Source organism: Nannobrachium achirus (assembly GCF_963921795.1).
Source record: "Nannobrachium achirus genome assembly, chromosome: 13".
NCBI classification, from domain to species: Eukaryota; Metazoa; Chordata; class Actinopteri; order Myctophiformes; family Myctophidae; genus Nannobrachium; species Nannobrachium achirus.
Genome location: NC_137833.1, coordinates 27,485,128 through 27,601,110, shown reverse-complemented (window position 1 = coordinate 27,601,110; position 115,983 = coordinate 27,485,128). Strand labels below are relative to the sequence as shown.

Sequence of the window (115,983 nt, the reverse complement as noted above, 5' to 3'; positions counted from 1 at the left end):
TAAAGAAGGAAAGGATGATCACGTGGGGCAGGAGTATATATTATATAAATGAAGGAAACTGGATAGGAAACTGTTAAATTCACCTCTCTCCAGCACATGGTCTCTGGCACTGCAGACATAGCCTTTGTTATTGCTGTCAACTCCAACTCTTGCATTCTAAACTCACTCCTCCATTCACTTGTCCTTCACCAGAACATCATAGAAACCTGGAGATGCTCCCTGGAACCACAGTGCCCCCTACTGAAAAAGGAAAAAAGTTAATCTATTTTGCAGCCTTTCAATAGAAATGTCTTCCAATCCAAATGGTTCACTTGGTAGAATAAAAAAAAAAAAAAATCACACCTAGTGTGAAGTGAGCTATTTTTTTTTATGTAATTTTGCTAGTTTGGCCAATGGTACCCTGGGCGTACAACAAACTTTGAACTGTTTGTGCCAAGATGTAGACCATATCTAGGCCAGAGGTAGGCCACGCTTCATATTTTTGGGGATCCAGACAAAGCCAGATGTTGGAGCTTAGCTCCTTACAGGAGCACTGCCCAAAAAGTAATGTTAAAAACTATAAATCAACCGTTTGTCTTTTGTACAAAAACAACAAACATATATACATCCCATCACATCCCATCCCTCCATCCATACAATTATATTATTATATGTATGCATACATACCGGTACATACACACACACACAGTGACAAGACCGTACCAGAAGGCTCACCATCGCAGACACTGCACTAAGGGCCCGTTTGACGACGTCGACTTGGTGACAGCATGCTTTCTGGGTATGCAGGCAGTGCAGTTATCCTTCAGTAACCCCACATCTCTCTCTCCACACACCAGTGCACACAGGATGGGAGAACGCAGCCAGCGCCTGCTTGTGAGGCTTAAGGGGGGCAGCACAATGTTTATTTACAGGAAAAGCAAGCCAGCGGTTCACTCTGTGTGGGGAACTTGGCCCTTAACCCGCCCCAACGCCAGCAAAACACCACAGCTCCAAGCCTGACCTCCCAACACAGTCTGTTATTTTTCTCTTCTGTCTCCCCAACGGACAGATTAACAACGATCCACTTCTTCTGCATACACACACACGCTCGCCCTCACACACATATACACAAGCCAGACGGCTCTTGACAGGCTTCTGCTTTCAGAGACCGGTGGTTGAAATAGCAGGAGGAGTGCTGAGTAAAAGACTTTTGGAGGCGAGTGCATGAGTTCATGGAAAATGAACAACAGTCTACCATTTAGGTTTCATTGGACATTTCTGGGCCACCGTTCAATTTTCATTCCTACTGTAGAAAAGCTATTTTCCCTTGCTCTTGTTTCCTGGCAACCCAGCGAGCACCAGGCCGCTCCGGCCAAAGCCCTTAGAAAAACAGCTGCAGACAGGGATAAAAATAATTAGATCCCTATTTGTCTTCCAACAGACACATTTTCAACCAGAACTACTCCCTTCCTACATGCACAGCTCCTTACTGTGTCTCTCTTGGGCACACACACACAGACACAATGGAGCCCTTCTGTACGTAGCTACTGCAGTCATTTGACAAGGCTAGATGTTGAAGTGTGCGTGATGATTTAAAAATAGCTGCAGCCACAGTATCCAGGATGGTAATTAATTCAGTCACAGAACAGTCTTGCTTTGGCACTGCCTGTAAACATTAGTACCACTAGGATGTAAACACGAACATTGTGTATGTAGGTTTGTTCGTTTTGCCCTGATGGTTCACATTAAAATTCTAACACAATTTGTCATCTTCCAACTATTACAGATATGAATCTGCTTGTGTGGCCCTTTTGTTACATTCTGTGAATGACAGAAGAAAATCCCCCAAACCATGACATTTATCTTGATGTATTAAACATCTGGTTTTACGCATGGCAGGAGACTAAAATACCTACCAAATGTCCAATGACAAGCTGAATGGATTTTCAGACTTGCAGGAAAGAAAAAGCGTCCACATTGTGCATTTCTTCCATTTTTCCTATGCATTGCTACTGCCATCTACTGGCAATGCACACATAATTCAGTGATTTCTCATTTTATTGAGGGTTTCTTACAAAGAAATATAACTTTTTAGATATTCAGATTGGAATACAAAAATAACCATCTTTGACAACTCAAAATAATACCAAAAACAAGCTGTGCACTTGCTTGACTCAAAATACATATATGACCATGTACTGTATATAGCATAGCGATGTGCAAAAAAGCAAAAACTTAACACAAGCTATGCAATGTCATTTTGCTCATATGTAATTACATTGAAATTTGTACAACATCTATGATAGATTTGCCTAAACACTATGACATTATAATTCCTATTTATCAACAATATAATGCTGTATTAGCACAGAAATCACAGTTCCAAGTCCAAATGTGTGTCACAAAGACAGATTGACAGCAAATAAAGGAATTAGGGAATGTGTTAAAACTATTTCCAGAGGATCAAATTATTAATCCGTTAAGTAAGCCAGGAGTTCAGTGGTAGAGACTTTGTCAAACACCCATTATATTAAAGTATACAAACATGGTTGAAAAACTTAGAGGGTATGATACCATTCTCAGGTCAACCCACCCATACACACTCCTTCATTCAATGTCATCTTCTGCCAGGGACTGGCCATTTGCGATTCTCTGAAAAGCAGAAATGGAAAAGAAACTCAGGGAAGAATTCAAGAACTAAACCAAACTCAAATTGACAACATTAGTGATTTGTGTTTCCATTATGCTTGTCTTAGAGCTGAAATTGCCAAGAGCCATACAGTATAACAAAAAGCTCTCAGTATTGGAAGACTCCAAGTTTGATCTTGCATCCTTTCTTGTGCCAGAGGCCAAGGTTAGCAACTGGGGGGTTTAAAGGATGCTAAACTAAGAATTTAATTTAAACAAAAAGGAGGTAATATAAGGACCTCACCTGGCTGATACTTCATTCAATGTCATCTTCTGCCAGGGACTGCTGGGCATTTGCGATTCTCTGAAAAGCAGGAATGTAGAGAAAAGAAGAAAAAATAAACGTAGGGTTCAGCAGTTTTGTATTGGTCGTGTCACGCAGGTACTGTACACACCGTCCCGAATCTTTTCGAGCAGCAGCACGCGCATGCACGTGCATCGATGTATGTTTACAAAAGCTGTAGTGTCACACCAGGGGGATTTAACCAAGGAACGAGCCTGGATGCAATAGTCCATTGTCTCACCTGTTAACTCCTGTAGTGTAGGTGTTAAGTGACGTGCGCATGACGTCACTAAAATAGCATACCCCCAAAGATAAATTCACCAATACAATACTGGGGTTCAGGCATTCAAGAACTAAACAACTAACTGACAACCATTAGTGATCTGTGTTTCCATTATGCTTGTCTTAGAGCTGAAATTTCCAGGAGCCATATAACAAAAAGCTCTCAGTATTGGCAGACTCTAAGTTTGATCTTGCATCCTTTCTTGTGCCAGAGACCAAGGTTAGCAACTGGGGGGTTTAAAGGATGCTAAGCTAAAGATACCAAAGGGAATTTAACATTGAGTACTACAAAATATATAAGAAGGAACTGGAATTAGGGAAATTGTGGTTGCCATGATGTGAGTCACATTTGGAAATTGAATTCTGCAATTCTATTATCAGAACACTTGCAATTCTGGGAAATAAATTGCAAGTGTAGTTGCCGTTTTTTGCATTTCCCCATTCAAGTCAATGAGGTTAATCTATAGTGTATCTTTTAGCCAATAAGGAAGCAATAAAAACATTTTAGAGTAACTTTTAGCCAATGAGGAAACAGCACAAATGTCATGTGAAGCTCGACCAATCCTCTGGTGGTTACATAATTTAACCAATGACGAAGCAACCAAAACTGCTTTTGATGTTGTGGGCATACGTCACCATACGTCATTATGTAACATTTAGCCAAAAAGGAAGCATAAAAAAACTGCTTTTAGTCAGTGAGGAAGCTGCATAAAGGTGATGTCACGAAAATGCTGGCTCCTCATTGGCTAAATGTTACTCCGTAAACTCAAGCTGATAACAATAATAGTGCGTTTCCCTTCAGGCTACCACACCAATAAGGAGTATAATAATACTGGGAGGTGGGTCTCACCTGGCTGATACTGGGCAGCTTGGTGAGCAGCATCTGGAACACTGGGGGTGGCAGAGTCTGCTGCAGGACCTGGAGGAGCTGCTGGGGCTGGCCGCACACCGCTATGGCATTGGTCAGGTGATCCACACCCTTCTCATAGTCTCCTGAGTTGGCACACACAATGTATTCATTAAAAACTTTTAGGTGCATGTGTGGTGGTAAACGACAACATGGTGTGTCAACTACTGTACATCTTAAACCCACTAGTCAATTCTGTCTGGAGACATGTGTTGCATGTCGTCCTCGTCTCTGAAATTGTTTACCTATCTCACTACGCTTCCCCGCCTAAAGACCAGTCCACCACGACGCTACTCCTTGCAACATGCAACTACTTGCAACCATTATCCCCAATGGCAGTTTCAAGGAGTTGCATTGGTGTGACATGGCCTTAACATTTGTTGTTGCAAGGTAGTTACGACCAGTAGTTGCATTGGTGTGGTTTGGGCTTAGTCATCGTTACATAGGTATAGACCATACAGGCTGGCTGCATGTCATAGTGTGGTGAAACACCTGCCAACACAGAGAAGAGCATAATAGTATGTATGTGTACATAGCTTGTATTGAGAGATAATGGCTAAAATGTATTGCCCAATACAATGCAGTAGTGTAGCCACGGTGTACAGATTAGCAAAGCTGGTAATACCACATGTGCAATGTGCATGGCCCATTTTATTACTTAATCTCTATATTAGGTATATTTATTTCTATAGGCAATTTCACTTTCTTTGCAGTGTGCTTTAGAGAACTTCATTACCGATGTCAACCAGTAGGTGTCCTACTAGACACACCTGGCACTGTCTGGTTTATACAAGTAGACAGACAGTATGTATATCCAATCAGATAATGCTAAGATAAAGCAGCCAGACACAAAAAGGGAATAAGCAGCAAGACTGGCTCCGAACACATCTATAGATTGTTATTAAGTCAATACAGGACTCCCACACATTTTTAACAATTCATTTTCAAAACCTTTCCAAAGTATTTTACCCCATTTCCAGGCCTATAGCAATGGTGCAATAAAGAGTTTCTTAAACATGTGTTCTATCAATGCTCTGAGACAAATGCCCTCAAGCAAAGGCGTCACATGACAGAAATAACACATCTACAAGCAATGTATCATGGTGCAACGTGTTGTTAGCTTGTAAATCTATTATTTGTCATTATTTGCAAGTAATTCTAGACGTGTTTTGATGATAACAAGTGCAATAAACTTTGAATCCGAAATAAATATGAATTGAATAGGCTATTTGTATAGGCCCAGGGTCTGGTCATTTGCGAATCTCTGATGAGCAGGAATGGAAGAGAAACTCAGGGTTCAGGCATTCAAGAACAAACCTAACCGACAACATTATTGTCTTTAGAGCTCACGCTTCCAAGAGCCATTTAACAAAGAGCTCTCAGTATTGAGATACTCTAAGCTTGATCTTGCATCCTTTCTTGTCCCAGAGACCAAGGTTAGCAACTGGGGGGTTTAAAAGGATGCTCGGCTATTACTCAGGGAAGCTACTTTGCATGAAATGAATATAGGTGAGCTTTGAATTGAGATTTTGAATTGAACTTTTGTGTTTGTTTGCCTTGGGGCACAACAAAACGTTTGACTGCCATTAGTAATTGTGTAAGGATGTTGACACAGTAAACAACCGACCTTGTGAAAGGAGTTCCTCTCCCAACTGGATCTCATCCAGGAAGAACTTCTGAACGGCCTCAGGGTCTTTCAGGTCAGGCAGCTGTATGTGGGAGGTTTGAATGTAATGAGGAAATGATGGAATTCATCAAACATTCATGTCATGTTTATTACTCAGAGTACAAGGGATTGTTGAATTGATTTTATATCCTACCGTTGACAAGCCAGCCTTCTCTGTGGTCGCATTACACTTCCCCCTGCCTGTGAATGTTAAATGTCATGTTACACTATATTTGTAACAGCATGGCATGAGCCAAGTGACTTAACTGTTAGCAACTACAGAGTAAAAGTATCAGTACTGCAATTTAGAAATACTCTGTTACAAGTAGAAGAAATAACTTAAATGTACTTGAGTAAAAGTATTGGCATCAAAATGTACTTAAAATACCAAAAGTAAAAGTACTCATTATGCAGAATGTCCCATTTAAAGTTTTCAAAAGTAGGCCTATGTAAATCTTTTGAAAATAGCAGATCTACAAGATCGGCAATGTAGATCAGCTATTTTCAAATGGCCGAAATGTATAGGGTATTAGGGTTGCTACTTGCTAGACGTTAATTGTAACATAAATAATAATCAATCTACAAATTAACTAGTAATAACTAAAGTTTTCAAGTAAAAGTACCATATTTGGATCCGGACCGAGATGTAATGGAGTAAAAGTAAAAATATTGGAAATAAAGTACAAATACCTCAAAATGTTACCCAAGTGGCAACTACTGTACTTGAGTAATGCACTTAGTTATTTCCACCACCACTGCATGGCATGACCCACGTGACTTCACGGTTAGTCTGGTAGGATTCACCTTGAAACATGGGCTGCATATTGTTGTAGTGTTTTTGGTTGGTTTCTTTTCTGAATGTTTTGAAGGTTTGCACAGGGCTCTACTTCCTGTATTGTCCCAGCTCAGATTCTGAGCCTGGGACAACTTCCTGCCCAGGAATATCATAGTTTTGGCCCAGAGGTTCTTCTCGCCCCCCTAGTGGCGAAAAAAAGAACCTCTGGGAACTCAGATTGGCAAGCAAATACATTACATTTTTGCCATTAAGTTATTATCAAGTCTTCGTTCTAATATTCTTTTCAACGCCGACTGAAACGACCAACATAACAACATAATGTATTTCTTGTCTACACAGTTATGTTGTGGTCTCTGTCTGTCTTAGCATAGCTAGCGAAGCATGCTACATTGGCTATTTCCTTTGCATTGCATGATTACAACTCAATTGTGCTACTTACGCTCACGCAGCTTCTTCTTAAAGTTGGGGTCGCTCCGTCGTTTTCTGTCAAAATAAATACAGTATGCTATGAAAGCAGCCCCGCACACGCCGGCGACAAGGGTGCTTGTTTTAGTACCCATCATGTCTATGAGTTAAAAGACAAGACACTCCTGGAAGCGAGCGTGCCGCAGCTAGCAGGCTGGCAGCTAGCGAAGCGTTAGCATAGCGTGCAAGCTAGCTGCTCAAGGCAAGCATAGGATGTGTTTTTGCCTTGACTAAAAAAAAAAAACACACGTTAAACCTTGTACTGCAGTGGTTTGATTGATTGATTGATTGATGGAATGAAGAATTTATTAGAAGTTTGCAATAGAAAAAAGTACAGTTTCATGACAGTACAAATCACTGGTACAAGGTCAACTAAAAGGAGATCCTAGAAAGCCGAGGCTTATTTCCACAGGAACCACACTTTAAGTATCTCATAACATTGAAAGACATACGGATAGAACATAGTACTTTATCTAGGATAATATCAGTTTCAAAAGCATAACATCAAATACAAAGGTAGAAAAAATAAAAATAAAAAAAGGGGGGGGGGGGCATGGGGGCTTAGTCTATTTACAAGTCACGGGTAGCAGCTGTCTGAAGGTGACTTTTCATACCAATTTTGAAGGAGGCTAGGGATTTGCTCTCCTTTAGGGCTTGAGGAAGGGCGTTCCACATGTTGATGGTGTAGCAGGAGAACGAGTTAGAGCCTTGTTTAGTGTTAAAGTGGTTCGGGACCCGCTTGTGGGGTTCCTTAATTTTTGTTTACTACATTTTGTTTTTATTATTTCAAGACATTTAAAAAAGAACATTCCCGAAAAATCTAAAATTCAACGATTTTTCATAGTAATTCTATGAAGAGATGAAAGAAAAATTCAAGAAATTCCATAAATCTGAAAATTAAGAAGTAGTGAAAATAGCTGATCTACAAGCTTTGTGATCTTGTAGATCTGCTATTTTCACTAGTGTGGCAAACGTTTAATTTCTTTCTTTCTTTTGGATCTTGAGCTAAAAAGGTTTGGGAACCACTGGTGTACTACATTTAGTTTTACAGTTAGGCCTAGACAAAGCAGAAAGCAGAATCATCAAAGCAGAATCAGATTAAACAAGCTCTTACTAAATGTAACCTTTAAAAAGAGGTCTCTCACATTTCAGGAGGAACATTTTTAAATAACTAACATCAATAACGTTTCATGACCTCTGAAACATGACATGATTTGTATTAACATTCCATTAATTGGGCCACTTCTGCCATAGTGCCTTTTTTGCAAACTGTTAATTAATAGGCCTAAAGTATTCAATCAATCAAAAACCAATGATTCTAATTGTGTTGTGCCTTTTGGTCAAACAGAAATAGAAAAGATAGAGCCTTGAAGAAAGCGGCCCAATGTATTGGTTGCTGCTTTGCTTAGGCCTTAGGGTCAGTGTATCCTTAGTTTTCTTGAAGGCAAAAAGGTACCTTATACTAGAAGAGAAGTGGCGACGTCATACACAACCGCCTGTAAATATCTGAAGACTAGCCATACATTATAACTCTTGTAGAGTATTTTGAATACGTTTTCTCAAGAGAAATCGTCTTAAAAATAAAAGTACTATAACGTTAATAGTAGAGTTATAATTTATGGCTATGCTAGTATAGTAAGTAAGTAGGCCTACTGGTTCCAAAACAGTGGGTCAGGGGGGGAAAAGACCATTACTGCATCAAAAGTAATCAATAAACCATACTATAAAAACTGGTCAAACATTGTCCAAATTGTTGTGAAATCAGAAAAATAGCCGATCTGCTATTTTCACAATATTTATCTTTGGAACCAAAAATGTAATGCCTCAACTCCCTACATTCCAAGTATTATCAGGGGGGGGGGGGGGGGTCCCAGTTCAAATATGATGATGATTATTATTATTTGTGTGATTGGGGGGGCTGAAAAGGTTGAGAACCACTATAATAGACTGCAACATTGGGTAGCAAACAAAAACATTCACGTTAAGTGATTCGACGTGACTAACATTTATGAAATGAAAGAAGTAAAGTTGAGACATGATGACAACAGAGACACTGTGTACTTCACAAACTATGGCATTTATTTCAAACAGAGGCATCTGTTTAGCTTACATTTGTACAATAAATTACACAATGACCATCATCAGATGAGCCTAATAAATACTACAGAGCTTTTTCAATAAGCTCCATCACTTTGTGTTACTCTATGATCTTCTTCTAGACCATTTTCCATACAGGTCCATGGGGCTTTAGCTACAACAGCCCAGCCATGTGCATGATGGAAAATAGTTTAGCCACCTTCCAAAACCACAATTCTTCTGTTTCAAGCACAAGCTAACGAAAAAAAGAAGGGAAAAAAAAACTGAATACAAACTAAAACTGTAACGGGAGGAAAAAAATAGAAATTTATGAAAGCTGCAGAACAAAAAAATAGATGAGACCAAAAAAATATGTCCCAACAAGAGGATGATGACAAAGGGTAGGGGGTGGGGGGTGGAACGGACATGCTTTAACCCTCATTATTTACACTGGAACTACAGTTAAAACCATAAAACTGTCTGTACAGAAAAGTACACATTATTAACAAGTGCAAGATATTAAATAGCTTGACTCAAAACACTCTTCTCAATATACAAATGTATAACAAAAGCATACAATTACATACAAGTGCCAAACAAAACCTAAACTTCAGGTTATCATACGGTCAGGAGTCTATACAGGAGGAAACACTGGAGATGTCTTCAGAATTGTATACACGTACATCACTTTATGTTATAAATGCACATTTACAAGATCTTTACCGTTATTCTGGTCCTAGTACATGGAACAGGACCAAACAAACAGGTGGGTGGGGGAGTAAAAGTCTGGTCAAAATAGATGCTGGGAGCTGGTATGTTATCACTGATCACATGGAAAACAAGAGACATATGCTCTTTGAACTGCCAAATTGGTACCAACACAGGGGATGCTGTGAAAACCTCCCATGGCTGCCTTAAGCCATACTTGATCCGAGTTATGTGATTAAATGGGCAATTATGACATTATTATTTATTCTTTTAAACAGGAGAAGGTGGTGATTCAAAAGGCTGGACAACTGAATAAATGGAACCTTTGCATCTGCCACCTCCCACCATTGCACATCTTCATTGTACTGCTAAAAATTAACCGTTTGTTCCCAAGCTGGATGTGTAGTCAGTAGTAGATTACGAGTGACCAGTATAGGATTTCTGCTAAATCTTCTTTTTACAATCATTATTTCTTTAAATATCAGCATTAACGCTGATAAAAATCCATCATTATCTGTCATACACAGCCCACGACTGCCTCCTCATTCATTCAATATTCTTCAGTCTTTTTGTAAAAAGGGAAACGGTAATCTCAGTGACCCTCTGATTTGAGAATGGGACCTGGAGAAAAGTGCTGTCCCTTCTCAAGGTGCCCCATAGAAAAGAACAAGGCACTACAGTATCTTACCACATCCATCCACTACGGGGGTCAGTGGATTTACAATGATCCCGTACCCTTATCCATCGCCACCTGTTGCACAGTAAAATCCTGAGTGTTAATTTAACAGAGAGTGTACAAATACAAATGCAACCAAATTACATTGGTACAATCTCAGAGTTACACTCTTTTGAATACTCTGGATTTTAAAGTGTAACCGAATGCTAACGCACACAGAACACTGTTCCAGTACTTGGGCTGAAAATAGTCAAACAGCTGAGGTTTATTCACCATGTGAAGGCCCTTAGAATTGACTGTGGACAAAGGAACGCGTGGCAAAAGTTACATTTAGTATGCCCTTAATGCCATTGTGGCACTACGTCTCTGAATTGCCTGTAACAAATGGCAAACACTAGACCGTACCACACTGGATACAAGGACACAACACGAGGGGTGGTCTTCACAGAAAAAAATCTTTTTTCTTTTTCTTTTTTTTTTTACCAAGACAATACAAGTTTATCAAATGGAAAGAATTATTGCTTGCAAAAACAATTCTTAGAAATGTTCATCAATTAAGGAGAGCTTAAAAGACAAATTTGTACTTTTTTTTGTGTGACAAATTCTTCCTCTTACACAATCTTCATAAAAGTGCACTTAAGTGCAATTAGCTTGCCAAGGAAACAGTTGTCAATAGAAAATAGTGCTTGTTTTGTTGTTGTTTTTTTGTCTGTGTTCTGGTGTTTGTGCCCCAGTAGTTACAGTATGTATGTCCACTCGTCTGTCCTGTTGGAAAGGGACGGGAGCGGGTGGTACGGTGTGTGTGTGTGTGTGTGTGTGTGTGTGTGTGTGTGTGTGTGTGTGTGTGTGTGTGTGTGTGTTTTGGGGGATGGTGGTAGCGCCAGGGTGCTGGTTAAGTGCTTAAGTGCGGCGGCTCCTCTGCTGGTCGGTCCTGTCACCTGCACTCCACCGATACCCCGGAGTTCTGGGAGGAGGACGAGGACGACGACACCGGCGGGTCCGCCAAGGTCAGCATGACCGCCGCCGTCAGTGAGCTGGAGGACGGCGAGGAAGAGGACGAGGACGACGTGGACGAAGCCGCCACCGTACCTGCAGAGACAAAAGAGTTTCCGGGTTAAGGGTCATCATGGCTAACCATGGTTAGCTTGTGGTGGACATTTTGGTAAAAGATATTTTATTTTTGCCACGGACATACAAATTGAGCACACAATAATATTACCAGAAATACAAGAGCTATCCCTATGGGCCTCATGGCTCAGCAAAGGCTTACTTACTTTATCCCTGAATGAACATAACAGGTCTGTAACTCTGAGAGTGTTCCATTTGCACACTCAGAGTTAAGGGGGTCGTTGCAAATAAAACATTTCAGAACTAAACATCTAATGACTCGACTCACTTTCTCGCTCCTTCTTCTTCATGCGTTTCCGCCGGCGGTCGATGGAGGCCACCTCGGATTTGAGCGACAGGTAGTGGTTCCTGATGTCCTGCAGCTTCTCCTGAAGGAAGGAGATCCTCTCCAGACTGCTCATCTTCTCCAGGTCCGCTGTAGGTGGAACATAGCAATGCATTTAGGGACGGCTCTCTTCAGTATGATTTAGCCGACTACTTTTTTTTTTCACTGACGAAAACAGAGTAAAAACAGAGTAAAAACAGAAAAAAAACAAAATAATAACTACAACGACTAAGACTAAGACAAAATATATTGACAATTTCATCAACAACTAAAATGTTAGGGAGGGACTAGTGGAGAAGAGATCCAGTAGAACTAAAAGACAAGTAATTTTATGTTTGGTTGCGCTCGGGTGTTGCACAACCAAACATAGCAGATCTACAAGCTCACAACGCGTAGCAGCACTGTGAGCTTGTAGTGTGCTTATAGATCTGCTATTTTCTTAACCACCTGAACCCGAACGTCCCTTAACAAGGAGGAACATTCTGCAGAAATAGCAGATCTACTGTACAAGCTCACAATGCATGACGTGATGAATTGTGAGCTTGTAGAAATTACATACATACAGTATAGGCTATTTTCGACAAAGAGATTTGGAGTACAGGGGGGAAAAAGGAGCGGTCCAAGTATAGAGCCCTAGGGGTATACTGTATATAGAGTAGGGTTTAATGTGATGATAGAAACTCTGCCACTGTAGCATATTGAGGAAAGTGTTTTACAAAACAGTTTTCAAATGTTAGCCACTAAAACAAGATCAAAGTATTCATTCAATGTGTGGAGTTTGCATATTCTCCCCGTGTCTCCTAGGGTAGATACCCTCACAAAAACATGCAGTCATCCTGGTCTCTATAATGCCTCCCCCTGGCCAGCCGGGGGGCCTGATGGAGGTGAAAGGAACTGTTTGGAATAACGTGTTCCTTCCACACGCTACGTCCAAACCGGGGAAATCCCCATTGTCAGGTGAAAAGAAGCAACTTGGACTCCTCATGCATAGAAGGAAGCATGAGGTCAGTCCGTTGTCTCCCCAGGCGCGGCAGAGGGAGAGCAGAGCCCAGGATTACATAGGCAATTGGCACTGGGTGAAAATGGATTACAAAATCGTGGGATAAAAATAAATATATATATTATATATAAATTCAAAACATACACATCTGGAAGCTCCACTTGTAGATGCGCGGCGTTCTCCCATGGTGTTCACGGTGATGGTGGTGGTGGTGCGTTTGATCAGAGTCAGAGTGCTTGTGGTGGTACTTATGGCTCGAAGGAGGGGTTCGCCCGGGGCACTTGGGCGAGATGGCAGCCTTCATGTCTGAAGTGTTGGTCTTTGAGGCAGGTGATTTGGCAGTGCCCTCAACAACAGACTGGTCCTCGCTGTCACTGCTGTGGGCTGGTAAAACAGGAGGTAGCAAGAGGATGAGGGCAAAGAACAAAGATCAAACCGTAATTGTTACGCTCTCTTTCTTTGCGCGATTAATTCTCCTGGAAATCTTCAAAGTGTTGTTTGTGTCATGAATACATCATCACAGAACATGAATAATACACTGGTAAAAAAATAAAAAAAATAAAAAAAGAATGAATTACCCAGCTGATTTATTGACTGTCCTGTATTCTTTCGAAAGAGTTGGTTATTCCACTTATTCCATGGTCACTTAGGACTTGTTACCAGATGTTTATTCTTGTTTTGGGGCAATAACGCTCTTTAAATAGAAACTTTGCGTTGGCACTATTCTCGTCAACCTTGGAATAAATGTTACCTTTCTATTACTGCGAGAGGTAGAAGCCATAGGAACGACCTAGAATCTAGTACTACCTGAGTCAGTCAGCTAACAGTAGTCATGTCTTTTACACATACTGTATACACAAACAGCTATATCAAACCCTCCTCAAAAGAAGTTAGATCTTTTTCTGTGTGTATTAATTCAAAAATGTGATGTGGTGGCTATGTCAAATGTGTCCGCCACGGTTGTCTAAAAATAATGAACATCTCCAGCCAAGGAGCTGGGACCATATTATTATTATCATTGTTCTAAACAAATATATATATATATATTATTTGTCTTTTGCAAGATATTGATTAAACAATAGACAACAACTTCAACATAATGAAATAACAGTAGACAGTTCTTAGTAAGAACAGATAGTCCATTTGACACATTCAAAATGTAATAGATGGACAGGAGGATACTGGGAGCATATTTAGACAGTTCTGCAACTTACTTGTCTTTCTATTCCTATTCTTTTTGGGAGGCACACCTAGGCTCTTGCGGCTTGGCTTGGCTTTCTTTGCAGGTCCACTCGTCTGTGATTCCTTTTGCCGCTTCTGACTGGCAGACACTACAAAGAAAATACACAGTGATGATGAGAGATTACACAGACTGTGGAACATGTTGGCAACTTTGTTATAGTTTAAGGTTTCCCCAGAACAAAAACAAGTATTTCAATTGATTTCACCACAGCCAATTACACATACAGTAGTATACTGTAAAAGAAACATGATGCATACTCCACTTTTAGAGAAGATTTTCATTCGGTTTGGCTCTGTCCAAACTACAATATGACGTCATTCAGAGGTTCGGCCGGGGCGGTTACCGTCATAAAGTCGGCTGTCCGGTGCTGCCGAGATGTTGTGACACCCCTAACTGAACTGAATTAATCTTGTCTCTAAAAGTGGAGTATGCATTGGCCCTTAGGCTGAAGTTATGTTATAGGATTCATACCTTTGGATTTCTGTTCGCTCTCTTGTTGGCTGCTGCTGCTCAGTTCCATGCTGCAGTTGCTGTTGCAGGAGAGGCTGCCATCGAAGGCCTTGGAGGGGGATCCGGTGCCGTCGTCCGGCGGCAGGTCTTGCATCTCCCCGCCCAGGCTCTCCACCTCCACCGTGCTGCTGTCCGTCTCACTGCGCCCCCCTGTGCCTTCCTCCTGTGTGGGTCCCGGGGGCGGCGTGGTGGAGGTGGACTCCGAAGGCAAGACTGGGGCCATGGAAGAAGGCGGAGGGGAGGAAGGCTGTGCGTCACCAGACTCTTCCACGGCGCTGACGCCCATGCTGGGGGACTCGGGCGTTGTGGGTGGCGTGTTGAGGACAGAGTTACTGCCACTGCTGGGAAACTCCTGCAGTTTGTCGTTGTCCATCTGCTCCTCGGACGCTTCGTCCTCTGGCATGGCTTCTTGCTCCACCCTGGTCTCCTCCAGGCCCGACGACACAGCCGGAGGAGGGGAGTTGGCTGCCTCCGTGTCCGAGTCGGAGAACAGCTCCTTCAGGGTCTTCTTGGGCCACTGGGCCTGGATGCTTGACCACACGTCCTTCTGGCCCTTTGTGCGGACCGCGGGCCTTTCGTCTGCGCTGCCACCCATTTTAGCTCTTTTTTCGGGGATCTCCCAGAACGCAGCGGGTCGCCCAGATTTGGTCTTGTCCTTCATCCCATTGTATTTCTTGGAAGTTGAACCTTTGGTTTTTGGCCGGCTTCGTTCGATCTCCTCCGCCTGGGACTCGGCGACGGTTGGCCCTTCGTCCTCCGAGCTGCTACTGGTCGAGGCGCCCCTCTCCTCCCCAGGGCCGCCGCCACCTCCTCTCTCCTCCTGCTTCCTTGGGGAGCCTCCGGGCAACCAGTCGGCGCTCCTGGTGCTCCGGGTCTTGGCTTTGGACAAACCTTTCGGGGTCCTCTCCACCGCGCAATCAGATTTCCTCTTCCTGGTGCTCACCTCGCCCTCTGACTCCGGCGGGCCTCGTCGCTTCGTGACCTCCGGACCCTCCGTGCCGATGGGATCCTGGCTCTTTCCCGTGGTCGAAGGAGGTTTAGGCCCTTCGGGAGTCACCCCACCCTCCCATCGCTCCAGTGCCTGTGGGGGCTCTGGTGGGCCCTTTCTGAGGCCGACGCGGCAACCCGGACGATCGTCTTCATTGTGCTCCCGTTCCTCATCCTCACGCTCGCTTTCGTCCGTGGACATCTCAGAGGCTGAGCCAAAAAGACAGAAACTCTGTATTAGGTTCAGTTAGCGTACAACCATCACCATACAAAAAATAAAATCAATCACTTCACTGTCAAACATAGCCCTAATCTGCTTTTTTATGTGTACATGAGGACTACAGGCTCACGAGGGTTGCTACCTTGCAGGCCATTGAGGATAGAAGTAATTTCAATAGACTTGACGGGAGACTGCTGAGTCCCTTTGTCCTCACCCTCCTCCAACTTGGAAAAGACATCCTGGCCCGGGCCGGACCTGCACGAGCGCGGGACCCGGTTGTTGTTCGGGAACGGGCCCAGGTCGTCTCTGTCGTTGAGCCTCTCCAGCCTGTCTCGCTCCCTCTCCGCTTTGTTCTGTTGGGAATCGAACATGTAGGGCTGTCAGCATTATGTCATTTTACTTGACGATGAATAGTCACTCAAATCATTGCGATTAACGATTTAACCCATTTAGAGCTGGAATGCATCCGTGTCACTCTAGATTTGAACCACTTTAACCTTTATTTTATGCTTTAACTATAAAATAATTGCAGATATACAAGCTCACAGCGTTTCTGATTGGCTCTTAGGGTACGTTTACAAAAGTTGCACAGGGCAGATATGAAAATTAACTCACTTTTAATTACTTTATAATAAATAAATAAAACATTAATAGTGGAAATAGCTGATCTACAAGCTCAAAACACTGCGCATCTTGACGTGTTTTGACGTGTTAAGCTCACAACGTGTTGTGAGCTTGTAGATCTGCTATTGTCCAATTCTCTTTTATACATTTTAGACTTTTCACTGCAGTATTGGTACCTTTACTTAAGTAAAACATTTGAGTCCACCACTGTCGATTTGTGACACAGGCCGAGTCAAAAACAGAACAGCTACAAGCCTCACAAACTCATTACCTTTATTTTTTTGCGATGCTTGATTTTTGGTACATTCTTATTAGCCGGGCGAACAATCTTGTCTGCCTTGATCCATTCATCATATCTAATGGAAAACACAAAGAAAAAGAAAACAATGTCACCGTTTGGCAGCTCAGGGAACAACAGACAGCTCAGTAAAACACGCTCTCACACACAACCCCACCACACAGAGACCTCTAACATCTGACCCACCACTTGTTGCTGTGACACAATGAGCCTCAACAGCAAAGGAAAACAGGACCAATGGGGAATGTGAGGGAACAACAGACACACCTTTTTTGCAATGAAGAAGAGAAACATCATGAAAACCAAACAACCACAGAAACAAATTCAAAAAACAAGATCCCAAAAGTACCAAAAGGTTGCTACTGAGGGTCATGTGAGGAAATGAACACAAGATTTACAACGTCACACACCACAGACACAATGCAGAGAAAATCCCTCCATCTTTTATGGAGTGCTAGAGGTACCACACGTGACAACATTGAGAATGACACACATGAACTGGTCTCGCTTAGAAAGCTGGAAAGTTGAGCTCTGTTTCGTGGTTCCCTAACATTCTGCTTAACACTGCGTTTACCCTGACCCATTGGGGAGGGGGGAGAAGGGTTGAGAGGTAGAGGTGAGTGTAGCAGCACTTTGATTGTCCTTTCTTTTGTCTTTCTTTTTAGTTACCACAAGCTACAGCTTGTTATCAGATTATACAAAGTCCAATATTCTGCAAAAATGGTTGAGGCGGAACCATTTCCAACGAGTAAAAAATTGGCTTAAGCACGTCTGTGTACTTCAGTGAGACAGACAGCAGGGGGACAGACAGACAGGGGGACTCAGCGGGGGAAAAAACTGAGGCGAGGGAAGCTGAGGAATCAAATGACCCAATTCTGTTTCTGCCACTAGATGGCTCAGTGTAATCCATAATCATCATGAGTCCCCGTCTGAAGGGAGGAACTCGGATTAGAGGGAGCAAGAATTGCAAAAGCGGGACGCTATTGCCACTGGGGAATACCCGTTTAGTGGCAATCCCCCCATGGGCTACGTCCAAGATAAGAGCTGTCTCTTTTTAGAGGGTGGATATAAACTACCCACAAAATGTCCGGAAACTTAACTTCGGTCCATAATATCTCTCCCCTTTAATAATACCAAATGGTATTGAGTTTTACATCATTTGTTATCGATGATTAGTCACCTTTACAACAAGGTACAGCTTGTAAGCATTGGGCATTCGTGGAATGAGCAACACAGCCAAACGTGTGGGTATTGCCGACCAAAAATGTGCCAAAGTGGCACTGCAATACTGTTCTGTTGGTTGGTCTTTGTTGGTTGGGGCACTGAGTGATTGCACTCTCCCACAGTAATAAGGAAAAGATAAAAACAACACATATTGGCCATTTTTACACTTTATACATTTTACACTCTTTTACGAGTGAATGCCAGCAGAACAGTATTGCAGGCCATTTTGGCAAAACCTTTTTTTTGGGGGGGCACTACCCACACTGTTGCTCATTCCACGAATGCCTGAGGCTTACAAGCCGTACCTCGCCGTAAAGGTGACCAATCAACGATAAAAAAAAACCCTGATATAAAACACAATACCAATTGGTATCATTAAAGGGGAGATATAATCGACCGAAGTTACTGTTTCTGAACTTTTTGTGTGGGTGGTTTATAATTGTAGGTGATTTCTCCCCAGTTCCTGTCTTACCTGATGTTCCAGCCACAGTAGTGCACCAGGTAGAGCACCTCTCCCCCCTCCACGTCTGCCTCTTTCACAGTGGCCTCGTACGTCTTCTGACCGCGGGCTCGCCCGTACCTCACCTGCACCTTCATCCCCGGGGGGTAACACTCAAACTCCTCCCCTTCCTCCCCCTCCTGACTGCTGTCATCCCTGCAAGAAAGACAGTTCAGCACTTCCTGTCTGACCCTAGACTGTAGGCTGACCCCAAAGTGACACCAGAATAAATAAATAACACCCTCCTTTACACCAGTGGTTCTCAAACTTTGATATTTGAAGGTCTCCCCTTAACTTTGACAGTGTACACATGGAACCAAATGGACCCGTCAGGGTCCATTTGGTTCCATGTGTACACTGTCAAAGTTACAGACTTGTAAGGGTCAATTTAGACCCCCATAAAGGAACCTAGAGAGTCCCTGAAATCCACTTTGAGAACCACTGCTTTACACTGCCTGTTTGTATTTACCTTCAGCCTGTCCTCAGATAAATCCTCTCCACCTTGATCTGCCCTGACGCATCATGACCATTAGCACCACCCCTTCCACCCCCACCCAAAATCAAAATCATTATACATTTTGCCTATCCAAATTTCTACTAACACAAATCTGTCATCTGAACTGCCATTCTCTTTCTCTTGTTCACTACACCACAAAGTGTAAACTTTCAAAAAGAAAATCCCAACAGCTGGTATTATTTACAGTGAGCCTCTCTCTCAGTGGACATAATAGAGACACTTTAATGGAACAAAATGGTAAATGGTAAATCAAATTCAATCATCTAGTGTGATAATTCACGATACCATCTAGGGCTAGGCCGTCTAACTCTCTACACTATCCACACAGATTGGATTCTTCAGTCACACGCACGCACGCACAAACATACACACACACACACACGCACCCACACACACACACACACACACACACACGCCCACGCACCCACGCAACACTCGCATACACGGCACACATACAAACACACAAGCTATGGTTTGAGTTAAGAGGCAAAACAGCCACAAGGTGGAGCTAAGGGACATGAGTCAGTGAGTCAAGGCTGGAGTGTGAGGGTGGAGGGTGGCACGGCAGACAGGTTTTTTTTTTTTTGGGGGGGACACAGGTTAGCACGTCAAAGCACAAGATAGCAGGCAGCAAGGTAGTTCAAAAGATGTTTCATACAAGACTTCAGCGCAAGAGAGGAAAACTGTCTCAAACAGTCACAGTGACCAACTCACACTAGCCTACAGCCATGAGCCACAATGCAGTGCTCCATAACTCTGTCTCAGACAACCTCATGGAGACTACAGTTTCTGCTGACAACAGACATCTGAAAAGATACGCCAAATCGCCAAATTGATTCAGCAGCTCTCCAAATACTGATGCTGACTTGGAATACGGCTTCTCTTCTCCTGTGATGAAATGCTCCTGTGATCATGATGAGGAATGGCACACGTTGTGAGACCAGCCTGAAGTAGACGAACCATTTCACTGGCACCCTCTCAACCAGACATATAAAGTACCTGTAGAGAACTGTGGCAGGTCTTTCTTTAATTAAAGCAACTGTGGCAGTGCTACTAATCAGAGCCCGCGGTAGTGGCACTGATCTACCAAGCCTGTGATAAGCACTCTGTTGCCTTGAATGGAGTACAAAAAAACTTCTTAAACACTCTAAGCAGCCTCAACTGGCAGCCTAAAAGCCTCAATGTTCAAGGCTGTGCCTACTTCCCCATCAGAAGCCAATACTGAAAAGACAACATTTATACTGCCCAGGAAACCCAGAACTAGACCTTCAGCATAGAACAGAATGGAAGAGTGTGTGATTGAGGCCAAGCAGTACATTAAGCCAGAGCAATAACTCATCCAAGCTGCAGGATAATGGCACTCTCTCAAACTGTCCTTCTGGAAAGGATGCTGCCTTTAATCTACCGTCGTCCCTTTAGGCTGTGTTATTAACGCACCGGCGGCGACACCTACTGACATGGAACACTGAAATAAAGCTGAACAATCAGAAGCCACGAAATGACAGAAGACAGAGTGAGACGGTGCAGAGAGAGCGAGCTTTGGTAAAGATCTGTGCAGCAGGAAATAGAAGAAGCGCACGGCCATTTGTATTTCTTTCTTCACAGAGGACTGTGTGTGTGTGTGTGTGTGTGTGTGTGTGTGTGTGTGTGTGTGTGTGTGTGTGTGTGTGTGTGTGTGTGTGTGTGTGTGTGCGTGCGTGCGTGCGTGTGTGCCTGTGCCTGTGTGTGGGTGGGGGCTAAGCTGTCTAAGTGAGCCAAGAACTCCTAGCTGGAGTTAGGGAGAGAGAGAGGGGGAGAGGGAGAAACAGAGACATAGCAAGAAAGACAGACAGAGAGGGAGAGAGAGTGACAAGTGCGTGAGTGGAGACAGACAGTAAGCGATGGAGAGAGAGAATGAAACAGAGACAAGACCAAACGGAGACAGAAGGATGGGAGAGCCGAGAGAGAGAGAGAGAGACAGACAGATATGGGAAGAGAGACATGCGGCAGAGCAAAGGGAAGGAGACAAACTGGACTGGCAGCTTCCAGTTGCCTCCGCAAGGCTGGTGCAAAACCAAGCCATGGAGAGAACAATAGTGGCACAGCAGCAGGCAGTAGGCGAGAGAGAGAGAGAGAGAGAGAGAGAGAGAGAGAGAGAGAGAGAGGGGCTGCTCCTCTGTCTGAAGTGGTTAAGCAGGTAGGAAGAGGAAGGTGTCTGTCATATCATCTCTTCAGCTGACAGGGTATCACTTATATCTTTAATATCTGCACTGGCACAAGTAGAAGTCCGGAATTGAAAATGTACTTGAGTAAAAGTACAAAAGTATTGGCATCAAAATGTACTTAAAGTACCGAAAATAAAAGTACTCATTATGCTGAAAGTAAATCTACTTCCACCACTGGTATTGATGCCAGATTGTATGACACTCTACTGCGTTATGATTCAGTTACCCTGTGAGCTGAGGACAGACCAGGAATCTAGTGTGTGTGTGTGTGTGTGTGTGTGTGTGTGTGTGTGTGTGTGTGTGTGTGTGTGTGTGCGCGTGCGTGTGTGTGTGCGTGCATGCGTGTGTGTGAGTGGGATATCCTTGTGTGCTTTGTACAAGCTATTCTCGTACTTCTGTTTATGTGGACATAAATACGGTAATCATTTCACGTGTGTGTGTGTGTGTGTGTGTGTGTGTAGGCGCGCACGTGTACGTGCACTGATGGTATCATTACCACTACCCTATCCTAGCGGAGGCAGGGGGAGGGGGAAGGGGGGGGGGGGTAGTACTACCACTCAGGACCACCTACCCAGAGTTGTCCTTGCCCTCCACCTCTTCCTCGGGCTCCTGCTTGAGGTCTTGGACTCCGAGGTGGTGCGGCGCCGTCACCGCCGCCGCAGACGACGGGCCCTCGTCCTCTCCGTCTCCCTTGCGGAGAGAGGCGGGGCCCTCGTCTTCCTCTTCACGGTTATTCCCTGCATCCTTTCCCTCTGGCTTTGATGTCTCGGCCTCCATTTTGCTTCGGCCTGATTCCGTTTTCTCTTCCTGTGGGAGAGAGATTCTTTTATGAAGCAAAAATCTCCTCCTTCTTTCACTTCGACTATCGGAGCAGGGTGGTCAGAAGAATTATATCTTATGAATGAGAGGGACATGTCGTGCATACAACAAAAAGCACAGGGGAATACATTTAAGAAAAGCTTTTTACATGAGAAGTACTGCCATTATTTGCAATTATGCAATTATGAACCACTTTCAACCTAGCGTCCATAATTTGGGAAACTTTATATACTGTAGTAGGTGTTTATCAAAAAGTTGAACAAGTTAAATGTTCTCAAATAGATACTTCAACTCTGACTAAATTTGTCAAACCATCAGTAACTCAGGGGTCTGGGAGACTCTGTAAAATCGGGATCAGCAAGAAACCCAAAGATGTGGCACAGGTCAGGTTCTAGTGAGAAGAATCTGTAGCATTTCAGTGACATGCCAAAGTGGAGGGGGGAACACGCACCTTGCAGACTGCAGGCTGGACGCTGCTGGGCTCGTCCTGCAGGCGGACCTTCTGCTCCTCCCCGGTGCAGGAGGAGGGGACGGCGGGGGTGGCACCTCCGGCCTCCCCTTCAGGCTTCACCTCAGCTTTAGGCCCCCGCTTCAACGGCAGGTCCATCCGGAAGGTGATGGCCGAGGAGGTGCAGTACTCTTCAAATCCGTTCAGGTACCTTTTGCAAAAGAAAAGGGCCTCGTTTTTTAACCCATTTAGGCCTAGGATTATTGAATGCTTTAACTACTGAAAAATAGCAGATATACAAGCTCACAGCGCTGCGAGCTTGTAGATCTGCTATTTTTGAAAAAGTCGTGAAAATGTGTGCAAATCTTTGAATATATATGTATTTTCAAAGCGAACGTTTGTAACTCAAATTTTGCTTCTGGGTGGTCCCTGGAACTAGATATTTTGAGATGGGAGTCCGTGGCCAAATAAATATCATTTTGGGGGTCCTTGACATGAAAAGGTTTGAGAACCACTGACATAGTAGTCTCTCAAGAACAGACTAACTGAGGTAGTCTCTCAAGAACAGACTAACTGAGCTTCAGTTAAGTGAAAAGGACCTTTTCTTTGACGATGGCTAGCCAGATTGCTGACATAGAAACATAGGTTTTTCCGAAAAATCTTAGAAGGATTCAAAAGACACTTATAGAATCGGGTCGAAATTCTAATTTCCAAAAATAGCAGATCAACAAGCTTGCAGCGTGCGCTGTGAGCTAGTATATCTGCTATTTTTCAATAGTTAAAGCATAAAATAATGATACACAATAATGTGTACCCGTTCTAAATAGGTTTTAATCATAATAATTTGGTCCCCACTCCTTGGGGTGTTTTTGTCACTCTATATTTGTACATAACGTTAAATGTGTCCTCTGCATTCACCTATCCTATCCTTACTACTAGGAGCAGTAAGCAGCCATTCATGCGGTGCTCAGGGAGCAGTTAGGGGTTAAGTGTCTTACTCAGGGACACTTCGACACATTGCTGGGGCCTGGAATCAAACCTGGGACCTTTCGGCTTCCCAGGCGGGGCTCTCTACCCATTCAGCCATGGCCGTCACACTCCTGTCCTAATCATGCATATTTCCATACTTAATTCACTGCAAAACCCTGAGCGTCAAATTAAGACCCCGGGTTTTGAAGTGTTCCTGGTCTGGGAATAAAGAAAACTGAGTTATCTGCTTTGCTGTCCCTGCAGGGCTTTTAAGGTTGAGTAGATTTAAATCAGTAGCTGTATATATGCAAGGGAAAGTGCAAGTACAGTGCAGAAAAAACCACACGGGTACCATGCAGGTTAAGCTGCACGTCTGTCCTTGGTGAAATATCAGCGTGCGTGGGAGGAGAGAACAGAAGCTGTGTTTGTCCAGCCGCGTTCACTGCCACAGGGAGACATGGAGGAATAAAGTCTGTGTACCACTTACTTGCGGTAAGCGCATTTGACATTGTAGCCGGCGGCAGAGTTGAGCACGGGGATCCCGAGGTCCTGGTAGACCTGCTTCCAAACAGAACCGCTCTCGATCTGCTTGGACAAAAGGAGACGCATACAGAAAAAAGAAAGTTTCAGAGTCGATGCGCATCAAAAGCACGAAAAGTGGCGACCAAAATCTGACTATAGGCGAGCTAAGGTGCCAGTGCAGCACTTACATTGTGGAAGCCTCCCAGTTTGTGCACCAGCCTGTAGAGCTTAAACAGATTGAGATTCCTGTAGCCTAGAACAGGTCGCTTGTTGATTGGAGTTCCTGCAGGAGAGACACACCAAGAGGGTTTGATCATCACCATAATGATATTTCCACAATGCTACATCATATACTATAGAGCAGGGGACCCCTTAGTTGAGAGAGAGATGAAGCAGGGACCCACACAACCTCTTCATAGATTCCATATAGTTTCATCGTTTGACAGCACGATCATCAGTGTATTTTGGATTCATGTCAATTCGTGTTTTCAGATATTTAACCACTTGAACCATCAACACTTAATAAACTTGACCTTTCACTCTGTACTTAATCTGCTCTTTTTACCCTCTAAACCAAACCTCTTTGCCAAAAATAGACGATCTACAAGCTCACGACGCCTCGCTCTAAGCTTGTAGATCTGTTATTTTTGGTTAAAGTTTTCAGAATATGGACACTGAGTTCAAGTGCATGCATATAAAAAAGGAGAAAAAAGGTTTCTATCACACAAAGATTTTGAGGACCCCCTGTAGTAACTCTGAGGACCCCCTAGGGGTCCTGGACCCCCTGTTGAAGACCCCTGCTATAGCGTTAAGATACTTTCTGTATGTGGATCAGCCAATCTTGTAATTGGTTTCAATAGAGACAAAAAAAAAGAAAAAAGTGCTATATAAACATCTATATAGTTTTTTCACTTTACTAGTATTACCTGCTTTCTTTTCATTTCTATGGGTTTCTTAATCACATGATCCCTTGCATCCCAATTCTGGCTGTGTCATAATAGGTAACATTCAACGAAAATAGGCAAAATATCTACGGAAAATACCGGTATATACAAGCTCACAAAGCATCATCTTGCCATGGGTTGTGAACTTTTCTTTTGCCAAAGAGATTTGTTGCAGAGGAGGAAAAAGGATAAAATAACCTACAAATATCATTGGAGTTCTTGAAGGTGAGAGAGAGTGGGCTTAATTGTCACCACATACTATACAGTTCAGACAGAAGTAGTCAAATCTCCTTCTGTTGCAACTGAAATGTGATTTGTTTGGTATAATTTAGTTTCTATATACTTGATTATGGCCTTGTCCTCCTGTACAAATAGACATACCTGGCTATTACTGACAGTGTTGGGCAAGTTACTTTAAAAAAGTAACTTATTACTTTACTAGTTACTGCTCTGAAAAGGTAACTAGTTACGTTACTCGTTACTAAATTTTAAAAGTAACAAGTTACTAGTTACTTTACTTTACTTTAAAAAAAAAAATAATCAAAACGAAGCATTTTGGAAAAAGTCAGTTACACTTTTTTTTTTCTTTTTTAGCCCTGCAAAGCTGGAATTTCAACTTCTCTGGGAGGTGTGAATGTCATTCTCTGTGGGGGGTATTTATATGCAAATATCGTGGCCAATGGCATTGTAATACTAAACAATAGGATTTAATGGTGATGTTAATGTGAAAAAAAGAACAGGAAAACTAATTATAACATTTTAAGATTTCAGTTTATTTAACTAAAACTATTTGTATTATATAAGTAAGTAAATAAAAGTATTTTTTTAAAGTAAATTAGTTAAAAAAATCGATTCAGACAGATTACAGTATTTTCTGCCTTTCATTCTTTTCAAGGAAAAAGAAATACCTTATATCGCTTTTTTGATGCCTGCCATTATTATTCTCAAGGGGGAAAAATACCTCATGTCATTTTGCTTCACGTGTGGACTGGACACAGAGAGGAGGGGAGAGGGAGATCTGTCGCAAGGAATACTAAACTAAACAAAAGTTTAGGCAGTTATACATCTCTGCTTAAGGATTTAAGGATGCTTGCAGGAAGAGCTGTTATCATCAACAATCACGGAGTAGCCTATTTTGTTGGGACTGGAAATTACTTAATGAGCTCCTGCCACCTGGTGTGGATTTTTGCAACTCGACCGTGAGTCATTATTTATTTATTTTTGACCGACACGGGGGCTCTCTCTCTCTCTCTCTCACGGGGGCTCTCTCTCTCTCTCTCTCTCTCTCTTTCTCTCTCTCTCTCACGGGGGCTCTCTCTATCTCTCTCTCTCTCTCTCTCTTTCTCTCTCTCTCTCACGGGGGCTCTCTCTCTCTCTCTCTCTCTCTCTCTGCTTCACGGGGGCTCTCTCTCTCTCTCTCTCTCTCTCTCTCTGCTTTACGGCTCTCTCTCTCTCTCTCTTTTCTCACACAACCATCGTGAAAGCTGGGGACGCTTGTAACGGTAACGGAGCACATTTCACCACAGTAACTAGAACGACGTTATTGAAATGGGAAAGGTAACGAGTTACGTTATTAGTTACCGAGAAAAGTAGTTTCATTACGTAACGTAACGTAACGTAACGGCGTTCTTCCCAACACTGATTACTGACAGCATCAGTTAATGCTAACTTAGCATCAGGCTTACCTCTATCCTCCATGAACTTGTAGAGCTGCTGTAGGAAGTTCTCCCTTTCCTCTGGGAACGGCTCAATTTCCTCCTACGAGACAGGAAGTAGGAAGTAAAGTTAGTTAGGTTTGCCGGGGGAAAGGGGAAGATTTGATCTCTTACGGGGTCCATTTGGTTACATTTGTAGTTGAGTTACAAATGGATAGATCGAACACTGCAGATTTCACTGTGTACACCAGTGGTTCCCAAACAAACCCAAAACAGAGATTGGATGTTTGCCCGGACCCAAATTAGTGATAATAGCAGATCTACAAGCTCACAACGCTTGTAGATCGGCAATTTTCAATACTTTTTTTTTAATTAATGGAATTTCTTAGATTTGTTTGTTTGTTTATTTAAAAATGTATAGAAATATATATTTTTTATTATTTAAAGAAATATATTAGAAAGTACATAGGAAAATAAATGGAATGTGTATAGTTACCTCCTCCTCCTCGCTGCTGGCGTCCTCCTCTGGCTCCTCCTCTTCCTCCTCCTCATCTTCATCACTGCTGGAGCTCTCCTCCTTTACCTCCGTCCTCCAGGCTGGGGGCACCGCCGCGTGGCGCTGGAACTCCAGAGCCGCGTCCAGCGCTGTCAAATAATACACACACACACATTCACATTAACACTCGGTCACTGAATCAGTGTTTCTCAAAGTGGGGTGACTGGGGTCCGGGTCGATGTAGATTATATGAAGTATTTAAAAATGTTTTTCAAAATTGTAAAAAAAAAGGCAAAGAAGTTCAGGGATAAGGTGTAAGGTATGGATGAAAATATAGCTCCAAAGTAGCCAGACAGTGCACCGCGGGTTTGAGTTAGTTCTGGTCCATAGCGCCTTCTAACGATATGGTGCCGATGAGCCCTTGCGTCCGCAGGGAAGGCTGCGCACCCTCTCGTCTGTAATAAAAATAAACAATGCATTTTCGCTACTCACTAAAAACAAAGACGGCTTTAGGGAGTTGAAAGCCTACTTTCCTTAAAGAGAACACTCTGAGCCCCCCACCTCACGTCTAAAATACAAATCACGTTTTGGCCAGAAAATAAAATATTTCACTGGAAGACAAAATCTGGTCAATGGAAATGTCTATTGTCAAGATCTGTAGAGGGCGCAGTGGAGTAGCTTGGTGGTCCTTCCTTGATGTTACAAAGTTTGAGAACCACTGCTCTGAATACATGTATGCAGTGGCGTCAATTCAGAAAAAGCTAAGGTATGGCAACATGACTGGTGTCGTGCACGCGCGCGTCATGTTGCCATACCTTAGCAACAGGTACGATACATTTATTTTAAGAAGTACATTTTATTTTTTTCCCCCCCGTTTCTATGGTTTCTTGATATGGCAGCTGACCTGCAAAACCTGGGAATATACCATATTGTCAAGATGGGGAGAATAAAAGCGTGGAGAATTATAATACCTTGTTAAAGTGACCATTTTGTAAAGTTTTGCATTTGTAGTTATTTTACTTATTAATTTAATTTAACAACATAATAACCAGCACAGATAGACAAAGAGACATTCATGGATTTATATTTAAAAGTAAATGTATGTAGCCAGCGGAGTTAGTTCATTTAGATACACTTGAGGGGTCACTGCGCACTATGTTGCTTTAAGTCTGTTACTACACTATTACGCCAGTCCTACGTCACAGGCGACGTGGCAGGCTGCCTGCCTGCGGCAGTCAGCTGATCTCTTGCCAAGCTATGTAACCCCCTCAGGCTGTCATTCTCTTGCTGCTGCCTTCCAGGTCTGCTGTGCTATGCGCTTGCTTGCCCCCACCGCCTCCCCAGCTCCACCAGTAGGCTCTGCTAATTCTGTTCCCCATGGGGGGTGTTTATATATTTATATATTTAGATCCCCCTGCTCCCAATGGTTAATGATGTTCTTCTGGGCTGCGCTGAGCAGGGGGAAGCAGAGCCGACGCCAAGTCAAAATGTTACATATACACTTGTTATACTCATCAATAATAAACATTGTTAATCATATCGTAAGTTATCTGAATGAACTTTTAAAAAGTCCCAAAAATAACAGTCTTGATGGCACGCGTTGATGGCACAATATTTGGATCCGAGATGTAGTGGAGTAGAAGTAAAAGTATTGGAAATTGGAAATACTCCAGTAAAGTACAAATACCTAAAAATGTTACTTAAAGGAGTAGTTCACCACTTTTCAACCTGTCTTCATATAATAGGTCCTCACTAATGTTCATGATAAAATATCACGATTTTTTTCTACTCAGTCCAAGTCTCCTAGGAGAGCTGTGGGAAGTTCAGAATCCATAGTCTTGTGACATCATCATTTTCCACAAAAAAAAATTAATCAATATTTTTGAAAAAAATATTTAGATTTTTATTATCGCGAGAACAATGGCTTCCACTTTATAATTGCAACTTTTCAGGAATAGAAAGCCTGCAGTTTCTATAAGCTGGGTTGACAATCGATGATGTCACAAGACTATGGGTTTCTGACCTGCCCACAGGCCTCCTCTGAGAAAAAAAAAAAAAAAAAAAGGAAAAAGCTATTTTTGAGTGAGGACCAATTATATGAACATAGGTTGAAAAGTGGTGGAGTGCCCCTTTAAGTACAGTATTTGTAAATGTACTTAGTTACAACACTGGAAACTAGGTGGTACAAAATCAAAATAAACATAAAATATAAGGCTGCGGCACACAGTTTGTCTTTGAATGGGTTTTACTACCCGAGGGGAAAGAACAACTACTCAGTTGATTGACAGTCCAATAGCGTGTGTAAACTTGGAGAGAAACAGACAGCCAGCCAGAGTCAATATCGCCCTGATAAACAACACATTGCCATGATAGCTCGGATGTACATATTTCACTTCCTGCCTCTCTACATCATTCTGTTTATGCTGTATTCCGTTGCTGTGTGGGAGTAAATAAACAAAGACTGCTGGCTGTATGATGATGGGGATGAATGAATGTACACACAACGACATTCCGCACAATCCGTGGACCCAGATTGTCAATGTCTGTCTGGAAATACTTCATAAAAACCGTAGTTAATTTGTCCATTTGTAATGAGCTGGATTAACACTCAGGATTTCACTGTGCAACGTTCAAAACCCTCTATAGTCTGTGTGCTCATGATGGAACAATGACGCAAGAGAACAAAGCTGAATGGAAACACAGCGGGTGAAAACAAAACAAACAAACAAATAGGGCTGTCACGATTATGACATTTCTCAACATGGAAACGATTATGACGATTATGCAAAAATAATTGCGATTACCTAAAATAACTGCGATTGGACGATCATGTAATAATTGTGACAGCCCTACAAACAAACAAACAACGATGACAGCTAACTGAGCTAAGGCTAATAGTACCTCCATGACCACAGATCCAGAGATGGGAGAGACGCTGGCTTGGAAATCGTCTCAATGTTCAACAAGTGCATCATAGTGACACTGGCTGCCAGGATGCCACCAACAACACTGAACACTAGAAGACACTGGAAATACCAGCGGAAACTGCACTGCTCTGCTCAACATGTAAGCCCTACTGTAGTTTCAAAAATAGGTTTTTGAAATTGTTCCACCTATAATGACATGCCCGATATCGGGATGCCAGGTTTAAAGTGGTTAAACAAGCGGACAATAGTGGCAGTGCCAGCATAGCACAGACAACACAGTGCACAAACTAACTAGTCCCTGGAAACACAGCGCCTCGAGGAAAACTGGACCACCATAAAGAAAACAAAAACAAAACGAAGACATTATAATAATGTCTTGCGGGAAACGGGACGGCATAAACAAGAAAACCAAGACATTCTGACAAACAGCTGTGCATCAGCCATTGGGTAGAGGGGGAGGAGGGGGGGTAAAACTGTGCCATCTTTATGCCCAGTGGCAGAGGCATCTGCATTCAGCCATACTGAAACAGGTGGGCTTTGTCTAACCACCATGGCAGAGGATTGTCCCCTCCCCCCCTGTATTTATTTTTTTACACAAAGCATAAACTGTCAAAACCATGACAGAGTCAACTGCCTGTGAATACCAAGAGGCTGATTATGAAGAGCTGTTGTCCAACTGTAATTATGAGAAAGGGAAAGGGCTATGGAGCAAACAATGTGGGCAGCCTAAGGAACATCTGGCAAGGATGGCGTAGAAGGAAATCACACTGCAGAGTGGCAGGACAGACAGCCCGGCTTCATTGTGCCAAATATGCCCTTAGTTAGTTCTGCATGGATTTTCTGCCATAATGCTAGGCAGGAGACCAACATATCGTCATCGTCGGGTGGAAATGGTTGTACGTCCAAAACATTCCTTATTTGGTTATTTTAAAAAACGATTTAAAGTAGTGATGATAGCCGATCTCCAAGCACACAACGCCTCGCATCGTTACCACTACTTTTGTGCGACACTTTTGTATGATGAAGCAAGGCTTTAATTTACGTAAAAAAGATACACATTTGGAGATACAAGGTTTCTGCCTGACAATGACGATATACTAGTAGGTCTATTCTACGTCACTGGTTATTCTACGCCACGTGCGGTCCAGGGGCCCCCCGGGGACCCTTGAGGGGGTTCCAGCGGGCCCCCAGCTAAATGATTGATAGTTAACAACCAAATTGACGGATGCTGAGAGCCAGCATCCATCCAGGAACAGAACATTAATTATGATAGATATATATTTTTTAAACACTTCCACCAGAGTTAAATGAACCCACTGAGGATTTTACAGTGCAGATTGGGGTCCCTGTATTATAAAAAACTATGAGAATTATATTTCTCTCACCTGCTTTGAGCCCTGGGTCAGCTTTTGGTGGAGAGTCGCAGTTCATCTCTCTGACGTCCTTCCGCAGCACCATGTTACTGAAACACATGTTTAATATTATGAATTAGATTACTGTTTCTATGCATCTGATGTATTACCATGTGCTGTCCTTGCCTATTGTAAATTGCTCTGGATTAATAGCGTCTGCTAAATGCCTATACATTGTAAATTGAACTCACACCCGTCCATAGCATGCCACTGCATATTATAAGCCAGTGGTGGAAAAATTACTCAAATTCTTTTACTTAACATAGTCCCTATGTCACCTTAAGGGTTACTGTCACCTTAAGAAATCATCTTAAAAACAAGTTAATATTTTTTTGATGTCATTGTGGGAATGCACGATAAGCCAATCAAATTAATTAATTGACTGTTACTTACTTAAAGTAGTATCAATACTGCAATGTATCAATCAATGTGGTTAAATATATTCAAATGAAATTATTGTCTTAGGAATAGGAATGTAATACAAAACATTTATTATTGAACTGAAGTATCCATTGCATGAGTAATCAATAGAAAAAAAGTCATTTTGGGGTGAACTACTTTTTTAAGTACTCATTTAGCTGAATGTCCCATTTCACAAGTTTCCAAATGTGTAAAAATGCTTTGAAAATAGCAGATGTACAAGCTCACAATGCGTCGCTTTTGAAGCGTTGTGATTGTGAGCCTGTAGATCTGCTATTTTCAAATAGCCTAAGTGGGTCTGAAAGTGTTGCATGTTTTGTAATTAAAGTTGTCAAATAATTGTAGTGGAGTAAAAGTACAATATTTGCCAGATGTAGTGGAGTAGAAGTAAAAGTATTGAATATTGGAAATACTCCAGTAGGGCACAGTCACACCAAAGTATGGTTGCCAGTTGATAAGCAGATTCTGCCAATGCATTTCAATGGGAATGGAGCAGATTTTTTGAGAAATTTGCCATTTGCGGATTTCTCCATAATTCCGCTCCATTCCCTTTGAATTGCATTGACAGAATCTGCTTATCAGCAGGCAACCATACTTCGGTGTGACTGTACCCGATTAAGTAAAAAAATACCTCAAATGTGTACTTAAATACAATACTTGAGTAAATGGGTTCCCACACATTTTTACCAATTAATTTCCAAAACGTTTCCAGAATATTTAACCCGATTTCCAGGACTATATAACAATAATTCAGCTCAATAACGAGTCGCTTACTCCTATGCGCAATGCCCAAAGACAGTGGTTCTCAAACTTTTCAGGCCGTGACCCCCGAAATAATCATCGGCACCCTGACGAGCACTAAGAGTTGAGGAATTCTGTTTAACACGGTTTCATGGTGAAAATAGCTGATCTACATGCTCACTGTGAGCATGTAGATCGGCTATTTTCACAATTTCTGCCTATAATATTTGACAATTTGGCCCATGTTTAATTTGTCATTTCAGAGGTATTAACACAATCAATAACCAAAGACAATGCATAGCTATTTTTTCCAGGACATTCCAGGACCCTTGATCAATTCCCAAACTTTTCCAGTACTGGAAAAATATTTTTCTAATTTCAAAATATTTCCAGGAATTTCATGACAGTGGGAACCCTGACTTAGTTACTTTACACCAGTGACTATAAGCCCTGTACACTGTCATCTCTGAATGACTGTGAACAACAGACTCACTTCACTTCCAATTAATTTCCCATACAAAGCCCATACAATGTACTGCTACCCTGCCCAGAGCCATGCAAGGTATTGTAATCGCTATATCTGTGTCGAAAGGTCAAGGTCACAATCAAGGTCAAAACTGAAAACAGATGGGAGGATTTCTTTTATGTTAAGGATCAATAAGCTGGCCCAGAGGGATGATTCACCTTTGGGTCAAAGGTCAAGGTCCCAACCGGGGTTCAAACAATCAAGTTCAAAATTACATGTAGAGCAGGGGTCTTCAAAGTTTTCAGGCCAAGGACCCCTTAGTTGAGAGAGAGATGAAGCAGGGACCCCCACAACCTTTTCATAGATTCCATATAGTTTCATCGTTTGACAGCACAATCATCAGTCTATTTTGGGTTCATGTCAATTTGTGTTTTCAGATATTTAACCACTTGAACCGAACTTTCACTCTGTACTTCTGCTCTTTGACAAAAATAGCTGATCTACAAGCTTGTAGGCATTGTGAGCTTGTAGATCTGCTATTTTTGGCTAAAGTTCACAGAATATGGACGCTAGGGATCTAGTGGTTATTCTAAAAAAGGAGAAAATGTTTCTATCACTCAGAGATTTGGAGGACCCCCTGTAGTAACTCTGAGGACCCCCTAGTGGTCCCAGACCCCCTGTTGAAGACCCATGATGTAGTACTAGAGACCCAGAACAGACTTGCACCCCCGGGTGGATTTTTGTATTTAGGTTAAGCAACCATTAACATTGTACTATTTACAATTTAGGCATTTAGCAGACGCTCTAAAATCCAGAGCGACTTACAATAAGCAAGGTAATAAATACATCAATAGATCAACATCAATACATAAAATGTATAGAACTTCATTGGTAATCTCATTATGACCATTTCTAACAATAGCATGTGTGAGGCCACGCTAATGATGTGTATGTAACCATCATGTCAACTGATTTAACCACATAAACCCAATTGACAAAATCTTGGCATTCTTTCTTGAGCAGTGGTGGCGGCAGGCAGTCCTTTTTATGATTCTCCCTAAGCTTGAAAAACACCTTTGGGAAAATAACTTTACATACTTTCAATATCATAGTACAGTGCCGAAGATAAGACCCAGACCTATTGAGCGGCCATGAAAAACAATAGCGTGTAATACTAAAAACTCAAAGATCAAATCCACAGATGACTTTGTCACTTACAGTGAGGCAGGGTTATGATGAAAACCCATCACCTACACTTTTCAAGTGAACCGTTCCACCACTCAGGTGAGAATGAGTAATTCACTGTCTCTACAACAGTGGAGTGTGTATGTAAGCTAGTGTTGATTTTGACAGCAAATTTTAATTTAGTTTTAGTCATAGTCTTTTGAATAAAGTTTAATTTAGTTTTAGTCATATTTTAGTCATCTGAAATGTTTTTGTCTAGTTTTAGTAACTAGACTGAAATGTTAGGGAGGGACAAGTGGAGAAGAGATCTATAATATATTTAGTCTTAGTTCTAGTCGTAGCTTAGTTTTTATTTAGTTTTCGTCAATGAACATTTTTCATCATAGTTTTAGTTGACGAAATCAACACTGCAGTCAGTGGAGAGTGTATGTAAGCCAAGACAGCTGATAAGGACGTGACCCCTACGACCTCCCGTGATATCAGCGTGAATCACAGCTTCCATTTCCCCCCTCGGAAATCATCACACGTTATCTAATCTAATTGATCAGGTCCACCGCTCAACTCCTCAGTCACTCAGCCCAAACTAGTAACGACAGAAGTTCTCTTCACGCACGCTTAACCACTGGCTATGTGTGCCTTTAGCGATGTCTCCGGGTAGATTAAGGGGCCACGGCGCTGTCGGGTTACACAACGTGTCTAATGAGGAATGCTGGCTCAAGACCCAAGACACAAGGTCTCTGGCTGGTTTGTCATCTATGGAATGTAAACAGACAGCAGAGAGGCAGCGCTGCTGCTGAGTGTGGCCCCTGTTCCTATCCACATGAGAGCAGTGCTGTAAAGTAGCTAAGTACCTTTATTCAAGTACTGTACAAGGTATAAGTTTGAGATTTTACCGGGGTATTATCAATTTTCAATATGTTTACTTCGACTCCACGACATCTCAAGGGCAAATATTCTACTTTTACTCCACTACAATTATTTGAAAAATGTAGTTACACGTTACTTGGAAGATTTTGATATTTGATTTTGATATTATTACAAAACATACATTAACCACTTCAGCCCTACAGTATATACATTTCGGCCATTTGAAAATATCCGATCTACAAGCTCACAATGCATTGTGAGCTTGTAGATCTGCTATTTTCAAAAGGTTAAAAAAATAAATCTGGACTGTTACTTCTAATGGAGCATTTCTGCATTGAAGTATTGACACTTTTACTTATAAGAAATGTGAGTACTTTTTCCACCAATGCACAAGAGCAAGGCTCAAGTGTTGGGATTGACTTCAGTTTAGCTCACCACCAGCTGAGAGGAGGTCCCCCTACATGAGCCATTATATACTGAACCTCTCTTTTCCAAACGCACTATATAGTATCTGACTGTGTCCTTCCTTGCCAAGGGGGAACCTGTGGGGTAAGCAACTCTATAGCTTGGCTTTTGCCAGTAAGTCGCAAGCTTGCCGGTAAAAATAAATAAATTACAGTGTCCTGTATGTGTCAATTCAGAGCCCAAACAAACTATGCTCTCTGGTAGAAAAAATATGTCTCCCTTGGCTTCCATTAAGATATTCCATCAAAGCCCTTTGCCCCGGGGCCAAGCAACTGAATAAGTCCTCCTGACCCATTCCTCAGTGGCACTGACTCACACACATGCAACGAGCCAGTAGAACTATTGACCCAAACATGTCAGTAGTACAGTAACATAACACCTGAACAATACGTTGACTTTAGTTTACATTTACATTATACACTATAACAGAAAAGAATGTATACACCATAAGACCTGATTTATTTCTCAAATTAAGCTTTCGGTATAATAATTATGTTATGTAGTAAACAAATATTATGTATGGCTATGTGCCTCCCTAATGACCGGTCATCAGTAAACAACATACAGTATACACATGGTCCCATGTTGCTAGAAGATGAGCCAAAACCCTGGGCTTGTACACATCCTGTCTTGATTGGATTATATCGTAGCTACCATAGGCTAACTAGGTTAGTTTATGATTTCAGAGACAAAGCCTGCAAGACAAATCTTCAGGCATTAGTGAGATCACAGTAACAACTACTCACAGCTTTCTAGGCAGCCGACTGACAATTAAGTTTAGTTTATTTCATATGCAACATCCAGAATGGAAGTTGATAAAGAGTGTTTGCGGTTGCAATTTTTAGACTGTAGAACATCTCCCCATAGGACACATTCAAGCATCTCTTTGCTCGTTATGCAGATCAGACACATCAGATAAACAGTTTAGAGCACTGGTAGCTTTCAAAAGTCTCCCTTTATGGAATCCATTCACAGATTGTTATGGGTGTGTGTGTGTGTGTGTGTGTGTGTGTGTGTGTGTGTGTGTGTGTGTGTGTGTGTGTGTGTGTGTGTGTGTGTGTGTGTGTGTGTGTGTGTGTGTGTGTGCGTGCGCGCGTGCGTGCGTGCGTGCGTGCACGGAACACACGAAACAGATGCATTTTTTCAACTATTTCCGCCACTCACAATTTTCCATCCTTGAAAGAGCGGACGAATATGTTGTCCTTCTTCATAGTCACGTCTTCATGGCAGTCCGGGGAAATGACCTTGTTTTCATACACAGGGGAGAGACAGGGGGGGCAGAGAGAGAGACAGGGGGGCAGAGAGAGGGACAGGGGGGCAGAGAGAGAGATAGAGAGAGAGAGAGAGAGAGAGAGAGAGAGAGAGAGAGAGAGAGGGGGAGAGAGAGGGAGCGGGGGAATAAAAAGAGAAAGTAGTGTCAGAGGAGGACGTAGAGACAGAGGCTGACCCACAGTTATGGTGAGTAAAAAGATGCTCCGGCAAACATTTCCTTTTTTACAATGAGTGACAAAACAAATACGCTGGCTGTGTCCTTAAAGCAAGGGCAAGGCAGTGAATGGAAAAGAGAGACGGAGTAAACAGTCTCTCTCCCCCTTGGCTGTTCCCTCACAGCGCGGCACAGGCAGCTGCCGCTTACCAACGCTGATGATGAGCAGCACAACAACACAACAGCAAGAAGCTGCTCTGTCTACTCCAGCGCTGGCCGTCAGGGCTCTCCCTCGGCCTGCCTGCCGTACTTGAGTGGCTGCACGTTCCTCCTAGGCTCTCCTTGTTCTTGTTCTCTCTATCTCTCTCTTTCTCATTTATTTTTTCCATCTGTCTTCTATACCAGGGGTTTTCAAACTCTTTGGACTCAGGGCACCTCTGTAAATAACATGTGACAGTGTCGAGGTAAAAGTACCAAAAATAGCCAATCTATAAGCTTAGGTGTCACGATACATATATAAAGCATGCATTATGTATGTACTTTTTTCAAAAGTCTAAAAGGGTAAAGGGATACAATATCCTCAAAGCGCTCACTAGCAGGCTGAGGAAAGTCTTTTTCCCCCACAGGCCATCAGACTATATGAAAAGTAAATGTGCAAACTCTTTGCACTCTGCACTATGCACTTTCATTGATTGACTGATATTCTTGCCCTGTGCTAGTTTATTGTGCTTTTAGGTCATTTTAGCATGTTTTTTATTGTATTGGAGTTTCCGAGCGTAAGTCTTTTCACATGTACCGGTACCTACCTAAACAGTGCATCTAAGTGACAATAGAGTGAATCTGAAATCTAAAGTGAATCTGATCATTTGTTGTAACATAATGGGCACTATCTGTTCAGTCACATGCCAATTCCTTGTCCTGGCACGTGCTGCATTACGTGCAACAAATCAAAGGTAGCACACAAAACAAGCACAGTATGCACAGTCCATCCACTCTGACTTATTGCTTTCGTTTAGTCATGGAAGGTGACTAATCGTGTAAGGTAACCACCAAGAGCACTTTCATTTCCTCTCAGCAACTTGTCTGTTGCTGTCAGACTCAGTCTATATACTGACACTACTCCACCCCTCCACCTCAGTGCAGTGGTGTACCGTAAACAATGCTGAGGTTGTGTTGTGTGAGCGCACTTCCCCGGGCCGGCCACGGGGAGGCAGTGTGGAGCACATCGTGCACGCCAAGAACAACAAACACTGGGGGCGTAGTCCTGCTGACTACACAGTAATGGTTTAAAGGGGCAGTGACGCTATGGTGGTGCCCATCCTCTCTCTCTTTCTCTCTCTCTCTCTGTGTCTGTGTACCACTTACATAAACTAACATAGCATGTCACCATTTCATTGTGTGCAAACAGAGTCTGAGAGCCAGTGGTGTAAAGTACATTTTACAATTTTGAGTTATTTTTTACTTTACTTACTGGAGTATTTCCAATTTTCAGAGGCAAATATTGTACTTTTATTCCACTACAATTATTTGAAAACTTTAGTTACAAGTTACTTTGCAAGTTTTGATTATTATTACAAAAAATACACTAACCACTTCAGCCGTGTATACATTTTAGCCATTTGAAAATAGCTGATCTACAAGCTCACAATGTGTCGCATTGTGAACTTGTATATCTGCTATTTTCTAAATATCTTTTTTATACATTTTGAATTTGTGAAATGCTACATTCTGCACAATGAGTACTTCGAGTACTTTTACTCAAGTAAATTTTGATTACAGGACTTTTACTTTTACTACAGAGTATTTCCACATTGAAGTATTGCTACTTTCATTGAGTAAAATATTTGAGAACTTTTTCCACCACTGGCTAACAGAGTCTGGGAGCTCAAAGGGAGGGTGGCAGAGACGGACTGGAAAAAGAAAGTGATAAACTCTGGTGTGACGCAGCCATTGTTCCTGGGCATTGTTTTACAGGTCAGTGAAAACTAAGAGTTGTGTCAGCAGCTACTTGTCCTCTCCTGGCTCAGAGAAGTTGAGTCATCACCACACTTTTTTTTTTTTTTACAAATTAGAAATTCAAATCCCGTCCTGCAACAACACCACGTATCGTAGTTTCCTGACACAGTCTGACATGCTACGACTGAATAGTAGGTGAGTCTGAACCAATAACATCAGCCTCAGCACTGAAGTTACGTAAGTGGGAGTTTAGATCCTACAAGTCGATTGGTGGGCCAGCAACAATGGGTCCATAACAGCAAGGGAGGGAGCCCACTGCAAACGGGCATGAATGCAGATAGGTAGTCAGGCGAGTAGGTGGGTACATATTAGGGCATTCACAAATAGTGATTTTTAGTATTCGAATTATTCAACCTCAAAGTATTCGAATAGTTGAATATTCGACAGGACTGGCCAAACGCCAAACTGTCAAATATTAAGTAAGCAAGAGGCAAACTGCTGTGCAAGCGAGGCGTTGTGAGCATGTAGATCGGCTATTTTCACAATATTTATCTGCGGAACCGAGTCACATTAAATGTAATACGTACAATTCCAAGTGCTTGTCAGGGTGGGGGTCCCCAGTTCAAATATGTTTATTTTGGGGGTCAAGGCCTAAAAAGGTTTGAGAACCCCTGGTATAGAGCATTAACAAATTCATCCACCAGGGGCATTGACAACTCATTCTTATGACTTCCTATCTAGCCAAGCTTTATAAACTATATATTTTTTTAAGAGAAAACAATAAAAAAATACGAATACGAATATTCGACTTCGGTGAACAACGTCGAATAGTGACTTTGATATTCGAATATTCGAATATTTGGTGAATGCCCTAGTACATATACAGCAGTGGTTCTGAACCTTTTCATACTTGAACTGGCGTTCAAATATGATTGCGAGGCGTTGTGAGCATGTAGATCAGCTATTTTCACAATGGAACAGATCGAGTCAAACTAAATGTAATGCTAACTCCTACAATTCCAAGCGATCATCAAGGTGTGAAGGTAAAGTCCCCAGTTAAAATATGATTATTTTATGGGTCGAGGCCTGAACTGCTGGGTAAGTAGGCAGGTGAGCTCACCAGAGCAGGATACCAGGTGGTCTTCCTCTTGTCTCCCGTGGCCAGGCCCTCCACACACACCACCTTGCCAAACAACTCTTCATTCTGCCTCAGGTCACTCTCCTCTTCCTCACTGGACGACGATGACGACGCTTCCTCTTGACTGTCCAAAAACAAACAGACAAACAATGGATTCATTCATCATCCACTCTTAGCCCCAAAGAGTCAAAGATGTTCAAAAATAGTAATTGTGCCTATAATGACATGCCCAAAATAGGGATGCCAGGGTTAAAGGAGTTTGACACCCCTGGTCTACAGTCTAGTGCAGGGGTCTTAACGTTTTCAGGCCAAGGACCCCTTATTTGAGAGAGAGATGAAGCAGGGACCCCCACAACCTTTTCATAGGTTCCAAATGGTTTCATTGTTTGACGGCACAATCGTTGGTGTATTTTGGATTCATGTAAATTTGTGTATTTAACCACTTGAGCCGTCATTACTTAACCCATTCAGGCCGGGAACACATTTTGCTGTTTGGGAGGGGCTTACAGTACATATACAGTATGTAGCAACATATTTGTTTTGTAGGCTAATTTCTGATTTAGCCCTATTCTATAGATTAGGCCTAAATTGACCTTTTACTCTGTACTTATCGTCTGCTGTTTTTCCCCTCTACACCAAACCTCTTTGCCGAAAATAGCCGATCTACAAGCTCACAATGCCTCACGCTGCGAGGCGTTGTGAGCTTGTAGATCTGCTATTGTTGGCTACAGTTCTCAGAATATGGACACTAGAGTTCAAGTTGTTAATAAAAAAAAAGACTGGAAGATTTGGAGGATCCCCTGTAGTAACTCTGAGGACCCCCTAGGGGTAGTAACTCTGAGGACCCCCTAGGGGTCCCGTTGACCCCCTGTTGAAGACCCCTGGTCTAGTGTACATGGCATATTGTAACTACTGCTTGTCTATTGTCTATTTTGAGTACATAGTTATAACTGGTTCTAACATACCTGACAAAAATCATCAAATATCTACAAATTGACATCTCACATGTGTTTTCATCATCATTCACATTCATGAAATCCACTTCATAAGTATGTTCATTAGTTAAGCGCAATTCCACCCTGCATCCACCACAGAATAACTGCATACATTTAAACAGTGTCAGTTTGTCTTAAACGTGCGCACACCCACAGTACACAGACACACACATGCAGACAGACACCAGGTCTACAATAACCACTACCAGTGGATGTCTGAGAATTAAACTGCATATTACAGCAATTAAAAATAATGTAACCACTGTGAGGCGTTACTTCACCACTGCTGACCTTATGCATGTACAGCAGTAGCCCATGTCCACATGGAGGCAGGTCCCCGCATGAAACCACAAACACCATAATAAATTGCTTTCATGTAAGTGTTATTGTGTTGCAAAACCCCTGCAAGTTCTGTCAATATAATAAGTTGCCTGACTCTGGGAAAATAAGCCACTTTCCCGAAAGCACCTTCTGATTTATAGCAACCAAAAACGAATGAAAACGTCCCACTGAACAAGGCATTCTCTCTCCCAGCAATGAAGCTGCAGTCACACATGTAGGAATAGACATTAGCTGGGTATGTATGTGCGGAGCTCGTGCATTTGAAAGAACGTCAGGCTCTGATCCCCCGGGGAAGGGGAGGTGAACATCATTAGCAGCAGGGAGGTTTTGAGTAACTCTAAAAACGAGTGTCAGTGTCATCAGCAGATCATTATTCATCACCCAGTACAACAAACCACTAATTTAGTCAAGAAAACGAGGCCTCCTCTAAGCGATGGTTGATGACTCATTATTAGGCGTCAAACTGTGGAGGAGTTCACTTGTATATCGTCGTTGTAGGGTGGAAACCATGTATGTCCAAAACCGTTTGTTTTGTATTTATCATTTTAAAAATGATTTAAACTAGTGAAAACAGCCGATCTACAAGCACACAACCGCGAGACGTTGTGTGCTTGTAGATTGGCTGTTTTCACTAGTTTTGTGCGACGGCCTTGTATGATGAAGCAGGGCTTTACTTAGCGAAGAAACTTGGAGATACGAGGTTTCTGCCCGACAGTGACGATATGTGACAGCCAGCCTGACGCACAGGCGAGGTTCGACACTCGCGGCGTCGAGACAGACAGGCAGCCGTGTGTCTGAGTGAGACAAAAGGTACCCTAATTCCACACTTGCTACACAGTCAAATAAATCCTCGTGTTCATTTAACTCCGGGGGATGCACAAAATGGAACCGTTCCATTTTGTGCACTCTTCCGAGTTAAATGCGCACGGATATCATTGTGTGCGTTTCACTAGACTGCCTCTGAACGCTGTTCAGTGCACGGGTACACAAAGCCTACTCTAGAAGGACTTGGAGTAGTAAAATCAACAGAGCTGCAGTAAACATCTAAAGCTTCGAATCACAGTTGCAAACAGTCAAGCAATACTCAGTCCCTGTGGCCTATAATTCATGCAGGTGGTAGCTGCAATAAAACTGTAAAACTGCCACGCTTACTTGTCTTACGCATCTGTTAACTCCACTTTTTATATTTTCTCATATTTCCTGGTGCCATAAAGCCCCGGGAGATGTATCCTATGCATCAATTCACAGCTCCGAGGAGTCATCATTCTGAGGTTTTATATTGAAACAAGGCGACCCAGAGCAGTGCATAGTTGAGTCACGTGGCTCATTGAGATATTCGTTAGTTCATGTGGGGGAAATTCTGTTTCAGCTTCAACCAGCTGATGGCTGCTCAGATGGTTATGAGCACTCGAAGGGGAGCAATTACACACACCCGGGCCGTGAGTAAAAACAGATGATCTTCTGATTATCGGAGGTCCCTTTCATTCACTCCACTACGGCCACCATTTGGGGAGTCTGGTGTTGTGTTCGTTCGTTTTCTTTTTTTTTTTTTTCGTGGCCAGAGTAACGTACAATACATATATACATAAACAGCCAGCTAATCAGTTTCATTCCTATAGTTTTGCATCACTTTGTGGCACACAACTAACAATGACTAACCTATGCAAAGACTTTGTCATCATCCCTAGTTCTTCTGAGGTAAAGACAGAAAAAAACAAGGCTCTAATGTGCTGCTGGGACTGTTCCAAGTCAATATTATATCAACGTTCAAGAGTAATATTGACTTTTCCCTGAGTACCATTAGGGAGGTAGTCGGAGAATGAGATTATGTAGCCGAGTGTCCTCTTTATACGAAGAGGAGCCCCAATTATCTCTGTGGCAAACCCCCACCGTCTACAGGAGTTCTATCTATTCCCTGATGAAAACCGCACAGTACAGCAGCCTCCCCTCCCCAGAGAAGCAGCATAAGAACATAAAATATCCATTGGAGTGGTCGCCTGAGAGGGAAAGATGATCACATCCAGCCTGAGCTGCACGGTGCCATGGCTGTCCTCCTTCACACACACACGCACACTTTAGCAGATTAAAGCCTGTCGAAAATAGCTGATCTAAAAGTTCTCAATGGGTCGCAGCATGGACATGTTGAGAGCTTGCAGATCGTCTATTTTCGGTGTGGGACACCACTGTGCACCTAAGTATGAATCGAACCTGAGGGGTACCAATATTATGTTCAAATGCAGAGAGAGTCTACATCAATTTGGAGGCCTGCTGTCGACCAAAGGATCTCCAACGGCTGAACCTTTACCGAGTAACAAATGACTATACTAGTCATTTGTCACACAGTAAAGGTTCAGCTTGGGTTTACTAAAAGAGGGAGGGCAATACTCACACTGGATTTGATCGCCGGCCGCGGTTGCCCTTCTTGCCAATGACGGGGGTGCCAAAGTGCTCTGGGTTGGTGAGCGGGAGCCTGTCGAGGGTCTGCAAGGGAGACAGACAGAGGTCAAAATACAGTCATTTCTTTTTTTAATTAGACCTGAATTACAGAGGATGTATCTTGTGTGCAGCTTGAAGAAATTCTTTGCATGGAACTTATCCACGAGCTGCTGTGGTGGCTGTAGCCAGGAGGGATTTTCCTCATCACATTTGCATCAATATCAGTTCAGGTTTTCCTGGAAATACTGCCCACTGTGCATTTCAGACAGCAGCTGAACATTTGGACGCCCATGCATGCGGCACCATTCATAAGCAAGCTTTTTATTCGGTGCCAGAGAGGAAGGAAAAAGTGTTCGACTGTCGGGAGATTTGAGACAAACAGAATCCTGGTGTAAAGAACTCTTGCGGTGCAACGGCGGGGACTCGCCTCGCTCTCTGCAAAATGACGTGCTCCTTTCAGGCAGAGCGAAGAGCGCCTCAGGGTCTTCTCGTCTCCGTCGTCGAACACTGCGGAGATGAGAGAGAGTGGAGAAAGAAAAACTGTTAGCTTGTACTGTATGTAGGCCAGGAGTCCACAGACTCCACACACAAGCATACGCACACGCACTCACACGCTCACGCACAGACACACAGATATAGACCTCCAGGCCGCTAAATCTCAAACATACCCCTCCCTCTCACTTACTAAATGTGCCATGATCTAGCACAGTGGTTTCCAAACGTTTCAGGTCGAGACCCAAAAGAGAGACTAGACGTTTGCCCGGGACCAACAGCAGACCAACAAGCACGCAACGTGGCGCGAATCGGCTATTTTCACTACTTCTTAAACGTTTGTTTTCCGATATATGGAATTTCTTAGATTTTTATTTTATTTCTTTATGTAATTACTGTGGGGGATTTTTTTTTAATTCATGAAAGATTTTGCTTTTTTGAAAATGTTTTGCAATAATAACAATTAAAAATCTTAGGGACCCATAAAAATGTGCGACCACAAACGGGTCCCTACCCAGTGTTTGGGAACCAGTGCTTCTGGTTTGGTTTCTGTGTTTTAATGCCAACAATGAGTAGTTTGCTAGTTTCCCGTGGCAGACACTGACACGAGGCCAGCGCTGATCTCAGTTCCAGCGAATAGCATTATTGGCACATCAAGGACCATCTAATGACTGTTAAAAGGACAGCGAGGACTTTGATTTTATCTCTATTAATCCACTGGGGTGCAGTGGTTCAGAAGTCCATGAAGAGATTAAAAGTTGAGACGCACCATTTTCACATCAACTCACCCACAGTGTATATGCTAGCATCTGTCAGCTTATTGATGGTAGCCTCCTGGTAAACTCCATCCTGGTTCTTCACCTCTACAACAGCACCCACCTGAAGGAGCCCAAGGATGAGAAATTGCTTACATCTGCACTGTACACTTCACAGGTCATATAATCATTATAATTAATATTACCAACATTATTATTATGTTTCTGCCAGACTCTGACTGATAAACCGATGAGCTTGAATGGAATTGTGGACTAAAATCGCCACAGTCCGAGTGATCAATCATTGGATCTGTACATTCACAATAATGCTTACACAATTCCATATAATTGTAAAGCAACAGGAGAGAAAAACTATTTGGAACTACTTGGAAGTCAAAAAGGTCTGGAATTATGTTTATCATAACACAACTTTAAGTCATTTCATCTAGAACTGTTGTAATTAATGTTATAATAAAGCAGAGAAAGGCTACCACTCTTTAGCTGCTAAAGATTTCCAACTTTTGTCCACCTTTTTCAACCACTTGAACCATAGTACAGGGAAACATTTGCGCTGGGAGCTTGTAAATCTGCTATTTTAGGCAAAGAGGTTTGGTGTGGAGGGAGAAGAATAAGTAGACTGCAGAGCCAAATGTCAAGTTTACTAAGTATTGAGGGTTGAAGTGGTTAAATATCTGAAAATACACATTCACAAAACCCATCAGTGCTGCTCAAACAAGCCTATGAAGCTATCTATGAAATCAAATGAAAAAGTGTAATCTGCAACGCCAATTTTATGCGTCCCCGCTTCAGCTGAGCTCTCTAAGCCAAGGGTTCCTTGGCTTGCCCTGAAACAACCTGCAACTGCACCAACAAAAACACCAATGAACCTGTAAGACCCGTACGTATTAAGTAATTACATCTGTATTTAAGCTGTTGTGTCTAAGTGTCAACAAGTAACAACGTTGTCAGTGACAAGCCACCCAGGACCCCTCTGTCTTACCTTTAGAGGTCCTTTGATGTGTTCGTCATGAACCTCGGCTGTGGACAGATCTGGTTTAAAGGTCACCTGCCGGAGGGGGAGGAGAGAAGCAGAATCAGTAATGAGAGTAAACAAATAATTCCCCCGAAGGGTTGGCCGAGGCCACAGGAATCTCACACTTTAGAGATGGCAGAGACTGAGAGAGAGAGAGAGAGAGAGAGAGAGAGAGAGAGAGAGAGAGAGAGAGAGAGAGAGAGAGAGAGAGACAGACACACACACACACACACACACACACACACACACACACACACACACACACACACACACACACACACACACACACACAAACACACACACACACACACACACAGCACTACTTCTTCCCCTGGACTCTATAACTGGGCTACGCTGATTAGACTCATGAACTCCAGTCTCACGCTGCTCTAGTAAGAAGCAAAACAACGGCTTTATTGCTTTTGAAGCAAGAGGGTTTATGACCACAGACAGAGGGAAAGTGCCCACGGTGCCAAGATGAGAACTGTTGTCGGTGGTCCGTCCGTCCGTCCTTATCCACACCGTGTTGTTGTTTACATGGTAATGCGACTGCTACCCCATGCATGTTGTTGAGCTGTATATTTATTTGTAATTGTTGAGAGACTACATGCAGAGAGAACGATCAGAGGCGTAATTTCAGAAATAAATAGGAGGCTATGGAAATAAGTTACCATAGCCTCATTTCTAGAGTAGCGAAAATAGTGGATCTACAAGCTCAATGTGACGCGTTGCGATTAAATCAGATTAATCTGCAAAAACAATTCAGTGTTGGGGACAATAGCCTGCTATGCATAAAATATGAACACTAGGGGTGGCCATTGCCACCAATGCAACACGTTGTGAGCTTGTAGATCTGCTATTTCAACAATTTTTGAAAATGTTTGAAAATATATGAACATTTTTCAACGTGGAAAAGATTATGATGGTTATGACAAAATAATTGCGATTAGACGATTATTTTGTAATAGTTGTGACATCTGTAGTGTACTCTGTTTCTGCTGCAACTGTAATGGGCTCTATACTGCATGACCCCCCCCCCCCCCTCCCTTCTCCCTGGGGTGAAAGGTGCAGCAAATCATAATCTGATCAAGCTGAGGTAATCTTGCATCTGCCTGACAACATCAGCTATATGACATACAGACAGATAGTCTGATGGACACTAAGGCGGCCTCATTTAGACTTAGTTGCACGCCGGTATTGCCCATCGGAAAGCCGGACAGGTGGTCAACAAGCTCACAATGCTGCGTCACAGCGCGGCCTGTTGCGAGCTTGTAGATCGTCTATTTTCGATGCACAACGTGACGTGCAACCAAGTGTGAACCAGGCATTAGGGGTGGACAGCGATAGTTGTACTGTACATGTGCTTCTCTTTTCATTTTGGAGTCAGGGGTGTGAATTTACTTTTTGGGAACATGCTTCAAAACTGATGGCCACTGTAGAAGGAATATTTATAATTTCACTTTCATCCGCTGCAATTGAGCTTGTAATTCTCCACCGCGCAAAACACAAATGAGAGATGTTAAGCATTGTTCCCAACAAGACAAGGCTGCCGGTTAGACAATGGTCCCCCTCTTGACAGCCAAGACCAGAAAATTGCAATCATTAAATTCTCAGTGTGATGGGAGGATCAGGAGAATGAATGAAACCCAAGCCTGAGCCCGATGATAACAAGACATAACTAGACAGTGAAACATATGAGACGGCCACGAAAAGCAGGTCATTAAAGACAAGGGAAGAGAATGGTAAAGCTACTTCCTGAGGCAGCCTTTTCTTCCCACTATGGGAGATAATTGCATTCTTGCCTTAACAGAGGAGAGGAATTCCCTTCCCTCATAGGGATGGGATGGGCAGGGCAGGGAGGGGAGGGAGGGGAGCCCTCCCTCTCCCCTCTCCCCAGAAGGGAGGAGGAGTGTCAGGGGCTGTGGATAAGGACCATGCTGCGGCTCCCAGCCTCCCACTCTCTCTAAATCCTTGACTTGTTGTGGATGTCAGAAACACCTGATCCCTCCTGCAGACGCCTTCAGCCAAGGACCTTCAGCTCCAATCCATGATTCAACGCAGGCCTGGATTAAACTGCGTGACAGCTTTGAATCTTAACAACCGTTGCCAAACATCAATCAAACCGGGTGTATGATCGACTAAATCAGCACCCCATCAGGACTGCACAACTTCACCGTAATTGATTTTAAGTTAATACGTAATCCCCCCCCCCCCTGCAAAGCTTTGTGCAGACTAGGGAGGATATATACATGTATATGGTTTTCTCTTGAGAATCTTGTAAATTTGCTATGAAACAAATCAACCACACAAATCACAGAACATAAAGTGATGACAGCTTTTAGCCCATTTTGGTAAAACCTTTCAATATATTTATGGCTCAAATTCTGAATAAATAATGGCCTTGATTGCTTGATATGAAAAAGGTTGAAAACCACCAAATCTCTTCATCGACAATAGCAGATCTACATACAAGCTCACAACGTGTCGCTTGTAGATGTGCTAGTTTCACCAAATGTTTGCCCCGGAATACTGTAGGGATGCTACAGGTTCCTGTAGTTAAAAGGGGTACATCTCTCCATTCCGACATGTCTCCTTTCCGACAGACACTAACCCTATCTCTTACCCTAACCCTAACCTTAACCTCTATGGAAGTGTTGCCACTCCGACAATAAGAAGACACTGTTGGAGTGGCGACATGTTGGAATGGAGAGAGCCCCCCAGTTAAAAGTACATTTACAGGTTTCATGTTTCAGATTAATAGTGCAAATCATCATCACAGGAAAAACATAAATTGCCTACACTTAATTTCATCAGCACCTAAAGCCACATGAAAGAAATCAGTGCGGTATTCTGCAGCCGTCTATTTAGTTCAACAAGCAGACAGCGACTAATGAACCGAACGGCTTGAGTGGCAATCATTATGAGAAATATTCAGAATCACAACAACCCCCCGACTAATTGCTCGCTATGATTCAATGTTTGTGCAAAGTGGTGCTCGCACACGGTCTCACACAACCAAGCTTCCTCAAAAAAGATATAATCCCCTTTCTCAACACCGGATGGTGGTGATACGAGTGGAAACACTGACACACAAAAAGAAAAAAAACCTTGACACCTATGGCTTGTAACCAAGAATCTCACAGAGGGTGTAATAATTCATCATGCCGTTTGAGATCATGGATCATGAGATAAAAAGGCTCATCATCTGACAATTACAGCTGCTAACGCCAGAGTGATGAACATCTCTGCTCTTTTGTCTGTACAGGGAACTACAATAAAGTTGACATGGTGAACAGCCAGCATCCCGTCTTTGTTCTTCCCACACACTCGCGTGAAGGCAAAGATGAGTGATCTGTCGCTACTGTATCAGCCAGATGCTCCGGTCCCACTGGGAGAGATAGATAGTATATGATGTGCATCGTGTGATGCCTTCATCCAGCGGTGTAGACTAGAGTAACACGAAATACATTTACTCAAGTACTGTACTTAAGTACACTTTTGATTTTTTGTTTTCCTTTTTGTTTTACTTTACTGGAGTATTTCCAATGTTCAGCACTTTTACTTCTACTCCACTAAATCTCAAGAGGAAAATATATAGCAGGACCCCACTTTGAGAACCACTGATCTACAAGCTCACAACATATGAGCTTGGAGATCGGATATTTACACTGCACAACACCCATCGTATAATGATGAAGTATAAAATAGGGCATACAGTAAGTGGTTAAATTCTAGGCTCTGATTAATGTCTCATCGGCACAAGTGGTGCAGCTAAAATCTAAACTGTTTTATAAAGGCAGGGGTTCCCAAACCTTTTTGTCTCAGGGCACCCCATAAATATTTCTTTTAATCCGAGGCACCCCTACATTATAATTTTCACTCCCAGCACCTTATGTTTATAGCATATCATCATTGTCGGGTGGAAACCTTGTACCGGTATGTCCAAAACTGTTTGTTTTGTATTTATCATCTATAAAATGTACTAAACTAGTGAAAACAGCAGATCTACAAGCACACAACGCCTCGCAGTGCTTGTAGATCAGCTGTTTTCACTAGTTTTGTGCGACAGTCTTGTATGCTGAAGCAGGGCTTTACTTTACCAAAAGACGTACACATTCGAAACTTGGAGATACAAGGTTTCTGCCTGACAGTGATTTTAGTGATTATGTTCATGTTGCGAGGAAAACGTTGAGATAATAATTTTGGTTAAAACTGACTGAAAATACGTTTGTACTTCAAGTTTAAAATGATACTAAATATTTTTTCAAGTGTCCAAATAAATTCCAAATATCAAATTATCTCGCGGCACCCCTGGACTGTCGTCGCGGCACCCCGGGGTGCCCCGTCACCCACTTTGAAAACCCCTGTACTAAGGCATTGAATAATATTGTAAAACATTTTCATTTTCCCATCTTCACTGATTCTCTCTTGAATGTGACTAATAACATGGCTTTTGGGACACTTTCATCTGAAGCATAATATAGAACAGTTACCACCTGCACGTTCAATTTTAGTAGCCCTTTTGTTTTAGTGGGACGGCCTACTGGGAATATAATGTGTACAAACCTGGCAGTGGAAACCTTCAAGAATCACCACACAGCCAGAGAAACAACAACTCCTCTTGGTAGGATAATTCCAGGATTACCACTTTAAACTACAATCACAATTTAACCATTTAGCAAATCACCCTTAACCCAGAGTGACTTACAGAGTGCAAGATTGGATTAAATGGCATGAACTGTTAGTCAACCAACAACAGGGTGAGCAAGCGGTCAAGTAAATAAAAAGACTGCCAAGAAAACAACAGCATCTTTCTATATGATATTTAAGCATCATCTACCGTTGCGCTCAAAAGTATTCAACCCTGCAAATCTGGTTTATTGGCTACATTCACAAACTGTCAACTGAATGAAATACATAAATCATACAAGAAGAACAATGTAAGTATCTCAACAACATTTGAGTGTTTTTTTTTCTTTCAAATTCAATGCCAAATGCCACTTTCACTTTCAATTATTCAACTCTTAAGGTGTCTACACACCAAACAGCCTACAGGAGACTCCTTCTGACTGTACACAGACTGCAAAGAACTGCAAAAAACTAAGCACTTATTTTTTATTTTATTTTTTTCAGACGACGCCGACTGTAGTTACTGTATGGCAGTGGTGCCAGGTCTGCTCCTTATAAGCAACGTTGATCCTGTTTTCCTATAATGTTGCTAGATGTGGGTTGCTTTTGTTTGGGCTTGTTTCTGAAGTGTAGTTGCTTATTTGGCCTTGCTTTCAACATTATTTTATAAAATAACTAATGTAATAGAGTTCAGAGGTGAAACTGGTCGCGCTTTTGGGCTTATTTTCATAGACCTGGTCGCGTATTTCACTCACAGAATCTGGCAACCCTAACCCGGCCGGAGGCAGCTCTGTTCTCCGTGCAGAGGATGGAAAAAAAAGAAAACAACAACACGGGCACTTGATGGACTATTACTAGCCTACTACTAGCTTTGCTTTGGATCCGATTGGAATAGGAATTGAGAGTTGAGATTGAGAATATGGTATTTAGTAAAAATATGCGACGGGAAAATGTCTCTGGCTTGTTTTGGCTTGGTTTTGGAGCAGTAGTAAACTATTCTACAACTCCCTCAATCTTACCGACGGCGAGGGGCGACTTAACAAAACTGAGCAAGCCCAGTTTTCCAGTTTTCGGTCGATAAGGTTCCCGACCCGCTGCCGAAAACCTGACGATGAGCTCCCGTTCGGCAACAGACGCTTTCCGCCGCCTTCCGCCGCCGAATCGTCGCCGAATCTGTGCGGTTAAAAGTGGCCTTTAAGCACACCTGAAAACATCTGCAATCAATAGCAATCGACTAATCAAGGGCTTAAATTTGATTAGTCAGATGTGCAACCTGGCCTGACTAGAAGTTTGTTGACTTTATTAGAGCAGTTAGAAACATGACTAAATCTAAGGAATGGTCAGAAAGGTTCAGAGAAGAGATTATTGATTTGTACAAAAAAGGAAAAGGATATAAAACAATTGCAAAGGCACTGAATATTCCTAAAACTACGGTTTTGAACATAACTCACAAGTTCTAAGTTAAAGGAACAGTGGCTACACTGATAAACCACATTTTCAGAAGGCGATGAATAATTTCGAGCACAACTGATACTGAAGTATAAGAGAAACTATTTTCACATTGCAGCCATTTTCCAATGGAACCAGATTTTTGGATGTGATGCCAATAGCACCACCCTATGAAAATGATCCATGTGTCTACAATTTAAAAAAAAAATCGTGACACAACAAACCTTTCTGCAGGTCTCTTCCTGTCTCTCTCTCGCTCCCTCTTACCTGTCTATCTTTGCTTAAAGCTATCAATAAAGGCAGAAAAGCCAAAAACTGATCTTAAAAAAAGAAAAAGAAAAGTCAAATGATAGCCAGACCGATATATGGGTCTGGCTCTAATAAACAGCACACACACAGTCAGCCACCCAGCACAGACTAACTATGGAAATGATGTATGATAATAAACACAAAGGCAATGAATTGTCTTACCTTGGCCTTGACCAGCCGCTTGACAATCTTTATCTTGGCCTCACAGAAAGCCCCTCTGTACTTGGCACTGACATCCGTCCCTACTGTCAGGTAGGGGGGCTCCTCCAGGGTCTGAGGGGAGAAAGGGAGGACAGGTCAGGAAGGAAGTCTGTGGATTTTAAACCATTAAGACTTGAGTGTCGATTCCACAAAACTCCTTCTACTGTAAATCAGTGGTTCAATTTCAAGATTGTTTGAAAATTGCCAAAAATAGCAGATATACAAGCTTGCAACCCAAGACGAAGTGACGCGCTGTGAGCTATTTAGTCTGTAGACCCCCCCAGAAAAGAACAATAAAAACATTAAAGAAAACACTTTGATAAATTCTAAAATGACACAGATGCTTTCCCAGTTTTAATGGGGTTAAGCCATTAAAGGAGTAGTTCACCTCCAAAAATACTTCTTTCTATTGATTACTCACACCATGGAGACTTGAGTTCAATCGTCAAATTCCTAAGACAATAATTTGATTATACGACAAATTTACCCCCATTGATTCCAGATGGGGACTCGAATGCATTTGGTTCCCCATCCGGAATCAATGGGAGTAAATTTACTATAATCATGTCTTAGGACAAATACAAAAAATGTTTATTGGACTCAAGTCTCCATGGCATGAGTAATCAATAGAAAAAACGACTCCTTTAAGACCTGAGGCTGACAAGAAGGCTAAATCCTAACAAAAACACATTTTCTATATCAGTGGTGCTCAAAACGTCTTCATGCCAAGGACCCCCTGAATTATATGTATTTGGTCGCGGACCCTCATTGCGAAATATTTTGTTCCAGAGACCCACCAGAAGCAAAGATTTGAGTTGAGAAATGTATTTCACTCTCTATGAGCTTGTATATCTGCTATTTTTGAATAGCCATTGTATAAAAGAATGGTTACTTAAATGGTTATGAAGTGGTTAAAAAATGATTGATTGTGAATCTTTGTGATCCTATATTTAGCTATAACTACTTTTGCTGGGGACCTCCTGGTACCACCTCCCTCTTTGAGAACCACTACAATAGGCTATACAGGAACCAACATAATTATACAACACAGCACTGATCGGGGAGAGACTTGTCTATGAAAACACCATGCTGCTCTCTGGGAACACTTCCACCCGTCACGGGCGTGCAACACTGTTCACTGAGAGAGAGACTAGTCTATGATCTCTGGGAACGCTTCCACCCTGACTGTCTGTCGGACACGGGCGAGCAGAACTGTTCATGACCGGCCAGGACAGACAGACAGACAGACAGACAGACAGGCACCATGCTTCACACAGACCAGGCCATGCACCGACAACACATAACACACACAGCTGAGTGATTCATCTGGTAGGAGAAAAAAACACCAGCATACCATCTGCTCTGGGTGTGGGAGAATTCGCCTCGGAGGGGCAAAGAGAAAAAGCAACTCGGCTACTACTACTCTGGCTATAATGAATACAAGCGTGAAGCTAATAAAAGGCACAAGGCAGAGTCTTGTATCATCATTGGATGTGTATCGGACTGTTCTGCCTCAAGGACACAGAGGGGCAGAGGTTGAAAATAAGCTGAGAAAATACAGACGTGCCATTTCCAGAGTGTCGGGCGGATAACAATCTTAACCTACTTGAACCCTATTCTGTGGCCAGGATTTGGTGGGGAAATAAAAGTTCTTTATTGGGTGTAGAGGGAAAAAGGAGGGGGGCAGGGGGTAATATAGACCCCTGGGGGATTCCAGCAGACAAAGCATAGGATATAGGACTTAACCTCTTAGTTGAGCCCCATGCATCATCCCCTTTCTGGGGGCACATTCGTAAAAAATAGCCCATATACAGGCTCACAACGTGCTGCGTTGTGTTACATTGTGAGCTTGTAGATCGGCTATTTTTGCAAAGAGATTTGGTGTAGACGGGGGGGGGGGGGGGGGGGGGGGAACGGTCCAAGTACCATTTTCTTTTACTGAGCATAAAGGGTTTTTAAGTGGTTAAATGGGTACACAGAATACAGCTTTACCTGGGATATTTAACAGCACAATACTACGGCACAGAGCCATATGATGATGGTGATGATGATGATGATGATGATGATGACTTGAATATAAGGGGCAGGTATCAATCCCTAATAGTTATCCAATCACTAACAGGCCAAGAAGAGCGATTTGAGCTTGAGGAGGTTATAAAGTCCAACAGCACGCTTTAACTCTCGTTGGTATTATTTGTGAGAGCTGCATGGAAGGTGGTGATCGTTACCTAATCAATACTAAGGATGGGACGATATGAAAATATCCTCTCACGATTATTGTGACAAAAGAAATCGCGATTTACGATATTATCACGATAATCAAAATCCTTTTATCCTGGGGCGGAACATTTGCCAAAAAATAGCATATCTACAAGCTCACAACGCGTCACGTTGTGACGTGCTGTGAGCTTGTAGATCGGTTATTTTTTGGCAAAGACATTTGATAGAGTGAAAAAAAGACTGTATCAAGTACGTATATTATAAGTACCTTTTACCAATTATAGAGAGTTTAAGTGGTACCAGATATGCAGCTCGGCAAATAAAGGGTGAATTGATCCCAGTGCATGATGGAGGACAATATCACGATAAATTAAATCTCTGCGATACGATTATTGTGAGTGATTTTTATCACGATAAACGATAATATCGCGTATCGTCCCATCCCTAATCAATACGGGGGACTTCCTCCACCTGAGCTGTTAGGATGCTCACCACTTCAGCTCACAGGACATTAACTTGCACTACAAATTCACATCATTCAACAAGGCAGTGTCACGTTTGCAAACGTTTGTTGAAAGAAAGAAATAATCAATCGTTGTTACTTTAAGATGGCTGTTTGTCAATTATCACTGTCAGCAATGACATCACAAGTAATTGAGTATCAAATAATCTCTCGTGCTGATGAATATACTAAAACTGGCAGCAGCACTGTGATGTAAGAAAGCTTTGCAAAACAACAAAGGCACACAGAATTTTGTCTTGGCCAATTAGTTCAAATGAACAACGCCTCGTTCATCCCACTACATAATCAGAATCGCCCCAAAAAAATGCGTGTGTGTGTGTGTGTTTCCATCTGTAACTCCACGTTCAGCAGTTGTTCAATTGTCTAAAAAACATAATACAAAAATCAATAACGCATGTACCTTGCCCAACATCAACTTTATCACCTTCAGATGTGTCTCTACTTCTCATAATCCCAAAATGTTTACAATTTTTCCCCACATTTTGGCCTGTAGGCGGCATATTGCGCAATCCATAGTTGGGAGCGAAGTGTCATTATCATCACCAGGTCTCAGGTTACAAGAGGGAAGGGGGGGGGCAGATGCACGCACACACACACACACAGAGAGAGAGAGAGAGAGAGAGAGAGAGAGAGAGAGAGAGAGAGAGAGAGAGAGAGAGAGAGAGAGAGAGAGAGGGGGGGGGGGGGGGGATCTAGAACAAGAATCAAAAACATAGATCTAGAACACAGAATTCATAGTTCGAGAACACATAGAATTCATAGATATAGAACACAGAATATGTACAGTACAGTACAGCGAGGTAGAGTACAGCAAGGTACAGTAGAGTACAGCAAGGTACAGTAGAGTACAGCAAAGTACAGTACAGTAAGGTAAAGTACAGTAGATTACAGTAGAGTACAGTACAGTAAGGTACGGTAAGGTACAGTAGAGGATGGATGGATGTGGATGGATGTGGATGGATGGATGTGGATGGATGGATGTGGATGGATGGATGTGGATGGATGGATGGATGGATGGATGTGGATGGATGGATGGATGGATGGATGGATGGATGGATGGATGTGGATGGATGCATGGATGGATGGATGGATGGATGGATGGATGGATGGATGGATGTGGATGGATGGATGGATGGATGGATGGATGGATGGATGTGGATGGATGGATGGATGGATGGATGGATGGATGTGGATGGATGGATGGATTGATGCATGTGGATGGATGGATGGATTGATGCATGTGGATGGATGGATGGATGGATGGATGGATGGATGCATGGATGGATGTGGATGGATGGATGTGGATGGATGGATGGATGTGGATGGATGGATGGATGGATGGATGGATGGATGTGGATGGATGCATGGATGGATGGATGGATGTGGATGGATGCATGGATGGATGGATGCATGGATGGATGGATGGATGGATGGATGGATGTGGATGGATGGATGGATGGATGTGGATGGATGGATGGATGGATGGATGGATGGATGGATGTGGATGGATGGATGGATGGATGCATGGATGCATGGATGGATGGATGTGGATGGATGGATGGATGGATGGATGGATGGATGGATGGATGGATGTGGATGGATGGATGGATGGATGGATGTGGATGGATGGATGGATTGCCATTTACACTATTTTGCATTTTGGAAAAAACTGCATATTTAATGTTGAGCTATCCTACATTTGTATTGCTTAGCTGCCCACTGGACTGTATCCATCTCTGGGTACAGGGGACTTTCACATAGGAAAGGGGCCAGGCCCCCGCAGGGGGCTTTTTTCTAGTTAATGTGAAGTATAACCTTCATTTAGCCTTGTTTGCTTATTTGATTTGAATTAAATGAACAATGCCAAGTTCAATAACGTATGCTATAACATGAATTTAGGCTTGTTTGCTTATTTAATTTACCAGGAAATGTAACGTAATGTATTGCATTTGGGCTAGTCTATTCCCATGGTCAAATAAACAACTGATGAACAAAAACAGTCATAATTGAATAGTAGCTTTTCAATAGAGGGAGTCTTTTTCTTAAGCTTTTTTTTCTTTCTTTTAAAGCATACTGTAGGCAGAATACTGTTCTGACAAGAATATACTTTCTTTCTATACTGATCAATTGGAAATTGAAAGTCAGGTTAGTTAGTGCAGAATAAGTAGAGTCCTTTGCACTGTCCTATGCTCCAGTGGTGTGTTCTACCATGTTACACTATATAAGTAGTATGCTCTGCAGAAGGTTTTGGAGAAAAGCGTATACCGTCTATGGACCGGCATCCATTGACCACGCACGAGCGTATGGCCTATACTGTACGTGCGCATGTTGTGCAGGGATTGATTATGCCCTCTGAAAAAACCTAGAACACACTCTGATAGATATCTAAGGGTATCTGCAGCAGCTATATTGATATCATGTTATCACTACAATTATCAAACATATTTTCTGAAGTGTAAAATGATAAATGGTTGAATCAGCTATTACCAAGTAGAGGTGCAACAGTTATTTGAAACTAACGGATTGTATTGATTATAAAAGTTAATAAATAATTGATTTGAATAAATAATTGATTTGAATAAAATAATCAAACTTTCTTTTCCAAAAGGACCAACAATAACAGATCTACAAGCTCACAATGCGTTGGGAGCTTGTATATCTGCTATTTCATGTATTATTGCGTATTTGCTCCAGTGTGGGACAAGGTATAAAACACCTTAGGATATTCATTAGACTAATTGACTTAATCTATCATAAAAATATATATTTGATAGCGCTTCACTACTATTCTCGAAAAAGCAATTGATAAAATAATCTCTAAGAAAATAAGTGATAGTTGCGGCCCTATAACCAACAAGCAGTGTATTATATTGTCGTGTGCGCAGTATGTTTTCTTTCTTTTTTTCTTTTTTTTTATTGACAGATAAAATAAGAATCAGTGTACGTCACGTGGTTTGCTCAGCAAAAAGGTGTCAATAATACTGTATTTTTACCAAATGGACCCTTGCTGGTCCTGTTTTGTACATACTGTATCTACACTCTCAGTGTTAAATGAAAGCTGAGGGTTTTAGTGTAGAGTTCTCTATAATATGAGAGCTTCCTCACGGTGAGGGTGTGAGCATCCTGTGCCCAGTAGCAGTGGTGGAAAGTAACCAAGTACATTACTATTAAGTACTGTACCTGAGTAAAAAAATATATAATAATAATAATAATAATAGGCCTACTTAGGTTTTTATACTTTTACGTTGACTCCACTACATCTCAATAGTCAGATTTTGTATACTTTTTACTCCATTACAATTATTAGAAAACTTTAGTTATAGTTACTTTGCAGATTTTAATTATTATTCCAAAAAATAGGCTACATTAACCACTTCAGCCCTATTTAAACTTTGGCTATTTGAAAATAGCCGATCTGCAAACTCACAACGAATTGTAGATTTGTAGATCGGTTATTTTCAAAAGAGTTTTATACATTTGAAACCTGTGTACATTTACTTTTGGGTACTTCAAGTATATTTTGATGGCAATAGCAGAGTATTTCTACAGTACACTGCAGTATACTATTGATACTTCTATTCAAGTAAAACATGTGAGTACTTTTCACCAGCACTGCTCAGTAGGCTGCATGCCATTACGTCAACCCTGGCTGGCTGGCAGTCATGATGATAATATCTGTGGAAGAGAGGGAACACCCTTCTCTCTGTGGGAGGACTGACGCAGCATAAACAAGCCTTTCAAAAATAAATGCACCTCTCTTGCTTGGGCGTCTATTAATGCCCGATGACAGAAACAATGTATTTGATTGATGTCATCCACAACATCAACATTTCATGGAGAAACACACAGAGGACATGGGGAGTGTTTTCTTTTTGCCCCACTATGTTATTGATCTCCTCACATCAGAGCAATGGATTTAGGTTGAAGATCAGCTATGCTTCTCTTTATCCCATTAAGACCTGAGGTTGATTCCACAAATGCCTTTGAAATCTTTAGTTCTCACACTTTCGATATTTTTCTAAAATGTTCAAAAACTTTTGTATAGCCTATGTACAAATCTAAAATGACAGAGATACTTTCTCTCTCCTGCTATCACAGACAGAACTGAGGTTACAACTATAGCCTTGCAGAAATTCACTTTACATGTCACCATTGGGGTTCAGTTAGTCCTGAAACATGACTGTCATATCATGACAGTCATGCATGGGTCTGTTTCAACCCGGTTTAGAGAGTTTCCTCCATATTTGCCCCTTACAGTTTCTTGTTTGCTTACATTGTAAACACTGCTGGGGCTAACTCCAGAACGCAGCCTGGATTCGCATACCTTTTTTTTTTGCGTTCGTGAATGTTGAACGGCGTGCACACAAGTCGTGCAAGATCATGCACGATGGACACGCATGCGCGCCCACGTTAAAAGGTAAGAAAACCGTCGCAATTTGACCTGAAAAAAGCTTGCAGTTGTGGCAGACCCATGACGGTCCTGAGAGACGACCATCATGTTAACCATGGCTACTAAGGTTCAGTGAATGTGTGGGGTTCCCTTTTACGGGAAGGCGATGAGTTTGATCACAGAAAGTCAGTGGCCACTGTGTCCATCTAATCCCTGTCGAAGTGTCATAGAGAAACCCTTTTCCGCCTCCCGGAGCGCCACATAATGTGGAGCTCCCTGCTCCCTGAGGCCTCTGGTGAAAGACACCTGGCAGAGAGTTATGCAAAATAAAGTCCTAATTACACACTGGCAATTTTTTGATCCACACACACATTCTCCAGCCAACGGTGTAGTGAGTCTGCAACAAGCTTATTATTCTCACCATCACCTCCCGAGCTGCTTCTTCTGGGAGTCAGCCCAACAGCACATCAGGCAGAAAAATGCACAAATTCTGAGTGACATCCCTTGCCACCAGCTCCGGTTGATACAAAAAGACTATTCTTATTAAAAAGACAGAATCTGAGCCATGCACTTGCTCACAGTCACAGATAGGCTTCATTATAAGATCTGTATTTAAACAGCTGAAGGCTGGTCACAGTCCGGGCAGGGCAGGGCAGGGCAGGGCAGGGCAGGGCAGGGCAAGAAGCCTCTGTCTGTTCCTGTGGCAGAGAGAGAGGGGTTCTGACAGACAGATGGGATCCACGGGCAGAGTGCTCATACACTCCAGTCCCTCAGCCTATTCAGATAAACACCTCATTAGTCTTTTGGCGCAGTCTGGCCGGGCCAACACAGCGTTTACATGACGACACAGCAGTCATGTCCACCAAGCTGACCATTTCTCTGGCAGGCTTGACCGCTTGCAGCATGTACGCGCTACTGTACATAACATGGCCCATCGGTGTTATTCTTATTTTTGTTCGCACCAATAAGCCTCTTTGACTTTTCCTGTAGTTAAGCCTGTTTCCTTTCTTCCTCTGAAAACGGACCCCGGCTTTCAGAGCTGGAGAGGGCATGAGGGTTATCTTGACAGCTGTGGCTGCCAGACCTCCCCAACTCAACAAGGGAGAGCTGATAAAACACACACACTGCCGAGGCCAGATTTACATTCGTCATGCTCACGCCAACACAAATAGTAGGGTTTGTTATTTCCACTGATAATGGCCCTCCATTTCCTGCATTCATTACAGAGCATGAAAGGGAATTCCATTCCCAGGTCTGATCGTTTTAACCTATACCGGTGTCTGGCTGGAAAACACCGTCCCTGCAGTTTAATTTCTCCATGCTCGTCTCTCTCTCTCTCTCTCGACGACACATAATGTTTTCCCCCCTCAGATTTCAACCAATCGAGTTGACTAAAAGGCCGCGGAGGCGGAAGTCCTGTGCCTCTGGGAGGTGTGCATTGTGCCAACTCATAATGAGCTGAACACCTCCAGCCCCTAACAAGAGCAGCTCTCACCTACAATATTGGCATGCGGAGAACAGGCCACAGCAGTATCTAACGCAAGCCTTCAGCAGCACTTCATTCCCTGCATACAAAAGCCAACATTGTATAGCAGCAGCACGATCAAGACTGCCTCGTCTTGGGATATTCACCTAGTGCTGCTGCTGATGTGTAAAATGCACTCCAAGCACATGTGCTTGCTGAAGCGTACACGCAAATATGACTTGTCAACAATTGATCAAATCTCCTCCTACTGACATGGAAAGATTATTATGAGGAATACCTATCCAAACAAAGTGAACCGTCAAAACGGCTTGGGTTAAAAGAGTGCAACTGAGGAAATTGAGAAATGATAATCCCAGGGCTTTAGGTGATGATCTCTAACTCTAAGGAGGCTTTTCTCCAACAGAGGAAGCATATGAAAACAAATGGCAGAGGTCACGGTGCACTGATCATCTTGACACTGAAGTACTCTGGCCAAATTAGTCTCAGCACAGGTCATACATACCAAGTACGTAAGAGCACATCACTATCTGTTTGTCTGTGTGTGAAGCCAACACAGTCGAATTAACACAGACGAGTATACAAATGGAACCAAATGGACCTGTAAGTGTCCATTTGGTTCCATTTGTACACTCTTCGGGGGTTACATTTAACACAAAGGATTTTACTGTTAATGTTGTGTATTTGTGCTTTCTCAGCAAACGCGATGGATTTGTGGACAGAGGAAACAAATGTGTCCGAGTCAGTAAGATCTCGTGGATGAAAACATTCTGTCCTCGTCAAAGAAAAATATAAAACTGGCTGGCAAACAGCAGTACACAGCACAAGGTCTGCTCAATACAAACTCTGAGGTCATTAACATTTCAGCAGCCGATTCAATACAAGCACAAGCACAACACCGAAAAGAGCCACTGTTCAGAAGGAACTTCCTGGAAGGCTCAAGCAAAGTATAATATTATTGAAATTACATCCCTGATATCAAAAGAGAAGCGTGCTAAGAGTTCTACGCATGTTTGTCTGAAGGTTTTATGGCCTGTCTTTACGTGTCGTCCAAGGCAGTGGTGGAAAGTAACTAAGTACATTTAGTCAAGTACTGTACTGTACTTAAGTAACATTTTTACTTCACTGGAGTTTTACTTCTACTCCACTAAACAAATATTATACTTTTACTCCACTACCATTTGAAAACTTTAGTTACTATATAGTTACTTTATATATGTTGATTATTGCAAAACATGCATTAACTACTTCAGCCCTATATACGTACATTGAAAAATAGACGATCTACAAGCTACAAGCTCACATTGTGAGATTGTAGATGCATAATGAGTAGGGATGGAGCTCGTTAATTTTTATTGATAATGAGCACCTTAATGATCCTGCTTATTGAGCTGGGCTTTTATCGAGCCCACTATTGAGCGTTTTCTAATATTTTGTGGAAAGTGACAACAAATTCAGAACATAACTGGTATCGGTTGTTGCGACTGTGAGTTTGTTGCTGACCACAATCTATGAAGATGACAATAGACAAAAGTAACAGATATCATTAAAACAATCATTCATTAGTGTGCAATACGTGTTAAATGGCTTTATACTGTAATGTACTGTAATAATTTATTGATTGCCTCTTGTCTTGATTGTTTAAACATGACATCATGGGCCGCTATGCTCAATAACAAGCTTGATAACCCCAAAGCTTATTGATACCGGATACTCAATAAATCTGTTATCGCCGAATTATCAAGCTACCCTTGTTTAGGGCTCCATCCCTAATAATGAGTGCTTTCTTACATTTGGTACTTTAAGTACATTATGATAACAATACTTATGTACTCAAGTACATTTAGAATTCCGGACTTTTACTTCTTGTAACTTGTAAAAACAGGTCGATTATTGCAGTATTGATACTATTACTTAAGTAGAACATTTGAGTACTTTTTGCACCACTGTTCGCATGTTTGTCTGAAGGTTTTATGGCCTGGCTTTATGTGTTGTTGTCTAGGGTCAGGTACAAGGTCAGGGAAGCCCTGACCATTAGTTCAGTAGTGAGGGAAATGTCCAGTCTGTTTGCCCAGAGCCAAAGATGTAAATTCCTATAGCCTTATAGTGTTATTGCCTCCAACTAGTCACTTACAACCTTCACTCTTGAATAGGAAAGGTACAGCAAAGCTTTAATAATAATGCTGTAATGATTGCCGTCATTTCAAGCATTCGTGGAAATTGTATCCAAACTACTGATTTATTGAAGTTGTCATAGTTTGTTTATATTCCTTTTTAGACCTTCGAATAAGAGCCATCCTGTATCCAGTGATCAGAGCTAGCACAATGCCTACTCGGGAATGTTTATAGTCAAGTTTTCAAACTTCACCTTACCTTATAGTCATGCAAAAATGAGGCTACAAAATGTTTACTGCTGTGTGTGATGGATAGGAATGTGAGTGCTATTAATTACTGTCTACAACTTCCATCTCACAAACCAACTAGGCAAAATAACAAAAATAATGTTATAATAAAACCATATTGTGGCATAATGAATGCGCTAGTATGCTTAACAAAAGTATCGTGGAAGAGGCATAGCGAAAATAATTACACTCCCCCACGGCCGAGCTCACACGCTGTAGAATAATCCCACAGTGAATTACCTCTTTGTCAGAGTCACCTCAATATTAGTGACACGTGCTTTGGCAGGGGTTGCCGTGACAATGGCATGGCTGGCTTTAAACTAAACTAGAGAGGAAATACATATGCATGCACGTGTGTGTGTGTGTGTGTGTGTGTGTGTGTGTGTGTGTGTGTGTGTGTGTGTGTGTGTGTGTGTGTGTGTGTGTGTGTGTGTGTGTGTGTGTGTGTGTGTGTGTGTGTGTGTGTGTGTGTGTGTGTGTGTGTGTGTGTGCGTGCGTGCGCGCGCGCGCGCGCGCGCGTGCATGCGTGTGTGTCTGTGTAAACCTATTTTCCCCTTGGATTCCTTGGGTCATGATACAACTCCCCATATTAACCTGCACATATCTGTCTGACTTCATTTTACACTAGTTTGTGTTTTCTTCAAAACACACTTTTTGCTACGCCTCCCTGTCCCTGAGCAAGAAACGTAACCCCTAACAGCTATTTCTATTGCTAATGACGTCATGTAATCAACATATATCAGTATGCTTTTTCAATCCCAATTTTGCTTCCAAATTTGCGTGTTGGGGCCAAAAATGCCACATATCAATCACTTCTGCCTATAGGGGCTACCGCAAACGCGACTGTCATACTGTACAAGCTCTATTTCCCCCGCAGCTTCCTCATGTCCTGACGGCTTCATCCCACAACTGACACACAGCCCTGGGTATGCAACCCGCCCTGGCGGGGATCTGTGCTCCGACAAGGCACTTTTTTAGTTAAGCCTACTGTTTCACATATTAATTCAAACAACTTAAATGCAGAACTTTTACTTAACATTTACTACTTACTACTTACTAACTACCTACTGTACTTGTTGACGCCTTTAAAAGCATCCCCCGAAAACACTGATTAAATCTGATCAAACGGTAGACCCCATAATGTCACTCCAAAAATATGATAATTCTCTGCAGCATACAACTTCTGATTGAGTTCCTTGACAGGTTTGACCTAGTACTGTGGCTTCTAATAGCCATTTTTAAACATACAAAGGGATGTTGTGTGATTTTAGAGAGGTTTCAAATTCCTGCCCCATTCAATACACATCCATCTGCCATCTGTACAACCCTAAGCCTTTACAGAATCCAAGAATAACCTAACAATTGCTGCTATTGCTAATCAGCTTCCACAATTGGCATCCTGAAAATTAAAACAGTTGGTTTTACATCAGTCCTAAAGGCTGCCTATACCAGACATAGTATAAAGAGATATAAATGTACTGATGTGAAAGTATTCCAGGGATATTGCAATTCTAATAGTCAAAGCACTCTGGGCAGTGGGCACACTTTGGCATCATGACCTGGCTGGCGCAGCTGACTATATTGACATATGCTCTTCTAGTCTAGTCTGTGGGAAGCCTGAAAGAACTTCTTCAAAACAGAATCCTGGGATATAAAACGTGGCCCACATATTCCCTAAACCTTGCTCTAGTCTACAACATTTGAATTGCACCTCAGACCATCAAAGTTTTCAATTATGATTATTACAACGTTTTGAAACGTTTGAAAGAAAGGAGAAAAAAAACTCTGTCATCACAGATTGTGCAATAAGCTTACAAATGTAGTCAGTTCACATGGTGCTCAAGGTACACACACATTTTCTAATAGACCATATTAGACAGAATCACAAACGTATCTCTTAACCTGGAAACTCTATCCGCAAAAATCCACATACATATGGCTTCAAGTATGCATGCCAAATTCCATACATTTCAACCATGAGTGGATGGTAAGCAGGCCATCGGATCTAGTTGTGATACAATTTGTTGTGAAGTTGTGGATGATTTGGATTTTGGAATAATTAAATGTAGACATTTGTAGAATTAAGCATTTACAGACTGAAGCATGAACTTGGCCTAAATCAGTTAGACCAGTGCACTGCATTACCAATAGTAAACTCAGTTACTGAGGAAAAGACTAGAGCAGGAGCAAGATGACTGGATAAATGGACAGAAGAACAAAGTCATTCCAACAATACCCAGATGCTTGAACAAAAAATATTTCAGAGAACTACTGCTAGATTCCAAAGGTGTCAGACGAAGACCTAGAAGGTCGAAACGTGTTGGTCAACTTGTTGCCTTGCTCAGAAAATAAATCTACCGGTATATTTTTTCACTAATGACGGAGTGCCTTGGAATTCCTTTCTCTGTATGTCTGCTTTCTACACCTTTGGAATCTAGCAGTACTTCTCTAAAATATTTTTTGTTTACAGTATATATTCCTACTTGTATCACCAAAGGGCACCTGTCTCAGAGCCAACTGATCCCTGCAGCGCTTCTTTTTTTCCTCTTTTTAATACCCAAATGCTATCAGACTGGGACATTATGGCAAGACATCCCATCCTTGGCCACAAAAGGCTCATACTAAGCAGCACTGACAGTTCACTTTAGGCTGTCTGTTTGTCTGTGACTGTGTTGAAACTTTGACCACCAAAGCAATTCAACAGAACAATGCACATGCACCTCTAGGTTGCCTTGTAAGCTACTGGAATAACAGAATACTGTCATGATCTTGTACATTTTTATACACCAAATAATCATGCTGACACACTATGGGCTAAACGACAGGAGAATAATGTGGGGTACTCAGAATCGTTCTAAAATAGATAAATCACAGCCATGTATGAAATCTACGCAACACCTGAGCATGGATTAGAATTAGGGGTAAAGGTGATAGGAATGGGTAAAACAGTATAACAATAAGTATCCAATTTGTGATCAAGCTCAAAAGCATACAGCTATAACAAAATAAAATTAAACAATATGGTAAATGGTCAATTCTACCACTTTTTTGAGTCACGTGTTCAAATACTGGATTCTGATTGGCTAAATTCCGGAGGTTATGACAGAACAACTGCCGCAAAGTTGTGTGAGGACTTGTCCGAGATCAATGCGCCTCAGTGTACATCCGGGGACACCTTTCCCCCAACCAACAAATGACCGTGGCAACGGTCCTATGTTTACTAACGTGCATGCTATAGTCGCCGATTTATTTGGATCCAATGCAATCCGCCAACTTTAAAGCCCCTTTTCTCTGAACCTATGCCTTTCTGGAAGCGAACAGCCTCTATTTACGGCCGGAACGGTACTTCTAACTGACGTTAGCTTAGCTGTAAGCTAGACGCATGGATTAGTATGGAGTTGGCGCCATCTGTTGGTGAGTAGAAGATGTTGTTGGTGGAACTATCTGCTGTCTCGCGGAAGTTTTATAGGCAATAATGATTGTAACTTAAGATCCTTGCAAGTTACAACTATGTGTTTTCTTTCATGTATAAGGGAAAAAGTGGTAGAAAAGCTATTTACCACTCGGGGTTATCGGACTCGGCTTCGCCTCGTCCGATAACACCCTCACACAGGACATTATCAGAGCATAATGTCCTCTCACTCGGGGTAAATTGCTTACTTTATATACACTAACAGCAGAGGTAACCATGGAAGTCACCAACCTACTCTTCGGGAGCATTTGGAGTTTCAGTCTGCTCAAGGACACTTAACTCTTACAGTATAAGCCAGGGGGAGCCAGGGATCCAACCGGGAACCTTCCGATTCCCAAGCAGACGCTTTAGAGCACTGTTTTCCCAAGCCCTGGGCCCTTTGTGGGTCACGGACCAATTTTTATGGGTCACGACTTGAGTAAAAATCTATTTTCTTTCCTACACTAAAAATATATACATTTCAAAATATATATATTTTTAATAATTCTTTATAAAACAATTTGATACATTTTAAAACAAACAAACAAACAAACAAACAAACATAATAATGGAGAAGTAGTGAAAATAGACAATCTATAAGCTCACAACGCAATCTGCTGTTTTCACTAGTTTGGGTCCTGGGCAAACATCTAATCTCTCATTTGGGTCTCAACCTGAAAAGTTTGGGAACCACTGCTCTACAGCTCCTCCTGATCCCCACCGGAGGCATAATTAACACATTATTCAGTAAAAAAAATCATTGCAGATCATTCCAGGATATATTGTTATATCCCCATTGGCGGGTATGTCGCTGTGGTCTAATGGATCATGGCATGTATTGTACAGTATATCAATACAAGGAACAATATGACAACATACTGTACCTATTGAAAACACATTTTATTCTCCTCGTCTCAGACTCTACTCTGCTACATGTTTTATAGTTTTGTGAGTTGTGACTGAGGCTATACATCTTATATGTCAAAAAAGTAGACCTTTACCAAAAATACTACAAGCTTCACTCATCATGTCATACCAATTAGTATAAATTGGATTTTAAAGGATTCTGCAGTGTATCAATCTGTATACTAAGTGTATATGGCTACCATGGCAACAGCAACACAGGCTGCCAAGTTCAAAGCCTACAGGCAATACGAGTGTTACAATTTTGTTTCATTAAAGCAATAAAGAAAAACAATCTAATAACTTGCATTGCAACTTACTTCACAAACAAATACAGCCTTTAGAGTTTTGTTTTCCTCCAAATTAAATGGTGTTGCAATCAAAATAGTAAAGACTTTTATGTAAATAAAATGTTCTTCTAGTTTCTATTTTCTAATCTATTGGTGCACACTGAATGCAGACTTGAGGTTTGCAAACATCAGTAGTTTTTGCAGTCCTATCACAGCTTAAAAGTTCTTTTCAATAATATAGCCAACTGCCTCCCCACTAAACTCATTAACTCTCTATGAAAGAAATGTATTATTTTGTCAGTGCCTTAATGAAAGTATGTGCTTGAAATGTGTCCATAAATGTAGTAAAATAGCGTTCATCATGTACATATACATAATAAAATTGTACAATGTTGTACAATGATTGATTGATAGTGACGTGCACCTTACAGGTCACTTGTTACAGTATTGAGAGATTTGTATTTAATTTTTAGGCCTAGAATTATTGAATGCTTTAACCAGAGAAAAATAGCAGATATACAAGCTCGCAGCGCTGCACTCGGTGCCGCGCTGTGAGCTTGTAGATCTGCTATTTTTGAAAAAGTCATGAAAATGTGTGCAAATCTTTGAAATATGTATTTTCAAAGCGAACGTTTGTAACTCAAATTTTGCTTCTGGGGGGTCCCTTGAACTAAATATTTTGAGGTGGGGGTCCGTGGCCAAATAAATATAATTTTGGGGGTCCTTCACATGAAAAAGTTTGAGCATCACTGATATAGTAGTCTCTCAAGAACAGACTAACTGAGCTCCAGTTGAAGTGAAAATTACCTTTTCTTTGACGATGGCTAGCCAGATTGCTGGCATAGAAACACAGGTTTTTAAAAAAATCTTAGAAGGATTCAAAAGACACTTATAGAATCGGGTAAAAATTCTAATTTTCACAATTTTTCAAAAATAGCAGATATACAAGCTCACAGCACGGCACCGAGTGTATGTTTTCAATAGTTAAAGCATAAAATAATAATACACTATAATGTGTACCCGTTCTAAATGGGTTAAACAGAATCGCTATAGATGAGATATGCAACGTATTTGAACGTACCTTCATCTCTCTATGAGTCCTCTCGCTGACCAGCGTAACAAATCTGAAAATAGAAGAAGTTCAACCAAACCGTTAGAATAGAAACGATAGAGCAGTGGTTCTCATAAGCCCCTTTTCGACTGCAGTTTTAGCACCACACCACACCACACCACGCCACACCGCACCACATAAAAATATACATTTTCCATTACACAAAAGTACCCCTATCGGTAAGAAACAAATTGACCCTTTTAACTGTGATTATAGTACAATATAAATTTGTATTAACTATCCTAAATTATATTACACTATAATGGATTATAACTGTGACACTATAAAGTATTAATGTATTACTATGATAATTATAATACACTATAATAGATTATAATAGTGGTTATAACACAATAGAATCTATTATCATGTATTCCTGGTGGTCTAAATGAAAAGTCAGTGAGTGATCAGTCATTATGAAGCTCAGACCTACTCTAGATTGGATACTTTTTAGTACCACGTTTAGTACCACTTTCACACCACTCTACCCAGGTCCTTGTAGTGGAAAACCTGGCACAAGTGGGCGGTGTGGTGTGGAGTGGTGGGGTGTTGGGCCAGTGGAAAAGGGGATATAGAGTGGGGTCCAGGGAGCCTCAGGGGTTATGAATGGACCCTTGCGGGTCTGTAACAAGACTATACATGAGAGTTTGACAGTAATTCTTGGGGGACGTTGATATTAAAAGGTTAGAGAAGCACTGTGATAGAGCAATCATTTGGTGTTTCTGAGTCAGCTACTGTTATGATGACATCACTTCTACAACAGTCAGTGCTCAGTGCATGCCATGGAAAACACAGGCACTGAGTAGACATGCAGCAGCTGCCTGACTGCTACACTACACATTGTTAACAACTCATCAATGCAAATCAACACATAATAGTATCATAAGCGTGACATAACTTTGATGCATTTAAAGCACAAAGGGGGTATATAACTTATCTATGTCGGTTTGAAACAGCTTGGAAACAATAATAATAATAAACCAAACTATACTAACTCATACATAAGCATACAATGGCATTCAAAGTGTTCTGTTCAAAGATTCCTAAAAATATCCATTTTGCACAGTAAAGCATGAGAAAGCTGATCATTGGCTTAAAGCTGTTTATGTAATGCCCCGTGTACTGGTCAGCCAGGGGGGCTCAGGCTCAGCACAACAGCGTGTGTCCAGGCTAGTACAGATCAGGGGCGAGTAAAGAGAAAAGTAACTCATCAATGGCAAACTCAACAACACAACAGCCTATTTGATCAACACAATGCACCGATATTTCCACAGCAAAAGGGCTGAATCTCATTCGACTTTTTAAGGCGACAGACCAAGATTATAAAGTAGGCTAGTTAGTACACGCTCATCAGATCGTGCACTGTAGAATCTTCAGTGATCGTTTAACCGTTTGACAGACACAGACTGTATACAAATGGTGTACAATACAAATACTAATAGCAGTGCGAGTACATGTATGTAACATAACAAATAGCCTATAACTTTGAGAGTATAATAAATGTAACCAAAACGTAGACTCTCTGGGAGTTAAATGAACACTGGGGTCCAGTGTCTGCTCTGCACTGCACTGAATGTACGCTACAGAGCGGAGGATGACGCCATTTCTGGGGCTGCTGACAGTCTGCTAGTACAACAAGAAGCAGCACTACTTCAATGGAACACAACACAACACACACTGTGGGGCAAAAATGCAAGCAATGAACGTAATGCAGCTACATTCACCTGCCATCGTTCTCGTTATCATATTGTCTCACCGGTCCCGGATATTATTATTGTATTTTTAGAGGGAAAGTGGTCGAGGAGAGCGCTCATTTCCCCCCTCGATCGGCGTAGCCTACTGTTGTGTTCTCCGCAGAGTAGAGAGACTCCCAGCCCAACAGCCAAACACAAGCCAGAACATTGACTATCTAAAACAACACGGCCATGTGAACAACACTACAATACCAACAACCAAGTTGTGGAAAAGTAATCGTTGCAGTTCGAATGGAAGTCGCGTTCTTTCTCTTGACTGTTTGTTTATCTGACGACTGGGGCTTTTTAATTGTGTTTTTGTTTTTTTAGCTGACTACATATCCATTGAGAAACATCAGCTAGGTTTCTGACAAAGAGAAACAAAATCGACGGAGCGGTTCGCAACAAGGTCACCATGATGATGCCTATAGTGGGGAGAGACCTGTAACGCGACGACAATGTGCCACAAAAACCGTTGATTGGAACCGTAACAAACGGAATTCACAGGTCGATGTGTTTTATGACTATAACAAGGTTGACGAATGGGTCGCGTAACACAATGTCATCCGCCCTACAGAGACCAGACCACCAAAGCTGGCTCAAGTCAACAATGAACACATAATATAAAAGTCCATGTCCATTGTAACTGGAACGATCCGCTATTACAGCGTTATTACTACCATACAATACAACAACTAAAATGCCAGCCATTTCATGTTTGATCGTTGAGTGACAACGGCGACCGACCGAGCCACCGCGATGGAACAAATAATATCGGATAGGGATCCGTCACGCATGCAAGAAGACTGTAGTGTTTGTGTGAAGCTCTGAGAGACAATGTCAAATATAGCTAATCGTGTGTTTTGGTGGTGTTTTGTAGCAGCAGCGCGACAGAGACAGAGGACAAATATTCCACATCATCACCAACCAACCATCATGAAGCAAAGCAACACAACAGTTTGGGATTAGACGGCTGAGTTCAGTTCACTGGTACAATGTAAGTTGTATAGGCTACAGTAGAGTAGCCTAGACTAGAGAAGTGATTCTCAACAGTTTTAATTTCAAGGACCGCCCCAGTTTGACATGCATTAGGCTACGGACCCCCATTTAATGGGATTTCTATCACTGAGCCCTCAATTTATATTGTAAAATCAATGTTCTTATCAATATGTAGGCTACAACTCTGAGAGTGTACGGGTCCATTTTCCTTAGAGTTACATTACATACCCATAAGGGTCCATTTGGTTCCTATAACAAATCATTTAGCTGGGGACCCCCTGGAACTCCCGGCCTCAAGGAGCCATGGGGGGTCCCCGGACCCCACTTTGAGAACCAATGGACCAGAGTGGACAGCAGCAGGGCGATAAGCGATGGGACACAAAAAAGGCAAAAGCCTGTGGCAATATAACGAATTCACTTCTCAAACTACTGGCCGCCCACTAAATCAATCATACACATCTCCAACACGGTGCCGTCGAGTAATATTATTACTTTTTATCATCGTGCCTATTATGGAGCACAACAGACAGACAGACAGACAGCCTTCTATTCTGTTCTATTATTCGACAACCGACACCTCGCAGAGAAAGAATGAATTCCTCCGCTCAACAACACAACAACAGCACTACACTACCCCGGACAGACGAGGATATAGGAACCATTCCAACCCCCTTCAACGACGATCGAAGGGTTTATTCGCCTGCCTATAACTTTAGTTAACCATCTTTTCGTTATTATTACTGGGTGTTCCACTGCCTGCAGCCCCCCACCTCCCCCACACACACCACACACAATGTTCTTCTTGGTTGTCGGATTGTAAAGCGTTATAGTGACCTATGTTAGGTAGGTTGCCTACCTACCGTCCGAATTCATTCATTCATTCGTCTAAAAATGCATTGTGAGTCTATAGCTGTAGTTAACGATAACTTGGTAAACGGTGAAGGGAGCAGGCTGGTCTCGATCGGTGGTAAAACAGCCATCATCATCCAAGCTGCTGCTGAAATATCCAAAATAACATTTGTCGTCCGCGTACCGAAAATATTGGAAGAGGTTCAGTACTTACCGATGCTGTCAAGTGGAGAAAACAACGTCCGTTGTTCGATGAAAGTGTATTAGTAATCCATAGGACCATTTAGCTGTATAATCTGACAGCAATTTTTATTGTTGTTATTATTTGTTAAAACGCCGCCCGTTCCGTTGATGTTGTGTATGTGTAGTCTATGTAATGTATGAGTGTGTGTAAATCTATCGGGGTAAAGTGGTTGTTGCAGATCGTCGAGTCCTCTGCTGTGCTGCTAGTTCTTTCTCTGATCTCTCTCCTCCTCCCCTCCCCTCTCGAAATTAATGACTGACGCCTCGGTTTAAAACAGCCGATCCACAAACCCAACTCTCGTAGACTCAGCTCACGGCTGTATGCGCTTGACAGCTTGTAGATCGGGGCTATTTTCGGCGCGCGACACCGTCGTACGACTGGGTTGTAAATTAGTGCAAAACAGCTATACACGCATGGCCCCGCCCTCGCGGCCCTCCCATTGGACAATTGCGACTGGGTGAACGCGTTAGTTCTACTATGATTGGCTGATCCGCGAGAAAAATACGAAAGACAAACGCCAGGGCGGATTCCTATTGGACGGTGAACGCAACAGAGGATTCAATAACGACTACAACTCCCCAACAGTGTTGCCACGTCTTCTTATTATAAGCGACTTTGGGCTTGTTTCTTTCTGTAAAGTTGCTTGTTTGTTTGTTTGTTTGTTTGTTTGTTTGTTTGTTTGTTTGTTTGATTGGCATTGATTGATTGATTGAATAGGCCTACTTTATTGAACAGAAATGCAAAACAGCACAAGAACAGTCATGCACTTTGTTTAATTGATAAGACAGTAGTAGACAGGAAATGGGGAGACTGAGGGATGGGGAGAGACATGCAGCAAAGGTAGTCGGGATTGGGACTCGGACCAGCGACACGCTGTCAGGCTACACTGAGGCCCCATTGTCATTTATGTAAATATTAGCCTCGGAAACCCAGACTGTAAATATTGATAGTTGTAATTGGCCCCCCAACTAGGCAGACCGACAGGCAACGCCAAGAGAGCTAGCTCCCTTGTATTAACAATACACGGAAGAATCTAGCGGGTGCAATCATTCAGGCGCCGTACAGACATTTGCGTGAAACATCTTCTCCGTATCGTCTGAGAATGGCCCAAAACAAATTAATTAGGGATGGGTCCTGCTGCTGCTCGACCTAGGACTCACCTCACTGCTATTCACCAGTCAAGGGCAATCTGGGCATCGTCAAAGAAAAGTTCAGTCGCTCTTTTTTTTTTTTGCAGCAATGCAGAAGTCTGTAAACAAGAGACTTAAGGTGGTTGCACACTGCACTGCGTGTTTTCGTTGCGTTTTGGAAATCCGAAAGCCATAGGCCAGGGAGAGAGAGAGGAAAGGGAGAGAGAGCAAGGGACTAAAGGTCTTTGCACACTGCTGCGTTTTTCGGGCCGAATATCGGAGGGAATTTCGGAGTGCGTGAATATAAAAACTAGACCAGGTCAACCTGGTTGTGCCAGACCCCCTGTCTGTCATCATCATTTATGACATCATGCCTTTTGTAGGCATGTCATCATCATGTCATCATCATATATACCCTTTATATAGAAAAGGGACAGACCGACATTTGCTTATGTAGGCCTACCCATTTCATGGGTCTGGCAACTAGACCAGGTCAACCTGGTTGTGCCAGACCCCCTGTCTGTCATCATCATTTATGACATCATGCCTTTTGTAGGCATGTCATCATCATGTCATCATCATATATTCCCTTTATATAGAAAACCCGGACAGACATTTGCTTATGTAGGCCTACCCATTTCATGGGTCTGGCAATCAACCTCACGTTATGTCAATCACGTTTGCACACTGCCGCCCGTTTCGTATTTATTTTCGGACCAGGGTTGATTTTTCCCGATTTTCGCAGGTGTCACACTGAGTCCCTTGCTCTCTTTCTCTTTCCTCTCTCTCTCCCTGGCCTACGGCTTTCGGATTTCCAAAACGCAGCGAAAACATGCAGTGCAGTGTGCAACCACCTTCAGTGCAACAGCTGCGAAAATCGGAAAAAATCAACCCTGGTCCGAAAATAAATACGAATATCGGAGTATATCGGAGTGAATTTCAGAGCATGTGAATAAAAAAATCAACCTCACGTTATGTCAATCACGTTTGCACACTGCCGCCCGTTTCGTATTTATTTTCGGACCAGGGTTGATTTTTTCCGATTTTCGCAGCTGTTGCACTGAGTCCCTTGCCTTGCTCTCTCTCTCTTTCCTCTCTCTCTCCCTGGCCTCCGGCTTTCGGATTTCCAAAACGCAACGAAAACACGCAGTGCAGTGTGCAACCACCTTAAGCGTGGGGTACGTTGTACGTGGCTCAACAAAGATGACAAAGTACAGCATTTTGCAATGGGCCTAAAATACCCATGTACCTGACAAAATACTTCCTAACGTCAAGGATGTCCACAATTAAACACCAGAGGCAGCGCCACAATTCACCGTTTGTCAGCCTTCTGATTGGTCCATGAGACTCCCTGACTGGCCAACCAGAAAAATACATTCACTTTTTGCAAGCGGGGGTGGAGTTCTGCAGTCGGAGAAAGTGGGAGCCGTCTTTCACCGGCTGTCCGCACTGCGGAGCACGGCCAGGCCGCTCGCGACCATAGCGTTTGCGATCATTGTAATGAATAAGCTTCAACAGACTAGTTCACATGGACCTTATCAATGGTCTAACTTGTTACGTTTGGGTACATATATTTTAAATGGGCAGAATTACGAAAAGCCAGCCTATTATGTGAGGAGATGTTGGAGGAGAACAGATTATAGTTCTCCTCTTCCTACCCAAGATGCAATGCGCGATTTCTATTCTCTCTCTGATCCAGAGGATTAAACTAATTAAAACATATATTTTCGGGGAAAAATTACTGTTTTGCTATGTAATTACTGTACCTTTGTCTTCCCTTTTTATTAATATCACCTAGATGTTTTTCCTTTGGTACTTTATATAGCTGTAATGAGGCTATGAAAAAATAAAAAATCCCATTCACTGCCACTATAAAAAACAATCTGCCCAGGGTTAATGTCCCAGCCTAGTAACAGGGCAGAATGGGGCGGGATTTGCAAACTAGTGAATTTCCACAAATCATGTTCAACCGAGATTCGGCTCACACAAAGAGTCAAATTCGTTCTCCTGCTACTTTCCTGAGCTTATCCTTTTAGTTGACCTTGTACCAGTGATGGTGAACTGTACTCATGAAACTGTACCTTTTCCTATGCAAACTTCTAATAGGCCTAAAATAATACTTCAATCAACCAATTCTGGCTTGTTTGTTTCCTAATGTACGGTAGTTTAAACCAGTGGTTCTCAAACATTTTCATCAAGGACCTCCTAGAGACTTTAAGCTATGGCTAAATCCTTCTTTTAAGTGGTCTCATGTTATATTGTAATATTTTGAGATATGGAGTTTTGATATTCATGAACTTTATTGACATGAAAAAGGTTTAGAATATTTCACTGCATGTGCAATGTATCCATAATATATGAAAATGTAAAATGTTTAATTATATTACAGAAGAAATTTAACTTTTACACGATATTCATTTCTTTTTTAGAGGGATCTTTTCAGCATGTTTTCATATCTTCTTCTTGTTTCGTGTATCATCGTCCTTGATGATTGGTTGACATCATTGTATTTCACAAGATTTCTTAATAGACCCGTTCACGATTGCTCGTTTCTCTCGCAAAACCTGGCAACATTTGCTCCCCAACTTCCTGGCCCTTAAACGTAAAGCTCGATAAGCGTCAACGGCCCGCCCATCGGAGCGGAGTCTCGCTTCGACCCTCTGCGCCGTTGGAGTGGTTGGAGTGCGGAAGCGCCTCGCCGGGCGACTCCGGACGGTAAATCAGACGGTTTGAAGCCCCGTGGTAGCGGCGCGTGCTCCGTGGATGAGCCGAATGAAATGCTAGCGTGAACTGAGCAACACACGCACAGTAGAAACAGCACGGCTAACTGCGCAGCTCGCCTCTGACTGACTACCAAGTACACCAACATGCCAACGTCGCAGCTGGTGAAACTGTCTTAATATTTTGTCGCTGTGACCACGAAAATGGAATGAAAGAGGCGAGTGTGACGGTCATATCGTGTACCTTTACTCGAAACTACAGCACGTCTAAATGTTAATGTATTTTCCTTTGATACACAAAGGAAAGGAAGCCCGTGCGCCGACGTGTTATTTTATTTTATTTTTTTAATGTTAGCCTCGTAGCTAACTACTAGCACACATTGGCTAACGGAAATAAAGGAGTGATCATCAGCAGAGTGACGACGTGACTGGGAGCGCCGGTGTCTCAGGTGGGTGGAGTTAAACTTTATAAACATGACTGTCACAGAGTCAGACCTGTCACTTTGCCACAGGGACTATCTGTTCATTCATGACAATGCAATAGTAATGAGGATAAACGCAAGAGGTGTTCCCACAGAATAACTAACTTGACTGTGTGTGTGTGTGTGTGTGTGTGTGTGTGTGTGTGTGTGTGTACATTGTAATCAGTATTTATTTTGTTTTGTTTTATATTGTCATATTCCCCCCCCCCCCTTTTTCTTTGTATTCTGCCTTTTGTATTTGATGTTATGCTTTTGAAACTGATATTATCCTAGATAAAGTACTATGTTCTATCCGTCTGTCTTTCAATGTTATATGAGATACTTAAAGTGTGGTTCCTGTGGAAATAAGCCTCGGCTTTCTAGGATCTCCTTTTAGTTGACCTTGTACCAGTGATTTGTACTGTCATGAAACTGTACTTTTTTCTATTGCAAACTTCTAATAAATTCTTCAATCAATCAATCAGTCATCATATCATACCCGAGTTTTCTCTCCAAGATGTGTTGTTAGATTACAGTAGATGTAGACTAGTACATCATTGTACAACTGTCTGTTACTGGAGGTGGGGAGATAGCAGTGGAGAGAGTGGACTGGAACCTTATTTACCCCATATGTGACCTCACTAATGCTACAGTAATGATGTATGAGGTCACAATGGGTCTTGTTGTGAAACATAATGGTCTGAATTAGTCATCCTCTCATTTGGGTTGCCTTCCTGCTGGTGAAAGTAAACCTTCCCAAAATTAAGGACCCCCACTTTGTGAGCCACAAGCAAGCACCCATAATTAATTCATCTAGACGAGTGTCATCAATGCACCAGCAGATATCACAAAACTGCTCAAAGGATTATCATTATCATTATTACTCAGAGTCAGCATAGCTCAATTTCTGTTTTTTTTTGGTGTCTTGATGATTGGAATGTGTCATTCATGCTTCACTTAATATCATGTTATTTCTGTTGTTTACGTTGATTGGTTTTTTGATTAATTTCAGTGACTTGCATGAGCTGGGTAGGATATCTTTGTTAGAAGATAAATATACCGGTAGGCATAATAATATGATTGTTTAGGCCTTTCCTTCCTTCTTGTGTTGGATGGTTAAATAAAAGCAAGCGCATCTCTGCTCTTCAAGGATCTATGGCAACACATGTACAATGCAATAAACTAGCTTGCAGTTGTATGTCATGTCAGACACACAAAGCTTGCCTTTAAAGTCTGACATCACTCATCTCTTGTGACTTCTTGCTGTGTTTTCTTGGGCTTTTTTAATTGATTATGTCATCCACATCTTTGGATCATTACCGTCTTGAGGAACAATTACATGCATGAAACAAGAACATAAAAACTGTGATTGTAATTTGTCAGAATACTAAAACCTCACCCCATCCCTAAGGAATTAGACCGTAGACAAATAATGGTGATTCAAAGTTTGGCAGCACTCATCCCTTTTGGTACCAAACTTTATTTAAATTTATTTGGAATGACTGTCTTGCAAATGTTGATTAAAAAGAAAAGAAAAGAAAAACAAAAGTGTTAGTGTTAGCCAATCAGGAGGGAATATGGGAAATGGGACAGATCCATGTTGATGACATGACTTTAGAGATACTGTGTACCGCTTTGCGTGATTTTAGGGCAAAATCTGTAGAGGCAGTGTCCAAAAGTGTGTTTAGCAAGAATCTGCCTCATGGTGGCGCTAGAAGAGGGGCATGTGAGAAATGAGGGGTTGAGGTTGTGATTTTGGCAGTGGATAGGGGCAACGGTGGCGGAGATATGAGTAGGGCAAAAGTGTGACGTGATGTGACGTGACGGACAGACAGACGGACTGACTGACAGCCGGTGGAGGTTGTGACAGTAACTGCGACCTGGCGGTCGCAATCAACATTCATTTTAACATTATTCATGATGAACAAAATTACATGTACAAGAATTAATAACAATATTATCTAAATATCAGACTTTAAGGTGGTTGCACACTGCTGCGTTTTTCGTTGCGAAATGCGTTTTTCAGGACAAGGAGAGAGAGGGAGATAGAGAGAGCAAGGGACCGAGCGGTGCGCGAAACGGGCGGCAGTGTGCAAAAGTGACTGACACAACGTGAGGTTGATTTTTTTATTTGTGTGCTCCGAAATTCACTCCGATATTCGGCCCGAAAAACGCAGCAGTGTGCAACCAGCTTTAGTCTGTATGAAAGCTTTTCTGGAGGCTGCATAAATGCATAGTAAAGTAGTAGTACTCACCCACCACAGTGGAGACTGTGGCTTGAGTCCTCTGTGGAGCTTCTGGCTTGGCTGGGCGCACAAACAAACATAATTTGCTGTGCTCGCTTGCCATCCATGTCTTCTTTACAATTTACAATTTAGGCATTTAGCAGATGCTCTTAATGTAGAGCGACTTACAATAAGCAAGGACAGCACAAGGTAATACATCAAATTGACAGAAATAGTGATCTTAAAGGAGCTATAGTCAACTTTTTCATTGTAGGTGTACATCCTAGTCTACAGACTAGGATGTAAACAAAGTACGGGCCCTGTAAATGTAAACAAAGGGCCAAAATGATTATTTTATCATTATTTTACGCTTTTTGTGGTCATTTTTTAATTGAAACACATATATGAAGCTTATTTTTTTATAAAATATTTTCGAAACATTATTTTTATTTTAGCATCCGTTTTTCAAGAAAAAGTTGACTATAGCTCCTTTAAATTGTAGGTAAACCATCATCTGTCTAGCAGTAGAATAACAAAAAAAATCTATAATCTGTACATTGAAGCTATACACACTATAGAATGCCAGGTCAACAATGACCTGGTATCAGTCAACATAAAACGCTATCTAAATTACAAGTTGAATTACAATTCTTTGTCTGGACGCCTGTTTATCCGGGACACAGAACTGGGAAGAATAGATCCTTACTGTCAGGTGAAAAGAAGTGGCTGGTGACTCCTTGTTGCGACCGTTAGGTCACAAGTTACTATGAAAAGCTCCACCGGCTGTCCCTCTGTCAGTCAGTCAGTCTGTCCGTCACATCACACTTACTTTTTATCTCTGGCACCGTTGCCTCTATCCATGCCAAACCTTCCACACACACTCCTTGGCTGGCAAACCACAACCTCCGCCCCTGATTTCTCACATGTCCCTCTTCTAGCGCCACCATCAGGCCGACTTTTGTAAAACTCATTTTTTTTACACTGCCCTAAAATAACGCAAAGCGGTACACCAGTATCTCTAAAGTCATGTCATTAACATGGATCTGTCCCATTTCCCATGTCCCAGATCGGACAGCCGAAGGTCGGACGGCCGAAGACTATGTATTCATGTGTATTTTTGCAAAACTCATTTTACTACTTCTACAGATTGTTTAATTATCTCTGCAGCCATGTAATCAAGACTTATCTATCAGAGTTCTCATATTCCATTCAGATGGCTATGATTGGCTTTAAAATTTTGCCTGATTGATTGACACGTTTAGCACAAAAAGCTCTGACGTCACATGTACTGGCCTGGACACGGAACACCAAATATGGGCATAGGATACAGAACACCATTATATGGGCATAAACGGGTGAACAGTGTTTCCCCTAGGCAGAAGCTGAAGGAGTGGGGGGAGAGTTGCGGGGAGCGGCATAGCGTTCGCGCGGCGTGCAGGCGGAAGATTTTCCGTGTTTTTCGGGTTGGGTGTGTTTGCGCCATTCGAACTCAGTTAAAAAATAAATATATAGATTTGTATTGTATTGTATTTGTACAACATTGGCCATCATCTCCTGATCTTTATTTTATTATCATCAACATTTGCCATCATCTTCAGTTTCAAAGTGCTTTTTTAACACACAAAAATAGATACTATTTGGCTTTTCAAGCTTAAGTAAATAACCTAAGTAAGTTCTGTTGTCAGATTTGTCAGGAGGAATAAACAACCAGGTCTATGAAAACAAGCCCAAAATAAGTGAATATAGGCCACATGAGCACTTTAAACCTAAATACATCCGCTATTTGAAAATAGCCAATCTACAAGCTCACAAGCAACCACCAGGGGCGTCACAAAGGGGGGAAAGTGGGACTGAGTTACTAGGGCCCAAGGTGGAGGGGCCTTAATTATTTTATACTTTAGCAATCGAAAAATAGCAGATAGGCCTATACAAGCTCACAGCGCGGCACCGAGTGCTGCGCTGTGAGCTTGTAGATCTGCTATTTTTGAAAAGTCGTGAAAATGGGTGCAAATCTTTGAAAATATGTATTTCTTAACATTTGTAACTCATATTTTGCTTCTGGGGGGTCCCTGGAACTATTTTGAGATGGGGGTCCGTGGCCAAATTCATATAATTTTGGGGGTCCTCCTTCACATGAAAAGGTTTGAGCACCACTGACACTCCCCCTATGAAGAACATTAATGGGGGGCCCACAGTGAAGCCTTGTACCCAGGGCCCAGAATTTGGTGCCCTGGCAACCACCATTATTTACAAGCAACTTTACAGAAATAAGAGCCCAAAATGGCTTATAATAGTCTGACTTGGCAACACTGCATGGTATTTCATCCAACCTAGCCCAACATGGCTTATATTATCAGACCTGGCAACTGCATGTTGTTCTCCACACTGTAGGCTAGGTTGCTTGCTAACACAAACAGTCAGACACAAACTGCACATTTAGCCACAGACAACCACAAACTACACCACTCTAAAATCATTATCAATACGTTTTTAAATGAATCTTGAGAAATGTACAGCTAAGCTGTAATGAATGGGACAACAAGTAAACTTCTCCTGTAACAGTGCCTAATAGGCACTGCCTATGCGACGCGACGGCGAGTGGGTTTGTACTCGGTGCTCAGCTGTTGTTTCTCCATCCAATCAATGAGTGTAGCAGAGGAGCGCTATAATCTCCTTCCAGCCGTAACTAATCGAGAGAACAACCGTATTCTAAACATGAGTCACGTTGTTGTGAAAATAATTCCTCTGCAAAAAAAAAAAAGAATCTAAAAAAAAAAAGAAAAAAAGAATCCTAGAGCGGCGGCCCGATTCTAAGGGGCGGCGGCCCGCCACTCCTTAATGCATATAGGGGAAACACTGGGTGAAACTGTGCCCAAATTTCTGACATCACTGATAACATCTGCATGCTGAAACAATGCCCAAATCTGGAGATGACGCCATCAGCATTGAAAATGATGCAATGTGCATGCCATGTCGCTAGGTGGCGGTGACGCGCAGAGAGACGATTGACGCCGTTCCACTTCCTTGTTTACATTCACACATTGGTAACGTGGCAGCACCATAGAGTTATAAGAAGAATAGAGAGGACACCAGATATCCCCGCCCGTCCACTTGCATTGAGTTGCTCACCCAGCGCATGAGGCGTTTTCACCCCTCCTTCCGCGTAGTAAAACCGTGACGTAATGGGGCCACTGTGACGCATTTTTCGTCATAGTTTGTGTTCATGGACGCGCTGGGGCTCAAATTCATGAACGAGCTCTTCCGGTATGAACGCGCGTCAATACAAAGAAGCCGTTCATGTGGTTAGTGGCCCCAACTGCAGTACCTCAAAACGGCCACCATGTCCATTTGGTTTCAGGGCGCCCCCAGGGTTCTGGGGGCTTGGGCTGCACGTACTCTGCACTACTCTGGCCGTTACCCGCGACTCATGTATAAAAACTTGCAAAAGTATTTAACTCCAGCACGGGAGTGATGTGTTGTGAACTTGTGTAGGCTACACTGCATGAGTAGCACACACCACACCATGAGTTAGTTTTCAGTTGCTCAATAAATCCTTCCATGTGAAAAGCTTTATTATTTATGTTGGTTTAATGTGTAAGATTATAAATAGCAGCGCCAAATCACCAATACGCTACCGACGATAGTATAACGTCCGCTCACTGGTCATCTTCAGCACACAGTAGCAAGCTAGGTAGTCTATGTTATTGTTCGTCATGTCAGACCAACCTAAACCTGTTACCCCGGTCAATAGGCTTCAAAATAAGAGCTGGTCGGTGGACTTCAAAACAAAATAAGAGCGCTTGCCGCTTGGTACTTAAATGTAAAGTAGCCTATAAACAAGCTCACAACGTTAAGCTGTGTGATGCTTTGAACTTGTAGATCAGCTATTTACAAATAGCAGATGTACAGGGTTAAAGTTTTACTATGTAACTTTTTTTATAAAACAAATCTTAAAATTGTCCTAACTGTTAAATCGCTAAAGTTTTAGAACACCCACTCCGTTATTTTCAGCTTCTGAAGCCTTCTCTTTATATGTTTTCTATGAGCCGTGAGGGGGGGAGAATTTCGCGCCATGATTACGTAATCTGCATCATCTGTATACGTTGTGTATACGTTGCCCAATCACATCGCCGATCATGCACACATGGTACACTACCGGCCAATGCAGCGCATCTTGAAGTGGGGTCGCCATATTTGTAGTCGCCCGTGTGTCTCTTTACTCAAAAGGTAATTCTCGCCTACCAGGCAGGGTGAAATAGTCCGTTTCTCCGGAATGCCTGAGCGCACAGGAACCAGGGACCCCTCTAAAGATAGCTCTCGGCGTTGTGGAGGCAGACGCGGGGGTGTGAAGGTACGAAAAACGGGCGAAAGACGCGAACGCGACCGCGGTTTGCTATATGGCTACTGACCACTAGTTGAGAATCTTACACAGTATAGCTTTAAAGTACCTAAACTGGTTTTGCCACACAATGTTGAATAAATGTGAATCATGATAGCATAATGTAGTTGTATTTTCCTTATTCACACCAACCCATTCATATTTTAAAGCTATACTGTGTAAGTTGCTCAACTTGTGGTCAGTAGCTCTGTAGCAAACCTCGGTCGTGTTTTTTCGGTTCTCACACCCCCGCGTCTGCCTCCACCTCGCCGAGATCTATCTTTTGAGGGGTCCCTGGTTCCTGTGCGTTCAGCCATTCCGGAGATAACCCATGCTTCACCGTGCACCGGAGTATAGAGAGTTAGAGACACACGGGAGACTACAAATATGGCCGCCCTAGCGACCCCACTCCAAGATGCGCTGTGATTGGCCGGCAGTGTATAACCCTCGCTGTGATTGGCCAGTAGTATGATGACGTCATTTTGCCGCGAAATTCTCCCCCCCTCAAGGCTCATAGAAAACATATAAAGAGAAGGCTTTTGAAGCTGAAAATAACGGAGTGGGGGTTCTAAAACTTTAGCGAGTTAACAGTTAGGACCATTTTAAGATTTGTTTTATAAAAAAAGTTACATGGTATAACCTTAAGGGCAAAAATTTAGATTTAATCAAAAATCTAAATATGTTTTGATGTGTTTGTTATAAACAACTTCTCTTTCTCTTATTTAACTTCACTTAACATTTTGAGGGCAAAAATAAGAATTAATAATACAAATTAATCAAAAAAATCTTTTTTAATTAAGCAAATTAATTAATTAAGCAAAACTTTCCGGCGCAAGCTATGAGTCCCTCTGGCCAAGGTTTTTTCCTGCAAGAAACCCTGCATCACATGTTTTGTCATTTACTCCGTTTCTCCTGTTCAGATTGAGACGTGAAGCAGAGCGTGTTCAAAGATTTCCACTCTGGAAGGAGTTTTGACCTTGTTGCATTTTCAACCCCCGAGAATGCCGTCGTCTTAACGGATGGCATATCCGACTTATTTTTTTGCGGTTTTCTATAGAAAACAGCGTCGTCTGAACAGCGCCTGAGACTCCTACATTCAATCCCTCATATACTGTGCACAACCCCGGGCAAGGTCCTAGTATAGATATTGTTGGCACTTTTTCTGCCTTTTTATTGATAGTACACTACACAGTAGTGAGAAACAGGGAGAGAGAGACGGGGAGTAGAGTGACACGCAGCAAAGGTCATCGGGCTTGGGAATCGAACCTGCAACTATTTAGCATTTTCTACAAAATACACTTTTTGGTACTAATCCTGCTGATTTTCACATTATCTCTTGGCTTATGTGAGTCTGATTTTTCAGATACCATTCCAGTTGGCTATGACTGTGTTCAAAAGTTTGCAGGACCTGGGTAGGCAACCCAGCCTGGCGGAGACCTGTGCTCCACACTTTTCTAGTTCAAATTTAAATTGTTCAAGGGCACTTGGCCGAACAGATAGAAAGACAAACATGACGCATATTTTCTCTGGTCTTAAACAAATGTATAGTCTTGAGATTTTGCCTTAAGCTGTTTTGACAAGACAGCGTAGAGTCAGAAAATTAGGGCAAAGAGGGGGAAAGACATGCAGCAGGTCTCTGGTCAGAAATGAACCAAATTAAATGTCGCCGTTATGTGGTTGAGGCTGTCTAGCCAGTTACCCCCCCCCACCCCCCACATGTTGTCCTAAACTTTAATTATTCTGTGCCCTCCAACAGATTGTGGTGAACTACAATGGATGAGGACACAGAAAAAGCATCTGAGCGAATCCTTTTGGAACCATACACATATTTGCTACAGTTGCCGGGTAAGTTCTGATATGCAACAGCAGGACATAGTAAGGGAAAGTTAGCAGAGTGCTGGACCAATCTGGGAACTAAATCGTTACCAATAGCTTTCTTCACAAATATGTTCATAAAGGTGTCTACTATCACCTCTGAACTTTTTCAATCACAACTGTCTTGAGAAACTTTGTGGGAGCCAATCAAAGTTGGGGGTATCCCGAGGGCCTGGCATTAAAGGGGGAAAAATAAAAATATGGCCAATATGAGCGTATGAGGTGTGTAATTAGGTCCATTCCAACCATTAGTTTTCAGTTAAAATGACTCCTTGGCCATAAAATAGGCCACACCTACTTTTGTGTGTCCATGAGACAAAAGAAAGTTGGAGTAGGGTTTGAATTCATGAAAACTATTCAAGATCAGGTGGGTAAGCACACATGATGACCAGAGTTGGTGGTAACGCAATTACTGTAACGGAGTTACTGTAATCACATTACTTTTTTCAGTAACGAGTAATGTAACGGCACTACTCCTCCAAAAAAGTAATGAGTAATGTAATGGCACTACTCCTCCTAAACTGAGTTATGTAAATTTAAAAACGTTACAGTTAGTGGTCAAACCTTTTAGTCTGTACTTCGTTACTATGAGCCCCCCCCCCCCCCCCCCATGTCCTCCTTATTAGGATAAAGATGTGTGCTAATATATCGGCATACGTAAGGTTATATTATATTATGTGGCAAATTACGTGACAATGCATCTCAGGCGTGTAAATGCAAAAGTAATGTAAAGTAGTGTAACTAATTACTTTCTCCAGGGAGTAATCAAGTAATGTAAGGCATTACTTTTTTAGAAAGTAATGTGTAATGTATTACTTTTTTGAGTAACGGACCCCAACTCTGATGATGACACACAGGATAACATGATACAATCTGACAAGGAACACTCAAACACAGGGTTTAAAACATAGGGACTAACAGGACACAGGTGAAGTCGAATGACATTATTGGCTAAGCCTTAGCCTATTTTATGGCCAAGGAGTCATTTTTTACTGATAACTAATGGTTGGAATGGATTCGGCAGCCCCAAAATACCCTAATTACACACCTCATACGCTAATATTGTCCATTTTTTATTTTTCCCCCTTTAATCCCAGGCCCTCGGGATACCCTCAACTTTGATTGACTCCCACAAAGTTTCTCAAGGGAGTTGTGTTTGAAAAAGTTCAGAGGTGATAGTAGACACCTTTATGAACACATTTGTGAAGAAAGCTATTGGTAATCATTTAGTTCCCAGATTGGTCCAGCACTCGGCTAACTTTCCCTTACTAACAGCCTTGTGTTTGAGAAAGACCTGTAAAGTAAAAGTCTGCACCTCCTTTTAAACTGTATGTGTGTATGTCCGGATAGTTTTCTCCACAATTTAGACATTGCCAATTTCTTAGGCAGATCTGTGATTATTTTCATTGAGAGCTTTTCTTTTCCATTTCCTTTTCAGGTAAACAGGTTAGGACAAAACTGTCCCAAGCATTTAACCACTGGCTTAATGTTCCTGAGGACAAACTGCAGGTGAGAACACAGCCATTTTAAATGCTAACATTTTGAACAGTCAGTACAGTGATTATTTCTGGTCTGGGAAGGTGTAAGGATCCTGCACTTAGCATAATACTTCAGCGAGGCACTTTCTTCAGTGCTGCAGTGGGAGAGTGGACAAACACAAAACTCTGAATCTCTATCCAGATGGCAGTAATGTGTTTGAAGTTATAATTGAGGGGTGATCTGATGTGTGGGTGTGCTATGGCTCCATCATTTATGTCTGAGAATTTGGGTGTTGGCAGATGATCAAAACTGAGTATTGTACGTATGTATACGTATTCTGGTTAGGTAATGTATTCCTTTCTTAATTTAAGTAGAATATTCTATCAGCTGAGTGGTTTCTAATCTGAATGTAAATTAAAAACTTACATTCAGAACGCAGCATTAATAATTCGAGGTTTCTCGTACAGAGTGGGTCTGAGGCACAGAGAGTGCGTTATGGAAAGCAGGTTATCTTCATACTTGGTTTGTCTGACATTTAAAACAAAACAAAACCATTAGCAGCTGGTTCTCTCCCCATTCTTTAAAGCCACAATCCAGAATAGATTTAACTGTACACGTTTGAGATATCAAAATATACAGCATTTACGATTTACTATGGCAAAGGAAAGTTACATTAAAACATACGTGTCAGCATAAACTCATGTTGTAACTTGTGTTTTGTTATCACATGCAATATATATCACATTATCCTTTAACCAGGAGCTTAGTCAGTTTCAGAGTAAAATCCAATAACTAAATGTTATAAAGCTACTGCAACTTCTCAAGGGGCATCATGCAGTGATTATGGATTGGGGCTTTAACAAGCAGACGCTTGAATGCTCTAGGCTTTTTTGCTAACTTGCAGCTTTCATGAAAAATGGCTTATTGATTCAACATGTCCTTACCCTCTGGATGTATTGCTAGCACGCATGTTTGCTCTACAGTCTCCACTTTGAAAAGGTTTTCTGTTAGGAGTACTTTCTTTCCTGAACTCTGCGATGAGGCACCCCGCCTGTTCTGTTTTATTTAGCTGTCTACTACTTGTGAATGTGAACCAGACATTACCGGTAGTTTGAAATGACTTCACCAGGTATTTGGAACTTTGAGAAACTCCACTGACAGAGCCTGCATACCTGAAACAGTCATTTGTGACTGCTGAATAAAGACAGTTGATTTGTATTAAGATTTCTGACTTTTCACTTTATGCTGCTGGTTGTCCATTAGAGGTTCTAAGTACATTGCTTGGTAAAAGTTACATATCTCGGTCGGTCTGTCTATCTGTCTTCATTTGCTGGACTCCAGGACTATTGTTTTTTGCTTGCTGCCTTGTGGGTAGTCCTTACCCGGTTTGCAACATACTTTAGGAATGTCTTTGCTGCTGTTAAAGCTGATTAAATTCTAAATGGTTACTAGGAACTCACTGTACCGAAACCCATCTCCAAATAAAGCCTGTTAAATTCATAGAAATGCTCAACAGGCCCTGTTGACCTTGATTTTTGAAAAGATCTATAAGTGACTATGAAAGGGTTGGTTATTGGGGCATGGATGACAGGAGCTTCAGTCACCAACACTGTTTAACTGGCCAGCGTTTCAACAGGAACAGTGATTCAAGTGACGTCTGACTCTGCATTTCGATCCATGACCTCTGTTAATGGGGTCGAAATTGTGGTTGAAAGCGCGAATGCAACGACAGTGATGCTCATGCATTAGTATGCTATGTTATGTAAGGATAAACGGAACAACTCTTCCTTAGTTGACCGAGAAAGAATATGAATTCAGGACATGATCAGACCGTGTCGACAAGAACAGTTTGTCAGCAACTTTGGATGTTATTGTAGGGTGGGTTTCAATGGATAAACCCTGCTCCTCATTACAAGACCTCTAGATCAGTGGTTCCCAAACTTTTTTGTTTCAGGGCACCCCATAAATATATTTCTTTAATCCGAGGCTCCCCTACATTATAATTTTCACTCCCAGCACCTTATATTTATAGCATATCGTCGTTGTCGGGTGGAAACCTTGTATGTCCAACACCGTTCACAACGCCTCACATCGCGAGGCGTTGTGTGCTTGTAGATCGGCTGTTTTCACTAGATTTGTGCAACAGTCTTGTATGATGAAGCAGGGCTTTGCTTTACACATTTGAAACTTGGAGATACAAGGCTTCTGCCCGACAGTGACGACATTTTAGTGATTATGTTGCGAGGAAAACGTTGAGATAATAGCCATTTTGGTTAGAACTGACTTAAAATAACTTTGTACTTTAAGTTTAAAATTATACTAAATGTCCAAATAAATTCCAAATATTATCAAATGATCTCGTGGCACCCCTGGACTGCCGTAACGGCACCCCAGGGTGCCCCGTCACCCACTTTGACAACCCCTGCTCTAGATGTCACCACCAGATGGAAAGTCATATGGTCAGATGTGTCATCCTTGACCATATCATCCTCCTGGGCTGGAAGTGACTGGGTATGCGACATGTGGCATAATGTACACCAAGAGCAAGTGTGTGTGTGTGTGTGTGGGGCTGAGGGTTCCCTGGAATGAAGACTAACTGCAAATTAATATAAAGTTATTCTGAGTGATCCCCTTCCATAAAGTTATTCTGAGTGATCCCCTTTCACATAATGATGCAACATTTCTATCCTGATGGAAGTGGATGCCAATGTCCCAATGTTAGAAGTTAGAATAGTGTTCTATCCCTTCAAAAGTTCCAGAACCATATTGAAGCAGTTCTGTGAACTTCTGTCAGCTTGTGGTGGCTCAACACCTTACTAAGACATAGGAGATATAAAATATAAAAACTACAGCCTCACGATACTATGAAGTTAGTTAGTCATAGCTTAATATGCAAACTTACAGTTTAAAAAATGGTTGGTTGCGACCGTCGGGTCCCATTTACTATCAGAACCGCCACCGGCTGTCTGTCAGTCAGTCCGTCAGTCAGTATGTCCGTCACATCACGTCACACTTTTGGCCCTACTCTTATCTCCGGCACCGTTGCCCCTATCCATGCCAAACTTTGCACACACACTCCTTGGCTGGCAAACCACAACCCCTTATTTCTCACATGCCCCTCTTCTAGCGCCACCATGAGGTTGCTTTTTGCAGACAACGTTAATGGACACTGCTCCTACAGATGTTGCCTAAAAATTTAAAAAATCACGCACAGCGGACTTGCAGGCCAATTTGTGTATGTACCTTACTGACCTTACTGGTTTTAGTGTGGAGTCTGTGGACAAGGAGTGTAGGGCCTGCAGACAACTTTTACGGTAGTCAGTGGGTATAAATCAACTATGTTGAATTTTGCAACTTGTTTGAGTGGTTTAGAAAATAGCTGATCTACAAGCTCTCAGAGTCTGGCAAATGATGTGTTGTGAGCTTGTAGATCATCTATTTTCGTCATCATTGAAATCTTTCGGAATTCTCATTTAAATCTTTCTCCTATAACGACATGCCCCAAAATAGCGACGTCTAAATCTCAACTTAGTGACCACACATTTTAATTGAACTCTGCACAAATGGAACCAAATGGACTAGAGGTTCATGGATTAAATTAACATGGGATCTTTTATTTAGTTACGTGACAATTATACTTGCTGTAGTAAGCACAGCTCGTGCAGCCGGCTCCAGTTTACGTTTACAGTCCCTCCTGTCCTGTCCGTTCATGCTCCAGACTCCTCCTGTTGTGTAAATGGTAATCATGTGACACACCCCCAAACTGCTCACATGACTCCTGGAGAAGAGGAAGTGACAGACATCTACAGATAAACAATAATAATGTCACACACACACAGGGGCTGTCCATTTAATTTAACACTTACCTTTTACTTTCTGGGGCTGTGCAATTAAAAAATGGCATTCAATTATAATTTTTTTCATTCACATCATCACGTCATTATTATATAATTCTTTAGTGTAGCAAACAGTGAAAACGGCACATTATAGACGGGTTTCTTGTTTACAAACATTGAGACTAAATGCACAGCTGACTGTATCATGTAATCAATTCCTACCAATCCCCAAACCTGTTGTTTTGGGGAGCGCTGGTTTCATTGGCTAATGTTGGTACGGACCCTGCGCACGCATCTAGTTCTTACCAGTGTAACAGGGACCAGAAACCCGTCCATAGGTAAACCGTGCTCTTATTTTACATTCCACAGACCAGAAGACGGAGCACTCTGTCCAGGTGTTTAGACAGATATCTTGTGTTGTGTTTATAGACGGTCCCCTCTCAAACGAGGACTTGCCCTGTCGGGCAACCTGAAAGCAAACAACTCCACCTGCCCCAAAGTCAGGGGCAGGTGGGAAACCCTTATAGTGTCACCACCTGCACACGCACACACTGCTAAAAACGAAGGAGCGAGTTCTCTTAAAGCTTAAAGGTTAATTAATAATACTTTGTTGTATGACAAAAATGAAAACTTCAACTTAATGTTTTCCAGTGATTGTCATTTGTTCATTTGTTTTGTGTTATACATATATTAACCTTCAATCTTATGAGGGAAGTGGTCTCTGGAAATAGCGAGGGCAATTTTGAAGCAGTATACTGGTAGTTGTTGTTTTTTACATTAAAAAAGAAATTCTCTTTAGCCCGATCTTTCTTTTTTTCTTTTTCCTCTCTCCATCCAAGAAGGAGATGGATCAATCGTAATAGATTTTGGCACTTAACCCAGCTCAGTGCACAGTAGGCCATTTTTAGAGTGCATCTCTACCAAATTGAATTGTCTAGAAAGAGCAGTGTAGTGTTACTGTTGAGAGAGGAAGCAAAACAAGTATGCAGCAGTCCAGATGGTCTTAAATTATACACATCAAACAATTCTCCCCATTCCTACCCAACCGTTCTCCATCCAGCCACGCTCAGAGAAAACAGTCTTTTTTTCCCTGCCTGAAGATCAAAAGCCTAATGTTTCTCAGTTATCTTTAGTTAGGCCTCAAAGCTAAACAAAGGAAGAAAAAAAATTACTTGCTAAATTCAATTACCCCCCCCCCCAACACACACACACACACACACACACACACACACACACACACACACACACACACACACACACACACACACACACACGTTTTCATTCTAGATGGTATGGTAAACGGCATGAAAGCATCTTGTCATTGAATTATACAAAAATTTGAATGGATTTGTAGTCCTAATTAAAACAGCAAATACATATATCAATTAACATTTTAATTGTCATGGGGAGAGGGTTATTCTATTGGCAGCCCCCCCAATCCTCCCCCATGTCTAATGATGAAGATAGAAAAATTAATCAGCTCTTGGTGAATCGGCTGCCTTTCCCCACTGCAGGATGCTAAAGTGCCAAGCCCGTCGGATCTCATTAGGATAGCTGTTCAACAGGTATCCTATTGTTTTTAATACATCCTTTCCAAACAGAGAAAGTCAGTAACTATCTCTCTCTGTGTGTGTAGGGATGCTGGTGGTCTCTGAAGTTGTCTGAACACGAACTGCGCCCCTGTGATAGCATATTAAAATGTACAATAAAAGCTCTCCTCTATTATAGGCCTCAAGGGGAAATCCACTTGTATGTCACATTTCATGGCTGTCATTATTAGAAGTTACAAAATAGGCATACAAAAGTGCTGAAAGTGACATGGTGGATGTTTCTGTAGCCTGGAATCCAGACTGATCCGCAACGTGCAACATTATTATTTTTTTTTCCACTTAACTACTAAGTGAGAAAAGAAAAACACAGAACGTAGCAATCAGTCTGGATTCTCCAAGGTAACGTTTCTGTCCTCAGACCATGTTACCATGTTGGCTAGAAAATTCACCTTTCAGGAGGCCAAAGGGTGAGGTAGTTATCCCTTCTCCCTTAAACAAGCGAGAAGTGATGACCCCCCCCCCTTTTCTCTACTCTGTACATAGTGTTTTATAATTGTGATGATATTGTTTTTTTTTATGTTGATGAAATGAATACCTAGGACCCCAATGGAAATAAGACTGCAAAGGACTTTTTTGGTGCAATCCTTTTAGACGAAGTGTTTGACTGTACTTGTGATGTTTTTACATTTCTGTCTAAAGAAATATTCAATATATCAATCAATAGAAGTAGGCAGTTGGCCTATTGGAGGTAACCACTGGTAATGAAGCTGATCAAAGGCCCAGTGCCATCAATCAATCCATTACCACTGTTGAGGCCCAAGGGCCAAGAAAATGAGCACCATTTAGTACGTACGTACAACCCATAGAGAAAACAAACATGGCATCAATCCAATATTGTTATTAGAAGGACATTTATTGGATCTAATAGGCTGTCTCTGCCATCATAGAACTCCTCTCACTACACATCATTCCTTTCAGACCTTGCTCCAGTAGAGAGTGGAGACATGATGTTTGGCTGATGTTTTGTGCCTGTGGGCTTCATTCATGAGCAGAATCTTGCTTAGGAATGGTGGTGGTTGCTCCTGTGAAACACCTGACACGTTCACATTACACAAGTTCACTTGTGGGTTCTTACCACACAATAGCTAGTAGAGGGAGCGGGAATATTCTACTACTCTTATATCAAAGAGTCTCCCCTCTTTGCTCTCTCTCTCTCTCTGGCAGCGCCGTGGTATATTTGGCTGTAAACTCTTGGTGAACCCATGCAGACTGAGTGCCCTCCCTGTCGTCATTAGCACACTGCTGCCAGGAAGTCGCCGCCATGGAAACAAACTCTGCCTCTAGATAGATAGAGGCAGTGGCACACTGTCTCATTCATTTGGCTATTCATTCTTTATCAAAAAACCATCTGTGCATCTCCACTGTGAGTGTAGCAGTCAGAATGGGGTGACTGAGGGTGTAGGGAACTCCCAACCTAGCCTGGCGGGGCCCGACGTCATACTGCGTTCACTCACTCATTCCTTCCACAGTATAACGTCTGGACTTCCAGGTATTGGCAGCGAGTATTATGATTATTTTCTGATCGGAGCCAATCAGTGACTACTTCCGCACAACAAACGTAGCTGTCTTTCCTGACAACAAGTGAAAAGATTTCCCTGATTGGTCCATGTGTAGACGGTGACGTAGATGCATGCTGCAGCCTGCAGCATTTTCAAAACAACAATGGCTGCCCTCGCGATGCAACAGTTAACGCTCTAACCATAAAACAAGCAATAAGTGCAGTTATTTCAGAGTTGGAATCAATTACAATAATTAAAAAGGAACACGGGGGATGCGCTAGTGGAGTTTATCGGCCGAAAAGACGTGTTTGTTTGACGTTCTTCCGACTGGCTGAGAGATGTTATGCTACGCTGATTGGTTAGAGGAGTCTGTCTGTCAAGGCAAGTACTCCCGCCCACTTTTCAAGCTGCCATTAGGCCGAAGGCCAGACGTTATACTGTGGAAGGAATGAGTGAGTGAACGCAGTATGACGTCGGGCCCCGCCAGGCTACTCCCAACCTGCACACATCATCTGCCTGTCGACCTTTCAGTAGGCACAGTCTGCCCTCAACTTTTGATCACATATTCTGAACTAACTGTAAATGTTGCTTTTCATTTGGCTGTTGCCATTATGCAGTGAGTTTCAGTGTGGCGGACAGATGCCGAGTGAGACCTCTGACAATGATCTTCTGTTATGGTACTCTCCAGAACAAAGCAATGATTATCATTGAGCAAACGGGCATCAGTAGTGACTCTGGGAATACCACTCTCCCTCCCTATCTGTCATTTTGTCTGCTAATATTGACATACCGTAGTAGGACGGAATGAGGATGTCATTTAATGTGTTCCAATATAACTAGTGCTCAACACTTATAGTCCTCTCTAAGGGCTTGTGCCAGTCTGTTAATAACTGTTTTGGTGTTATTCCATGTCAGTCTTTCGGATGCACTGCACTCCTATGCTGTGATGGAGTCTTTGCATTCTTAATGGTTCACTGATTGTAGTTTGGGCAAGCGGTGTGAGTTTCCCCGCCACATAACCTCCCGTGATAATCAATGAAGTCTTAGAGAGAAGTAAAGGCACTAAAACAGGAGTTATGCAGCGGCGGCTCTGCTATAATTGGATTTGCCCAGCAAACGTAGACACTCCAAACCTGTTTGAAAAATTGCGTGTGCATTTACTTTGGCTTGATAGCTGTTGTTTTTCTGTTATTACCCGAGGCATTGTTGTTGCTCATGTGATTTGTTTATCTGTCTTGGTCGTATTCTTGTTTCCTTTATCTCAGTAATTATCCAAGCTCCCAGAATGCTTGTAATGAATATATTATCCTGGAGTAGACTTTTCACAAAATAATAACCCCACTTCTCATTTAGGTATCTTATGTTATCTGTCTTTATCAACTCTACACTGCCGTGTGTGTGTGTGTGTGTGTGTGTGTGTGTGTGTGTGTGTGTGTGTGTGTGTGTGTGTGTGTGTGTGTGTGTGTGTGTGTGTGTGTGTGTGTGTGTGTGTGTGTGTGTGTGTGTGTGTGTGTGTGTGTGTGTGTGTGTGTGTGTGTGTGCGCGTGCGTGCGTGCGTGCGTGCGTGCGTGCGTGCGTGCGTGCGTGCGTGCGTGCGTGCGTGCGTGCGTGCGTGCGTGCGCAGATCATCTATTTTCAAAATGTATATAGGGCTGAAGTAGTTACTGTATGTTTTGTAATAATAATCAACATCTACAAAGTAAATAAAGTTTTCAAATAATAGTGGAGTAAAAATATAACATTTGCCTCTGAGATGTAGTGGAGTAGAAGTAAAAGTACTGAAAATCCGACATAACTCCAGTAAAGTAAAAAAAAAAAAGAAATAGCTCAAAATTGTACTAGTACTTGAGTAAATGTTCTTTGTTACTTTACACAAGTGGTTCCCAAACATTTTAGCCCGTGACTCAAAGGGGAAATTAGACATTCGCCTGGGACCCAAACTAGTGAAAATAGCAGATCTACAAGCTCACAATGCTCGCACGCGTTCACACTTTACACCACTGCCACCTAGTGGCTCAGTAAGGTGGCAGGGTGAGAGGCTCAGTAAGGTGGCAAGGTGAGAGGCTCAGTAAGGTGGCAGGGTGAGTGGCTCAGTAAGGTGGCAGGGTAAGTGCCTGCTGAGGGAAAGGTTGTGTTTTGGAGGATAAACTGGCCCAGCCTTGGCCCCGTGCCCGACCCACTGAGCCTCTCTTTGTGCTCCCCAGCCACACACAAACAGCTCTCACTACCGAGGCACCACTTGTCTTCTAAATCAGCAGAGCTCCAGCCAGCCACATGGACAACCCAGGACTACAGACACCTCACAGCAGCACTATCGCCTTTTAGCCCGTTTGTTGAGAACTCCTTCAAGTTCCAAGTAAATCATATAGTCATTCAGGCTTCTCGGTTTTGAGTGCAGAACTCCATGTTAGTATGGAGAGTTTAGTCTGACCCAGACAGCACCCCCCTCGTGGTTGAATTACTTCAGAAGCTAGTTGGCTCAGAACATAGGATTAGCCATTTAAATGGCCCTTCAAAATGTAGGACAGGGCTAACAGTGACCAAACTAATGACCTATGGATGCAGTTTGTCTAATTGCAGTCAAATGTGCTGCAACATTCTCTTGTACACCTGTCTGAGGTAGGGCCTGGGTATTGTATTGTAAAAATTACAATAGCAATCTGTGATAGACAGATGTGATGAGTGATTCTGCTTCATTTGACTATCAATCAAACTGGATGTGCTTCAGTAAGTATAACACACATCATTCTGATCTACACTACTGGGTATAGTATTGGTACATCATTCTCAGCAGAAATGTTAACTGCAGTTGTGATCACATTTTAGGCACTTGTCTTTCCCTGGCTCCACACAGGAGTATAAACGGAAACACACTTTTGTCCGCTTCAAAAGGCACAGACCTTAGCTCTAGGAAAAATGCAGGTGTACGTGTACTACACAGTCATTGTATGGTGGTGTGTCGCTAAAAAAACATATGGGATAGGTAGGGTAAGGTTGTTATTTTTAAAGGAGTAGTTCACCCCCAAAATGACTTTTTTTCTTTTGATTAGTCATGCCATGGAGACTTGAGTTCAATAATATTTTTCGTTTTTTGTTGCATTCCTAAGACAAAAATGTGATAACAATAATTTTACCCCCATTCGTTCGGGATGGGGACCAGTTTCGAAACGGGTCCCCATCCGGAATCAATGGGGGTAAATTTACTCGAATCAAATTTTTGTCTTAGGAATGTGACAAAAACCAAAAAATATTATTGAACTCTAGTCTCCATGGCATGACTAATCAATAGAAAAAAAGTCAATTTGGGGGTGAACTACTCATTTAAGTATTTAGTAACAATATCCAGTGCTAGTCTACTTATGTGAGTTACTCTTCGCAGGAAAATATTTATTCATACACCCCACGGCTGTGTCTGTGTTGAGGTTGACAGTGGGTCATGTTGGAGCTGTTGGGATATGCCAACACAGCAGACCCTCTGTGGCCACCCGCGTCTTGTTGTCTCCCCAGGGGGGCAAAGTGCCCTGAGCACTGGACTGTCCCCTCTAATTAATTTAACATGTGACTACATTTCCCTATGGTTTCCATCTCCCCCTATTCATTCCCTCCATGTGCTCCCAGACAGGCAGAATGTCTGGGTTTTTACAATAAGCTGTTGAACAACAAGTAAGTTCCAGTGCTGACTGAGATGAGCTGCACACAGCCTGACTCCACTTCCTCTTTCTGTTTGCCATCTTTCAGCTAGATCTCATAACAATAGTGCAGTGTTGTGGGCATGGCACCCTCTACTGGCTATTAGCGGCAACACAGTCCTCGATGGAATCACAATGGCTTTGTGTTTCTTTGAAATTGAATGATGTAATACAGTTAAGAGATCGAAAGGATAATGTGCAGTGTTGTGATGAAAATGCATTTTTCCTTGTTGATGCATTTCTCTTGTCAAATTTCAGATCGTTAGTGTTCTTGTTTCTGTTAGTAGTGATTAGATAATATTTCAATAAATGTTTTGCTTCCAGATTATAAGACTTTCCTTGCCCACCATATACCTATATATCAAGGGTCTTCAACAGGGGGTCCTCAGAGTTACTACTGGGGGTCCTCCAAATCTTTCTATGATAGAAACTTTGTTTCTCCTTTTTACAGTAGATTAACGCCTTTAACCCACCTGAACCCTAGCGTACATATTCTGAGAACTTTAGCCAAAAATAACAGATCTACAAGCTTGTAGATCGTCTATTTTCGGCAAAGAGGTGTGGTGTAGAGGGGGCAAAGAGCAGACTTAAGTACAGAGTGAAAGGTCCAGTTTATTAACTATTGATGGTTCAAGTGGTTAAATATCTGAAAACACAAATTCACATGAATCCAAAATACACTGATGATTGTGCTGTCAAACAATGAAACTATTTGGAATCTATGGAAAGGTTGTGGGGGTCCTTGCTTCATCTCTCTCTCTCAACTAAGGGGTCCTTGGCCTGAAAATGTTGAAGACCCCTGCAATAAATGTTTTGCTTCCAGATACTAAGACTTGCCTTGCCCACCCTAATCACTGCTATCATTTCTTTACATTGTCTTCAGGTGATCATAGAGGTGACGGAGATGCTGCACAACGCCAGCCTGCTCATAGATGACATCGAGGACAGCTCCAAGCTGCGGCGGGGCTTCCCCGTGGCCCACAGCATCTATGGCGTGCCCTCCGTCATCAACTCGGCCAACTACGTCTACTTCCTGGGCCTGGAGAAGGTGCTGACGCTGGGCAGCCCAGAGGCTGTGCAGCTGTTCACTCGTCAGCTGCTGGAGCTGCACCGGGGCCAGGGCCTGGACATCCACTGGAGAGACACGTACACCTGCCCCACGGAGCAGGAGTACCGCGCCATGGTCAGTCACAGTCAGGGAATATTATCAGAACATTGTCCAACCTGGGAATAAAGTCCTTACCAAAGGTTTTCTTCACCAATGCATTTGTTAAGTGACACAGCTCTCAAAGATTGAAATTCAGTTTCCCTAGGGGAGTCTGTGACAGCTGCTGAACGTTAGGGTACCATTAACAAGCTTGCTGCCACGATTAAAACCGACTTATGTCTTCAATTAGCCAACAGTTTACCTTTTAATGTGCACAGTGTGCACAGATGATGCACCACACGTGTGCACGCCATTCACAGCTTTCACACAAAAAATCTGCTTGGAAATCCGTTCCGGCATTCAAAAGGTAGGGCTATAGTGTTTTCTTCAAATGTCAACAAACATGGCATGTTTGAAAGATGAAGCTGTTCTGGGAGATAAACATGCATTTCGCGATCGCGATCATGCCGAAACCGGAAGTAGGAAGTAGGGAGTGCACAAAAAAATAAATCGAAAGAGAAATCTTTTTTTCTTTTTCTTTTTTTTTTCTTTTTTAAACGGTCAACTCGGGAAACTCGTGTTTGGCACCAAGTGTGTTAACCTTATTATGCAGGAAAAAGATACAAAAAGAAAAAAGCTTTAAGTAGCATGTTAGTTTTTTTTTCTTTTTTTGGCTTTTTATGCCTTTATTGATAGGACAGTAGACTGACAGGAAATGGGGAGAGAGATGGGGAATGACATGTGGCAAAGGTCGTCCGGATCAGGAATCGAACTGGCGACGCCAGCAGGCATCATAGCCTAGTATGTGGTATGCGCCTTGACCACCAGGCCAGCGGGGCGTCCCATGTTAGAGGTTTTTCATGATTCTGAATCCATTGCAAACATTTGTTTTGCACAAAAAACACTCCTTGGGCTAAAAACGTCCATGGCCACTTTTTCAGGTCATCACCAACCATTGTTTTAGCTGGGAGGGAATTCGTAAATATTGGGCACTTGGTGACAAGTTTTTGATTTTTGGTATGGTGTTAGGTATGGGTATAAGGTTTTCAAAAACCATCGCAAACAAATTGGGCTTGCCCCCTAGTGGTCTGTTTGCAATGAATCAAATATTCGATACATCAGTATATGGTTCAAACCCCAAATAATTGATGAAAGAGATTTTTCAATGGATTCTGTTACTATTGGGTATGATGAACAACATACTCCAAATTCAGGAAAAAATATCTATCGGAAAGGCACCATTTTCAAGATGGCGTCCACGATGGCTGCCGGGAGCTGAAAATGCCTATAAACTGGGTTTTAATGTCTAAAAATTCATAATAAATCTGCACTTGGTGAAGAGTTTTTGATTTTTGGTATGGTGTTAGGTATGGGTATAAGGTTTTCAAAAACCATCGCAAACAAGTTGGGCTTGCCCCCTAGTGGTCTGTTTGCAATGAATACAATAGTAGATTTGTCAGTATATGGTTGAAACCCCAAATAATTGATAAAAGAGATTTTTCAATGGATTCTGTTACTATTTGGTATGATAAACAACATACTAAAAGTTTTGGAAAAAACAACTACCGGAAAGCCATCATTTTCAAGATGGCGTCCACGATGGCTTCCGGGAGCTAAAAATGCCTATTTAATGTGTAAAAATTCATATAAAATATGCACTTGGTGAAGAGTTTTTGAATTTTGGCATGGTGTTAGGTATGAGTATAAGGTTTTCAAAAACCATCGCAAACAAGTTGGGCTCGCCCCCTAGTGGTCTGTTTGCAATGAATCAAATATTAGATAGGTCAGTATATTGTAGACCACTAGGGGGTGAGCCCAACTTGTTTGCGATAGTTTTTGAAAACCATATACCCACACCTAACACCATGTCAAAATGTAAAAGCTAGTTACCAAGTGCATATTTTATATGAATTTTTACACATTAAATGGCATTTTTAGCTCCCGGCAGCCATTTTGAACGCCATCTTGAAAATTATGGCTTTCCAGTAGTTATTTTTTCCTAGATTTTTAGTATGTTGTTTATCATACCCAATAGTAACAGAATCCATTGATAAATCTCTTTTATCAATTATTTGGGGTTTCAACCATGTACTGACAGATCTACTATTGTATTCATTGCAAACAGACCACTAGGGGGTGAGCCCAACTTGTTTGCGATGGTTTTTGAAAACCTTATACCCATACCTAACACCATACCAAAAATCAAAAACTCTTCACCAAGTGCAGATTTATTATGAATTTTTAGACATTAAAACCCAGTTTATAGGCATTTTCAGCTCCCGGCAGCCATCGTGGACGCCATCTTGAAAATGGTGCCTTTCCGGTAGTTATTTTTTCAAGATTCTTTAGTATGTTGTTTATCATACCCAATAGCAACAGAATCCATTGAAAAATCTCTTTTATCAATTATTTGGGGTTTCAACCATATACTGATGTATCGAATATTTGATTAATCGCAAACAGACCACTAGGGGGCGAGCCCAACTTGTTTGCGATGGTTTTTGTAAACCTTATAACTATACCTAGCACCATACTAAAAATCAAAAACTCTTCACCAAGTGCAGATTTATTATGAATTTTTAGACATTAAAACCCAGTTTATAGGCATTTTCAGCTCCCGGCAGCCATCGTGGACGCCATCTTGAAAATGGTGCCTTTCCGGTAGTTATTTTTTCAAGATTCTTTAGTATGTTGTTTATCATACCCAATAGCAACAGAATCCATTGAAAAATCTCTTTTATCAATTATTTGGGGTTTCAACCATATACTGATGTATCGAATATTTGATTAATCGCAAACAGACCACTAGGGGGCGAGCCCAACTTGTTTGCGATGGTTTTTGTAAACCTTATAACTATACCTAGCACCATACTAAAAATCAAAAACTTGTCACCAAGTGCCCAAAGTTGATGTTTTTTGACGGATTCCCTCCCAGCTATTTTGTGTTTGGGCCGCTGGGCCGGTTTTAGCCCAAGGAGTGTTTTTTTTTTTTTTTTTTTGTGCAAAACAATTCAGAATCATGAGAAACCCTGGATCAGATTTGTTTTAATATCCCCTGACCAGGTGCTGCGGAAGACGGGCGGCCTCTTCGGCCTGGCCGTGGGGCTCATGCAGCTCTTCTCCGGCTGGAAGCGGGACCTGAAGCCCCTGCTGGACACACTGGGCCTCTTCTTCCAGATCCGCGATGACTACGCCAACCTCAGCTCCCGTGAGTACAGCGAGAACAAGAGCTTCTGCGAGGACCTCACCGAGGGCAAGTTCTCCTTTCCCACCATCCATGCTATATGGTCGCGGCCGGAGAGCACGCAGGTGCAGAACATCCTGCGGCAGCGCACGGAGAACGTGGACATCAAGCGCTACTGCGTGGACTACCTGGAGAAGGTGGGCTCGTTCGCCTACACGCGCGAGACCCTGCGGGGCCTGGAGGCCGAAGCGTACCGGCTGATCACGGACCTCGGGGGGAACCCCGAGCTGGAGGGCCTGGTCAGACACCTCAGCAAAATGCACCAGGAGACTGAAACAGAGGCTGAGAGAGGCGCGCAGTCTCTTTAGCTGGGATCATGTTAAAACGCTCACTCAGGATACAGCCCTCCCATCTCTATTGAGACGAGGACTTTGCCAACGGGCCCTTTATTGCATATAAGGTCAACAAAGTAATCATTAGCCATTTAAACGGTCTAAACACATTAAAAGTATATCCGCCATTACACAAGTGTTGGCTCACGAATGTGAACCGTACCACACAATTAGATAAAGGTTGCCCCTGTCCACCATGAAGATCAGTTCACGCATACAATGTATGTAGACAGTGCTGACTGCATCAGAAAGCTACGCAAACCCTAACCACGACTTTGTGTGCACTCCTTCACGCGTACAATGTATGTAGACAGTGCTGACAGCGTCAGAAAGCAACGCAAACCCAAACCACGACTTTGTGTGCTCGAGTGCCTCTTTGATATGTTGCTAAAAAATACGTACACATCATCAAATCGTCTAGGGCCTCCTCTGTGTATGTAAAGTACATTAAGTGTAATATGCAATCAAACTGGAATACATTTTATTGTGATGTGGAAATTTGGAAAATGAAACGTTACAAGATGGCATTGAAGCTGAAAAGCCTTATGTGTGATGAGGCACTACCACAAATGTATTTTTGATATTGGCCCAATTGAAAATTATTCACCAGTGTGAAGTCCCTTTTGAGAGTGCGTGTGAGAGAGACAGATTTTTGGAATCTCTGAAAATGATGTTGCCTGTGCCATTCAAGTAGAGAAGACCTCTACCATTGAAATTACTATTTATTATGTAATATGCATGGAAACAAACTGAGAATAATGATTCTGTTGTGTCTGAGTTTCGGTCTTTTTATCAGATCTCATGCTGAGTGTGTCCGGGGCTTACATGTTTGTTTCTGGTATTAGTTTTGAAACCTTCCTTAAGTTCCTCTTAGCTTAAGAGTGTCAAGATATTTGTAAGTACTATGCTTCTGAAAGTATTATGTGTTTACTAAATAAAATCACCTTGAAGGAAAACAAACGTTCAAATAGTTTATCTAATTTGAAGCATATTAATGGAAGAAGGAAAAACATTTACCTGTGGCCCCATTTTAATAGCCTACGCTGTAAATTATGGATCTGAGTGCTTAGATGCCATATGGTATGAAATCCTGCTTGTTTAATGTAACAGGGAAGAGAAAATCACAGTTGGCTGTACTAAGGAGATCACCAGCACCATCTACTGTACGCATTGGGATAATTTGAACAAGAAATTTAAACTAAATGATTTCTTGGTACAGTATACTGCCCTAGAAAGCCAGAGCGCTGTAACTACGAACAAATAATTGTCTGAAAAGTGATATTGCACTGATTGTATATCTGTTCTCGAGGTAACTGTTTATCCTCCAAAATCATGAAGGCTAATTAGACCTTTGGGACACACAAATAAGTTGGTGTGCCCAAAAACGTAGTTACTGCACTTTGTAACTAAGGCAGTATAGACACTGCCTGACCGCCATTGTTATCAAGATGAGAACTACCCTCTTTGCTGTTGATAGACGTAATGTGTTCCCACAAATACAGTGATCCAGATGTTGTTTCTAGAGCTGTGTTCCATTATATATCACACACCTCCCTCCCACAGACTAGTGCTAATCCATAAAGCTATTACAAAACACATAACATTAACTGTAGCACTGCACACATACTGTAAGCTTTGCAGTTGGACTGCAGCACTCCAGGTTTCATTTCAGAGCAACCTGGTTACACATGTTGAATTAGACATGCTGGATGCTTATTGAGTTAGTGTTCTGTGATGTTTTAAGGAATAATTGGACCGAATATTTAGATAAAGGCAGCTCGATGCTGTTATGTCATCTTAATTCTAATTTTGTGTGAAATAAGGGAGGTTGCAGCTGCATAAATCGAGTGTCTTAGTGCTGCAGTCTGTTGTCAAATTGAAAATGAACTACCTTGAATTCAAATGTGCTTCCAATTCCAAATGTCACGGCCATCTTTTCTTCTGCCTCTGGAGAAAGTACAACCCTGCAGAATGTCTGTGTTATCAGTCCCAGAGAGTTTTGACAGTCAAGAGTGCTCCTGCCCGCTCCAATTCCATTAATTGTGGGACTTTAAAATTGAATTTGTCTCTCTGAAGATGTATCAATTCATCAAAATGTCAAAATCCTTGAAAATCTGATAGAATAGGCTTTAATTTTTCCTCAGAGCAGTCACCAAAGAAGGTAAATTTGATGCAAATGTATTTCTGATTTGATAAGCAGAGAGTGTATGAAGTGGCTGTTTCAGTGGAGACTAGTCCATCAGAATAATCACAAAACCTCTCACAGTTCTCATTTGTTCTCCCCTTCGAGGTTGACTAGATTGGGGAATCAGTGGAATCCATTATACAGGGGTCTTCAACAGGGGGGTCCGGGACCCGTAGGGGGTCCTCAGAGTTACTACAGGGGGTCCTCTAAATCTTTGTGATAGAAATATTTTTATATTAACCACCTGAACCCTAGTGTCCATATTTTGAGAACTGTTGTCAAAAATAGCAGATCTACAAGCTCACAACGCCCCGCAGCACCAGAACAAACCTTAGTGGTCTAAACATTAGACTCTCAGTGCAGAGGTTCTGTGTTCAAATCTCAGTCCTCCTACATAGCTATACTACCTTGATTTTCTCAAGATTATAATACGAAAGGAGTTGTCAAAAGCTCTACAAAACACCTGCAACCAGACATAGTGTAATGTTCTGAAGATCGGACTATCAGTGCAGAGGTTCCATGTTCAAATCTCAGTCCTCCTACAGTTTGATGCAGGAGTGCTTTGACATTTTCAAGGTTAAAATACAAGAGAACAACTCAAAAGCACCAGGAGATACCTGGTGAGGGCCCAAAGGTGCCTTGGCTCAGTGGTGTGGTGTGCTTGGTCGGATGCCTCTGCTACAGACAGATCGCAGGTTCAAGTCCCATGCTGTCAAGGTACACAGAGGACCATTGGTATAATTCAACTGACTTTTTTTTCATGTCTGTCAATTCTTGGAATCCAGAAAAAATGTCAGTTGAATATTTCTTCCTGTAAAAGTATAGCTGGACAGAGTTCTTTCAGATATAACCCTACAACTTTACTTCTCAGGAAACAGGGGGAGGGACACCCCTCCTGATGGTCTTCCATGTACCTTGGGCATGGGACTTGAACCTGTCTGAAACCTGCCTGTAACAGGGACAACTGATCAAGCGACCATACCATTGAGCCAAGGCACCTTTGGGCCCTCAACAGGTATCTCCTGGTGCTTTTGAGTTGTTCTCTTCTATTTTAGCCTTGAAAAGGTCAAAGCTTTACAGGAACGGATTTGAACATGTGACCTCTGCATTGGGAGTCTGATGTTTAAACCACTCAACCATCTCCCACAGCAGACTGAATCTGGTGCTTTGGATACTTCTTTTGTATTTTAACCTTGAAAAGCAACAACAATGATCTGTACGAGAACTCGGATTTTTAGACCACTAGATGCATTTTCTAGTGCTTTTGACTAACTCTTTTATATTTTAACCTTGAAAGAAATGTAAAAGTAAAACAGCAACATAGGAGGAGTGAGATTTGAACACAGAAGCTCTGCACCAAGTGTCAAATGTTTAGACCACTACACCATCTCTCAACATAGATGGCTCCTGGTGCTTTAGAGTAATCTTTTTGTATTTTAACCTTTTCAAGGTTCAAATACAAAAGAATTACTCAAGAGCACTCAAAAGTTAGTGAGAGATGGAGTAGTGGTCTAAAGATCAGACTCTCTTTGCTGATGTTCCATGTTCAAATCTCAATCCTCCTACATTGCTGTTTTACTTTGACATTTTCATGGGTAAAGTACAAAATAATTACTCAAAAGCACCTGACATTTTGTAGGTTGGAGATGGTGTAGTGGTCTAAAGATCAGACTTTAGGTGCAGAGGTTCTGTGTTCAAAACCCAGTCTACTTGGATCTTTTCAAGGTTAAAATACAAAATAATTACTCAAAAGCACCTGAATATATTCACAGTAAGAGGTGGCCTAATGGTCTAATGCTCAGACTCTCAGTTAAGAGGTTCCATGTTCAAACCCCACTCAACCTACAGGTCAACTCTGGAGTACATTGACCTTTTTTAAGGCTAAAATTGTCTCAATTTTCTCAAATTCTTCCAGTGCTCTCAAGGCATGTAGGTAAGAATTATTTTTTAAGGCTAAAATTGTCTCAATTTTCTCAAATTCTTCCAGTGCTCTCAAGGCATGTAGGTAAGAATTATTTTCTGTAAAGTTTCTGTTGTACAGAGTTCTTTCAGATATAAGCCCCCACCTTTAGCTCTCAGGAAACAGGGGGAGGGACACCCCTCCACGATGGTCCTCCGTGTACCTTGGGCATGGGACTTGAACCTGTCTGAAACCTGCTTGAAGCAGGGACAACCGATCAAGCGACCATACCATTGAGCCAAGGCACCTTTGGGCCCTCAACAGGTTTCTCCTGGTGCTTTTGAGTTGTTCTCTTCTATTTTAGCCTTGAAAAGGTCAAAGCACTACAGGAACAGATTTGAACACGTGACCTCTGCATTTGGAATCTGATGTTTAAACCACTCAGCCATCTCCCACAGCAGACTAAATCTGGTGCTTTGGATACTTCTTTTGTATTTGCCAGACCCAGGGGGTCGGCCTACATAAGGCTTTGTCGGTCTGTCGGTCTGTCTGTCGGTCGGTCCCTCTTTTCCTCAGTGTGCCTGTGTTTGCCTCTGACTGCTCATCTGCCCCTCCCTTCCCTTGCTCGGCTGATTGCCTTGAGTGCCGTCACCTGTACGGGACCAGCTGAGTTGAGTTGGCTGACGAGCTGCTGAGACTATAAATTCCTGTGTGTTCATGTGTTAGTTCAGTGCTGCAAAACATTTGCCCCACAGCCATACTAGTGAAAACAGCCCATCTACAAGCTCACAAACATTTCCAGCTGCTCAGCCTATAAAATCCTGTGTGTTCATGTGTTAGTTCAGTGCCATACTAGTCAAAACAGCCGATCTACAAGCTCACTACGCTTTGTTGCTGAGACTATAAAATCCTGTGTGTTCATGTGTTAGTTCAGTGCCATACTAGTGAAAACAGCCGATCTACAAGCTCACTACGCTTTGTTGCTGAGACTATAAAATCCTGTGTGTTCATGTGTTAGTTCAGTGCCATACTAGTTTTCATTGCGGGTCTGGCACAACCAGGTGACCTGGTCTAGTTTAACCTTGAAAAGCAACAACAATGATCTGTACGAGAACTCTGATTTTTAGACCACTAGATGCATTTTCTAGTGCTTTTGACTAACTCTTTAATATTTTGACCTTGAAAGAAATGTAAAAGTAAAACAGCAACATAGGAGGAGTGAGATTTGAACACAGAAGGTCTGCACCGAGAGCCAAATGTCTAGATTACTACACCATCTCTCAACATAGATGACTTTTGGTGCTTTTGAGGAAATCCTTTTGTATTTGAACCTTTTCAAGGTTCAAATACAAAATAGTTACTCAAGAGCACTCAAAAGATAGTGAGAGGTGGAGTAGTGGTCCAAAGATCAGACTCTCTTAGCTGATGTTCCATGTACAAATCTCAATCCTCCTACATTGCTGTTTTACTTTGACATTTTCATGGGTAAAGTACAAAATAATTACTCAAAAGCACCTGACATTTTGTAGGTTGGAGATGGTGTAGTGGTCTAAAGATCAGACTTTAGGTGCAGAGGTTCTGTGTTCAAAACCCAGTCACCCTACTAATTACTGCTCTAATACTTGGATCTTTTCAAGGTTAAAATACAAAATGACTACTCAAAAGCACCAAGATATATTCACAGTGAGAGGTGGCCTAATGGTATAATGCTTAGACTCTCAGTAAAGAGGTTCCATGTTCAAACCCCACTCAACCTACAGGCCATCTCTGGAGTACATTGGCCTTTTTTAAGGCTAAAATTGTCTAAATTTTCTCAAATTCTTCCAGTGCTCTCAAGGCATGTAGGTAGGAATTATTTTCTGTAAAATTTCTGTTGGACAGAGTTCTTTCAGATATAACCCCCCACCTTTAGCTCTCAGGAAACAGGGGGAGGGACACCCCTCCACAATGGTCCTCCGTGTACCTTGGGCATGGGACTTGAACCTGTCTGAAACCTGCCTGAAGCAGGGACAACCGATCAAGCGACCATACCATTGAGCCAAGGCACCTTTGGGCACTCAACAGGTTTCTCCTGGTGCTTTTGAGTTGTTCTCTTCCGATCAAGCGACCATACCATTGAGCCAAGGCACCTTTGGGCACTCAACAGGTTTCTCCTGGTGCTTTTGAGTTGTTCTCTTCTATTTTAGCCTTGAAAAGGTCAAAGCACTACAGTAATGGATTTGAACATGTGACCTCTGGAGTCAGAGGCTGATGATTAAACCACTACACCATCTCCCACAGCACACTTTAACTGGTGCTTTTGAATACTTCTTTTGTATTTTAACCTTGAAAAGTAACAACAATGATCTGTACGAGAACTCGGATTTGAAAATGAGATCTCTGAACTGAGGGTCTGATCTTTAGACCACTGTGCTTTTGACTAACTCTTTTATATTTTAACCTTGAAAGAAATGTAAGTAAGTAAAACAGCAACATAGGAGGAGAGAGATTTGAACACGGAAGCTTAGTACCGAAAGTCTAATATTTAGACCACTACACCATCTCTCAACATAAATAGCTCCTGGTGCTTTTGAATAATTCTTTTATATTTTAGCCTTGAAAAAGGTCCAAGTAATAAAGCAATGTAGGAGGACTGAGATTTGAACCTGGAACCTCAGCACTGAGAGGCTGACCTTTAGAGTAGACCATCTCTCATCAGAGGTATTAACTTTATTCCTAGTAGGACTCGGATTAGAACATGGATCCTCTGAACTGAGAGTCCAATCACCAGTCAGCTAAACCATATGCCAATACAGATATTTTGAGAAGTTCTTTTGTATTTTAATGTCGAAAATGTACTACAACATGTGGGAGGACTGAGATTAGAACATGGGACCTCTGCACTGAGAGTCTGATCTTTATACAACTATACCATCTCTCACCATACCTGCCAACCCTCCTGTTTTAGCAAGAAGTCTCCTGTTATTTGACCATGTCTCCTGTTCCAGGAACTCTTGACTGAGAGTCAGATATTTAGACCTCCACACCATTTCTCATTGCTGGTATTTCCTGGTGCTTTTGAGTATTCTTTTGTATTTTAACCTTGAAAAGGTCAAATTGCAATAGTACTGATCTGAAGGAGGCCTGGGATTTGAACATCGGACCTCTGAGCTGAAAGACTAGTGTTCAGAACACAACACCATCTCTCACTGTAAGAATTTGCTGGTGCTTTTAACTTATTTTCTTGTGTTGTAGCCTTGAAAATACCAAAGTACTCAAGCAATGAAGCGTAGGATGCAACATTAGACTCTGCACAGGTTCCAGGTTCAAATCTCAGTCCTCCAACGTTGTTCTAGTAGTACTTTGTCATTTCCAAGGTTAAAATACAAAATAACTCAAAAGCAATACAACAAATCTGCAGTCAGAGATGGTTTAGCGGTCTAAACATTAGACTCTCAGTGGCGAGGTTCTGTGTACAAATCTCAGTCCTCCTACTGTACATTGCTATACTACTTTGAAAAGAACAACTCAAGAGTACCAGGAGATACCTGATAAGGGCCCAAAAGTGCCTCGGCTGAGTCGGCTCAATGGTGTGGTGCGCTTGATCGGTTGTGCCAGCCCTAGGTTTCAGACAGGTTCAAGTCCCATGATTGTTAACCCATTTATTGATTGAAAATGTTATTATTAAACAAAACATGTAGTACAGTTAAACACCTTGTCTAAAAGGAACATCCAAAATAAGTCCTTTTGTTTTACAGTCTTTTTTTTACGTCCTTGGTAGTCATGGGGAGGGCCATGGCATTTTATATCAGGGCACATACATTTTCTCCAGGGGTACCCTTCTTTAAAAAAAAAACGACCTGTCCCAAAGACGCCTAAGGGTCTAAAGGCCATATATGGATTCTGTTAGTGTGGTTCCCCTAACAGGGCATCACCTGGGAATACCCATATATGGACTTTTATTTTATCCTTTATTAATATATCGGACCAATTACCCATACATGGAGATCCCTGATACCCATATATGTAGATGTTTTGGATCTGATTCTGACTATAAAATGGGTGCTAATTGAACAGTGTTACAATTGGATAAATGAACACTGTGATGTGAATGTTTCTGTGCTCAGAGTCAAAGCGCGATTTGGATCTTTAGTCATTTGTACACACTTTAAATCAGGGGATCCCCATGTTGTATATGGAGATATGGGCATATTGGTTAGACTGACATGTATATTGGCATTCACAGATATGGGAGTCATCCTGGTGTCAGAATGAGTCAGCCATAGCCATATACTGTATGGAGATCCAGGTGATGTAGAGTTGATGATGTCAGTGTTGGTCAGCTCCATATATGGAGGTCCTCCGTGACATCAGGGCTCTCCATATATGGGCAGGTCAGCCTCCATATATGGGCAGGTCAGCCATAGGTATTGGCTGACCACCATTGAGGTGAACGGAATTCTGACCGAAATGAGACTTGGGTAAGCACTTCATTTTTTAAATCTGACGTCTGTAGCTCAAACCATTGCTCTTTGTCTACCTCGCTAGATGCACCATGACGTCATGATGTCATGTTGCCACCTACAGTACCTATTTAATATTGGATTCATAGCAAACAGACCACTAGGGCAAGAGCCCATCTTGTTTGCGATGTTTTTTGTAAACATTGTAACCATACCTAACACTATACCAAAATTCAAAAACGATTTCGGCCGAAAGCGAGGTTGCACCAGGGTTGCACCATCTGTCTTGGCCATATATAGTCCAGTCATTTTAGGCCAAAATTAGGCTAAACCTCAAACAAATTGCAATAGTAGCAAACTCAACTGATTTTGTATCCTCGATATGTCCTTAGTGAGGGAAAAAAAGTCCCAAGGAATCCCACCAGGGCAAAGTTTTGAAAACGACCTACCTACCTTCACTTACTATCCTATTCTACAATCCTTTAAAAGCCGCATCCCACTTCCAAGCCCATTCACGCCCTTTCACATCCACCTCAACTCAGATGTAGATCAGATGTATGTCGGTAGAACTCACGGAATACCGCCCACAACCCTATGCCGTCCGCTCATTCGCTAAGCACGAGAGAGAGGAGGCAACAGGGGAAGTGGAGCTGAGCGGAGCAGTGTATCGAATTACAACAGAGGGAGGTGTGCTTGTGTGAGAGAGGGAGAGAGAGAGAGAGAGAGAGAGAGAGAGAGAGAGAGCGACTAGCAAGACACAGAAAAAAAAAAGCACAGAGGGAGGTGTGCTTGTGTGAGAGAGGGAGAGAGAGAGAGAGAGAGAGAGAGAGAGAGAGAGAGAGCGACTAGCAAGACACAGAAAAAAAAAAGCATCGTGGTGCCAGCCTATAGAATAAACCTTCCGCCTTAATGCAGCTAACAGCACAAAAGGACCTATTTAATTTAGTTGCCTTTTGGGGGGAAAAAAAGCATCGTGGTGCCAGCCTATAGAGCCCATGGATCTGTAACCCTACACCAGCCCACAGTTTGCTTCAGCAGTGACGGGCGCGCAGCAGCGAGAGCCTGCATGTGTGTGTTGCTAAAATGAAAACATTGAAATTATTATGGCACCTAAGTACGTATGCGTATACTCATCGACACATAGCACAAACACTCCTCTTCATTTTGAACATACACGGTATGCCCGTTTAATAAAGGCAGAAGTGTGAAACTGAAAAGAATCAAAAAAGAGAAAATCAGATTCTCAAATGACATAATGCAAAAATAGCCGATCTACAATTATTTGTTATCAAACACAAATGTTTTTAACCAGCACGATACAAAGTGTTTTTAACTTGCAAAGCTTACAATGAAATAATAAAGTTACATGAAATGTTTTCTTTTTAACCAAACATCATCACATAAACATGAAATGAAATACAGTCTAAGTGTACTCACACACAAAGCTTCCACAAGGTCCCAACAGGTAAAAGAAAGTCCACTGGCAAAAGCAGCTCCTTTTATACACTGCTAAATCACAAAGGTGTGGCGTATGAGCCCTGATCAAAGCTGTACAGCAGGTTGAAAAGATGGTGACCTAGGTCAACAGGACCTGGGTCAATCTAACCTAGAGTTCAAAGACATAAGGTCACAATACCTTGTTAAGCCTGTAAAAGGCATTAGACATGAAAAGAAAAGCATGTAACATTACACTCCCCGCCTGGGATTAATTACAATACCACTATTAAAGACAAATAAATAAAAAAAACACATGCACACTCTAAGTAATCTTAAGAGGACATGAGCATCACAATCTCAGTGATGGGACGGAGGAAAGTCTTAGCAGTCCCTCCTTTGGTGACCTTGAGCTCCAACTTCCGGACCTTGTTATCGTTTCCAGGGAAGACTTTAGTGACCAAAGCCATGGGCCAGTGGTTTCTCTCAACCTGGCTGTCACGAAGAAGCACTAAATCTCCTTCTTTGACGTTGGGATGGCTCTTCTGCCACTTGGAGCGTTCCTGGAGTGTACAGAGGTACTCGCGCCGCCACCTCTCCCAAAAGGTGTTGGCCAAGTGTTGGACCCTTCTCCATTGTTGGCGGTGTAGATCTGCATCAACGAAACACCCTGGAGGCGGAGGACTGCAGACCTTCTGGGTAAGGATCAAGTTCGGAGTAAGAAGGGATGGAGCTTTAGCATCAGTTGAGATGGTTGTCAGAGGTCTGGCATTAATTATGGCTGAAACTTCTGCCATGAGAGTGGACAGAACCTCGTGAGTAAGATGAGACGTTTGAATCTGGGAGAGCATGGAATCCAGAATCCTCCTGGAGACCCCAATCATCCTCTCCCACACACCACCCATGTGGGAGGAATGGGGTGGATTGAAGATCCAAGTACAGCCTTCTTCACTGAGGAACTTGGAGACATTGGGCTCCTTGTCATCTTGAAGGAGTACCTTCAGCTCTTTGCAAGCCCCCTTGAAATTCGTGCCACAGTCGGAGCGGATCAGCTTCACGGGACCCCGGATGGCGATGAATCGACGAAGTGCATTTAAGAAGCTTGATGTGTCCATGGCTTCAATGAGCTCTATATGAACAGCACGCACACTGAGGCAGGTGAAAATCACTGCCCACCGCTTGCTGTTGGCTGCTCCTCCGCGGGTGCGTCTAGTAGATATGCTCCAGGGGCCAAACACATCAATGCCCACGTTGGTGAAGGGCGGCTCTGTGCTTAGCCGATCTGGAGGGAGGTCAGACATCTTTTGCTCGGCTGTCTTACCTCGGAGCTTGTTACATACTACACACTTATGCAGATGTCTTGCGATGCACCTCTTGGCTCCAACAAGCCAGATGCCATCTGAGCGTATGGCTCCCTCTGTGAAGACCCGGCCTTGGTGCTGGACTCTCTCATGGTAGTACTTGATGAGAAGAGTGCCGATGTGACTGCGACCAGAGATGATGAGAGGGTATTTCTCTTCCTCTGTGAGAGTTGAGTGACAAAGACGGCCCCCGATCCTCAAGAGTCCGTTGTTATCAAAGACAGGATCCAGCTTCCTTAGTGGACTGTTCTTCGGGATGTCTATCCCTTGCTTCAGACAAGACATCTCTGTCTGATATGCCTCGCCTTGAGCACATCGAATGATGATCTGCTTTGCTTTCAGCAGATTGTCTGGTGTGCGAGCCTTGGAGCACTGATGCCAGCCTTTGCATGTGGGAGTCTGACTTGTACTCTTGTCTCTGAAGGTCTCTGCGACGTGAATTAGAGTAGCTATGGCTCTGATGAGAGACTGCCATGTTGAAAACCTCTCAAATCGCTGGCAGCTCAGGTTTGTGTTGGTACAGGATGTGAGGTTTGCTCGAACATCTGCATCAGACTCTGGGTCCATGAGGTCATACGTGGTGTCCACCACAACATCATTTGTGGGTTGAAGCAGGAACTTGGGCCCAGTTAGCCAGCTGGTACTTGAGAGCAGTTCCGCAGATACTGACCTAGTCGCTATATCTGCCGGATTCTGGCTGGTGGGTACGTAGTGCCACTGTTCAGGACTTGAGAACCTCCTGATGCGCTCTACCCTGTTACTGACATACACGTAGAACCTGCGGGTCACATTGTGGATGTAACCTAGTACGACCCTGCTGTCAGTGTAAAACCTTGTGTCGTCTAGCTTGACATCCAGTTCTCTTGACACCAGTTCCGCAATCTCAACTGCTAGGACGGCAGCTCCTAGCTCGAGCCGTGGGACTGTATGGACTGACATAGGAGCCAGCTTGGCCTTTCCCATGACGAATCCCACTTGGATACCACTGTCATCTAACACCCTCAAGTAGGCCACTGCAGCAATGGCTTTTACAGAAGCATCTGAGAAGACGTGCAGCTCCACGCGCTGGGCGTTAGATACAGACGTGCTTGTGTAGCAACGAGGAGTCTCAAAATGTTCAAGGGCTTGCAGTGACTCTCTCCAAGCAATCCATTCTGCTTCTTTATCGGCTGGGAGGGGCTCGTCCCAGTCAACGGTATCGTGGGTGAGTTCTCTCAGAAGGAACTTTCCTTGAATGGAGATCGGTGCCACTAGTCCTAGTGGATCGAACAGACTGTTCACTGTAGCAAGCACACCTCTGCGTGTAAAGGGCTTGTTGGTGCTGGCGACCTGGAAGGTGAATGTATCTTTGCTCAGGTCCCAGTTCAACCCTAGACTGCGCTGCACTGGAGGAGGCTCTTTGTCTAGGTCGAGATCCTTCAAGTCCTTTGCATACTCGGAGGATGGAAAGGCTTGCATGACTGCCAGAGAGTTGGATGCAATCTTGTGGAGGTGTAAGTTGGACATGGCTAGCATACCTCGAGCTGCTTTGAGTAAGCCGACGGCTTCCGATATGGAGGACAGGGATGTGAGACCGTCGTCCACATAGAACTCTCGATGGATGAACTCTTTTGCTGCATGGCCGAACTCATCTTCT

The 115,983-nt window shown here is 42.3% G+C and overlaps 3 protein-coding genes across 6 annotated transcripts; 1 reads left to right on the top strand and 2 right to left on the bottom strand.

Annotated features, from left to right (window-relative positions):
• Positions 1-2,025: 2,025 nt before the first annotated feature.
• tomm20a (translocase of outer mitochondrial membrane 20) lies at positions 2,026-7,223 on the bottom strand. Its single transcript, XM_080740369.1, has 6 exons — positions 7,041-7,223; positions 5,960-6,006; positions 5,767-5,848; positions 4,083-4,225; positions 2,912-2,971; positions 2,026-2,631 (listed from the first exon to the last, which is right to left on the bottom strand). Exons 1-5 carry the CDS (start codon positions 7,162-7,164, stop codon positions 2,924-2,926), a joined length of 444 nt encoding a protein of 147 aa, XP_080596495.1. The 5' UTR covers positions 7,165-7,223; the 3' UTR covers positions 2,026-2,631; positions 2,912-2,923.
• Positions 7,224-11,301: 4,078 nt separating this feature from the next.
• Positions 11,302-73,599, bottom strand: arid4b (AT-rich interaction domain 4B). Of its 4 annotated transcripts, XM_080741182.1 has the most exons (25): positions 73,371-73,599; positions 69,546-69,588; positions 52,764-52,874; positions 46,182-46,247; positions 45,215-45,305; positions 44,362-44,441; positions 43,888-43,979; positions 40,144-40,285; positions 36,806-36,885; positions 31,471-31,547; positions 27,159-27,307; positions 26,693-26,765; positions 24,252-24,346; positions 24,029-24,126; positions 22,576-22,783; positions 21,877-22,112; positions 18,626-18,740; positions 18,558-18,595; positions 16,835-16,919; positions 16,082-16,292; positions 14,694-15,929; positions 14,194-14,310; positions 13,124-13,363; positions 11,923-12,069; positions 11,302-11,615 (listed from the first exon to the last, which is right to left on the bottom strand). In XM_080741182.1, the coding sequence occupies exons 2-25, from the start codon at positions 69,549-69,551 to the stop codon at positions 11,461-11,463; spliced, it is 3,948 nt and encodes a 1,315-aa protein (XP_080597308.1). In that variant the 5' UTR covers positions 69,552-69,588; positions 73,371-73,599; the 3' UTR covers positions 11,302-11,460. The 4 variants fall into 4 exon arrangements, with proteins under 4 accessions (XP_080597308.1, XP_080597307.1, XP_080597309.1 ...); XM_080741181.1 differs by having other exon boundaries at positions 18,558-18,740; XM_080741183.1 differs by having other exon boundaries at positions 16,154-16,292; positions 18,558-18,740.
• A 4,054-nt stretch (positions 73,600-77,653) lies between these two features.
• On the top strand, positions 77,654-103,435 carry ggps1 (geranylgeranyl diphosphate synthase 1). The gene is made up of 5 exons (XM_080739987.1): positions 77,654-77,699; positions 86,071-86,159; positions 87,628-87,698; positions 99,186-99,485; positions 102,513-103,435. Exons 2-5 carry the CDS (start codon positions 86,087-86,089, stop codon positions 102,999-103,001), a joined length of 933 nt encoding a protein of 310 aa, XP_080596113.1. The 5' UTR covers positions 77,654-77,699; positions 86,071-86,086; the 3' UTR covers positions 103,002-103,435.
• The last annotated feature ends 12,548 nt before the right edge of the window (positions 103,436-115,983 follow it).

Bases quoted from the DNA above. Each gene is read 5' to 3' on its own strand.
- arid4b (XM_080741181.1), bottom strand. The intron at 40,286-43,887 runs GTGAGTATTGCC...GTTTTTGGACAG, and splicing joins GGCCGGCGATCAAATCCAGT to TCAAGAGGAAGCGTCGTCAT. The intron at 15,930-16,081 runs GTAGCAACCCTC...TTTTTGGCTCAG, and splicing joins TATCCTCAATGGCCTGCAAG to CCTCTGAGATGTCCACGGAC.
- tomm20a (XM_080740369.1), bottom strand. From the start codon at position 7,164: ATGATGGGTACTAAAACAAGCACCCTTGTCGCCGGCGTGTGCGGGGCT. The intron at 5,849-5,959 runs GTAGGATATAAA...TCCCACATACAG, and splicing joins AGAAGGCTGGCTTGTCAACG to CTGCCTGACCTGAAAGACCC. The intron at 4,226-5,766 runs GTCGGTTGTTTA...GTGCCAACTCAG, and splicing joins AGAGGAACTCCTTTCACAAG to GAGACTATGAGAAGGGTGTG.
- ggps1 (XM_080739987.1), top strand. From the start codon at position 86,087: ATGGATGAGGACACAGAAAAAGCATCTGAGCGAATCCTTTTGGAACCA. The intron at 86,160-87,627 runs GTAAGTTCTGAT...TTTCCTTTTCAG, and splicing joins ATATTTGCTACAGTTGCCGG to GTAAACAGGTTAGGACAAAA. The intron at 99,486-102,512 runs GTCAGTCACAGT...TCCCCTGACCAG, and splicing joins AGCAGGAGTACCGCGCCATG to GTGCTGCGGAAGACGGGCGG.